Source organism: Mytilus edulis, chromosome 5 (genome assembly GCF_963676685.1).
Source record: "Mytilus edulis chromosome 5, xbMytEdul2.2, whole genome shotgun sequence".
NCBI lineage: Eukaryota > Metazoa > Mollusca > Bivalvia > Mytilida > Mytilidae > Mytilus > Mytilus edulis.
Window position 1 is genome coordinate 63,517,411 of NC_092348.1, and position 144,179 is coordinate 63,661,589.

The 144,179-nt window shown below is 33.3% G+C and overlaps 5 protein-coding genes and 1 long non-coding RNA gene across 7 annotated transcripts; 2 read left to right on the plus strand and 4 right to left on the minus strand.

The window, feature by feature from the left end:
* Positions 1–23,215: 23,215 nt before the first annotated feature.
* Positions 23,216–29,299, minus strand: LOC139525181 (uncharacterized). The gene has a single exon (XM_071320371.1). The coding sequence runs from the start codon at positions 29,297–29,299 to the stop codon at positions 23,216–23,218; it is 6,084 nt and encodes a 2,027-aa protein (XP_071176472.1).
* Positions 29,300–53,484: 24,185 nt separating this feature from the next.
* On the minus strand, positions 53,485–64,746 carry LOC139525182 (uncharacterized). The gene is made up of 5 exons (XM_071320372.1): positions 64,472–64,746; positions 63,187–63,252; positions 60,469–60,555; positions 56,424–56,561; positions 53,485–53,739 (listed from the first exon to the last, which is right to left on the minus strand). The coding sequence occupies exons 1-5, from the start codon at positions 64,736–64,738 to the stop codon at positions 53,485–53,487; spliced, it is 813 nt and encodes a 270-aa protein (XP_071176473.1). The 5' UTR covers positions 64,739–64,746.
* An 11,942-nt stretch (positions 64,747–76,688) lies between these two features.
* Positions 76,689–79,435, plus strand: LOC139525183 (uncharacterized). Its single transcript, XM_071320373.1, has 2 exons — positions 76,689–76,755; positions 77,862–79,435. The coding sequence occupies exons 1-2, from the start codon at positions 76,689–76,691 to the stop codon at positions 79,433–79,435; spliced, it is 1,641 nt and encodes a 546-aa protein (XP_071176474.1).
* Positions 79,436–84,363: 4,928 nt separating this feature from the next.
* Positions 84,364–84,732, plus strand: LOC139525185 (uncharacterized). Its single transcript, XM_071320374.1, has one exon. The coding sequence runs from the start codon at positions 84,364–84,366 to the stop codon at positions 84,730–84,732; it is 369 nt and encodes a 122-aa protein (XP_071176475.1).
* Positions 84,733–97,125: 12,393 nt separating this feature from the next.
* On the minus strand, positions 97,126–110,110 carry LOC139524178 (uncharacterized). Of its 2 annotated transcripts, none has more exons than XM_071318806.1 (6): positions 109,971–110,110; positions 108,180–108,480; positions 105,083–105,148; positions 102,183–102,269; positions 100,377–100,499; positions 97,126–99,893 (listed from the first exon to the last, which is right to left on the minus strand). In XM_071318806.1, the coding sequence occupies exons 2-6, from the start codon at positions 108,477–108,479 to the stop codon at positions 99,627–99,629; spliced, it is 843 nt and encodes a 280-aa protein (XP_071174907.1). In that variant the 5' UTR covers position 108,480; positions 109,971–110,110; the 3' UTR covers positions 97,126–99,626. The 2 variants fall into 2 exon arrangements, with proteins under 2 accessions (XP_071174907.1, XP_071174908.1); XM_071318807.1 differs by having other exon boundaries at positions 109,844–110,001.
* A 19,757-nt stretch (positions 110,111–129,867) lies between these two features.
* Positions 129,868–131,116, minus strand: LOC139522479 (uncharacterized). Its single transcript, XR_011664441.1, has 2 exons — positions 130,979–131,116; positions 129,868–130,220 (listed from the first exon to the last, which is right to left on the minus strand). It is a non-coding gene; the product is annotated as an uncharacterized lncRNA (long non-coding RNA).
* Positions 131,117–144,179: the final 13,063 nt, after the last annotated feature.

A 144,179-nucleotide genomic window follows, 5' to 3' on the forward strand; every position in this document is an offset into this window, starting at 1 on the left:
TTGAAGCATTTTGAAATTTTTGGACATTTTTGCTGTTTCCATGGCAACGGCGGCCATTTTGAAAATTCCAAACTCAAAAGTTTAGTCTACATACATTAGGCAACATTTGCTATAAGTTTCAATAATTTTGAAGCATTTTGAAGTTTTTCATATTTTTGCTGTTTCCATGGTAACGGGGGCCATTTTAAATATTCCAAAGTCCAACCCCCACTGTAATGTGTTCCCTCCATAATTATATACAATCATGTACCATTTAATGTCTCTAGAACTAATTTGACATTGATGTTCTGGAATGTTCCATAAAAATTCACCCCCCTAAAATTATGCCAAGGAGACCCCCTACTGAAATAAAATTAGTTCCAAGTTGAAGCTGACATGTGTCTCTAAATATTCATAAAAGAAAATATAATACCATCTACTCTATTTACAGCAGAAAATTGATGAAATGCAAAAAAAAATTGACCCCACCCATCTTTGAGCCCCCCTAATTATGCCAAGATGACACCCTGGTATCATGGACATTGGGTTCTGCAACCCCCATGATGCAGACCTATACCCAGAATAAATATAAATTTTCCATCCTGTACTGCTTCCCAAAAAATGGTAGGACAGTTTAAGGGGTCAGAAAGAGAAGAATAAGAATAATAACTAGATTTGTAATTGCTAGCAATAACGGATGGCACCCTTCCCCTATTGCCAGGTGAGAGGCGGCCATTTAGAAAATTCCAAACTCAAAAGTCAAGTCTACATAAGCTAGGCAACATTTGTTATAAGTTTCCTTAAATTTGAAGCATTTTGAAGTTTTTCATATTTTTGCTGTTTCCATGGTAACGGCGGCCATTTTGAATATTCCAAAGTCAAACCCCTGCTGCATTTTTTGCCCTCCATGATCATATACCATTTAATGTCTCTAGAATAAATTTAACATTGATGTTCTGGAATGTTCTGTGAAAATTCAAAGTTTTGACCTTTTTGCATTGTTTCCAAGGTAACAACAGATATTTTGGAAATTCCAACGCCAAATTCCACATCTTTCAATGTTGCTCATCGTTACTGTGAAGTTTCCTGAAGTTTGGAGCATTTTGAGAATTTCGAAATTTTTAGAGTAGTTTCCATGGCAACATAGTAGTTCCAATTTACACCAAAATCATCCAACACCTGTATATAGTGGGCACCTACATTGTATTAAAATATAATGATTCTGAGATAAAGCATATCCAAACAGTTCACCAAAACAAAAAACTGGATTTTTTCACATTTGTTCTGTTTCCATGGAAACGGTAGCCATCTTAAACCATTCCATGCTTCCTGCAACTCTGCACTTGGGGGTCCTTACTATAGTAGAGTTCCATCAACATTGGTCCATTGGATTTCGAGAAATCACCTGGACAAAATTTGTTGCAAGAAAAATAATAAAAATAATAATAAGAAAAAAAAGAAACGTAGAATAACAATACGTCACCCCAACTCCGTTGAGGGTGCCATAACTAGAATTGCCATTGCAAGCAATAGCGGATGTCACCCTTCCCCCATTGCCACTAAGCGGCAGCCATTTTAAAATCATCAAACAGTGAATGCAGATCTATTTTAATTGGGATATATCTTTCTGTAAATTTTCAGTACATTTAGAGCATTGTCAGAAGGTTCACATTTCTTCTGTTTCCATGGCAACGGCAGCCATTTTGAAAATTCCAAAGTCAAAAGTCTCATCTATACATGCCAGTTGACAATAATATTAAGTTTGATTAAGTTTGGAGCATTTTGAAAATATTTGACATTTCTGCAGTTTCCATGGCAACAGTGGCCATTTTGGAAATTCCAACTTCGAAAGTCTCATGCAGACTTGACAGTCATCAATCATATGAAGTATCATTACTTTTTGAGCATTTTGAAATTTTTGAAATTTTTGACATTTTGGCTGGTTTCTATGGTAACACAGACCATTCCAAATTTCTAATGGCAGATACTACATTGGTACATGGAAGGGAACATACCATAAGAGTTTCAATGGATTTGACCTACCATTTTAAGGAAGTAAATGCCACTTTTTAAGGTTTTTATAGCGTTTTGACCATTTTTGCCTTGTTTCCATGGTAACACAAGACATTTTCGAAATTCCAACGCCAAATTCCACATCTACCAAAGTTGCTCATCGTTATGCTAAAGTTTCAAAAAATTTGGAGCATTTTGATATTTTTGAAATTTTTGGTGTAGTATCCATGGCAACATAGTATTTCCAATGAATGCCAAAAATCATCCAAAAGAAGTATATAGTGGGCACCTATATTGTATCAAAATATATTGATTCTGAGTTTAAGCATCTTCAAATTATTCACCAAAACCCAAAAATTTAATTTTTCACAATTGTTCCGTTTCCATGGTAACGGCAGCCATTTTTAATGGTCTTATGACCTACTGCAACCCGGAATTTTGTGTTCCTCATTATAGTCAACTATCATTAAGATTGGTTCAATTGTCTGCAAGAAAACTGCCGGACAAAATCATTGGAAGAATAATAATAATAATAGTAAAGAAACAGAGGAAAAGCAATATGTCACCCGACATTGTCGATCGGGTGACATAACTAGAATTGCCATTGCAAGCAATAGCGGATGTCACCCTTCCCCCCATTGCCACTAAGCGGCAGCCATTTAAAAATTGTTAACAGTGAATGCACATATATGCATGGCAATACATTTTTCTGTAAATTTTCAGTACATTTAGATCATTTTAAAAAGCATGACATTTTTGCTGTTTCCATGGCAACGGCAGCCATTTTGAAATTTTCAAAGTCAAAAGTCTCATCTTTACTTGTCAGGTAACAATAATATCAAGTTTCATTAAGTTTGGAGCATTTCAAAAATATTCGACATTTTTCCAGTTTCCATGGCAACGGTAGCCATTTTGGAAATTCCAACTTCAAAAGTCTCATGCAGACTTGATAGTCTACAATCATATGAAGTTTCATCAATTTTGAAGCATTTTGAAATTTTTGAAATTTTTGACATTTGTGATGGTTTCTATGGCAACAGAGACCATTCCCAAAATTTAATGGCATATACCACATTGGTACATGGGAGGGACCATACCATCAAAGTTTCGATCAATTTGACCTACCATTTTAAGAAAGTAAATGCCACTTTAAGGTTTTTGGACCATTTTGACCTGTTTTCATGGCAACGGCAGACATTTTCGAAATTCCAACGCAAAATTCCACTTCTACCAATGTTGCTCATCGTTACTGTGAAATTTTATAAAATTTGGAGCATTTCCATATTTTGGAAATTTTTGGTGTAGTATCCATGGCAACATAGCAGTTCCAATGATTGCCAAAATCATCCCAAAGCAGTATATAGTGGGCACCTACATTGTATTAAAATCTAAAGATTTTAAGGTTAAGCATTCTCAAACAATTCACCCAACTCCAAAATTATATTTTTTCACCATTTTTCCGTTTCCATGGTGATGGCAGCCATTTTTTAGTTTCAAAGTTGCACTGCAACTGGAAAGTCAGGGTTCCTTGTTATAGTGCACCATCATTCAGATTGGTCCCTTTGGCTCTGAGAAAACTGCCGGACAAAATTAGGTGGAAGAAAAATAATAATAATAGAGGAAAAGCAATATGTCACCCGACATTGTCGATCGGGTGACATAATAATAAGAAACGATACAAAAACAATAAGTCGCCAAAAACTCCGTTTTGGTGACTTAACTAGATTTGCGATTGCAAGCAATAGCGGATGGCACCCTTCCCCTATTACCAGGTGAGCGGTAGCCATGGTTACGATGGCCATTTTGGAAATTCCAAACTCAACAGTCAAGTCTACATTAGCTGAGCAACATTTGTTATAAGTTTCAATAAATTTGAAGCATTTTGAAGTTTTTTGCTGTTTCCATGGTAACGGCGGCCATTTTGAATATTCCAAAGTCAAACCCCCGCTGCAATTTTTTCCCTCCACAATCATATACCATTTAATGTCTCTAGAATAAATTAAACATTGATGTTCTAGAATGTTCTGTGAAAATTCAAAGTTTTGACCTTTTTGCATTGTTTCCATGGTAACAACAGCGATTTTGGAAATTCCAACGCCAAATTCCACATCTTCCAATGTTGCTCATCGTTACTGTGAAGTTTCATTAAATTTGGAACATTTTGAGATTTTTGAATTTTTTGGAGTAGTTTCCATGGCAACATAGTAGTTCTAATGAGTGCCAAAATCATCCAACACATGTATATAGTGGGCACCTACATTGTATTAAAATATAATGATTCTGAGTTAAATAGTACCCAAATAGTTCACCAAACCAAAAAACTGGATTTTTTCACATTTGTTTCGTTTCCATGGTAACGGCAGCCATCTTGACGGTGCCCTACCCCGTTTGCACAATTTCATATAGTGGACTACATTATGCCATAGTTTCATCAATATTGTTCAAGCCAATTCCGAGAAATAGCATGGACAAAAAAGTGTGGAAGAATAAATATAATAAGAAAAAAAGAAACGAACAATAACAATATGTCACCCCAACTCCGTTGAGGGTGCCATAATAATAAGAAAAAAAAGAAACGTAGAATAACAATACGTCACCCCAACTCCGTTGAGGGTGCCATAACTAGATTTGTAATTGCTAGCAATAACGGATGGCACCCTTCCCCTATTGCCAGGTGAGCGGCGGCCATTTAGAAAATTCCAAACTCAAAAGTCAAGTCTACATAAGCTAGGTAACATTTGTTATAAGTTTCCTTAAATTTGAAGCATTTTGAAGTTTTTCATATTTTTGCTGTTTCCATGGTAACGGCGGCCATTTTGAATATTCCAAAGTCAAACCCATGCTGCATTTTTTGCCCTCCATAATAATATACCATTTAATGTCTCTATAATAAATTTAACATTGATGTTCTGGAATGTTCTGTGAAAATTCAAAGTTTTGACCTTTTTGCATTGTTTCCAAGGTAACAACAGATATTTTGGAAATTCCAACGCCCAATTCCACATCTTCCAATGTTGCTCATCGTTACTGTGAAGTTTTCTGAAGTTTGGAGCATTTTCAGAATTTCGAAATTTTTGGTGTAGTTTCCATGGCAACATAGTAGTTCCAATGATCACCAAAATCATCCAACACCTGTATATAGTGGGCACCTACATTGTATTAAAATATAATGATTCTGAGATAAAGCATATCCAAACAGTTCACCAAAACAAAAAACTGGATTTTTTCACATTTGTTCTGTTTCCATGGAAACAGTAGCCATCTTGAACCATTCCATGCTTCCTGCAACTCTGCACCTGGGGGTCCTTACTATAGTAGAGTTCCATCAACATTGGTCCATTGGATTTCGAGAAATCACCTGGACAAAATTTGTTGCAAGAAAAATAATAATAACTAGATTTGCCATTGCAAGCAATAGCGGATGGCACCCTTTCCCCATTGCCAGGCCAGCGGCAGCCATTTAGAAAATGTTTGCTGTTTCCATGGCAACGGTGGCCATTTTGAAAATTCGAAACTCAAAAGTTAAGTCTACATAAGCTAGGCAAAATTTGTAATAAGTTTCATTAAATTTAAAGCATTTTGAAGTTTTTCATAATTTTGCTGTTCCCATGGCACCTACATTGTATTAAAATATAATGATTCTGAGATAAAGCATATCCAAACAGTTCACCAAAACAAAAAACTGGATTTTTTCACATTTGTTCTGTTTCCATGGAAACAGTAGCCATCTTGAACCATTCCATGCTTCCTGCAACTCTGCACCTGGGGGTCCTTACTATAGTAGAGTTCCATCAACATTGGTCCATTGGATTTCGAGAAATCACCTGGACAAAATTTGTTGCAAGAAAAATAATAATAACTAGATTTGCCATTGCAAGCAATAGCGGATGGCACCCTTTCCCCATTGCCAGGCCAGCGGCAGCCATTTAGAAAATGTTTGCTGTTTCCATGGCAACGGTGGCCATTTTGAAAATTCGAAACTCAAAAGTTAAGTCTACATAAGCTAGGCAAAATTTGTAATAAGTTTCATTAAATTTAAAGCATTTTGAAGTTTTTCATAATTTTGCTGTTCCCATGGTAACGGCGGCCATTTTGAATATTCCAAAGTCAAACCCCCGCTGCAATTTATTCCCTCCATAATTATATATACCATCATATACCATTTAATGTCTCTAGAATAAATTTAACATTGATGTTCTGGAATGTTCTGTGAAAATTCAAAGTTTTGACCTTTTTGCATTGTTTCCATGGTAAAAATAGATATTTTGGAAATTCCAACGCCAAATTCCACATCTTCCAATGTTGCTCATCGTTACTGTGAAGTTTGAGCATTTTGATATTTTTGAAATTTTTGGTGCAGTTTCCATGGCAACATAGTAGTTCCAATGAGTACCAAAATCATCCAACACCTGTATATAGTGGGCACCTACATTGTATTAAAATATAATGATTCTAAGTTCAAGTCTATCCAAACAGTTCGAGAAAACAAAAAACTGGATTTTTTTTTACATTTTTTTAGTTTCCATGGTAACGGTAGCCATCATGCACATGCCAAAGTCCACTGCACAACTTATCATGATGGTCCTCATTATAGTAGAGTTTAACCAACATTGGTCCATTGGATTCCGAGAAATAAGCTGGACAAAATCGGTGGAAGAAAAATAATAAGAAACTAGATTTGTAATTGCTAGCAATAACGGATGGCACCCTCGTCCCCCCATTGCCAGGCGAGCGGCAGCCATTTAGAAAATTCCAAAGTCAAAGAGTGCATCTACACCTGCAAGTTATCATTTTTGCTAAATTTCATTAAGTTTGAAGCATTTTGAAATTTTGGACAATTTTGCTGTTTCCATGGTTACGGCGGCCATTTTGGAAATTCTAACTTCAAAATGCAACTCTGCACATGCCAGTTACTATTCCTATAAAGTTTCATCCAGTTTGCAGGACTTAATTTTTTTTTGAAATTTTGAACATTTGTGCTGCAACCATGGTTACAGTAGATAATTCCAAAATTCTAAAAGCAGACATCTCATTGCCACATGTCATGTTATATATCAATACGGTTTCATTTACTTTGGTTCACTACTCTCTGAGAAAATGCTGATTTTATGCATTTTTCCATAGGGTCAATGCAAAACTTGGCCACAGTTTCCATGACAACGGCGGCCATTTTGAACTATCCATATATTGTCCCCCGCTGCAATTTTTTCCCTCCATAATCATATATACCATTTAATGTCTCTAGAGTAAATTTAACATTGATTTTCTGGAATGTTCTGTGAAAATTCAAAGTTTTGACCTTTTTGCATTGTTTCCATGGTAATTACAGATATTTTGGAAATTCCAACGCCAAATGCCACATCTTCCAATGTTGCTCATCGTTACTGTGAAGTTTCATGAAGTTTGGAGCATTTTGATATTTTTGAAATTTTTGGTGTAGTTTCCATGGCAACATAGTAGGTCCAATGAGTGCCAAAATCATCCAACACCTGTATATAGTGGGCACCTACATTGTATTAAAATATGGTGATTCTGAGTGTAAGCATATTCAAACAGTTCACCAAAACCAAAAACTAGAGTTTTTCACATTTGTTCTGTTTCCATGGAAACGGTAGCCATCTTGAACCATTCCATGCTTACTGCAACTCTGCACGTGGGGGTCCTTATTATAGTAGAGTTCCATCGACATTGGTCCATTGGATTTCAAGAAATCCCCTGGACAAAATTTGTTGCAAGAAGAAAAATAATAAGAAACTAGATTTGCCATTGCAAGCAATAGCGGATGGCACCCTTCCCCCATTGCCAGGTGAGTGGCAGCCATTTTGAAAATTTCAAAATCAAAGAGGGCTTTTACACATGTTTATTAACATTGATGTAAAATTTCAACTCGTTTGGAGCATTTTGAAATTTTTGAAATTTTTGCTGTTTCCATGGTAACAGTTACTATTTCCAAAATTCCAAAGACAGGTGCCACATTGATACATGCCATGTTACATATCTATAAAGTTTAATTGGGATTGATACTATATTCTTCAAGAAAATGTAGCTTTCATGTGTTTTCCCATACGGTCAATGCTTAACTTTCGCCCTGTTTCCATGACAATGGCGGCCATTTTGGAACCACTTGATATTGCATGCACATCTGGGCATATCATGTAACACTTCCACAAAGTTTTATCCACTTGGGTCTTATAATGAAAGATTTGGAATTTTGCCAATTTTTCACATTTTTGCAGTTTCCATGGAAACGGCAGCCATCTTGAACCATTCCATGGTGCCTGCAACTCTTCACCTAAGGGTCCTCTATATAATAGAGTTCCATCAACTTTGGTTCATTGGATTTCCAGAAATCTCCTGGACAAAATGTGTGGAAGAAAAATAATAAAAATAATAAGAAAAAAAAGAAACGTAGAATAACAATACGTCACCCCAACTCCGTTGAGGGTGCCATAAAAAAAGAAACGTAGAATAACAATATGTCACCCCAACTCCGTTGAGGGTGCCATAACTAGATTTGTAATTGCTAGCAATAACGGATGGCACCCTTCCCCTATTGCCAGGTGAGCGGCGGCCATTTAGAAAATTCCAAACTCAAAAGTCAAGTCTACATAAGCTAGGCAACATTTGTTATAAGTTTCCTTAAATTTGAAGCATTTTGAAGTTTTTCATATTTTTGCTGTTTCCATGGTAACGGCGGCCATTTTGAATATTCCAAAGTCAAACCCCTGCTGCATTTTTTGCCCTCCATAATCATATACCATTTAATGTCTCTAGAATAAATTTAACATTGATGTTCTGGAATGTTCTGTGAAAATTCAAAGTTTTGACCTTTTTGCATTGTTTCCAAGGTAACAACAGATATTTTGGAAATTCCAACGCCAAATTCCACATCTTCCAATGTTGCTCATCGTTACTGTGAAGTTTCCTGAAGTTTGGAGCATTTTGAGAATTTCGAAATTTTTGGTGTAGTTTCCATGGCAACATAGTAGTTCCAATGATCAGCAAAATCATCCAACACCTGTATATAGTGGGCACCTACATTGTATTAAAATATAATGATTCTGAGATAAAGCATATCCAAACAGTTCACCAAAACAAAAAACTGGATTTTTTCACATTTGATCTGTTTCCATGGAAACGGTAGCCATCTTGAACCATTCCATGCTTCCTGCAACTCTGCACCTGGGGGTCCTTACTATAGTAGAGTTCCATCAACATTGGTCCATTGGATTTCGAGAAATCACCTGGACAAAATTTGTTGCAAGAAAAATAATAATAACTAGATTTGCCATTGCGAGCAATAGCGGATGGCACCCTTCCCCCATTGCCAGGTGAGTGGCAGCCATTTTGAAAATTCCAAAGTCAAAGAGTGCATCTACACATGCAAATTATTATTTTTGAAAAGTTTCATTAAGATGGGAGCATTTTGAAATTTTTGACATTTTTGCTGTTTCCATGGTAACGGTGGCCATTTTGAAAATTCCAACTTCAAAGGTCAACTCTGCTTATGCCAGTGACCATTCCTGTAAAGTTTCCTACAGTTTTCAGCATTTTTTTATTTTTTGAAGTGTTTGACCTTTTTGCAATGTTTCCATGGTAACACCAGACATTTTAGAAATTCCAACGCCAAACTCCACATCTACAAATGTTGCTCATCTTTATTATGAAGTTTCAAAAAATTTGGAGCATTTTGATATTTTTGAAATTTTTGGTGTTGTTTCCATGGCAACATAGTAGTTCCAATGATTGCCAAAATCATACCAAAACCAGCATATAGTGGGCACCTACATTGTATTAAAATATAATGATTCTAAGTTTAAGCATAACGTATTAATTCACCAAAACCAAAATCTAGATTTTTTCACAATTGTGCAGTTTCCATGGAAACGGCGGCCATATTTTACCATTCCATAGCAAGGTGCACAACTTCACATGGGGGTCTTCATTATAGTAGAGTTCCATTAACATTGGTCCATTGGATTCCAAGAACTCGCGCGGACAAAATTTTGTTGCAAGAAAAAAAATAAAAATAATAAGAAAAAAAAGAAACGTAGAATAACAATACGTCACCCCAACTCCGTTGAGGGTGCCATAATAACTAGAATTGCCATTGCAAGCAATAGCGGATGTCACCCTTCCCCCCATTGCCACTAAGCGGTAGCCATTTCAAAACAACTTAACAGTGAATGCAGATCTATGAATTGCAATATATCTTTCTGTAAATTTTCAGTACAGTAAGAGCATTGTCAAAAGTTTCACATTTCTGCTGTTTCCATGGCAACGGCAGCCATTTTGAAAATTCGAAAGTCAAAAGTCTCATTTATACATGCCAGTTGACAATAATATTAAGTTTCATTAAGTTTGGAGCATTTTGAAAATATTTGACATTTCTGCAGTTTCCATGGCAACGGTGGCCATTTTGGAAATTCCAACTCCATAAGTCTCATGCAGACTTGACAGTCAACAATCATACTAAGTATCAATGCTTTTTGAGCATTTTGAAATTTTTGAAATTTTTGACATTTTGGCTGGTTTCTATGGTAACACAGACCATTCCAAATTTCTAATGGCAGATACCACATTGGTACATGGGAGGGAACATGCCATAAGAGTTTCAATGGATTTGACCTACCATTTTAAGGAAGTAAATGCCACTTTTTAAGGTTTTTAAAGCGTTTTGACCATTTTGCCTTGTTTCCATGGTAACACAAGACATTTTCGAAATTCTAACGCCAAATTCCACATCTACCAAAGTTGCTCATCGTTATGCTAAAGTTTCAAAAAATTTGGAGCATTTTGATATTTTGGAAATTTTTGATGTAGTTTCCATGACAACATAGTAGTTCCAATGATTGCCAAAATCATCCAACACCGGTATATGGCCGGCACCTACATTGTATCAAAATATAATGATTCTGAGTTTAAGCATTTCCAAATTATTCACCAAAACCCAAAAATTGAATTTTTCATATGTGTTCCGTTTCCATGGTAACGGCAGCCATTTTTAATGGTCTTATGACCTACTGCAACCCGGAATTTTGTGTTCCTCATTATAGTCAACTATCATTAAGATTGGTTCCATTGTCTCCAAGAAAACTGCCGGACAAAATCATTGGAAGAATAAGAATAACTAGAATTGCCATTGCAAGCAATAGCGGATGTCACCCTTCCCCTATTGCCACTAACCGGCAACCATTTCAAAATGGTTTAACAGTGAATGCGCATATATTTATGGCAATACATCTTTCTGTAAATTTTCAGTACATTCAGAGCATTTTTAAAAAATTCACATTTCTGCTGTTTCCATGGCAACGGCAGCCATTTTGAAAATTTCAAAGTCAAAAGTCTCATCTGTACTTGTCAGTTAACAATAATATTAAGTTTCATTAAGTTCAAAGCATTTTGAGAAATTTTGACTTTTTTGCAGTTTCCATGGCAACGGTGGCCATTTTGGAAATTCCGAAGTCAAAAGTCTCATCCAGACTTGCCAGTCAACTATCATATTAAGTTTCATCAATTTTAGAGCATTTTTAAATTTTTGAGATATTTGATCCTGTATCCATGGTAACAGAGTAGTTCCAATGATTGTCAAAATCAATCAAAACCTGTATATAGTGGATAACTATATTGTGTAAAAATTTGATGATTTTAAGTTCAAGCATACCAAAGTTATTCACCAAACCCGGAAGTTTTTGGAGCATTTTGACCTTTTTGCATTGTTTCCATGGAAACGGCAGACATTTTGGAAATTCCAACGCCAAATTCCACATCTACCAAAGTTGCTCATCGTTATGGTAAAGTTTCAAAAAATTTGGAGCATTTTCATATTTTTGAAATTTTTGGTGTAGTTTCCATGGCAACATAGTATTTCCAATGATTGCCAAAATCATCCAAAACCAGTATATGGGTGGCACCTTTATTGTATTAAAATATGATGTTTCTGAGTTTAAGCATCTATAAATTATACCAAAAAAACAAAAAGTGGAATTTTTCACATTTGTTCAGTTTCCATGGAAACGGCAGCCATTTTTTATGGTCTTAGACCCTACTGCAACCCGCAATTTTGTGTTCCCTATTATACTTAACTATCATTAAGATTGGTTCCAATGGCTCCGAGAAAAGTGGCGGACAAAATAGTTGGAAGAATAATAATAATAACAAAGAAACAGAGGAAAAGCAATATGTCACCCGACATTGTCGATCGGGTGACATAATAAGAAAAAAAAGAAACGTAGAATAACAATACGTCACCCCAACTCCGTTGAGGGTGCCATAATAACTAGATTTGTAATTGCTAGCAATAACGGATGGCACCCTTCCCCCATTGCCAGGTGAGCGGCAGCCATTTTGAAAATTCCAAAGTCAAAGATAACATATACACATGCCAATTAACATTTTTGTAAAGTTTCGTCAATTTTGGAGCATTTTGAAATTTTTGAAAATTTTGCTGTTTCCATGGTTACGGCGGCCATTTTGAAAATTCAAACAGTAAACTTCAAAAGTCAACTCTGCTGATGCCATTGACCATTCCTGTAAAGTTTTATCCAGTTTGCAGCATTTTTATTTTTTTTGAAATTTTTGACCTTTTAGCATTGTTTCCGTGGTAACAACAGATATTTTGGAAATTCCAACTCCAAATGCCACATCTTCCAATGTTGCTCATCGTTACTGTGAAGTTTCCTGAAGTTTGGAGCATTTTGAGAATTTTGAAATTTTTAGAGTGGTTTCCATGGAAACATAGTAGTTCCAATGAGTGCCAAAATTATCCAACACCTGTATATAGTGGGCACCTACATTGTATCAAAATATGATGATTCTGAGATAAAGCATATCCAAACAGTTCACTAAAACCAAAAACTGGATTTTTTAACATTTGTTCTGTTTCCATGGTAACGGTAGCCATCTTGAACCATTCCATGTTTCCTGCAACTTTGCACATGGGGGTCCTTAATATAGAAAAGTACCATCAACTTTGGTCCTATAGATTTTGAGAAATCGCCTGGACAAAATGTGTGGAAGAAAAATAATAAAAACTAGATTTGTAATTGCTAGCAATAACGGATGGCACCCTTTCCCTATTGCCAGGTGAGCGGCGGCCATTTAGAAAATTCCAAACTCAAAAGTCAAGTCTACATAAGCTAGGCAACATTTGTTATAAGTTTCCTTAAATTTGAAGCATTTTGAAGTTTTTCATATTTTTGCTGTTTCCATGGTAACGGTGGCCATTTTGAATATTCCAAAGTCAAACCCCTGCTGCATTTTTTGCCCTCCATAATCATATACCATTTAATGTCTCTAGAATAAATTTAACATTGATGTTCTGGAATGTTCTGTGAAAATTCAAAGTTTTGACCTTTTTGCATTGTTTCCAAGGTAACAACAGATATTTTGGAAATTCCAACGCCAAATTCCACATCTTCCAATGTTGCTCATCGTTACTGTGAAGTTTCCTGAAGTTTGGAGCATTTTGAGAATTTCGAAATTTTTGGTGTAGTTTCCATGGCAACATAGTAGTTCCAATGATCACCAAAATCATCCAACACCTGTATATAGTGGGCACCTACATTGTATTAAAATATAATGATTCTGAGATAAAGCATATCCAAACAGTTCACCAAAACAAAAAACTGAATTTTTTCACATTTGTTCTGTTTCCATGGAAACGGTAGCCATCTTGAACCATTCCATGCTTCCTGCAACTCTGCACCTGGGGGTCCTTACTATAGTAGAGTTCCATCAACATTGGTCCGTTGGATTTCGAGAAATCACCTGGACAAAATTTGTTGCAAGAAAAATAATAATAACTAGAATTGCCATTGCAAGCAATAGCGGATGTCACCCTTCCCCCCATTGACACTAAGCGGCAGCCATTTCAAAAAAATTAACAGTGAATGCACATACATATATGCATGGCTATACATCTTTCTGTAAATTTTCAGTACATTCAGAGCATTTTAAAAAAAATCACATTTTTGCGGTTTCCATGGCAACGGCAGCCATTTTGAAAATTCCAAAGTCAAAAGTCTCATCTATACATGCCAGTTGACAATAATATTAAGTTTGATTAAGTTTGGAGCATTTTGAAAATATTTGACATTTCCGCAGTTTCCATGGCAACGGTGGCCATTTTGGAAATTCCAACTCCAAAAGTCTCATGCAGACTTGACAGTCAACAATCATATTAAGTTTCATTACTTTTTGAGCATTTTGAAATTTTTGAAATTTTTGACATTTTGGCTGGTTTCTATGGTTACACAGACCATTCCAAATTTCTAATGGCAGATACCACATTGGTACATGGGAGGGACCATACCATCAAAGTTTCGATCAATTTGACCTACCATTTTAAGAAAGTAAATGCCACTTTAAGGTTTTTGGACCATTTTGACCTGTTTTGCATTGTTTCCATGGTAACGGCAGACATTTTCGAAATTCCAACGCCAAATTCCACCTCTACCAATGTTGCTCATCGTTACTGTGAAGTTTCATAAAATTTGGAGCATTTCCATATTTTGGGATTTTTTTGTGCAGTATCCATGGCAACATAGTAGTTCCAATAATTGCCAAAATCATCCCAAAGCAGTATATGCCCGGCACCTACATTGTATCAAAATATAATGATTCTAAGTTAAAGCATTTCCAAATAATTCATCAAAACCAAAAACTGGAATTTTCCATTATTTTTCGGTTTCCATGGTGATGGCAGCCATTTTTTAGTTCCAAAGTTGCACTGCAACTGGAAAGTCAGGGTTCCTTGTTATAGTGCACCATCATTCAGATTGGTTCCTTTGGCTCTTAGAAAACTGCCGGACAAAACTAGGTGGAAGAATAATAATAATAATAATAATAATAATAGTGAAAAAGAAACAGAGGAATAGCAATATGTCACCCGACATTGTCGATCGGGTGACATAATAAGAAAAAAAAGAAACGTAGAATAACAATACGTCACCCCAACTCCGTTGAGGGTGCCATAATAATAATAACTAGATTTGTAATTGCTAGCAATAACGGATGGCACCCTCGTCCCCCTTTTGCCAGGCGAGCGGCAGCCATTTTGAAAATTTCAAAGTCAAAGAGTGCATCTACACATGCAAGTCATCATTTTTGCAAAATTTCATTAAGTTTGAAGCATTTTGAAAATTTTGATATTTTTGCTGTTTCCATGGTTACGGCGGCCATTTTGGAAATTCCAACTTCAAAATGGAACTCCGCACATGTCAGTCACTATTCCTGTAAAGTTTCATCCAGTTTGCAGCACTTAATTTTTTTTGGAAATTTTGAACATTTGTGCTGCAACCATGGTTACAGTAGATAATTCCAAAATTCTAAAAGCGTACGTCTCATTGCCACATGTCATGTTATATATCAATACAGTTTCATTTACTTTGGTGCACTACTCTCTGAGAAAATGCTGATTTTATGCATTTTTCCATAGGGTCAATGCAAAACTGGGCCCCAGTTTCCATGACAACGGCGGCCATTTTGAACTATCCAAATATTGTCTTGACATCTTGGCATACTGGAGAACATTTTCATAAAGTTTCATCCAGCTGGATCTTATAACGAAAGAGTTAGAATTTTTGATATTTTAGCTGTTTCCATGGTAACGGCAGCCATTTTGAAAATTCCAAAGTCAAACTGGAAATCAGGAGATGCCAGTTAACATTCCTGTGGAGTTTCTTCCAGTTTGGAACACTTTGATTTTTTTCGCATTTGTGCTGTTTCCATGGAAACGGCGGCCATCTTTTACCATTCCATAGCAAGGTGCACAACTTCAAATGGGGGTCCTCATTATGTTATAGTTCCAACAATTTTGGATCACTCAATTCTTAGAAACACGATGGACAAAATGTGTGGAAGAATAATAAAAATAACTAGATTTGCGATTGCAAGCAATAGCGGATGGCACCCTTCCCCTATTGCCAGGTGAGCGGTAGCCATGGTAATGGCGGCCATTTTGGAAATTCCAAACTCAAAAGTCAAGTCTACATTAGCTGAGCAACATTTGTTATAAGTTTCAATAAATTTGAAGCATTTTGAAGTTTTTTGTATTATTGCTGTTTCCATGGTTACGGCGGCCATTTTGAATATTCCAAAGTCAAACCCCCGCTGCAATTTTTTCCCTCCACAATCATATACCATTTAATGTCTCTAGAATAAATTATACATTGATGTTCTAGAATGTTCTGTGAAAATTCAAAGTTTTGACCTTTTTGCATTGTTTCCATGGTAACAACAGCGATTTTGGAAATTCCAACGCCAAATTCCACATCATCCAATGTTGCTCATCGTTAATGTGAAGTTTCATGAAGTTTGGAACATTTTGAGATTTTTGAATTTTTTGGAGTAGTTTCCATGGCAACATAGTAGTTCCAATGAGTGCCAAAATCATCCAACACCTGTATATAGTGGGCACCTACATTGTATTAAAATATGATGATTCTGAGTTAAAGCATTACCATACAGTTCACCGAAACTAAAAACAGTATTTTTTCACATTTGTTTCGTTTCCATGGCAACGTCAGCCATCTTGATGATGCCATACCCCGTTTGCACAATTTCATATAGTGGACTACATTATGGCATAGTTTCATCAATATTGTTCAAGCCAATTCCGAGAAATAGCATGGACAAGAAAGTGTGGAAGAATAAATATAATAAGAAAAAAAGAAACGAACAATAACAATATGTCACCCCAACTCCGTTGAGGGTGCCATAACTAGATTTGCCATTGCAAGCAATAGCGGATGGCACCCTTCCCACATTGCCACTAAACTGCAGCCAGTTTGAAAATTCCAAAGTTAAAGACCGCATCTACAGATGTTTAATAACATTGTTGTTAAGTTTCCTCAATTTTGGAGCATTTTGAAGATTTTGAAATTTTTGTTGTTTCCATGGCAACGGCGGCCATTTTGGAAATTCTGAAATCAAAAGTCTAATCTTTACTTGCCATTGGTCATTTATAATGAGTTTTATTTAGTTTGGAGCATTTTGAGATTTTTGGACATTTTTGCTGTTTCCATGGTAACGGTGTCCATTTTGAAAATTCCAACAACAGTTTCTATATCGACTTATGCCATGTTATATATACATAAAGTTTCTTTGAGTTTGATCTTATATTCCTTTAGAAAAGGCTGGTTTGATGTTTTTCCCATAGGTTCAATGTTAAACTTTTCTCCAGTTTCCATGGCAATGGTACAGATTTTGCAGAAGCTAAGTCCTGTTGGTACCTCAGGGCACCACTGCCAACATTTACATAAAGTTTCATTAGGTTGGCTCTTATAATAAAAGATTTAGAATTTGGATTTTTTTTTACATTTTTGCAGTTTCCATGGTAACGGCGGCCATTTTTTACCATTCCAATGTCTCTTGCACAACTTCACATGGAGGTTCATATTATGGTATAGTTCCATCAACATTGGTCTGACCAGTTCCGAGAAATAGCGTGGACAAAATGTGTGGAAGAATAAAAATAAGAAAAACTAGATTTGCCATTGCAAGCAATAGCGGATGGCACCCTTCCCCCATTGCCAGGCGAGCGGCAGCCATTTTGAAAATTCCAAAATCATAGAGTGCATCTACTCATGCCAATTGTCAATTTTGTAAAGTTTCATTAAGTTTGGAGAACTTTGAAATTTTTGAAATTTTTGCTGTTCCCATGGTAACGGCGGCCATTTTGAATATTCCAAAGTCAAACCCCCGCTGCAATTTTTTCCCTCCATTATCATATATACCATCATATACCATTTAATGTCTCTAGAATACATTCAAAAATTGATGTTCTGGAATGTTCTGTGAAAATTCAAAGTTTTGACCTTTTTGCATTGTTTCCATGGTATCTACAGATATTTTGGAAATTCCAACGCCAAATTCCACATCTTCCAATGTTGCTCATCGTAACTGTGAAGTTTCATAAAGTTTGGAGCATTTTGATATTTTTGAAATTTTTGGTTTAGTTTCCATGGCAACATAGTAGGTCCAATGAGTGCCAAAATCATCCAACACCTGTATATAGTGGGCACCTTCATTGTATTAAAATATGATGATTCTGAGTTTAAGCATATTCAAACAGTTCACCAAAACAAAAAACAGAAATTTTTCACATTTGTTTCGTTTCCATGGCAACGGCAGCCATCTTGATGGTGCCACACCCCACTGCACTATAGAATGTGGTGGTCTACATTATGGTATAGTTCCATCAATATTGTTCAAGCCAATTCCGAGAAATAGAATGGACAAAAAAGTGTGGAAGAATAAATATAATAATAATATGAAAAAAAGAAACGAACAATAACAATATGTCACCCCAACTCCGTTGAGGGTGCCATAACTAGATTTGTAATTGCTAGCAATAACGGATGGCACCCTCGTCCCCCCATTGCCAGGCGAGCGGCAGCCATTTTTAAAATTCCAAAGTCAAAGAGTGCATCTACACATGTAAGTCATCATTTTTGTAAAATTTCATTAAGTTTGGAGCATTTTGAAATTTTGGACAATTTTGCTGTTTCCATGGTTACGGCGGCCATTTTGGAAATTCCAACTTCAAAATGCAATTCCACACATGTCAGCCACTATTTCTGTAAAGTTTCATCCAGTTTGCAGCACTGTATTTTTTTTTGGAAATTTTGAACATTTGTGCTGCAACCATGGTTACAGTAGATAATTCCAAGATTCTAAAAGCAGACATCTCATTGCTACATATCATGTTATATAACAGTATAGTTTCATTGACTTTGGTGCAATACTCTCTGAGAACATGCTCATTTTATTCTTTTTTCCATAGGGTCAATGCAAAACTTGGCCCCAGTTTCCATGACAACGGCGGCCATTTTGAACTATCCAAATATTGTCTTGACATCTTGGCATACTAGAGAACATTTTCATAAAGTTTCATCCAGTTGGATCTTATAACGAAAGAGTTAGAATTTTTGATATTTTAGCTGTTTCCATGGTAACGGCAGCCATTTTGGAAATTCCAAAGTCGAACTGCATATCCGCACATGCCAGTTACCATTCCTCTGGAGTATCTTCCAGTTTGGAACACTTTGATTTTTTTCGCATTTTTGCTGTTTCCATGGAAACGGCGGCCATCTTTTACCATTCCATACCAAGGTGCACAACTTTACATGGGGGTCCTCATTATAGTAAAGTTCCATCAACATTGGTCCAAAAGATTCCGAGAAACACGACGGACAAAATGTGTGGAAGAAGAATAAGAAAAATAAGAAAAAAAAGAAACGTAGAATAACAATATGTCACCCCAACTCCGTTGAGGGTGCCATAAAAAGAAACGAACAATAACAATATGTCACCCCAACTCCGTTGAGGGTGCCATAATAAGAAAAAAAAGAAACGTAGAATAACAATATGTCACCCCAACTCCGTTGAGGGTGCCATAATAAGAAAAAAAAGAAACGTAGAATAACAATACGTCACCCCAACTCCGTTGAGGGTGCCATAACTAGATTTGCCATTGCAAGCAATAGCGGATGGCACCCTTCCCATATTGACAGGCGAGCGGCAGCAATCTAGAAAATTCAAAAGTCAAGTGTTCCCCCTATTGCCAGGAAAACGGCAGCCATTTTCGAAATTCAAAAGTCATTTGAGACATCTACACATGCTTTTGAAACCTTTATTAGAAGCAGTGAAGAATGTATTTACTTCTTCAAGCACCCATTTAAACATGGTAAGGTATAAACAAAGGAAAATAAAAACATTATTTACATCAAAAAGGTGAGTTCGATTATATATGTTATGAGCAGAAGATTGAGAAGACATTGTTTAACAAATACAAAATCAAAACTTGCATCTCGAACCTCGATGTGGTGAAGGGAATATGTACGAATATATTTGTTATAGCAGTCGTTGAAACATGGAAAAACCTATCCAAAAGAAGACAAAGAGCCATCAAATTAAAGGTAAGTACGAAGGTATTAGTTTCGTATACAACATGGTCAAGACATTAGGAAATAAAAACGAAATGATCTTCTTCATTACGAACTTGTATTTAGTGAAGCGAACAAATGTATTAACTTGTTTTGGCAGCCGTTAAAACATGGTAAAGTATATACAAAGGGAATTAAAACATGATGTACATCAAACTACAAAGGTGAGTACGAATATATAAATTTGGTACTTAACATGAAAAAACATTTGATAATTAATAGACAATCATTATTCACAGCCTTAACCTCGATAAGGTGAAGAGAACAATTTACTAACGTGTTTATCAGCCGTTTAAACATGATAGAATACATACAAAGGCAATCAAAATATTATTTACATCAGAGGTGAGTACGAATATATCGATTTCGTACAAAAAGGGGTCAAGACATTAGGAAATAAAAACGAAATCATCATTTACATAACGAACCCAAATTGTTTTAGAGGAACAATTTACTAACGTGTTTATAAGCCGTTTAAACATGGTAGAACATATACAAAGGCAATTAAAATATTATTTACATCAGAGGTGAGTACGAATATATATATTTCGTACAAAACGTGGTCAAGACATTAGGAAATAAAAACGAAATCATCAGTTACAAAACGAACTCAAATTCATGCATTCGTTTGAGCATATTAAACAAGGGACAAATAAAAGGGAAAAAAATCAACATGATCTTCATCAAAGATGAGTTCGAATATATTGGTTTCGTACTCAACATAATAAAACATTAGAAAATTAATAGACAATCATTATTCACAGCCTTAACCCAGATAAGGTGAAGGGAAAAATTTACAAACGTGTTTATCAGCCGTTTAAACATGGTAGAATATATAAAAAGGCAATCAAAATATTATTTACATCAGAGATGAGGACGAATATATCGATTTCGTACAAAAAGGGGTCAAGACACATGAGACATTAGGAAATAAAAACGAAATCATCATTTACATAACGAACTCAAATTGTTTCAGAGAAGTATGTACTCTCTGGTTCATGCATCCGTTTGAGCATATTAAACAAGGGACAAAAAAAACCAATATTATCTTCATCAAAGATGAGTACGAATATATTGGTTTCGTACTCAAAATAGTAAAACATTAGAAAATTAATAGACAATCGTTATTTACAGCCTTAACCTCGATAAGGTGAAGGGAACAATTTACTAACGTGTTTATCAGCCGTTTAAACATGGTAGAACATATACAAAGACAATTAAAATATTATTTACATCAGAGGTGAGTACGAATATATAGATTTCGTACAAAACGTGGCCAAGACATTAGGAAATAAAAACGAAATCATCAGTTACATAACGAACTCAAATTGTTTCAGAGAAGTATGTACTCTCTGGTTCATGCATCCGTTTGATGATATTGAACAAGGGACAAAGAAAAAGGAAAAAAAACCAATATTATCTTCATCAAAGATGAGTACGAATATATTGGTTTCGTACTCAACATAATAAAACATCACAAAATTAAAAGACACTCATTATTTACATCCTTAACCTCGACAAGGTGAAGGGAACACTTTACTAACGTGTTTATTAGCCGTTTAAACATGGTAGAATAAAAATTTGCATCAGAGGTGAGTACAAATATATAGATTTCGTACAAAACGTGGTCAAGACATTCGGATATAAAAATGAAATCATCAGTTACATAACAAACCCAAATTGTTTCAGAGAAGTATGTACTCTCTGGTTCATGCATCTGTTTGAGCTTATTAAACAAGGGACAAAGAAAAAGAAAAAAAAACAACATCATCTTCATCAAAGATGAGTACGAATATATTGGTTTCGTACTCAACATAATAAAACATTCGACAATTAATAGACAATCATTATTTACAGCCTTAACCTCGATAAGGTGAAGGGAACAATTTACTAACGTGTTTATCAGCCGTTTAAACATGGTAGAATACATACAAAGGCAATCACAATATTATTTACATCAGAGGTGAGTACGAATATATAGATTTCGTACAAAACGTGGTCAAGACATTAGGAAATAAAAACGAAATCATCATTTACATAACGAACCCAAATTGTTTCAGAGAAGTATGTACTCTCTGGTTCATGCATCCGTTTGAGCATATTAAACAAGGGACAAAGAAAAAAAAACCCAACATCATCTTCATCAAAGATGAGTATGAATATATTGGTTTCGTACTCAACATAATAAAACATTTGACAATTAATAGACAATCATTATTTACAGCCTTAACCTTGATAAGGTGAAAGGAACAATTTACTAACGTGTTTATCAGCCGTTTAAACATGGTAGAATACATACAAAGACAATCACAATATAATTTACATCAGAGGTGAGTACGAATATATAGATTTCGTACAAAACGTGGTCAAGACATTAGGAAATAAAAACGAAATCATCATTTACATAACGAACCCAAATTGTTTCAGAGAAGTATGTACTCTCTGGATCATGCAATCGTTTGAGCATATTAAACAAGGGACAAAGAAAAAGGAAAAAAACATTGGTTTCATGAATGGCGAGTACGAATATATTGGTTTCGTACGGAACATGGTAAAAAATGGAAAAATAAAAAGGAAATAATCGTTTTTATTACGAATCAAGATTTGGTGAAGGGAACAATGTATTTCTTTGTTCAAGCAGCTATAAAACATGGTAAAGTATATACAAAGGCAATCAAAAATATTATTTACAAAAAGGTGAGTACAAAGATATGGATCGGACTCAGAACGCAGTAATCACGATAGAAAATAGGTTACAAAAATGCTATTTACATTTTATACCTTGCTTAGGTAGAGAGAACAATTTTTCGTTTGTTAAAGCAGTCGTTGAAACATGGTAAAACCTATCCAAAAGAAAGGACAAAAAGCAATCAAATCAAAGGTAAGTACGAATGTATTAGTTTCGTATACAACATGGTCAAGACATTAGGAAATATAAACGAAATGATCTTATTCATGACGAACGTGTATTTAGTGAAGCGAACAAATGTATTAACTTGTTTTAGCAGCCGTTAAAACATGGTAAACTATATACAAAAGAAATTAAAAACATTATTTACATCAAAGGTGAGTACGAATATTGGTTTCGACAAGCACATGTTAAAACATATATGTAACGAAAAAATAAATCATTTACACTTTTAACCTCTAGATGGTGGAGGGAACAATGTATTCACTGTTCTTGCATCCACTATTCTAAACAAAGAAATTACTAAATGGGCTTTAGTACTATATTGCAAACAACCAATAGAAACCTGCCGATTTTTGGCGTTGATTTACATGGGCAATTTAATATTCAATGACACCATGTTATGGTAACTATAGTAAGTCTGAATAACTTCTACAGAAATCTGTAAATTGCCATGGAGGTAGACATGGTCAATAAGTGTGTTTCCATCTGTTGTTGGATTGGTAACTATTTGTGCAAACCCTTGTTTTGCCATAAACTGTTCTATAGAGGAATTTTTCTTCAGAATATCCTGATTAAAATCCCCTAAAACTATTGTTGAAGTATTTTCATTTTCCTGTGGTAGAGAAAAAAGCAATTCGTGTAATTCCTCTACAAACACAGATGAAGTGTAGGTTTCCGTTCTATAAATAAGGACTAAATTGGTATTAATCTCCTTGATGAATATCGCTATACACTCTATGTTCACTGATTCAAGTGTAATCGGACAGCACTGCTGATCGTTTCCAATGTAAATTCCTACACCACCGTGTGTTTTGCGTTTCAATTGTTTGAAAACATTTTTCTGTGATGGATATGATGAAAACCTGTCCTTATGCAAAAAGTTAAAACCTTTCAAACATGGTTGAGCTTTCTTTTCCAGCCATGTTTCTGTCAAACAAAGAACGTTTGCAGATAAAATGTCTGAATTGGATCTGATGTCACTAATATGGGGGATTAACCCTTGTATGTTGTGAAGGATTATAACCATATTATTTTGCTGTATGGGTTTGTCTTTAACTGTCAAATATAGAGGCATTTGTTTGAGTGCCTTACAGATCTGCTCATTACAGTAGATGTTTTTTTCATCAAAATCTTTAATGGTTAGTCCTGCCATTGATGTCACACGGCTAAGAGCAACATAGGACATACCTGGAGCAAATATGTTCTTGAGAGACACAACAGCTGCATCAGTAGTTAAACCCTGTACTTTATGAATGGTACAGCCCCATGCCAATCGGAGTGGAAACTGAAATCTGACAGCTTTTTTGGGCAGATTTTCCTCAAACTTGCTAATCAATATAGGCTGATGTTTAGGTCTGAGTGATGTTTTATCTTGGCAAATTCTGTCATTGTCGAAAAGTACCATCACTCCTTGGGGCATAGACAATCCCCGTTTTGGTGGTAAAACTTCAGTTATAGTTCCAATTGCTCCATTTACTAAACCGCATGCCACGTCCACATTTCTGATGAGCATTACCCTTGCTTTCGGTCCTACAATTAAATGTGCTGGTAGATAATCATGTGATGTATCATATGGTTGCTCTTTCTGTGCTAATCTTCCTGTCTGAGGATGTTTATCGTAATCTTGTGCATATATAGTTTGAGTGATTTTACAAACTGATTCGATAAGTTGGTTGTTGTGTAAATCAACCTCTTTATTAGTTCCAAAAATGTGAAGCGTTTCAGGGGGAATAGTATGATTTTCACACGATTTTAAGAGGGCTTCGTCTCGTAGCGATATGTGCTCATCTTTTCTTTTCACTCGCAAGCGGTTTAATAAATGGGCAAAAACCAAATCGTCTTTCTGACGCATGACCTCTTTAAGCTCTACTAAGGAAAAGTTAGAACTCCAAAGTGGAAAAGAGCTTTCCGGTCTTATATCATAAAGACATTTTTGTTTAACCGGTGGCAACTGGAAAAAATCTCCCACTGCAATTACACATATATTGCCAAAAGGTGCATTTCCGCTCTGTTTGATCTGTCTCAATCTCTCATTTATATACAAGAGGGATCGCTGACCAACCATAGAGATTTCATCAATTATCAAAATGCTGAGATTTTGCAGCTTTGATCGAAGTTTGTTAACTGAATCATCTCGCAGGTAGATATACGGAAATGGTAGTGATTGTGGCAGTGAAAAAGCTTGATGGAGTGTAGTACCTCCAATATTAAAGGCAGCAGTTGCTGTCGGTGCAGTTAAAAGAACAACAATATCGTCAGGATTGGCGGAAATAGTGGATAAAATTTTAGTCATTTCATAAAACATGCATTTAATTAAGTGACTCTTTCCTGTTCCCGCACCTCCATTGATAAAGACTCTGAATGGTTCAGGGTTTTTGCCATTAACCTTGTCTATACACCATTGCCTTATTCTGTAAAACACGTCTTTTTGTTCTCTATTAAGTTGCTGCATGAAAGTTTTTATTTGTGGAGCAGGACATACGGTTTGCCTTATTTCAATACCATTGCCTTGTTGACTTTTTTTAGTTGTAATGTCTAATTCAGGAATTTCAACACGGTCTTCTTCATCTATCTGTTTTCTGTCCTGTTGTTCCTCTAATCGTTCTGCCTCTGCCTCAGGAGCAATCAGAGCCCATGCATCTTCCAGTGGTTCATCAGCTAGTAACATCTCTTCTGCTTCCTCCAATTCTTCAGCGTTTTTTTCAAACAGTTGTCTGTTCGCATCAACAATGGATTTAACATTTTTCAGTTCTGTTTCTGGTGGTATTAATACCGCTCCATTTGAATACATTTCTTTATATGTGTAAAACTGCAGTGGTTTTAATTGATCTTCTGTTCTGTGAGGTAGAAACAGCTGAAGATTAGACTGAAAATATAATTCAGGGCTTTTTTCAGATGAAAATCTTGGATACTTTTTAACTGCCGAATCAGTCCTGGCACGTTTTTTGATGGAACCTAAACCATTTTGCAACTCATAAACTTGCGATTTTTCAGGATTTTTAGGTATTTGGGATGCAGATAAAACATAGTATTCAGAACAAAATGTCGCATAACAGACATTTTCAAACACAATTTCAGCTGGTCTTGCTTTATACCTGTCATACAAAGACGGCATCCAAATATCGTTGTTGTCAAGTTGGTTAGCTTTCTTTTGAATAACATGTAATGGAAGACTCATTTTTATTGGATTGTCACCAACAGGAACAAACTGTACCTTCCTTGAACATTCTTTTAGATGAAGGCCACACACTCTATAAACAGCTTCCTGTGCACTGACTTCACGTTGTCTAAAGTAAGCTCCGCCGATCTTTTTCATTGCCTGCTGTGCATCACAATTGCCGTCAGCTGCCTCTTTGCTTGCATTTTGCAAAACTACTCCCATCTCTCTCTCTGCTTTAGAAATATACGAAATAATATATACTACACATGCATAAACATCTGTGATGAATTGTATATCCATGTTAGCATTCCAACAACGTAGGAGATCGGGATTGTACTGGTTTATCCATAAGTCAGATGGGGTACGTACCAAAGTGACACTGTTCCTCTTGGTTAAAATATTTGAAGCATCCTCAAAGTCTGTTTGCGTGATTCCAGCAGCATCAAACAAATTTTGAGTTGTTATATTTTCCGAATGCTCATCATGTAAAACAGTCCAAAGTTTGTGTAAAACGGATTGGGCATAATCCTTCATTTGTTGCGGAGACTTTTTTATGGATGGATCTGATAGGCTTTGACGTCTAGAGATAAAAGTTTTTTCTGAAGGGGGGCGAGGAAAATTAAACCTACAGGTGGTTCCCTTTTTTTTACAAGACTTTGAGTGGTTTTTACTGTGCTGCTGAACACTGGTTACTATTGAATGGAGCTCTGGATCAACTGTTTTATCTGGTATTTGACAACTGACATATTTATCTACAAAATTACACACTGTCTTGTCATCATCCGTATCAATCACTGGAGCATCCTCAATCCAGAAGAGACAGTGGGCATGAGGAGAGCCGCGTTGTTGGAATTCAATCCTATGGAAATGGTCTTTTACATTTCCAATTATTTTACGTTTAATTATGATATCTTTCAGGAAGGTATGAAACCTGTGGTCAAACATGACGGCATTCATTACGGGATTGTTTCTCAATACTTCTGATTTACCAGTCCAGTCAAGATCTTCCAACTTCTGCTCACTTCCCTGTTGCTCTATAAGTAATTGTAAGACTTCTGTCCATCTCATATCGGCAGCAGAAAATGTTGCAAACCAAGTAGGAATCCCAAGTTGACGAACAGTAGCCAATAGATCCTTCAATGCACTCTGCCAATATGGTGGGGTTCCTCGAATTGGAGTTAAAAACTTATACCCTTGATCTGTACTTAACAGACTTTTAAGCTGATTTCTATCGGTTAAACTGCTTGCTGTTATTGCATTACCGGTCATATCTTTCACAGTACTCTTCCGAAGCGCTATGGACACTTTGGAGATTACTTGTTCCAGTTCTGAAAGGTATTGTGCATAAAAAATGTATGCCGAATCACTGGAAAATCTCTTATCTCCACTAAGGAGTCGAGCATGAAAGTACCTTAATCTTGTGATGTGAACCTGTCTTTTGCTATCATATGATCCAAAAGATCCTTTTGGAAACTGTGCTGGGAAAGACATCGCTTCATTGCCTTCTTCTAGCATCATGCTAACTGGCGTACTACCTTCACCTGGCGCAACACAAAAAATGTCATCGAAATGTTGGTCCAATATCTCCTGTCCTATGTCTACAGGCTGTAGACACGTGTCTGATGGAAAGCCTCTGTCTTTTACATTTTGATCTTCATCAGCTTGTGGATCCCCTTCGCTTTGTTGCATTTTGATGTCTGGTCTTTTAAAATTTTCAGGATTACATTCATTATCTTCATCGGCCGTTGTCAACTCCTCAAACTCGCCAAAATCGGGAGAAAATCTATTCTGCCATGTCTGATTAACCGATGTGTCCTTGTAAAATGGGTTGCATTCTTTCAAATATTCCAGAGCTTTTAATATCTTTTTGGTACTGATAAATGCATACTGACTATAACCCACATATGATTGCTTTCTTTTAAGTTTACACCGGACAAGCTGTGCTTCGTCATCAGAACGTGGAAGTATATTTACCGTCTTTTGAATGTCTGTTGGTATTGAAACACATGGGCCAATAATACCTTTCTGATTCCCTTTTGGCAGTTGCACAAGTTTCATAAACGGTATTCGTTGAGAAATTAACTGTTTTTCCAATAAATTCAGAGATTTCAATTCTTCTGGAATAGGCGTTAGCTGTAAGCCATTAGCTTTTGCATCTGCTGGAACTTCACTCTTAAGGAGATGACGATGGCAAGTGTAACATATCCATAGTTTGTGGTTTATGGTTTCACATTTGAGTGGACAATCAGCTGTACAAGACAATTTGAATTCAAAAGTGATACACCGATCAGCCAATGCTGCACTTTGTTTGCCCTTCTTTAAATATTTTTCAGTGTCTAATTTAACAACTTGCTTCTTAAACTTCAACTTGATACACACAGAGCAAATGTATATTGGACCATCCCGTACTTGCTTTCTAAACCATGCAGCTATATTATTTCCAGTGTTTAAACGTCTCGCTTGTACTAGTGAAATTTTCTTTTGTCTATACTGTAACTCTCGTCTGTATAGTTCAAGCTGCCTTTTCTTGCACTTCTCTCTGACTAAAACATTTTGTCTATATTTGAGAATGCTTAATGCTTTAACTTTATGTTTAAAGTCTATGTCACTAGCATACCTTTCAGCACTGGCTTTTTTAACAGCTAATTTGAACTGATTGTTCAATCTGTATTTCTTAGTACTGTAATCTTTCTGTGCTTGTTGAAATAAAATATTGGTCTTGTACTTATTCGTTATGTAATTCCTCTGTGATTGTTGAAATCGCTTGTTTGACTCGTACTTGTTCTTAATATAATCCTTTCGTGCCTGTTTAAAGCGGATGTTTGATTTGTATTTATTCTTTAGAAAATCTTTTCGTGATTCTTTAAATTGGGTATCTAATTTATATTTTTTCTTAAAAGCTAGCTTCTTAGCAGTTTTATACGGTACATCAATGGTGTATTTGTCTCTGCTATATGCCAACTTCTTTTCTCTGTACGTAGTACTAGTTTTATATAAATTTTGATATCTTGTAGCTGATGTTTTCTTCTGATCATCTTGCAATGCTTCTTGTTTTTTAATTGCTCTTTGCTTCCTTTTACGCTCTTTGTCTTTATCTCTTTTAAATCTAGAACTAGAGCTAGGGCGGCATTTTTTCTTTTTAACAGGTAATTTGGTATCAGCCATCAGATAATCTGTTGGAAGATTGAAATCACGAATGACAGAGCAATGGTATCGTGTTTCATTCAAAAGACATGAAACAGCATTTTGCAATTTAAAATTGTCATCGTGATGTTCACTTGTCTCCATGATAAAATATTTTAATCATAGAAATCAATATTCACATTTGCATTAACTATTTTAGCTCAATTTATATATGTCGTTGAGAAATATTAATAACGCGGCTAACCTGTTCAATGGTATTGTATAAAATGGCTGTAACTTTGTCAAAAACGTAGATTAGAATGGCGGTAAATTTTTGATAAAAGGCATATAAATTGTATGATATTCAAGATTTTCTTCAAATTGACAGCTCTGTTGATTTATAATGTGACGCAAGTATTAGCCTTTCAAAAAGGGCTAGTCGTCTCTTACATGTCTTGGCTGATGAAAATGGAAAGTGCTCTCGCTTTGTAGATTAGTTCATTTACTAGAATATCCACGTGCATCAATCAACAAATTTTACGACACATGTGAGGTCACATTTTATGAATAGAATTTATCGTTTAATGTTGTTGTTTACGAAACTCCAGAAAATTCGGCTTATATATATTATATTATATATTTTATAGATAAAAGTTATCTGTGTACCAATATCAGGAATATGCATGATTAATTACCAGGCAAAATCTAATTGCTAACATATAGAGGACAAATCAGATACTCTACCGGATTGAAGGACATTTCTAGGTTTGCATTGTCCTAACCAATCAATAAACTTTGATTATTCACGTCTCGTAATATCTTCCAATCAGGTAGTAAGAAGCGTTCACGCCCTGACTGTCCATCGTTCAATTCTTAATATCGTCTCCTAGGAGACGGTAATGACTGCATGCACAGTTTGGAACACTCTGAATAAGAGGCATCAAATATTATAAAATTTCTTTCTGAAAAATTTAAAAAGGAACTTTTAGTTAGACGTGACTGGGCGTGCTATCAAGAATAAACACAAACCGAAAAAATATGCAAATGGTGAGCGAATTACTGTGTGTTGAAAACAAAAAGATAAGAGGAATCTCTGATTGGACATCATGCATACAGTGGAATAGGCTCTCATCATGAGCAATATGTGAAACGACATCTGCTAGGTAAGCGTAATACTGTCTTTTAACAGAAGATTAGATAAAGTTCTAATCTAACGTGGCTGTGTACTTATACATTTCACACAGAATAGTTCTCCCTAAAACAAGAGGCATCAAATGTACTCTATTCAGAAGGCACTCGTATAACTGTCTCCTGAATAAAAGATATGAGGAACTACTGATTTGAGGTGACTGTGTACTTATACATCCTGCTCACAGTGTGGTAAGCTTTCATTGTGAGGAATAGGTCATACGACTTGGCAAACGTATTACTGTCCATCAAAGCACCTTGTATCTAACTTGGCTGCGCTCTTATACATCCTACACAGCGTTGTAACGACAATTACCAGGTAAGGAAAATACTGTCCATTAACAGAAGATCAGATTAAGTTGTAATCTAACGTGGCTGTGTACTTATACATTTTAAACAGACTAGTTCTCTCGAAAACAAGATTCCAGGTTAGGAAAATACTGTCGATTAAAAGAAGATCAAAGTAAGTTCTAATCTGAGGTGGCTGTGTACTTATACATTTCACACAGAATACTTCTCTCTAACACAAGAGGCCTCAAATGTACTCTGTTCAAAAGGCACTCGTATTACTGTCTCCTGGATAAAAGATATGAGAAACTTCTGATTTGAGGTGGCGACATTTGTCAGGTAAGGGTAATACTGTCCATTAACAGAAGATCAGATTAAGTTCAAATCTGACGTGAGTTTATACTTATACATTTCAGATAGTTAGGTACTCTCTAAAACAACAGGCATTAAATGTACTATATTCTCAAGGCACTCAGATTACTGTCTGTTGAAAAGAGACACGAGGAACTTCTGATTTGAGGTGGTTACATTTCACACCGAATAGTTCTCCCTAAAACAAGAGGCATCAAATGTACTATATTCAGAAGGCACTCGTATAACTTTCTCCTGGATAAAAGATATGAGGAACTTTCGATTTGAGGTGACTGGTCTTATACATCCTACACAGCGTTGTAACGACAATTACCAGGTAAGGAAAATACTGTCCATTAACAGAAGATCAGATTAAGTTGTAATCTAACGTGGCTGTGTACTTATTACAGTCTGTTGAAAAGAGACACGAGGAACTTCTGATTTGAGGTGGCTGTGTACTTAACATAACTTACACAGTGTTGCACACTCATCAAGGGGCATTACGTATGTTATATACTTGCTATTGAAAAAAGAATAATACTATCTTACATTGGACGTTGCTGTGTTCTTCAACATCTCGCAGGCAGTATACATAGCAACTTGTAATCTGCATTGGCTGTGTCCTAATACATCCGACACAGCACAGTAACGACATTTGCCAGGTAAGGATAATACTATCGATTAAAAGAAGATCAAATTACGTTCTAATCTGATGTGGCTGTGTACTTATACATTTCACACAGAATAGATCTCCCTAAAACAAGAGGCATCAAATGTACTCTGTTCATAAGGCACTCGTATAACTGTCTCCTGAATAAAAGATATGAGGAACTACTGAATTGAGGTGGCTGTGTACTTATACATCCTGCTCACAGTGTGGTAAGCTTTCATTGTGAGGAATAGGTCATACGACTTGGCAATCGTATTACTGTCCATCAAAGCACCTTGTATCTAACTTGGCTGCGCTCTTATACATCCTACACAGCGTTGTAACGACAATTACCAGGTAAGGAAAATACTGTCCATTTACAGAAGATCAGATTAAGTTGTAATCTAACGTGGCTGTATACTTATACATTTATAAACAGACTAGTTCTCTCGAAAACAAGAGTCCAGGTTAGGAAAATACTGTCGATTAAAAGAAGATCAAAGTAAGTTCTAATCTGAGGTGGCTGTGTACTTATACATTTCACACAGAATACTTCTCTCTAAGACAAGAGGCATCAAATGTACTCTGTTCAAGAGGCACTCGTGTTACTGTCTCCTGGATAACAGATTATGAGGAACTTCTGATTTGAGGTGGCGACATTTGTCAGGTAAGGGTAATACTGTCCATTAACAGAAGATCAGATTAAGTTCAAATCTGACGTGAGTTTATACTTATACATTTCAGATAGTTAGGTACTCTCTAAAACAACAGGCATTAAATGTACTATATTCTCAAGGCACTCAGATCGTATTACTGTCCATCAAAGCACCTTGTATCTAACTTGGCTGCGCTCTTATACATCCTACACAGCATTGTAACGACAATTACCAGTTAAGGAAAATACTGTCCATTAACAGAAGATCAGAGTAAGTTGTAATCTAACGTGGCTGTGTACTTATACATTTTAAACAGACTAGTTCTCTCGAAAACAAGAGTCCAGGTTAGGAAAATACTGTCGATTAAAAGAAGATCAAAGTAAGTTCTAATCTGAGGTGGCTGTGTACTTATACATTTCACACAGAATACTTCTCTCTAAGACAAGAGGCATCAAATGTTTTGTGTACTTATACATTTCACACAGAATAGATGTCCCTAAAACAAGAGGCACTCTAAAACAACAGGCATTAAATGTACTATATTCTCAAGGCACCCGTATTACTGTCTGTTGAAAAGAGACATGAGGAACTACTGATTTGAGGTGGTTACATTTCACACCGAATAGTTCTCCCTAAAACAAGAGACATCAAATGTACTATATTCAGAAGGCACTCGTATAACTGTCTCCTGGATACAAGATATGAGGAACTTCTGATTTGAGGTGACTGTGTACTTATACATCCTGCTCACAGTGTGGTAAGCTTTCATTGTGGGGAATAGGTCATACGACTTATTACTGTCCATCAAAGCACCTTGTATCTAACTTGGCTGCGCTCTTATACATCTTTCACAGCGTTGTAACGACAATTACCAGGTAAGGAAAATACTGTCCATTAACAGAAGATCAGATTAAGTTGTAATCTAACGTGGCTGTGTTCTTATACATTTCAAACAGAATAGTTCTCTCGAAAACAAGAGGTCAGGTTAGGAAAATACTGTCCACTAACAGAAGATTAGATTTAGTTCTAATCTAACGTGACTGTGTACTTATACATTGCAAACAAAATAGTTCTCTCGAAAAGAAGAGGCATCAAATGTACTATATTCACAATGCACTCGTAGTACTGTCTGTTGGATTAACGACATGAGGAACTTCTGATTTGATGTGGCTGTGTACTTATACATCTTGCTCACAGTGTGGTAAGCTTTCATTGGCAAGCGTATTACTGTCCATCAAAGCAACTTGTAATCTGACTTGGCTGCGCTCTTACACATCCTACACAGCATTGTACTCTCTTAAACAAGAGGCATAGAATGTACTATATACACCAGGCACTTATACATCCTTCACAGTGTAGTATACTGTCAAGACAAGACATGAATGTAATATTACACTTTTGATCAAATAAATATCTGTGTATTATTAAGATCTGCGTAGTCAGTATTAAATATATTGGATACAGTATGCAGCATCAAATGTAAAATACTTTCTATTGGTAGAACAACTTCTTATTGGAAGTGGCTGAGTACTTATACATCCTCTACACAGCGTGGCACGCTTTCAACTCGATGTATTTGAAAATTTCAGCACTCAAACATCTAATCTACAGATTGATGCAGTCTTAACCTGTACAGCAAGTTAACTTGATAATCAGTCATTTGAATTGGTCAAGTTAACCTTTGACAGGAATAATGACTGCTCTGGCCAGTCCTAGGACTAGAATCGAGTTAACTTGAAAAACTGATTTGGTCCTTGGAAAGTTGTAATGTCTGCCAAAAAGGTAACTTGGAGACAAGTCCGCTATTGATATAATTTAATTTTGAACCAGTCCTACCAGAACTTAGCATAAGATGACTATAAAACTAGATTTCAAAAGTTTTAGATATTCTCCCACTGCTGCAAGTGACCATTTCAGTGAATTTTTCATAATTTTACAATTTTTTTGTTGTTTCCATGGAAACAGTCGTCATCTTAAACCGTTCCATGATTCCCATTGCCGCTTCCACACATGACAGTCAATAATATTATGATGTTTCATTAAATTTGAAGCATTCTGAAATTTTTGACCTTTTTGCATTGTTTCCATCGTAGCCGCAACCATTTTGGAAAGATTGGAAAGTTTTAACCCTATATTGCACATCTTCAAATGTTGCTCATTTGTACTGTGAAGTTTCGTATATACTATATAGTGGGTGGAAATTTTAACTCCAAATTCCACATCTTCCAATGTTGCTCATCGTTACTGTGAAAGTTCTAGAAGTTTGGAGCATTTTGATATTTTTGCAATATTAGATGTTGTTTCCATGTCAATCACTGATTGCACCCTCCCCCAATTGACAGGTGAGCAGCAGCCATTTTGAAGATTCAAAAGTCAAAGAGCGTATCTACAGATGTTTGGTAACATGAAGTTTGGAGCATTTTGATAGTTTTGAAAATTTTGGTGTTGTTTCCATGGCAAAACTGATGGCACCCTTCCCCCATTGACAGGTGAGAAGCAGCCATTTTGAAAATTAAAAAGTCAAAGAGCGTATCTACAGATGTCTGGTAACATTCTTGTAAAGTTTCATTCATTTTGGAGCATTGTAAAAATTTTGGAAATTTATGCTGTTTCCATGGTAATGGCAGCCATTTTGGAAATTCCAACGCAAAATTCCACATCTACAAATGTTGCTCATCGTTACTGTGAAGTTTCATTAAGTTTGGAACAATAGATTTGTAATTGCAATAATTAACGGATGGCACCTTCCCTCTTTGCCAGGTGAGCGGCAGCCATTTTGAAAATTCTAAAGTTAAAGAGTGCATCTACAGATGTCTAGTAACATTTATTGCAAAGTTTCATTAAGTTTGAAGCATTTTGAAATTTTTGATATTTTTGCTGTTTCCATGGTAACGGCGGCCATTTTCAAAATTCTAACTGCAATAATTAACGGATGGCACCCTCGTCCCCCCATTGCCAGGCTAGCGGCAGCCATTTTGAAAGTTCCAAAGTCAAAGAGTGCATCTACACCTGCAAGTTATCATTTTTGCTAAATTTCATTAAGTTTGAAGCATTTTGAAATTTTGGACAATTTTGCTGTTTCCATGGTAACGGCGGCGATTTTGGAAATTCTAACTTCAAAATGCAACTCTGCACATGCCAGTTACTATTCCTATAAAGTTTCATCCAGTTTGCAGCACTTAATTTTTTTTTGAAATTTTGAACATTTGTGCTGCAACCATGGTTACAGTAGATAATTCCAAAATTCTAAAAGCAGACATCTCATTGCCACATGTCATGTTATATATCAATACAGTTTCATTAACTTTGGTGCACTACTCTCTGAGAAAATGCAGATTTTATGCATTTTTCCATAGGGTCAATGCAAAACTTGGCCCTAGTTTCCATGACAACGGCGGCCATTTTGAACTATCAAAATATTGTCTTGACATCTTGGTATACTGGAGAACATTTTCATAAAGTTTCATGTCTCTAGAATAAATTTAACATTGATGTTCTGGAATGTTCTGTGAAAATTCAAAGTTTTGACCTTTTTGCATTGTTTCCGTGGTAACAACAGATATTTTGGAAATTCCAACGCCAAATTCCACATCTTCCAATGTTGCTCATCGTTACTGTGAAGTTTCATGAAGTTTGGAGCATTTTGATATTTTTGAAATTTTTGGTGTAGTTTCCATGGCAACATAGTAGTTCCAATGAGTGCCAAAATCATCCAACACCTGTATATGGCCGGCACCTACATTGTATCAAAATATAATGATTCTGAGTGAAAGCATATCCAAACAGTTCACCAAAAGAAAAAACTGGATTTTTTCACATTTGTTCTGTTTCCATGGAAACGGTAGCCATCTTGAACCATTCCATGCTTACTGCAACTCTGCATTTGGGGGTCCTTACTATAGTAGAGTTCCATCAACATTGGTCCATTGGATTTCGAGAAATCACCTGGACAAAATTTGTTGCAAGAAGAAAAATAATAAGAAAAAAAAGAAACGTAGAATAACAATATGTCACCCCAACTCCGTTGAGGGTGCCATAACTAGATTTGTAATTGCTAGCAATAACGGATGGCACCCTCGTCCCCCCATTGCCAGGCGAGCGGCAGCCATTTAGAAAATTCCAAAGTCAAAGAGTGCATCTACACCTGCAAGTTATCATTTTTGCTAAATTTCATTAAGTTTGAAGCATTTTGAAATTTTGGACAATTTTGCTGTTTCCATGGTTACGGCGGCCATTTTGGAAATTCTAACTTCAAAATGCAACTCTGCACATGCCAGTTACTATTCCTATAAAGTTTCATCCAGTTTGCAGGACTTAATTTTTTTTTGAAATTTTGAACATTTGTGCTGCAACCATGGTTACAGTAGATAATTCCAAAATTCTAAAAGCAGACATCTCATTGCCACATGTCATGTTATATATCAATACGGTTTCATTTACTTTGGTTCACTACTCTCTGAGAAAATGCTGATTTTATGCATTTTTCCATAGGGTCAATGCAAAACTTGGCCACAGTTTCCATGACAACGGCGGCCATTTTGAACTATCCATATATTGTCCCCCGCTGCAATTTTTTCCCTCCATAATCATATATACCATTTAATGTCTCTAGAGTAAATTTAACATTGATTTTCTGGAATGTTCTGTGAAAATTCAAAGTTTTGACCTTTTTGCATTGTTTCCATGGTAATTACAGATATTTTGGAAATTCCAACGCCAAATGCCACATCTTCCAATGTTGCTCATCGTTACTGTGAAGTTTCATGAAGTTTGGAGCATTTTGATATTTTTGAAATTTTTGGTGTAGTTTCCATGGCAACATAGTAGGTCCAATGAGTGCCAAAATCATCCAACACCTGTATATAGTGGGCACCTACATTGTATTAAAATATGGTGATTCTGAGTGTAAGCATATTCAAACAGTTCACCAAAACCAAAAACTAGAGTTTTTCACATTTGTTCTGTTTCCATGGAAACGGTAGCCATCTTGAACCATTCCATGCTTACTGCAACTCTGCACGTGGGGGTCCTTATTATAGTAGAGTTCCATCGACATTGGTCCATTGGATTTCAAGAAATCCCCTGGACAAAATTTGTTGCAAGAAGAAAAATAATAAGAAAAAAAAGAAACGTAGAATAACAATATGTCACCCCAACTCCGTTGAGGGTGCCATAATAAGAAAAAAAAGAAACGTAGAATAACAATACGTCACCCCAACTCCGTTGAGGGTGCCATAATAAAAAAAAAAAAAGAAACGTACAATAACAATTCGTCACCCCAACTCCGTTGAGGGTGCCATAACTAGATTTGTAATTGCTAGCAATAACGGATGGCACCCTCGTCCCCCCATTGCCAGGCGAGCGGCAGCCATTTTGAAATTTCCAAAGTTAAAGAGTGCATCTACACATGCACGTCATCATTTTTGTAAAATTTCATTAAGTTTGGAGCATTTTGAAATTTTGGACAATTTTGCTGTTTCCATGGTTACGGCGGCCATTTTGGAAATTGAAACTTCAAAATGCAATTCCACACATGTCAGCCACTATTTCTGTAAAGTTTCATCCAGTTTGCAGCACTTTATTTTTTTTGGAAATTTTGAACATTTGTGCTGCAACCATGGTTACAGTAGATAATTCCAAAATTCTAAAAGCAGACATCTCATTGCCACATGTCATGTTATATATCAATACAGTTTCATTTACTTTGGTGCAATGCTCTCTGAGAAAATGCTCATTTTGTGCTTTTTTCCATAGGGTCAATGCAAAACTTGGCCTCAGTTTCCATGACAACGGCGGCCATTTTGAATATTCCAAAGTCAAACCCCTGCTGCAATTTTTTCCCTCCATAATCTTATATACCGCCATATACCATTTAATGTCTCTAGAATAAATTTAACATTGATGTTCTGGAATGTTCTGTGAAAATTCAAAGTTTTGAACTTTTTGCCTTGTTTCCATGGTAACAACAGATATTTTGGAAATTCCAACGCCAAATTCCACATCTTCCAATGTTGCTCATCGTTACTGTGAAGTTTCCTGAAGTTTGGAGCATTTTGAGAATTTTGAAATTTTTGGTGTAGTTTCCATGGCAACATAGTAGTTCCAATGACTGCCAAAATCATGCCAAAACCAGTATATAGTGGGCACCTACATTGTATCAAAATATAATGATTCTAAGTTTAAGCATAACATAAAAATTCAAAAAAACCAAAATCTCGATTTTTTCACAATTGTGCTGTTTCCATGGAAACGGCGGCCATTTTTTACCATTCCATAGCAAGGTGCAAAACTTCACATGGGGGTCTTCATTATAGTAGAGTTCCATCAACATTGGTCCATTGGATTCCAAGAACTCGCGCAAACAAAATTTGTTGCAAGAAAAATAATAAGAAACTAGAATTGCCATTGCAAGCAATAGCGGATGTCACCCTTCCCCCCATTGCCACTAAGCGGCAGCCATTTCAAAATTGTTGAACAGTGAATGCACATATATGCATTGCAGTACATCTTTCTGTAAATTTTCAGTACATTGAGAGTATTTTAGAAAATTTCACATTTTTGCTGTTTCCATGGCAACGGCAGCCATTTTGAAAATTCCAAAGTCAAAAGTCTCATCTATACATGCAAGTTAACAATAATATTAAGTTTCATAAAGTTTGGAGGATTTTGAAAATATTTGACATTTCCAGTTTCCATGGCAACGGTGGCCATTTTGGAAATTCCAGCTTCAAAAGTCTCATGCAGACTTGCCAGTTAACAACCCTATAAAGTTTCATCAATTTTGGAGCATTTTGAAATTTTTGAAATTTTTGACATTTTGATTGGTTCCTATGACAACAGACACTATTCCCAAAATTAAATGGCAGATACCACATTGGTATATGGGAGGGACCATACCATCAAAGTTTCAATCAATTTGACCTACCATTTTAAGAAAGTATATGCCACTTTTAGGTTTTTGGACCATTTTGACCTGTTTTACATTGTTTCCATGGTAACGGCAAACATTTTCGAAATTCCAACGCCAAATTCTTTATCTACCAATGTTGCTCATCGTTACTGAGAAGTTTTATAAAATTTGGAGCATTTCCATATTTTGGAATTTTTTGGTGCAGTATCCATGGCAACATAGTAGTTCCAATGATTGCCAAAATCATCCCAAAGCAGTATATGCCCGGCACCTACATTGTATCAAAATATAATGATTCTAAGTTGAAGCATTTCCAAATAATTCATCAAAACCAAAAACTGGAATTTTCCATTATTTTTCGGTTTCCATGGTGATGGCAGCCATTTTTTAGTTCCAAAGTTGCACTGCAACTGGAAAGTCAGGGTCCCTTGTTATAGTGCACCACCATTCAGATTGGTTCCTTTGGCTCTGAGAAAACTGCCGGACAAAACTAGGTGGAAGAATAATAATAATAACTAGATTTGTAATTGCTAGCAATAACGGATGGCACCCTCGTCCCCCCATTGCCAGGCGAGCGGCAGCCATTTTGAAAATTCCAAAGTCAGATTGCTTCTACACCTGCAAGTTATCATTTTTGCTAAATTTCATTAAGTTTGAAGCATTTTGAAATTTTAGACAATTTTGCTGTTTCCATGGTTACGGCCGCCATTTTGGAAATTCTAACTTCAAAATGCAACTCTGCACATGCCAGTTACTATTCCTATAAAGTTTCATCCAGTTTGCAGCACTTATTTTTTTTTTTGAAATTTTGAACATTTGTGCTGCAACCATGGTTACAGTAGATAATTCCAAAATTCTAAAAGCAGACATCTCATTGCCACATGTCATGTTATATATCAATACAGTTTCATTTACTTTGGTTCACTACTCTATGAGAAAATGCTGATTTTATGCATTTTTCCATAGGGTCAATACAAAACTTGGCCCCAGTTTCCATGACAACGGCGGCCATTTTGAACTATCCATATATTGTCCCCGCTGCAATTTTTTCCCTCCATAATCATATATACCATTTAATGTCTCTAGAGTAAATTTAACATTGATGTTCTGGAATGTTCTGTGAAAATTCAAAGTTTTGACCTTTTTGCATTGTTTCCATGGTAACTACAGATATTTTGGAAATTCCAACGCCAAATGCCACATCTTCCAATGTTGCTCATCGTTACTGTGAAGTTTCATGAAGTTTGGAGCATTTTGATATTTTTGAAATTTTTGGTGTAGTTTCCATGGCAACATAGTAGGTCCAATGAGTGTCAAAATCATCCAACACCTGTATATAGTGGGCACCTACATTGTATTAAAATATGGTGATTCTGAGTGTTAGCATATTCAAACAGTTCACCAAAACCAAAAACTAGATTTTTTCACATTTGTTCTGTTTCCATGGAAACGGTAGCCATCTTGAACTATTCCATGCTTACTGCAACTCTGCACGTGGGGGTCCTTATTATAGTAGAGTTCCATCGACATTGGTCCATTGGATTTCAAGAAATCCCCTGGACAAAATTTGTTGCAAGAAGAAAAATAATAAGATTTGCGATTGCAAGCAATAGCGGATGGCACCCTTTCCCTATTGCCAGGTGAGCGGTAGCCATGGTAACGGCGGCCATTTTGGAAATTCCAAACTCAAAAGTCAAGTCTACATTAGCTAAGCAACATTTGTTATATGTTTCAATAAATTTGAAGCATTTTGAAGTTTTTCGTATTTTTGCTGTTTCCATGGTAACGGCGGCCATTTTGAAAATTCCAAAGTCAAAATGCTCCTGCAATTTGTTCTCACCATAATTATATACCATCATTTAACATAAAATGTCTCTGGAATAAATTTAACATAGATGTTCTGGAATGTTCTATGTTAAACATTTCGCCGGTTTCCATGGCAATGGCAACCATTTCGGAATTTTTAAGTATTGTTGGTACCTCGGGGCCCCACCACCAACATTTGCAAAAAGTTTCATAAGGTTGGCTCTTATAACAAAAGAGTTAGAATTTTTATTTTTTTTTACATTTTTTGAGTTTCCATGGTAACCGCGGCCATCTTGCACATTCCAAAGTCAGGTGCACAACTTCACATGGTGGACAACATTATAACATAGTTCCATCAAGATTGGTCCATCCAATTCCGAGAACTGTCTTGGACAAAAAGTGTGGAAGAATAAAAATAATAAAAATAATAAGAAACTAGATTTGCGATTGCAAGCAATAGCGGATGGCACCCTTCCCCTATTGCCAGGTGAGCGGCAGCCATTTTGAAAATTCCAAAGTCAAAGACCGCAACTACAGATGTCTAGTCACATTGTCGTAAAGTTTCATCAATTTTGGAGCATTTTGAAATTTTTGAATTTTTTTCTATTTCCATGGTAACGAGAAGCATTACCTAAATTCCTAAGACAGATAAGGCATTGACATATGCCATGGTACATATCCATAAAATTTCAGTAGGTTTCATTCAAAATTTTAAAAGAAAATACAGCTTTCATGTGTTTTCCCATAGGGCCAATGTTAAATATTTCTCCTGTTTCCATGGCAATGGCAGCCATTTTGGAATTTCTAAGTATTGTTGGTACCTCGGGGCCCCACCACCAACATTTGCACAAAGTTTCATTAGGTTGGCTCTTATAACAAAAGAGTTAGAATTTTGATTTTCTTTTACATTTTTTTAGTTTCCATGGTAACCGCGGCCATCATGCACATTCCAAAGTCAGGTGCACAACTTCACATGGTGGACAACATTATAGCATAGTTCCATCAAGATTGGTCCATCCAATTCCGAGAACTGCCATGGACCAAAAAGTGTGGAAGAATAAAAATAAGAAAAAAAATAATAAGAAAAAAAAGAAACGAACAATAACAATATGTCACCCCAACTCCGTTGAGGGTGCCATAAAAAAAGAAACGAACAATAACAATATGTCACCCCAACTCCGTTGAGGGTGCCATAATAAGAAAAAAAAGAAACGTAGAATAACAATATGTCACCCCAACTCCGTTGAGGGTGCCATAACTAGATTTGTAATTGCTAGCAATAACGGATGGCACCCTCGTCCCCCATAACAAGTAATCCTGTGTTAGGATGCTAACACAAAAGTCACCAAAACGGACCCCACATCATTGTTCTGCGGTATCATTGATGCCAAATAATGTGTGTGTAAAGTTTAATTCAATATGAAGAATTAAATATTTTTTTTACATTTTTGCTGTTTCCATGGCAACGGCGGCCATTTTGAAAATTTCAAACTCAAAATTAAAGTCTACACAAGTTAGGCAACATTTGTTATAAGTTTCATTAAATTTGAAGCATTTTGATTTTTTTTAATATTTTTGCTGTTTCCATGGTAACGGCGGCCATTTTGAAAATTCCAAACTCAAAAGTCAATTCTGCACAAGTAAGTCAACATTAGTTATAAGTTTCATTAAATTTGAAGCATTTTGAAGTTTTTCATATTTTTGCTGTTTCCATGGTGACGGCGGCCATTTTGAATATTCCAAAGACTAAGTGCTGCTGCAAATTGTTTTCTCCATAATTATATACCATCATATACCATTAAATGTGTCTAGAATAAATTTAACTTTGATGTTCTGGAATGTTCCATGAAAATTCACCCCCCTAAAATTATGCCAGGAGACCCCCTACTGAAATAAAAAAAAGTTCCATGTTGAAGCAGACATGTGTCTCTTAATATTAATAGAAGTAATCATTATTCCATCTACTCTACATACAGTAGGAAATTTAAGAAATGTAAAAAAAAATTGACCCCACCCATCTTTGAGCCCCCCTAATTATGCCAAGATGACACCCTGGTATCACGGACATTGGGTTCTGCAACCCCCATGATGCAGACCCATACCCAGAAAAAATATAAAGTTTCCATCCTCTACTGCTTCCCAAAAAATGGTAGGACAGTTTAAGGGGTCAGAAAGAGAAGAATAAGAATAATAATAACTAGATTTGTAATTGCTAGCAATAACGGATGGCACCCTCGTCCCCCCATTGCCAGGCGAGCGGCAGCCATTTAGAAAATTCCAAAGTCAAAGAGTGCATCTACACCTGCAAGTTATCATTTTTGCTAAATTTCATTAAGTTTGAAGCATTTTGAAATTTTGGACAATTTTGCTGTTTCCATGGTTACGGCGGCCATTTTGGAAATTCTAACTTCAAAATGCAACTCTGCACATGCCAGTTACTATTCCTATAAAGTTTCATCCAGTTTGCAGGACTTAATTTTTTTTTGAAATTTTGAACATTTGTGCTGCAACCATGGTTACAGTAGATAATTCCAAAATTCTAAAAGCAGACATCTCATTGCCACATGTCATGTTATATATCAATACGGTTTCATTTACTTTGGTTCACTACTCTCTGAGAAAATGCTGATTTTATGCATTTTTCCATAGGGTCAATGCAAAACTTGGCCACAGTTTCCATGACAACGGCGGCCATTTTGAACTATCCATATATTGTCCCCCGCTGCAATTTTTTCCCTCCATAATCATATATACCATTTAATGTCTCTAGAGTAAATTTAACATTGATTTTCTGGAATGTTCTGTGAAAATTCAAAGTTTTGACCTTTTTGCATTGTTTCCATGGTAATTACAGATATTTTGGAAATTCCAACGCCAAATGCCACATCTTCCAATGTTGCTCATCGTTACTGTGAAGTTTCATGAAGTTTGGAGCATTTTGATATTTTTGAAATTTTTGGTGTAGTTTCCATGGCAACATAGTAGGTCCAATGAGTGCCAAAATCATCCAACACCTGTATATAGTGGGCACCTACATTGTATTAAAATATGGTGATTCTGAGTGTAAGCATATTCAAACAGTTCACCAAAACCAAAAACTAGAGTTTTTCACATTTGTTCTGTTTCCATGGAAACGGTAGCCATCTTGAACCATTCCATGCTTACTGCAACTCTGCACGTGGGGGTCCTTATTATAGTAGAGTTCCATCGACATTGGTCCATTGGATTTCAAGAAATCCCCTGGACAAAATTTGTTGCAAGAAGAAAAATAATAAGAAAAAAAAGAAACGTAGAATAACAATATGTCACCCCAACTCCGTTGAGGGTGCCATAATAAGAAACGATACAAAAACAATAAGTCCCCAAAACTCCGTTTTGGTGACTTAACTAGAATTGCCATTGCAAGCAATAGCGGATGTCACCCTTCCCCTTTTGCCACTAACCGGCAGCCATTTCAAAATGGTTTAACAGTGAATGCACATATAATATGCATTGCAATACATCTTTCTGTAAATTTTGAGTACATTCACAGCATTTTAAAAATTTCACATTTCTGCCGTTTCCATGGCAACGGCAGCCATTTTGAAAATTTCAAAGTCAAAAGCCTCATCATTACTTGTCAGTTAACAATAATATCAAGTTTTATTAAGTTCAAAGCATTTTGAGAATTTTTGACTTTTTTGCAGTTTCCATGGCAACGGAGGCCATTTTGGAAATTCCAAAGTCAAAAGTCTCATCCAGACTTGGCAGTCAACAATAATATTAAGTTTCATCAATTTTGGAGCATTTTGAAATTTTTGAAATATTTGATCCTGTATCCATGGTAACAGAAGAGTTCCAATGATTGTCAAAATCATTCAAAAGCTGTATATAGTGGATAACTATATGGTGTAAAAATTTGATGATTTCAAGTTCTAGCATACCAAAATTATTTACCAAACCCTGAGGTTTTTAGAGCATTTTGACACTTATGCACTGTTTCCATGGTAACGGCAGACATTTTGGAAATTCCAATGCCAAATTACGCATCTACCAAAGTTGCTCATCGTTACTATGAAGTTTCAAAAAATTTGGAGCATTTTGAAATTTTTGAAATTTTTGGGGTAGTTTCCATGGCAACATAGTGGTTCCAATGATTGCCAATATCATCCAAAACCAATATATGGCTGGCACCTACATTGTGATAAAATATGATGATTCTGAGTTTAAGCATCTCTAAATTATTCACAAAACCAAAAACTGGAATTTTTCACAATTGTTCCGTTTCCTTGGAAACGGCAGCCATTTTTTATGGTCTTAGACCCTACTGCAACCCGAAATTTTGTGTTCCTCCTTATAGTGAATTATCATTAAGATTGGTTCCATTTTACTCCAAAAAACCTGTCGGACAAAAAAAGGTGGAAGAATAATAATAACTAGAATTGCCATTGCAAGCAATAGCGGATGTCACCCTTCCCCCCATTGCCACTAAGCGGTAGCCATTTCAAAACAACTTAACAGTGAATGCAGATATTTGAATTGCAATATATCTTTCTGTAAATTTTCAATACCATAAGAGCATTGTCAAAAGTTTCATATTTCTGCTGTTTCCATGGCAACGGCAGCCATTTTGAAAGTTCCAAAGTCAAAAGTCTCATCTATACATGCCAGTTAACAATAATATTAAGTTTCATTAAGTTTCGAGCATTTTGAAAATATTTGACATTTCTGCAGTTCCCATGGCAACGGTGGCCATTTTGGAAATTCCAACTCCAAAAGTCTCATGCAGACTTGACAGTCAACAAAGATACTAAGTATCAATACTTTTTGAGCATTTTGAAATTTTTGACATTTTGGCTGGTTTCTATGGTAACACAGACCATTCCAAATTTCTAATGGCAGATACCAAATTGGTACATGGGAGGGAACATACCATAAGAGTTTCAATGGATTTGACCTACCATTTTAAGGGAGTAAATGCCACTCTTAAGGTTTTTAAAGCGTTTTGACCATTTTTGCCTTGTTTCCATGGTAACACAAGACATTTTCGAAATTCTAACGCCAAATTCCACATCTACCAAAGTTGCTCATCGTTATGCTAAAGTTTCAAAAAATTTGGAGCATTTTCATATTTTTGAAATTTTTGGTGTAGTTTCCATGACAACATAGTAGTTCCAATTATTGCCAAAAATCATCCAAAACCAGTATATGGCCGGCATCTACATTGTATCAAAATATAATGATTCTGAGTTTAAGCATCTCCAAATTATTCACTAAAACCCAAAAATTGAATTTTTCACATTTGTTCCGTTTCCATGGTAACGGCAGGCATTTTTAATGGTCTTATGACCTACTGCAACCCGGAATTTTGTGTTCCTCATTATAGTCAACTATCATTAAGATTGGTTCCATTGTCTCCAAGAAAACTGCCGGACAAAATCATTGGAAGAATAAGAATAATAATAGTAAAGAAACAGAGGAAAAGCAATATGTCACCCGACATTGTCGATCGGGTGACATAACTAGAATTGCCATTGCAAGCAATAGCGGATGTCACCCTTCCCCCCATTGCCACTAAGTTGCAGCCATTTCAGAATCGTTTAACAGTGAATGCACATATATGCATGGCAATACATCTTTCTGTAAATTTTCAGTACATTGAGAGCATTCTAAAAAATTTCACAATTCTGCTGTTTCCATGGCAACGGCAGCCATTTTGAAAATTTTGAAGTCAAAAGTCTCATCTTTACTTGCCAGTTAACAATAATATCAAGTTTCATTAAGTTCAAAGCATTTAGAGAATTTTTGACTTTTTTGCAGTTTCCATGGCAACGGTGGCCATTTTGGAAAATCCAAAGTCAAAAGTATCATCCAGACTTGCCAGTCAACAATCATATTAAGTTTAATCAATTTATGAGCATTTTGAAATTTTTGAAATATTTGGTCCTGTATCCATGGTAACAGAGTAGTTCCAATGATTGTCATAATCATTCAAAACCTGTAAATAGTGGACAACTATGTTGTATCAAAATTTGATGATTTTAAGTTCAAGCATACCAAAGTTATTCACCAAACCCTAAGGTTTTTAGAGCATTTTGACACTTATGCACTGTTTCCATGGTAACGGCACACATTTTGGAAATTCCAACGCCAAATTACGCATCTACCAAAGTTGCTCATCGTTACTATGAAGTTTCAAAAAATTTGGAGCATTTTGAAATTTTTGAAATTTTTGGGGTAGTTTCCATGGCAACATAGTGGTTCCAATGATTGCCAATATCATCCAAAACCAATATATGGCTGGCACCTACATTGTGATAAAATATGATGATTCTGAGTTTAAGCATCTCTAAATTATTCACAAAACCAAAAACTGGAATTTTTCACAATTGTTCCGTTTCCATGGAAACGGCAGCCATTTTTTATGGTCTTAGACCCTACTGCAACTCGAAATTTTGTGTTCCTCCTTATAGTGAATTATCATTAAGATTGGTTCCATTTTACTCCAAAAAACCTGTCGGACAAAAAAAGGTGGAAGAATAATAATAACTAGAATTGCCATTGCAAGCAATAGCGGATGTCACCCTTCCCCTATTGCCACTAAGCGGCAGCCATTTCAAGCTTGTTTAACAGTAAATGCATAAATATATATGCATGGCTATTCATCTTTTTGTAAATTTTCAGTATATTCAGAGCATTTTAAAGTATTTGACATTTATACCGTTTCCATGGCAACGGCAGCCATTTTGAAAATTTCAAAGTCAAAAGTCTCATCTATACATGCCAGTTGACAATAATATTAAGTTAAATTAAGTTTGGAGCATTTTAAAAATATTTGACATTTCTGCAGTTTCCATGGCAACAGTGGCCATTTTGGAAATTTCAACTTCAAAAGTCTCATGCAGACTTGACAGTCAACATTCATACTAAGTATCAATACTTTTTGAGCATTTTGAAATTTTTGAAATTTTTGACATTTTGGCTGGTTTCTATGGTAACACAGTCCATTCCAAATTTTTAATGGCAGATACCACATTGGTACATGGGAGGGAACATACCATCAGAGTTTCAATGGATTTGACCTACCATTTTAAGGAAGTAAATGCCACTTTTTAAGGTTTTAAAGCGTTTTGACCATTTTTGCCTTGTTTCCATGGTAACACAAGACATTTTCGAAATTCTAACACCAAATTCCACATCTACCAAAGTTGCTCATCGTTATGTTAAAGTTTCAAAAAATTTGGAGCATTTTGATATTTTGGAAATTTTTGGTGTAGTTTCCATGACAACATAGTAGTTCCAATGATTGCCAAAATCATCCAAAACCAGTATATGGCTGGCACCTACATGGTATCAAAATATAATGATTCCGAGTTTAAGCATCTCCAAATTATTCACCAAAACCCAAAAATTTTATTTTTCACATTTGTTCCGTTTCCATGGTAACGGCAGCCATTTTTAATGGTCTTATGACCTACTGCAACCCGGAATTTTGTGTTCCTCATTAGAGTCAACTATCATTAAGATTGGTTCCATTGTCTCCAAGAAAACTGCCGGACAAAATCATTGGAAGAATAAGAATAACTAGAATTGCCATTGCAAGCAATAGCGGATGTCACCCTTCCCCCCATTGCCACTAAGCGGTAGCCATTTCAAAACAACTTAACAGTGAATGCAGATATTTGAATTGCAATATATCTTTCTGTAAATTTTCAATACCATAAGAGCATTGTCAAAAGTTTCATATTTCTGCTGTTTCCATGGCAACGGCAGCCATTTTGAAAGTTCCAAAGTCAAAAGTCTCATCTATACATGCCAGTTAACAATAATATTAAGTTTCATTAAGTTTCGAGCATTTTGAAAATATTTGACATTTCTGCAGTTCCCATGGCAACGGTGGCCATTTTGGAAATTCCAACTCCAAAAGTCTCATGCAGACTTGACAGTCAACAAAGATACTAAGTATCAATACTTTTTGAGCATTTTGAAATTTTTGACATTTTGGCTGGTTTCTATGGTAACACAGACCATTCCAAATTTCTAATGGCAGATACCAAATTGGTACATGGGAGGGAACATACCATAAGAGTTTCAATGGATTTGACCTACCATTTTAAGGGAGTAAATGCCACTCTTAAGGTTTTTAAAGCGTTTTGACCATTTTTGCCTTGTTTCCATGGTAACACAAGACATTTTCGAAATTCTAACGCCAAATTCCACATCTACCAAAGTTGCTCATCGTTATGCTAAAGTTTCAAAAAATTTGGAGCATTTTCATATTTTTGAAATTTTTGGTGTAGTTTCCATGACAACATAGTAGTTCCAATTATTGCCAAAAATCATCCAAAACCAGTATATGGCCGGCATCTACATTGTATCAAAATATAATGATTCTGAGTTTAAGCATCTCCAAATTATTCACTAAAACCCAAAAATTGAATTTTTCACATTTGTTCCGTTTCCATGGTAACGGCAGCCATTTTTAATGGTCTTATGACCTACTGCAACCCGGAATTTTGTGTTCCTCATTATAGTCAACTATCATTAAGATTGGTTCCATTGTCTCCAAGAAAACTGCCGGACAAAATCATTGGAAGAATAAGAATAATAATAGTAAAGAAACAGAGGAAAAGCAATATGTCACCCGACATTGTCGATCGGGTGACATAATAATAGTAAAGAAACAGAGGAAAAGCAATATGTCACCCGACATTGTCGATCGGGTGACATAATAACAAAGAAACATAAGAAAAGCAATATGTCACCCGACATTGTCGATCGGGTGACATAAAAAAAGAAACGTAGAATAACAATACGTCACCCCAACTCCGTTGAGGGTGCCATAATAAGAAAAAAAAGAAACGTAGAATAACACTATGTCACCCCAACTCCGTTGAGGGTGCCATAATCAGTTTCAGACATAATCAATTTTACGAGATCAGGAAGGTTTTTCTATTTTTCAATCTGAAGTTGGTACAAACGCTATAGTTGATACGGTGTAGTTGATTATGAAAAGTCAAACTTCGCCAGGAATCCTCAAAGACAAGCCTTATGACAAAGAGGACAAACTTCAATTCTAAAAGCGTAAATTTATGACTTGGATGAAAGATTGTCAAATTGACACTCATACCACATGTTATATCAATGTGTAGGGTATTATTGATAAGGCTTACAAGCACCAACTCAAACTACCGGTTAACCGGTTAATCGGTCGAACGATTATCCGAGTAACCGGTTAGGCAAAAGTGTACGATTTGACAACACTACTTTCAACAATACATTTTTATGGCCCATTTATGGGCATTCTGTTTTCTAGTCTGTGCATCCGTGCGTTCGCCCGTTCGTTCGTCCGTCTGTCCCGATTCAGGTTAAAGTGTTTGGTCGAGGTAGTTTTTGATGAAGTTGAAGTCCAATCAACAAACTTAGTAAATATAGTGCCAATATGGCATCCGTGAACTATGGACACATTCTTGTTTCAACATGTTTTATTAATTTTAATATATATGCAACTGGTATGACCCCTTAAATAGTAAACATTTCAAAGAAAACAGTAGACAGAATACAGAGAGTCTCTATATATCAAAGGAGTATAATCGTAGTTTACATGTAGATAAACGCTAAAAATAATTGGCCTCTCTAAGGAGGTATAATCGTTGTGATTCTTGCGATCTAAACACCACGGTATGGAGAACGCTCTGATTGGCTTATTTATTTTTCATTTTTGTTATCTAACATAGTATACGATTGGTTGTACTTGTACATGTTTCAAACCGGAAGTCTTATCTATGACGAAAAGTCAGTCTGATGACGAAATCAATATCCGGACTCCTTTCTGTCGTTTTTCTCCAAAAATAACTCAATCTGAATAATCATAAGAATGGATGACAAATGCGACTATGCATGTTACCTATAGAACACAGAGGCATGATGATTTATTTATTGTGGAAGATGGAGAAGCGACACACAAAATGAGTTCTTCTGGTTTAATAGTATAGATTTTGTTTATTGGTGGGTTTTTTTTGTGTGTGTTTTGTATGGTATTTCATTGAGTTCTTTTTTATAGTTGCATTTCTTGTGTCAGAAATATAAAAACTCGACGTTTGTGAAGTCACATTCCAAACAATGACATCATTCAATAAATTTCATCACGCCCGATTGACCATTCTTTAGGACCCCTTATTGAAAAAAAAAAAAACTTCTTAAGAAGCTTGCATAAATTAAAACGGGGTTTATGTAAAATGAAAAAAAAAATGAGTATGAGTGTCATAAAGGGTACATGTATGATAAAGGGTGCGCATCAACGTTGTGCGATATGGGTTAAACAGCAGGATATTTATCAAATATTCAAAACTACTCTATTTACTACTAAATATATGATAAACACGAATGTGTCCTCAGTACACGAATGCCCCACTCGCACTATCATTTTCTATGTTCAGTGGACCGTGAAAATCGGGTAAAATCTCTAATTTGGCATTAAAAGTAGAAAGATCATATCATAAGGAACATGTGCACCAAGTTTGAAGTCAATTGGACTTCAACTTCATCAAAAACTACCTTGACCAAAAACTTTAACCTGAAGCGGGACAGACGGACGGACGGATGAACGGACGAACGGACGAACGGACCAGAAAACATAATGCCCCTCTACTATCGTAGGTGGGGCATAAAAAATGCTTATTAAACACTTATATAGACGTGAGACCCTAAACAAATTGTGTGCAGAATGAGACTGTCTTTTTGCTGTGAGTTTTTTGTTTTGTTTATGCTATGTATATTATTATTGTGATTATAACACCACATGAACAACCTTAACATCATGGATTGAACAAAATACAAGTATTCTCATCATGAATGTACGAACAATTGATACGTACATGTAGGTTAGGTGACATCTTCCGGGCTTCGATGCTTCCGGGTCCTACATGGAAACTAGGAGCATTATTCTTTAAATTTCATCATTATGAAGATCAATGCGCCTTAGGTAATCTATATCTTTCATCTTATAGCAGTGGGCAGTCGAGAGATATCCATTTTTTTGTGTGTGTGGAGATGCATTATTTCTTTAAATGTAATAAGATTTTTAAAATGGTAATGTCATATATTTAATTTATTATTTACTCAACTGTTTGACCAAGTCTGGTTATTAGCACTCTGCCTACTACGGCGATATCATAATCCGTTGCATTGTGTCAATACAAAACGTATGTATATCAACAATGTATAAACCTTATTTCGGAACCTCCAAAATTTTATAAAACCTTAAAATCCGAACTATAGAAATATTCTTCGTTTTTGATAAAATTTACAAAATGCCGTTTTATTTTTCGATTTAATCAAACGCGCTTGAAGCTCAACTTTAATTCGTGTAAATTGTTGATAATACAACGATCAAACTATTTGTTAATTTGTTTCGTTCATCTTGAACATTTTATTTACCATTCATCTTTGCACACATTCACCTTTACGACCCTACTAGATCACGTGTTCTTGCACTCGTAGGAAACAGACAAAAAAAGACAAGAACACAATTTGGTTTCATTTCAATTACAAATACATATATGCTGATATGTACTGTCACCATGATAATACAGACATTGCGCACGATTTTGACGTCTTCATCGGAAATGCCGATATTTGACGTTATCGTCTTTTTCTTTGCCTATATATTACTTCTCAGTCGCTCCGCAATTCTCCCACCGTGGCTTTAAAGATGTACTTATTTAGTGAAATTAATAAAATCTACAATTTAAAATTGATAGTATACAAAAAAAAGTCATGTAAGTCAGAAGAGCATTCATTTGTCAAAGGAACTCAATAAGCTAAAACTATTGATAGGTTATGACGCTCATTTATAAGATATGTAATTCTTTTTAAATGACGAGAAAAGACTAACTCGGACAATATATTTGCATTTGTATTATTTGGGTCGCAAATTAGAAGAAAAGAAATCTAGAAACTCCTTAAAGTTTGGTGACCATTTTATGAAATAAAATTTATATCAGCAACGTCACAATCTCTATGGATAAGTCATCAGCGACGTCTCGACCTGTAAGGAGAAGGCACTAAGCTTTCGTTACTTAAAGTAAAACTGTTCAAGGGGTGGTGAGAAAACCAGGAATTAAACTATTAACAGACTTAACGGATATATATCGTAAAATACCAGCCGCTTATTCACCAAAAATGGTTCACGTTGTGGTTCGTAGCTAATATTTTACGATATAAATGTGAAGAAAAACACGATTATCATGCTTTGATTCAAGCACCACTGAGTGTTATGGCGTAACAAATTATAGGAGTAATCTATCCTTGATGAGTTTATTCAACCACTGCTATCTAAGGAATACAAAATATTCATCTAAATAATCTTGGTTTTATTTATGCTTTTATATAAGTATGCACTGTAATAACAATTTAAAAACAATAACACTCACACACCTACACCTACACACCCACACACCTACATATCCACATATCCACACACAAGTTAACGTTATTTAACGCTATGTACGATATAGAAAATTCAACATTCTTGGATTTGAAGTTTATTTCTGCTTTCCATGATTGCTGTTTGTTGATTAGGGATCATTCCATACTGAACAGCCGGGTGTTGTGGATATCCTGATACAGCTGTCATATTGACCCATATTTGACCCGATCCTGTGATGAAATGGGGTGGCATTTGACCTTGTAGGTATGGATTTGGTCGGTAACCGGAAGTAAGCTGATAACCTGGCATCTGACCTGGTACAACGCTTGCAATGTTAACATTAACTGCCTTACAGATGAAAAAAATAAATATAATCACATCATGAGAATAGAAGGATTTTAATTATAGATATACTAGTATTAAGTTTGGTGTTCAGATGATTATGTTAACTTATTTCATTGAAGTTTTTCTGTAACCTTTTGTAAACAACAAATTTCTCAACGTTTTAGACTTGTTAAACTTGTAATTTGTTTATTCACAATATTTTGTCTTATATTAAAATGTTTGTTGTAGTATAAAAAGGCGTCTTGTTTTTTTCTTTTATTGCATTGTCATTATTGCATGCATGTTAATGCCGGTAAAATATCATCATATACAAATATGGGGTATATTGCAATGAAGCAGCAGTCCTTCAACACTAAATAAAACCATAAAACACATCTTCAAAAAAAAATTTTAACACAAAATTTTACAATCAAATGCGCAGCTGAATCTGCTAACTCTTCGAGAGAACATCAGATCGCCCATTGTGTTGATGGGGTTTGTTTTGTTCATTCATTTGGTTTTCAAAATAACTTAAATAAAGGAGATAAAGATTTTACCCTTGTCAGCAAAATTTTTTTTCACCCCGAGTGTTGGCTGAAAATTTAGACCAGATTACACTTTTTGTCCGATTACAGTTTTGTCTTGTTACTTTGGCTTTCATGACATAAGCGAAATATGCAAAAATGGGTAATAACTGTAATGTAAAATCCGATAAATGATATAAGATAAGTTTGACATTTGTAGCTTTTGTCATATAATAGAGAAAAATACTGAATTTCTATTTTTAGTCTTAAAAGAACAACAAAGGATATGGGGTATCCATCCATGACACAAAACCAGTACATGCACAACAAACGAGAAAGAAAAGGAACAGCGCTTTATGATAATCTATTCTTGGTGATCGTCCTGACCATGTATACAATACTTGTCAATGGCCTCAATCTTGCTAATCATCATTACTCATCGGTGTTTCTATCTACATTGCAGCCCAAACGCAAAAAGGGAGATTAACTCCAATAAGATGTCCATTGAGAATTAAAAGGTCATGTATTGCTGATCCTTATTAATGTTTATAGTTTCTGTCGCTCGAATAATAATTTAATGTTGGTAAAACGCGTCTTCTGATAGGCTGGCAGTGTTTTGTCTTTCCGCCTTTAGAAATAATTTTGTCATGTGACCGTGACGTCATCAACGTTTTTTTCATGATTTACTCCGGCTTAAAATGGAATTTAGAATTAAATTATAAGCAATGACTGTCATATTCGAAATAACCTCAAAAATGTGTTGTACACTTGAATTATTCAGTGTGCACCACATTTTTGAGGTTATTTCTTCATAGACAGAAAATATATTACAGTCATTCCTTTAATATTATAGTGAAAATAATGAAAAAATTGAAATTATTAAGAAACTATTGATCAAAATACCTCAGGCAAAGCTGACTATGCGGTATGGGCTTTGTTCATTGTTGAAGGCCGTACGGTGACCTATAGTTGTTAATGTCTGTGTCATTTTGGTCTCTTGTGGACAGTTGTCTCATTGGCAATCATACCACATCTTCTTTTTTATATCAAGATGGATTTTCTATTCATTTTCCTATTGGTCATAAGCTCAACTTTGTTTAGGCAGTTATACATCCATGGTTTTCAATTTTGTGAGTCTGAGCGTTCCTTATGAAAGTACTTATCAAAAAGTGCTTTGAAACTCAGAATGAAATTCAAAACAGTGTGGCTGTGGCCATTGATTGACACATTAAATTCATCCATTGACTGCGACAATTTACGTGAACGTTTGTCTGTAACGACCACTGTTCACGACGTACCTACGATAGACATTTAAACTGTGGGGTCACCAAAGGTTTCTCAACGCCTTTAATTATAAAATAATTCGAAAAATTAATCAGGAATAACCTTTATGTTTTGATTTATACAATTGATATAAATCAAAACATCGTGTTATTTCTGATTAATTTTTCGAATTACTTTATTAAGGTGTTGAGAACCTTTGGTGACCCCATAGTTCAAGTGTCTTTAAAAAGTACATAGTGAGCAGTGGTCGTTACATACAAACGTTCACCTAAATTGTCCCAGTCAATGGATGAATTTAATGTGTCAATCAATGGCCACAGCCACACTGTTTTGAATTTCATTCTATTTAAGGATTGAATGTTTTTTTGTAACTTCAGTGGGGTGTTAAAGCGTTGACCGAAGTAAATTTTGTATGAAGTATATGAAAACATACTTTTTGATATTTATGAGGTTGACATGTGCTCTTAAGCATGTCCGCTACTCTGTCTCAAAATTACAAGCTTTTAAAAGATTGTTATAAATTGAAAGTATATGAATAAATAAACTTAAAAAGCAGGAAAAAAATGAAGGGTCCGTGTGCTTGTTTTCGAAATATAAGCCTTGGGAACTTGGCGGTAGGTGATTCCCTCTAGATTTTTCATATATTTAAAATTGGCACCTTTTTTCAAACTATAAAAAAATATCAAGGATTTTATAAGAATTATAAAAACGGTCTCTTTATCTATAGTAATCAAATTAGAAAAAGATTAAAGTAGGGGTTTGCGGAAAAAAATTTAATGGTAACTCATGGATAAAATCAGAGGATTCCGAATATCTTGTAAAAATTCACAAACAAGAGGAGCAAATATCCCTAATGGCTCTTCTCCTTTTGATAGTTTTTAAATAATTGTCTTCACTGACCTGTCTTTGTTCGTTCTCCTTCCCGCAACACATGGCGTACGAGCAAGTGGTGATGGTCATCACAAACGTTAAAAAGGCTGCAATCATTATTGCTATTCCTCTAGCCTCTGTATCGTATGCCCAGGGCGTCAAATGCCGCTAGGTAAAAGAAAAAAGTCGTAAATCATTGCTTTATAAACCACCAACTTATTTAAAGATTCCGAAACAAAGATTTTAACTGTAGCTGAAAGTGTGAGCCAAAATTTGTTCCTGTGAAAAAAGTTCCAGTGGAACTAATTTCACAGGAAATATGTTCTGGGAGAACTTTTTTCACAGACAATTTCTATATAATTTGTTCCATCTCTATGAAATAAGTTCCACACTTTACTTGGTGAAATAAGTTCTGGGTTGGTGAAATTTGTTCCTTACCTAGTGAAATAAGTTCCATGTTTGTGAGATTTGTTCCTTACCTGGTGGAATAAGTTCTGGATTTGTGAAATTTGTTCCTCACCTGGTGAAATAAGTTCCTTGTCTGTGAAATATGTTCCACTGGTTAAACAAGTTTTCTTATATACTGAGCACTTGTCATCAGTGAGTTTAAAGTCATTATAAAAAACATGTATTATATTGCATAATGTAATAAATAAAAAGTGTAAACATCCAATTGGATCATGTGGAGTAAAGAAAAAGTTTAATAACATGCTCAAGTAATAATACTAAAAATGGCGCTTATGAGCCAGGAAAGAGTAGAATAAGAAATAATAATAAAAGTCATTCCGAAAAAAAGTATTATAGTTGAAGATGAATATTTGTACTTTTATGAAAAGGACAAAGTGGCTGATCAATTATATTAAAAGACATAAAGAAACAAAATACACGCTCTTTAAAAACTGTGCAATGACCATAGCTAAGTACATGTATGATTAGAACACCAATGACAGATCATCAGGAAACAAGGAGGTTGAATACCACATAAACGATCAAACATAGATACATTATCATGGCTTTTATTTCTTATCTTCATCCTAAAGTCATTCCTTCAATTGCAAATGTACCCCATGCAAGCACAGAACTTATTTTCTGTGAAATAGGTTCGAGCAGAACATTTTCATTGATTTCTATAAAATACCTTTGTTTAAAACTAATATCACAAGAACTTATTTCACTTTTTTTTTTAATTTTAATATTGGAATAAAATTCATGATGCTGTGATTTTTGTTCCGGAACTTATTTCACACTTGTTTAAAAAATTAGTTCCAGAACAAATTTTATAGTGCTGGAACAAATTTTCTGTGACATAAGTTCCGGTGGAACATATTTCCTATGAAATTTGTTCCGGTGGAACAAATGTCACGCCGGAACAAATTTTTTGTTACAAAAGTTACATAATTATGTTACACTAGAACACACCCGTGATATCAGGGTCCGTGACTGAATTAAAGTATATAACTATGCGCAAGCCTTATTTTAGTATTAGTATTGTCATCTGATAAAATCATGTCGATTATAAGATACACAGTTTTTCTCTGCCTTCAAGTCTTTCTGTTTGAACCCGTTGAACTGGAACTTATCAGTTATTGGTAATATTAATTATTTGGAAAACAAAAGGTCCTGGAATGGAGTATTTTTTTAATCAACAGCATTGTCCTATATAAGTTATAAATAAAGTTGAATTCTTTGCTTTGCTGTTTTACGTCATGCCCACTAACAAATTGAAAACTGTACCTATACGCCTTATTTTTAGTGCAGATTTTTAGTATTCGTATTGTTATCTTAGAAAGTCTTACTGATTAAAATACTACAATAGGTAACAATTTGACAATTTAGTAGTGTCAACCCTGTGGTTATGACCCGTGTATATAGCATATTAGTCCTGAATACAACGTTTGGTGGTGCGCCTGTCAGATGCGGAACGTACAGATAAGGTAATAGGTAACAGGTGAATATACTATTGGTATCGGTAGCGGACTCGACCCGGAACTTCTTAATTATTGGCAATATTAATTACGTGGAAAACAAAAGGGCCTGGAGTGGTGTAATTTTTAATCTACACCTTTGTACTATATTAGTTATATATAAATAAAGTTGAATTGTGTGATTCGTCGTTTTTACGTGATGACGGCTGACAAATTGGACCTCGTAATTTTAGTATTATAGATGGTACCCTTTAAAAGAAGTCTGCAACTATTTTAATTCATCAATTTTTATTACGGTTATTATTTTGTTTTCAGATTGACTATTTTCGCCAATTCGTCGAAGTACACAGCCTTGTGCATACGTGTATGTCAAACATTTAGACACCTACAACTTTAATAAAAACTACAAAAACCGACGTCAGCTCGGCTTGAAGGCATCTTGAAATCTTTATGTTGATACATAGCTTTGGTTCGTGTTTCTCAAACTGTTTTTATTCACTGATGCATTATATTGATAGTTTCACAATTGGTTAGTTTGTCAGTTCCTCTTCTATAAGACTTTTAGTGTCCAGTTAGTAGCCGCTGTCTCGGTGTTACAAAGGTCCTAGAGCCTCTGTCTCGGTGTTACACAGGTCCTAGAGCATCTGTCTCGGTGTTGCACAGGTCCTAGAACGGGTGAAATAACTCAGAGAAGATGAAGACAACCTAGAACACTGATCATTACAACATTTCGCAATGGTACTATTAAGTAATATTTCTCTTTTTTTTTCGAAAGGAGCGAGTCATGTTCTGTCTCTGTGTGATACATCTTTTGTACGGGTGGTCCCAGAACGCTGGCAATAACTAAGAGAAGACAATCTAGAACTCGCTGATCATTGAAAACATTTCTTCAGTGGTGCGAGTTTGTATGTAATACATTTTTTTTTCTCGAGTGGTGTAAATGCGAGTTCGATAAAGTGATGCAAGCAGTATTAGTTAGTGAGTTTTTTTTTTGAGGGATGTGAGTAATTCTGCAGACGATCGTCGGCTAGGAGACAAACCGGGTAAAAATAAATGGTCTACAAATTTAATAGTATTGTTTTTTTTTCCTTCTAACGTTAGACCATAACACATTCTATCATTTCTTTGAAGAAAGTTTGAAGAGGTTTAAAATAGAATAATTATCTGTTCTATAATTGATGACGTCCTTGTATTTCTATAAATAAAAATAACCAAGTAAAAGAACTTTTCTTATTACAATTTACAGTTTTAGTTTGTAACCCGAATTTGTTTTTTTCTCTATCGATTTATGAGTTTAGAACTGCGGTATACTACTGTTGCCTTTAATTACCATGGTATATATTCATCGTGTACAAAGTATTCTGAATGTCACAGCAACAACGCCTCGGTTCTTTTTGAGTATTGGGCACCACCAAATGCAACCGCGTTTTACTTGTGATGCTCTACAAGACAATATAAAAAAGAAGATGTGGTATGATTGCCAATGAGACAACTATCCACAAAAGACCAAAATGACACAGACATTACAGTAACAACTATAGGTCACCGTACGGCCTTCAACAATGAGCAAAGCCCATACCTCATAGTAGAATACTTAATGGATCTTGATTCGATAATAACAAATAGTTATGGCGAAATAAGAATACGAACCGAAAACATATACACTAATGGTATATATATAGATATGCAATCTGATCAAAGTTAATGAGAAAGAAATCAATCGGCAATCCTCGGGTGACTCCGCTACTCTCCTTCTATCCCTGAGATGAAGGTACGGAATCGGCCGAGTTGTAACGAATGAGAAAGAAATCAATCGGCAATCCTCGGGTGACTCCGCTACTCTCCTTCTATCCCTGAGATGAAGGTACGGAATCGGCCGAGTTGTAACGAATGAGAAAGAAATCAATCGGCAATCCTCGTGTGACTCCGCTACTCTCCTTCTATCCGTCAGATGAAGGTACGGAATCGGCCGAGTTGTGACGAATGAGAAAGAAATATGACAGAAAAACCAAAATTATAACAAGTTTCATGTAGACTGGTTCCCTGTCCTTTATATATATGGCTCTGACATCCGTATGTGACAAGATAGAGAACCAGCCTAATGTTTCATGGTACATTTATGAGGTTTATTACAAATATTAAATACTTACAATTATCACACTGACTAATCCTAATATGCCGATTGTTGGGACAACCGCTGCAGCCCCAATAACACTACAGACTACAAAGGCAAGTTTCTGAATAAAGAAGAAACACAATGTTTTTAAGTTTATGAATTTTCCCTTGAAATAAAATCTTGTAATTATGTATCATTACACTTAAACAAACTAGAATTATGTGATCTTGTTCGTCACAGATACCTCCGCTTGCAACACAGGCACTTGTCTCAGAAATAGTTTTCCTATATACCATAATATAACACAAGGTACTTAAATTGCATTTTGGAAAAATGAAAGGCGGTGACGAAATTCCGTTATATCCCGCTTTCTTCATCCGTAGCAATTCTACCGTCAATCGTAATAATTTTGCCAACCGCTGAAAATTTGGAAATAAACGTCTCGCAGTAAATGATTAATTATAAAAACTGTAATTTTTTGTCTGAATAGAACTTATATCCCCTAGTTAGTAAAATTGAATAAGATACCTTGAAACAAAACTTCACAAATCATTTAGACTTTCCCATAACATTGACCAATCGGAATCCGACATATATAAGGAGACGTGACGCGTTTATTGTCAATTCATCAGCGGTTGGCAAAATGTTTACGATTGACATACTTTGGTAGGATTGCTTCGGATGATTCCGACAACAAATGTAGTCATGTTATACACCATTGTAAAGATAAATCAATTTAGATGTACGATATAACAATTTTTAGTGTTGTTGACAGCCTAGAAAGCGGCATAATTATAACGGAATTAAGTCACCGCCTGGCATTTTTCTAAAATGCAAGTTAAGTACCTTGTGTTATATTAAGGTATATAGGGAAAAAAAATGTTAGACAAGTGCCTGTGGCTTGCAACACAACTCTTCAATGGTAACCTTAACTCAAAATGAATGATACCTGTATATTTAGTTTGAAAAAATGCAATAAACATTTTTGTAAAACGGAACTTACAACGGGAATTGAAATTAAAAAAAAAACAAATATAGATATAGGAAGATGCGGTATGAGTGCCAAATATGTTTGTTTATGTAACTACTGCATTACTCAACATTTAACGGCAAATGGCTAAACCATCAGAAAATAACTTGAACTGTCTCAGTTGTGCCTTTTTCGTTTTATAGCAGATTATATACAGGAATTTCACGTTCATACATATAAATAACTTCCCCTAACTAAATAATTTGGTTAAATAGTTTGACGACTCTGTTGGTCGCATACATGTATTTATCTCCCTTTGAAATTAATATAAAGATATAACATATACATATAGTTCAGCTACATATCCAGAGATTGAAAAACAATGGTCAGTTCAGGACTATATACACTTTTCGACAAAAGGGATGATTTTGATTTGTCCCATTGTAACATATAAATAGGTGTAATACCACCATTGATTTTTCCCTATTAGTCTTTGTTAAATTGGCACTTTAAAAAAAAATTGTACAGTATTTACCTTTATTTCAACCAAAGAAATACTTTGCATGTGTAAAGTTCAATCCTTTCCAGTGATAAAGTGAAAATTTCACACTACATTTCATTGCATATAAGAAAGTAACCACCGCCGGAAGTAAACAACCCAATTTTTACACTGTTACATGTATTTACTGGTTACCTGCTTTGGTAACTATGTAACCTTAACGTTCCAAAATATTGTATAAGACCATCAAGTAAAAAAAAGAATGATGCTTTCAGACACCCAACATACATATTTACGACTCAGAAAAATTTAAGTGCATTGAAATGCAGGGTTAATTTTCTACAACTGTCAAATTCAAGGGAATATTTTTTTAAGCCTACTTTCGTATGCAACCGGATGTGACGTACCATGATTTGGTGGTATTACACCATAATACACTACTGTATAGCAATATTCTTTCAGTGCTTGCATATGTCTTCCAGATAACGATGTATAATAGAGCTGGAGTCGGATTCACAAAAAAAATGAAGATTAAGATTAACCGTAATAGACTGATTTAATTTGAAAACGAGTACATGGGCCCCACATTTTCAAAATGGCATTATGTTAGATTACGTTAGAAGATTATTTGTACCAATTTTGTTGAAAAGTCAGCAATGATTAATATACCGCAAAAAATGACGTTTTTTTTTCTAAAATCCTGAAACATTGTTTAACAATAATCATTTCCAAAGAGTTGATGAAATAAAATAAAAAAAAATAGATGTGTCTATTAACTGGATAGAAATATGAAAAAAAAACGATATTTTTGTTAAATGTCTAAAATGTCGACCCGTTTATCGCTAAAAGTGGCACATGAAGGTATATTTTTCATTACATATTTGAACTGCTTTCTAGGTGACAAATAGCTTTTATGCAAATTTTCGTAAAATAATCATCATGAGATGGAAGCTGTATCATTTGCCCTAAACCAATTTGATGTTTTGTTTACGAACGTTTTACTGACTTACGTCACCATACTTACATTAACAATTATCTACCGTTTGTTAAGTGTCCACTAACTTTATTAAAAGAGGGAAAATTCTTTACAGCCGATTTCATTAAGTTTGTAGCCATGGTAATATCTTTGGTTAGCTTGCTTGTTAGCTGAACCGTGAGGTCATTATTAGGTCAGGTATCGATACTATCCTGCTTTCGAAGTAGCCCAGTCTAACAAACAGATATAATTTGGTTATCTGCTGGACTCGTCTACTCTTAAAGGAAATCAGCTGTAAAAGCCTTACCAGACTTCTCCATTGAGTTTCATTCTTCTTGGTAATGAACAAAGGTATGACACCAGTGATAACAACCTAAAATTTAATCAACACACAATATCTATAAATGCATTTAAAAAAAACATATGTTACCCCTTCAAAAAACTTCAACAATTTACCTTATCAATTTTCCAATTGATCAAAATAAACAGCGAGCACAGCTCCCAAATTTATACTCCCTTTCCTAGATAAAACGTCAATTCAAGCAAAAAAATCTGCCTATTACCATTTTTATTGACTTTTTTCTGTGAAAGTTTAAGCATCACCACCGAATATAGATATAACCCTTGGTCTAATTTCTGTTCGTTGTGTAAGAAAAATAACATTACTGTAAAATACCAGCGTAAAGCTGGTCATTTATATGTTGGTCGCCGTGTAGATCTATGTACAGTAATGTAGTTTTTCTCAGACAACGAACAGTAAATTAGGTCAAGGGTACATGTATCTTTATTCGGTGGTGATGATACACAGTGTTAATTAGAAATCATCTAAATCAGGTGACGTTATGGTTACAAGATGTGTAAATATGAATACAAACTAAAATTTACAAAAACAAAAACAAATCATTTCTTCCAATTCTTTGTAAGGAGACAGTTGGCTTGGAGATATTAAACAAAATATTTTGCATATTTGTATTGTAGTATGCCGTGATGTTAACGTATATCCCTCATCTCAATTTGTTCCTGTTCTGTAGCAAACAAAAGTTTAGTTATATATTATAAAATGTATAAGTTTTTGTTTCAATGACACAATTCGAATATGTGAGACGGGAGTTGTGATCTTAGGGAACAACCATTTAACTTTAAAGGTGGGGGTTATGTTTTTTTCCTAAAAATATTTATTCTGCTCCACAATTTGATAAAAACAAATATTCTGGTCAAGCAGATGACAAAAACAAATATTCTGATTGCAGATTTCCCCCATACCGTATAATGTTAAATTTTGAGAGAAAAAAAATCCTTTGATTGAAAGCATCGAAAACATAAATAAATTTGTTCCCAAAAAAACATACTCCCCCTTTTGAAGTTAAAGGGTTGTTCCCTTACCTCACATTAAGCTAAATTTTGATTTTAAATCCAAAAAATCGTAAGATACAAATTTAAACTATATTTTGTATAATAGGGCATTTTCATGAACAATTGTTTTTTATTATGTCTATTTCTAAATTGACTAAATATTTGTATAACGTATTTTACTTCATTATTTTTTTTCGCAAGTAAGGAGTTAAATATGCTATACTATCATGTTTTCTTACCCATAGAGATAGTCCTACCCATGCACCGTCCATTCCAATAATTTTTTTAGATCGGTTTTCGCAACCAACATCATAACGGCCTACAGTAAATTCAATGTCATCTTTACAATTCTTTTCGCTCTGATCCAGACTTAAACTAATGATTCCAATGCATGTAATAATTCCACCTAATATCATCTGTATTGCTCCAAATATCTTCAGAGCTTTTAACTGGAAAACGATAGCGTTAAAAGTGTTAGAATCTTCAGTGGGGTCCTCTCTCAACATCTTTTCTATTGATGGTGATCTTTTCTGTATCAAATATTTATATATACAATGTAATTGTTAAAAATGAGTACCTCTTCGTACTTATAAAAAAGAAGATTTGTGCCAATGAGATAACTCTCCACAAGAGACCAACAGTGTATATAAAGTGCGAATCCAGCTAGTTCATTTTCACTGTCATATGCGGGTATGTCTATTGTAGAATATAAGGATCATGGGAAAACTGTATTTGTTTACGTTTTGAAAATACCAAATTAATTGATTTGAAGGAAAGTTTTTACATATTTTCATTGTGATATGTCTTTATTATGTACAAACATAGCATTAAAGTTCAAATAAGTGTTATAAAAGCAACATAATATAGCATATCGATTTTTGAAAGCGATCCATTTTAACTATAGATGCGATGAATTATCACTGTTAGTGCAGTCATTTCTGATGTGGAATTTTCGAAGATGCGAGGAATTTTTATTGTAGAATAATGTGATAAATGCATTTGAAACAAATGAAAAAACTTAGTTGATGACTTTAGAACATATGAATGTATTTTCAAATTGAAATACAAACTCCTCATTCATTCTTTATCAAATATATAGCTTTTCAAACTTGTAACAAAAACGCTTCTCAAAATGTCATATTGTTTTCTTCAAATTACGTTTTTCCTTGATTTAAAAAAAAAAAATTAAAAGATATTTCTGTATTTTTTTGAAGTCAAAGATTGATATTGCGGAGTTTAAGTGCAGTCTGTGTAAAATAGAGACGAGTACATTTGAGGACGTTATCTTCCACGCAATAAAAACACTTGCGAACAGAGAAATATGCATCTTGAAACGCAATGGTGACAGAAAAGCTTATAAAAGATTAACTTTCCCCAGTTGTACCCTCAACTGCTTCAATTTCCATATTCTGAAAAAGACAGTTTTGGTAGAACAAATGTTCTTGACTCGATTGTTGCTTGCATGATTTTAACTGTATAAGGTGAAACGGTATGTGACATAAATTATCCACAGTCATTAAAACATGAAATGTAAGGTGTGGGCGAACTTTTTTGTTTGCATTGGTACGTGAAGTAGAGCATCCTTGATACAAAAAAAAAATTATCCGTAATGAACAGCTCGATACCAGAGGAGGATTTAGGGGGACAGGGGGTTGCCCCCTTTTTGGGAAAACATTTGGTTACTTTTATATGGAATCACTGGAGCGGGCCCCCTCTTAGGTAGTCATTGGACCCCTACTTATAAAAATTTCTAGATCCGCGAGTTGATACTATCACAGAGGTCAAACAATGCACATTTGGGTAATTGTACACAACATGCATGCTACAATTCATGTTTGATGATCTTAGACCCTTTGAACCTCTATGTGGGCTATTTCGGTAAAAATCCCCAAACTGGATACAAGGTTAGATTCAGCATGTCAAAGAACCCCAAATATCCATAAGGTCTTTTGTCTATAAAAATGCATGCATGGGATACATTTGTTATTGAAGGCATGAAGGCATGACTGTAACAATAGGATGAAGATAAAAAAAAAAAATCTTATTCTGGGGTCTCATTGGGGGGGGAGGGGTCTGATCCCTGATCCCGCTTACTGCTTTATCAGATTCCCGTATCCCGCTTATACTATGCAGTTCTCATTTTGTTTAATTTTCCGTGTCCCGCTATACTAAAGTTTATTTCTCGTTTTCACGACACAATCATTTGACTATCACGTGTCACGCTTACACAAAAATCGTCAATTCCGCGTCACGCTTATACCCCAACGCGACCCACTATTCTACTCTTTTCTGACTCATATTAAGCCCATTGTAAATATATTAAAAAAGTGTGTTTTTTATCCCTTTTTATCCCGTCTCGTTTCGGGTTGAGCCACAGATAGATAAGATGTCATATGTGACAATGAGACAACTCTCAAAACGAGTCACAATTTATAAAAGTATAACTTTATACGTCAAAATACGGTCTTCAACATGGAGTCTTGGCTCACACCGAACAGCAAGTTATAAAGGGCCCAGTGTAAAACCTTTTAAACGGGAAAACCAACGATTCAATCTTTATCAAGATGTACGTAATTAGTGGTGAAGTGTCATGGAAATGGATAAAAAAAACAAGGATATGGAAATGGATAAAAAAAAAGACAAGGATAAAGATCCCTATACGATTCATAAGAAATTTTGAAAATGGAATACATTTGAAATAAATGTTATTTCTATTGAATTTATTAAGAGTGTTTTAAAATCAAACTTTCCTCCGTATGTTAAATTTTATCAAATCCGTCTCTTACTTTATCTATTGTTTGAGCAAGTCGGCTAAATTAAGGCTTTACAGCTAGTTTCCTAATGCATGTAAAGCAAAACTTTGGTTGACTTGATTGCTTAGTTTGTATAATTGTTTATACAAACTTTGTAAATAAGATTGACATCTTTAAACAATATGTATCGGCATAGTTTAACCTGTATTTATATAATTATTATATTTGAATTAAATTGGGTGTTATCATAATGATTGTTCAAAAAAAAAACAACAACAAAGCAAGCACGCTAACTAAAGTCTTGCTTTACATGCTTAAAATAATACGCTGTAATAGATAAAAAAAAAAATATATCATACAGTGAAAATGTGCCGCATATACAATACTAATGAATCGCTCTACAGTGAAAATGAAAGAATAGTATCATTATTCGACAGTAAACATGACTCGCATAAAGAAAGCATCATAGTGGAATTCAGTTCAATATGAAGAAACTGAATGACAAAACCTATTCTACGTTATACAACTTTAATAATTGTGTTGAAATGAATATTTTTTCTGCAACAACATCTTACCTGTTAGTTATAAAACACCTGCACGATCTGTTCGTGAAATGTCCTAAATATTCACCTATTTTGGGATATATTTCACAGCTATTTGGATATAGGCGCGAAAAAACCCGTTCGCATCTCTTACTTTGTTTTCCGTTCGCATCTCTTACTTTGTTTTATTAGTATTATGTGTTTCTTAACATATACTTTTTAACTAATTTTTTTCATTTTCTTCAAAAATAAAAAATAAAGTCGTCTGTTTATTTATCATTCTACATCAAAACATCCGCACTTTACATACACTGACCAACATGACACAGAAATTAACAACTATAGGTCACAGGACGGCCTTCAACAATGAGCAAAGCATGTCAAGCCTACAGAACTGTGAGACTAGAATATGTAGCAACTTTACCTGACCATATAGGAAAATAGGTATTTAGTCGGATCTTAACACGTACTTGTGATTTGGTTAAAACCGGTTTTGTTCAAAATATACGAAGAAATGTCGAAATGTTCAGGACTTAATTAAATCCGTATTTCGGTAGGATGGTGCAAGCATACGATTTTTATTGCGTCTTACACTTTGAGAAGCGAATAATCTTCAACTACTTTATTCAAATATTGTGTAAAAACGTTAATTTTGAGCTATGAAAGTCAAGTGGCTCGAGTATTTTTCTGAGGAAGTTTTAAAAAATTGCAAAGAAATATTTTTACATTGGGTTAGCTTTCATTAGTCTTAACTATCTATAGATTAACAACTTTTGGTTATATTTATAATTTAGAATCATCATTGAAGGTGGGGGACGATTTCGCAGATAATCAATTATATTGATGTGCCATTTGTATGCAAGAGTGACATTTCGTTGTATTATGTGCCAATTCGAAAAAGTTATGCGAGTATTCTCTCCCCTTAACAGGTTCATTATTTTATAATTAAGTTTAGATTTCTGATATAATTTTGAATAATTACAAAATGTATCAATTCAATATATTTCAGTTTTTGTTATTGGTGTATCAAAAACATTGATGTACGAATGTAATTTTATAAATTTGAAACGTTTAAAATGATTACATACCAATATAAAGAACCGTTCATCATTTTTTAAAAAGACTATGAACGAAAATAGATGGACGTGCTGGGTCAGCTCTCCTTTACCCGCTATCTTCGATGAGGGTTTATTGCTAGATGGTCAACGACATACTACTAAGATGACAGAAACCAATCCATGCCGTACAGAGAGACGTAGTAGTTGGCGTACCCGCGTTAACATGCCTCCAAAACCATTGTCTATTATGGGGAGTGTCATGCCGATTAACGTCCGAGGGCTGTATCCTAGGCTGTTGGGTGATACGACCTTCATTTTCCTGCCTCACGGCTTGGGTCCTGATAACGCTTCCTGTCATCTTTAGAACTACGTCCACGATTCATCTACCAGTACTCCATCATCGAGGCTAGCGGGCTGCCAAGCTGACCAAACTGGCCCTGAAAGCAGCCGTTAGTGAAGAATAAACAACAAAATAGTCAAAAACCAAAAACAACTCACCAAAACCAAGATGGCGGCCTCCATATTGCGACCTCCACTACTTGTTCCTGACCCATGGCTCCAGAATATTTAAAGCTCACCAAACGCCTTCGGGCACCGAGCCGACCGTGCGAGGGCTGAAAGGCCAGTCAAGGTCGTTAAACACCACCACATATATAGATTTATTTACCTTCCCTTGGTGACAGATTGATTGGGAAATGAACCAGCGTAATATAATGGTAATCACAGAGAGGGACCAGCAAGCAATTTTTAATTGAAGCTTATTCAACGTTAAAACAATTTTCCACTATAAACGAATATTACTTTATACAAATATAAGGACTTTGTTAGCTAAATCTACAAATTTTATTAGATATTATGATTTTTTATTGCAATAGATTAATATGCTAGAATATGTGCCAAAATATTATTGTTCTTGGCCAAATACTTTCAAACTGTTTCATTTGCTTCAAGCAAAATTAAATCAATTACAATCAAACTATGTAGCTATCTAAAACATACATGAAAAAATTTATGTACTGTGAATTGTAGACCACATTACTATATTAGGTAATGTTCTCTGCTATCTGTGTTGTTTTGTCACATTGTATATACTTGTCTATTTATTGCCAAGGCATGTTATTTATGCTTAGGTTTTGCAAATAAAATATTCATTCACTCATTCATACATTCAATTAATATAAATGAGTTTGAATTTATTTAACCTATACAAGCTTGTCTAGGGAATATTTTCAAACAAAGCTGCTAAAATATTATGCACAATAATTTTTTGTTTATGTTTTATCATTCCGCAATCCTCGGTAGAATCCGCAACTCTCCTTCTATCGTTAGATGAGGGTACGGAATCGGCCGAGTTGAGACGAATGTATGTTTTATTATATTCATTTTTTTAAATTGAGTTATTTGGGTTTATTTTTTCATACATTGCTGAAACTGTTGCTGTTTACACACGTTTTGACACAACAAAACATTAATTCAGAAAAAAAACCTACACTAGCCCATTGGCAAATTCAGGATATTAGATTATTTGTAGATCAGACATTACAACCCAACCAAAAACAAAACTAGACGTATTTTGATGAATAATGGTGTAATTTTAAATTATATTTTCATTATGAGATAAATTTCCTTTTAAACCCTGGAATTATTTTCGAATAAAACAATTTTATTCACCACAAAATCAAGCAAAAGGATTAAATGTCCGATACGTTCTTTCTAGTAACTTTGTATTTGCTAGATGAAATGATTGCGTTATCATAGGGATACAAGTACTATATGGCAAAATCAGAAGTCTCATCAATATTGACCAACATGCAGAAAGGTACGTTTTTAAGTTTTTCTTCACATAACAAATTTCAAGACTCTACGTTAGAATCATAAATTTAATAAAGCGGTGTAAAGGTGTTATGAATTGGTTATTTTGTTATTGTCCTAAATATATATTCTCATTCAGCCATATTGACCTTTTGACTCTTAAGTTCTCAGGGAAAAAAACACCTAACAATACAATCTACGCCAGTAAAGAAACAGCACGAATATAAGCCTAGTATATCAAATACCTGACAATCATTAAATTCAAATTCCCAATATGTTTGTCTCTCAGACAACATGGCAAGTTAGGAGTTCAAAAAGCTAATGGATTTCTGTACTTTTAAAAAATACTAAATAAATAATTATTTCAGAGAAAGTGGCAAGTTATTAGAAACCCAATAGGATAAGGGATTTCGGGAACTATTATAGTATTAATGTATGGACTTTTTCATATTGGCCCTGTAACATGCCCGAGGTGTTAATAATGGCCAAGGATGGTTGTAATGGCCCTGAGGCAACGCCGAGGGCCATTACAACTGTCCGAGGCCATTATTAATATCAAGGGCATGTTACAGGGCCAATATGAAAAACTCCATATATTGATACTTTTATTAACCAACTATAAAGGCATCTTCATTCAAGAACAGTCTTCGAGTCTCGGATCCAAAATATTATACAGCTATCCACAAACTACAACAGGACCAATACAGAAAAGCCCGTTTCATAACATTTTTATTAAATTGTTTTAATTCTTCGATTAAACAAAGAGTAGAAAACTTACCGTGAAGAAGATACAGGAAATTTTTTTCATAGCTGAACTTGTACTTGTCTTTTCGCATTAAATTTCGCATGGAATTTTGGTCAACATTGTGACTGTCAGATGTAATTTCTGATTTCTCATCCAAGTACTTAATTTTATGCTATTAAAATTCATTTCATCTAGCAAATAAAAAGTAGCTGGGAAGAATAAATCAGACAGTTTAACTATTCTTTAGTCTGCAATCTGAGGATTGAACAACGGAAATGAAACAGTGATAATAATCGAAAGTCGTACTCGAAAAAGGCTGTGAAATATTTCCGTTTCAAGTCGTTACAAAACAATGTGAATGAACATCTTTTAAACTTGTTTTTATGATATTAAGTTTTAAAAAAAATAAAAAAATGTCACACTTATTTAAAGAAATAAACGACATTTTGATTAAATCGATGTCCCGTTTCATCTGTTCATAATGCATGACTGTGATTTCGTAATGCACGGGTGTGATTTCGTAATGCATGACTGAGATTTCGTAATGACTGGCTGTAGCAATTTTTCCGTTCATAATGACCAGATGTTGAAATTTTCCCTTTATAAAGCATGGGCATTTCTATACATATTGTAGTAAGTTGGTTAATAATTGGTTTTAGATCCTTTATTTGGTGATATACTGTATGTATTGTTGTTTGTAATATTTTGTTATTAAATAATTATCGTGTAAATAATAAATTACCAGAGGAACGGAAAGTTACATATGTATCCAATACATATATGTCATTGATATCGTACACAGGGAAATGAAAAGTTAATAAAATAAACGCTATCAATTGAGTTATTCATCTTAAAGGCAAAACAAATCTTACAGAAAACGAAAAGTTAAACTAAATACTTACATCTACACTTTATAGATGCTGTTCGGAAATAAAAAATCCTATAAGCACGCGTCGTACGTTTTTGTTTTTTGATCGTTTTAAAAGGAACTTTTCCTGTAATGGTTGTAAGATTAAATGTATGCTACTTACAAATTACCAGACACAATAAGTTTTAAGTGCATACAATTTCTTCCGTGACTTAACGCTGCTATCTCTTCCTTTATGGCTTAAAACAATAATTGTACATTGTAATTTTTTGCCCTTCCCTCAGATGAGTAATAAATTACTCTTGTAATTCGTTCAATATCCTTATTCTTAATACATAGCTCCCACTATTTTAAACACTTTCAATTTTGAAGACTTTTATGCTCCCAAAATTGGTTGATGAAGTTTAAGACATTTTGATGTCTTATCCTTTTATCGTGCTTTAACATTCCTATAGGTTCTTGTCCTGCATATGAGTAGTAGAAAATATGCATGTTTACCACATATGTTATAGATATTTCATATCTTTTGGACAGTTTTGTGGTGTTTCGTAAATTATACCATAGCTTTTGTTGAAACCCCCGGCAATAACCTCACGAGACGAAGTCGAGTAAGGTTGCCGAGGGCTTTCAACAAAAACTATATGGTATAATTTACGAAACAACACAAAACTTTCCAAAAAATATGAAATATCTGTTTTAACCTATTACCTCTTTCGCTGTTAAAAATTGTGTATTTCATATATTTTTGTTTGTTAACTTCGAAATTATTTTAATAAGAATCTGTAAAATAACCCTTTTCGGACCTTACACTTAAGGCTCCGCCTACTTTTTAAAACAAGCACGGGCTTCAGAAACCGCGGGTAATCAGTTTGAAAAGATTTTTCGACAGCGATATTGGATGCATCTCTTAGACTACATTGGTGACGAATTTTTTTTTAGATGTGCTGGATAAGGACACAAGAAACTTCTAGTACAGATTTCTGATATTTTGGAAGATTGCTGCAATCCCAAACTTACGTACAATTGAACTTCAAAGGGTAGGTTTTTTTAATTTCATCATTTGTTTTCAAAATGTTCGAAATGTTTTAATTTTCTTATATTAATTTATGATTTTGAGGAAATTAATTTCACAAGAATCTGTCTGAGAGTTTGTATGAATTATTCCACGTTTAACTTGAAACCAGAAGCCCATATCGCCCACGGCGTACATTAATTAAACGGGATTTCAAAATGTTCACGATTAAATTCATTGACATACGACGATATAATTAAAAAAAAAAGAAATAGCTCATTTAGAGCTGGGAACAGTATATCTAACATATATATATTTCTGTTTAGAGTAAAAAAACGCTATCTAATTTTAACGGTCAAACATATAGTAGCCTCATTAAAAGTCTAGATGTCAGCAGTGTTTAATAAACCGGGTGTGGATCAAACACTTTTAAAGTGGGGATGGGGGTAAAGCAAGCCAACATTTGAAAATACTATTAAATAGGTTATTTGTTTACCATATTTTAAGTTCTTTAAAAGGGGCCTGCTTCCTGTCCCCTCCATCCCCTAAAAACTAACCCGCCTTGCCAAACAAACGGTTAGATGTGATTCATGTAAATGTAGCTGTACAGTGGAGCCTATAGAAAGTTTACCATTTAATAACCGAAAATCAACATAAAAAAATTATTTTTAAACTTTATTTGTTTGTTCTGGGAGCGAATCTTGGTTCATTTAAAATATAGGACAACAGAGTTGGTGTATGTGGGTTCGATTCCCACCCTAAGCAAACATTTATTTCAGCTGGTGCAAAGAGGGCAGTTTAGCTTAGTGGCCCCATACTGACTTTGTTGTTTCTGTAAAAAAAAATCAGATAGCTATGATATAATTTTCGATTATTGAGATTTATACTCTGGTTGCACTCCCATAGGTAACATTGTACAGCTGTAGGTTAATTTGTACTTATATGTACGTTTTTGCATGTCCAATAATAGCCGGAAGTCGGACTCGGTTATTTGTCATCAGAGCAATCATCGATATTTTCAATCAAATACTCATATTGAGCCCCGAATTTAACTTCCGGTAAACCTGTCAATGAAAATCTATAAACTGAATGGTTTGACCATATGTGTTACATGGGATTTTCCATATACATGGGTAGTCATATGCAAGATCGTTAAACAGCCCCTAGTAGTATTTTCCATATTGGCCTTGGTGTCAGAAAATCGACCCATATCAGCCCTTTGGCTTGATGTGAAAATCTCGGACATATACCAGGTCCAATATGAAAATTGCTAAGTGATAATCTATAAGTATTACTATGTTGTAAGATTTTCAGGTTATTTTTGTTGATGTTACTATTGAAACATTGTATCTACTGGGAACAATTAAACATTGGAACGTCTGAAAAATGCATGCTGAATGCTGCCAAAACGTACATGGCAGTGGCGGATCCAGGGGGGTGGGGGGTTGGAATCCCCCTTTTTTTGGCCGATCAATGCATTTGAATGGGGACATATAGTTCAGAGCTCCAGATAAGGTGCGTATTTGCGTGATCACGCAATACAAATAATAAAAAACCCAATGCAATTGCCCATTGCAGGGTTCAATAACCCAATTAATTCAAAGGAAAACCCAATTATATTCCAAAACCATGAGTTCTCAACCCTTTTATTGGCTACCATTTACGTTATTTACCCTTATCTGTTTACAGTGGTCGCGTAAACTATTTTTATAATATTTATAATTGGAAATTTCCTTTCGTTTTAAAAATAGATCCCTGCATCAAGTAGCTGAAATGGGTCCCTGTTAGAGCTTTCCGTTGCTCAATAGGTACACGTGTTTTTGAAAACATTTCGATCTTCTCGGCGTTTATCCAATTAGCGTGTGTCATGAAGTCATATTTTTTTCGCATTGCTTGGGATTTATCATTACATACATTGAATTAAAACAAAAGTGAATGTCCGGTAAAAATATTGAATAGAAGCATGTTTTCTGCTTCTTTTGAAAAGCTTAGGGAAAGTTATGATGATAACAAGACTCAGCCAGTGTTTTTAGGAAGCGTCCATCGAACACACGGGCGTGTGTACGTACCTTAACGAGAACATTGCTACATGTAATAAAAGCAGGGTTTCCTCAAAAACGAAATCAGTTCGAAAAAGTGAAAGGCCAAATTAATTTTGACATGATAAAGCATCAGAAACCAAAATTTCTAATAAAAGACAACTAAACCCAGATTTATGAAAATTGGAATAAAACAAAAACATTCAAGTATAATTAGAGTTTATATACTATTTTTTTTCATTTACGGCTAATTAATGAATACACACACAGGCACTGGTCTCAGAATTTATTATGTAAAGGTATAAGACGAGTGCCTGTGAATACACATCCGTTTTTTTAAAAGTTTATATGAGAAAATACAAAACTGGCAGAAGGTTTGAAACAGAACACAAATTAAACCTACAATTGCTTCTCAGTCAATAAACCAAATAAAACAGCTAGCAAATAACCCTAACCCTAAACCAAATAAAAAAGCTAAACAAAGAAAGAAACATATTTAAGATGGAAAAAAAATCTGGGGTTGATATTCAATATTGTGTTGATGAAAAAACCCAATACATTAAGGAGCTTGGTGGTGAAAAACCCAATTTGATATTAACAATTTAACATGAGGGGTGAATTGGAATTGATAATGCAATCAAAAAACTTTATCACCCAATTATATAAGAAAATGGTGGGTAAAAAACCCAATATGTGAATTCTTATCTGGAGCTCTGATAGTTGGACCCCCCCCCCCCCCCCCCCGTTTTGTCCTGGGTTGGGACCCCCCTTATTTTCAAATGGCTGGATCCGCCCCTGCATGGAAATGTTGCATGAATTTTTTCTGCAACTCGGAAATGAAAATCTCAAATGATAACCTATAGATTGGTAAATTTTTAATTAATTAAAATACTTAATTCCATCTCGGATGCTTTCGACATTATTCGTTACCTTTCGACATTACTCGTTACCTGTTTGTACAAAATTTATCGTTCGTTATTTAATCGTATTTGATTGGTTAATATAAATACCTGTTCACTTTAGGTAAATTTTCATACAAATATTCCCTGGTCATTTCGAATTGTGTACTGGTCAATTCAACACGTTAAATTTATGGTTTGGTTTACTTCTATGTTGGTTAGTGCTCTATGCATTGTGGTGTCCGAGCTGATAGTTACTCAGTTGGTAGTTGACTGGATTGAATGTTCATTTTCTCCCAACCTGAATGATGCAGTTGTAATGCCGTACGATACACGAAAGGTTCAACGCATTAACTACAACTCATTACATAATACTGGTACTACTGGTGATCTGAATTCTTCGTCAGAAGAAGACATTCATAGTTCTGGGCAGTTTTCTCCATTAGGTTCTCCAGGGAAAGTGACAAGTTCAAGGCCGATTAGTTTGTTATCGTCAACATATTTTCCGGCAGAGGGCGACATGGATGAAGTCAAGGAAATAGTGTCCGGTGGTCTCGATTCTTATGACGAAAGGGAAGACGAGAAGATAAGAGGCGGAATTGGCTTTGGTTTTAAAAGAAAAGGAGCTGATTAAAAAGAAGATGCGTAGTCAAAAGTTGAAGGAGCAGTTAAAGCGAGAGACGGCGGAATTAGAAGAATTATAGAAACATGACGAGGCGGTCGGTGGCATGGTTAAAGGGAAGAAAGGTGATAAAAAGGAGAAAGAAAGGAGGTCACAGAAAAAGAAAGAGTCGGGTAAATCTTTAATAAAGCTTTGATATAAACGACTTACGGTCCGACAAAAAATTATTAAAGGCTGTACATGAACAATTAAAGGAATATCAGTTAATATCCGATTCAAGTCAAACTAGTAGTTTCAGTTCGGGAGACTCCGATAGTGAAAGTTCTGATTTATCAAAAAAGAAAAGGAAAACTCGCAGTAAAAAACACAAACAAAAGTCAAAGAGTTCTGATATTATTTCTGAAAGTTCTCTTTCCGATAGCAAAGATTCAAGTTCCGAATCGGACAGTTATACAAGGAGCATAAAAAAGAAATACAGACACAACAAGAGAAAGTCGGGATTAGTGGTATCGTCTAGACAAAAAACAAAGTATCCACAGGACTGTCCGCAGTCAAAATTACAATTAGAATATGCAAACAAAAAATATAAAGTTTGAGGATTTGAAATTCCATCAATTTGTAGCGGGGGAGATGGAAATAATTGTATCATGTAAAAGCGACAAAGAAAAGTCTAGAATGGTCGATTAACTTTATTAAAGAAAATTTCGTATTATTATGAATTGTATGATTGGAAAGCTTTATTACAGTTCTATGCTGCCTAGATACGTCGGGTTGAATCTGGTCAAAATAAGTGGTCTGATGATACTGCGGACATTGAGACTCCTTTATTGGCCAGTTCCGTCAGATCTAGACAGAATAGAACAGGTAATAAATCTTCTACCATTGTAAAAGCACCGTCTGTTTGGTTCTGCTCTGATTTTCAGAAAAAGAAATGTTCTTTTTCAAGTGTTCATCATAAGGTCATTAAGGGGGTCACAAGGCATGTGCAACATGTTTGTGCGTTTTGTCTATTGAAGGATAACAAGCAATTGCCACATGCTGAGTTAGATCTATCGTGTCCTCATCACGAGTCATGACTACATGGCAGTAACATTGATAATGTTTGTGCTCTAGATTGTTGCAATATATGTGAAGGTTCAACATGTTTAAAACATATTTTTGGTGAGCATGGTATTGAAAATCTTGTACATTTTCATAATCAAGTTAAGAGTTCAGGCGTGCCAAATGTATTTGGTTGTAAAATTTCTGTTTACTCAAAGCTGAATGTTAATTTTTTTAGGTCTATGTTATCTTATGTATCATGATTCAGATATAGCTAATTTTTTAGAGTATGGGTTCCCATTGAGTTGTGAAGGTTCATGTTCAGGTTTATCTGAAGAAAAGAATCATGCTGGAGCCAGAAGTCATCCAGATGATATGAGAAAATATTTAAAAAAAGAGTGCACTTACGGTAGCATAATTGGGCCTTTTTTTAGCAATCCCTTTGATACGGACATGGTTATTTCTCCATTAAATTCTGTGCCGAAGAAGGATACTCTAGATCGTAGGGTGATTTTAGATTTGAGTTTTGGTGTTGATGGTGAGGACTCGGTAAACAGTCATATTTCTAAAGATTTGTATTTGGGTAATCCTATCAAGGTTTCTTATCCTTCAGTTGACTCTTTGGTGGAGTTAATAAGGAGAAAAGGTTCTGGTTCGTTATGTTTTAAGAGAGACTTGAAGCGGGCTTATAGACAAATTACAATCTGTCCTGGTGACTGGCATTTGGTTGGATTTTCATGGGAAAATCATATCTTTTTTGATCGGGTATTGTCCATGGGATTAAGGTCAGTTGCATATATTTGTCAAAGGGTGACTAACGCTGTTAGTTTTATATTGGACGCTCACTATGATTTACAAATTGTTAACTATCTGGATGATCTAGCGGTTTGTGATGTACAAGAGAAGGCATTTGACGCTTATGCTATTTTAGGTGAAGTATTGGACAACTGTGGTTTAGAGGAATCGGTAGAAAAGGCCACTCCTCCTTCTACATCCATGGTTTTTCTTGGTATACTCTTTGATACAGTAAGTTGTACTCTGTCTATTACTAAGGATAGGTTGGAGGAAATACTTTATTTGGTTAAAAGTTGGTTGCAAAAGGAGAGATGCTCTTTAAAAGATTTACAATCTTTACTCGGTAAACTTCATTTCGTGAGTTCATGTGTTTGCCCAGGGCGACTTTTTGTTTCAAGGTTATTGGTTTGGTTGCGGACTTTCGGTGGTCAAAATATTACAAAACGTGTACCCAAGTATATTAAGTTGGATTTAGTTTGGTGGAGTAAGTTTCTAAACATATATAATGGAGTTTCTATGATGTTTCTTATTGACTGGTCTAGTCCAGATTGTGTGCTTTCTTGCGATTCAACTTTGATTGGTTGTGGAGGTATTTGTAATGGGAGGTATTTTCATACAGTCTTTCCAACATTTATTCGCAGGCAACAGTTGTATATTAATGCTCTGGAACTACTTTATGTTATGGTGTGTCTGAAAGTTTGGGCAAGTGTACTTAAAGGTTCTAGGATTGTTATTTATTGTGATAATTCTTCATCTGTCACTGTACTAAATTCTGGTGCTTGCAGAAACACGTTCATGCAATCTTGTCTCGGAGAAATCTGTTTTCTGACAGCTAGTCATGAGTTTCAAGTAAAAGGACGGCATTTGAGTGGTGAAGCAAATAGAATTGCTGACATGCTTTCTAGGTGGGATATGGGTCCCGGTGTGAGCACAGAGTTTTTAAAGCTGGCTCGTGTCAATGCGTGGAAAGAAATTGAATTGGATGATGATTTGTTTCATTTTACGTCACCTTGGTGAATTTTTCTTTGATATTGTTTATTGTAGATACTGAGCTATGTAAGTTATAGAAAGACACGGAGTTGTGTAAAAAATCTGCTTTTGCAGAAGGAACTTACAAGAATTTGAAAGTGCAGTTTGTTTCTTATTTTTTATTTTGCACATATTTTAATATGTCACCTTTGCCTACTTCTGTAAATACTCTTTATCTATATGGGAAATTTTTGAGTAGGAGTGTTAAGAGTGTAGCTTCTATTCAAAATTATATTAGTGGTGTCAAGACTTTACATTTGCTATTAGGAGTTGAGTTTCCAACGGAAGATTGGTTTTCCATAAAGTTATTGTTTAGAGTTTTGTCTCGTCAAAATCATCATATGCCTCGCAGAGCTCTGCCTATTACTCCACAGATTCTTTTTCAAATGTATGAATTTTTAAATATGTCTGATCCGTCAGATGTCACTATCTGGTGCTGTTTTCTGTTTGATTTTTTTCTTATGGTTAGAAAGTCAAACTTAGTTCCAACTTCGGCAAAGAATTTTGATCCGCACAAACAATTATGCAGAAATAACGTTATTGTTTTTAGTGATTATTTGTTGGTTAGAATGGAATGGTAAAAAACCATTCAATTTGGTAATAGGAAACTGGAGTTACCATTGGTCAAGATAAAAGAGTCTCCGCTATGTCCGTACAATGCGTACAATCGTATGTGCACTCTAATACCGGCCGATGGTGATAAACCCGCCTTTTAAATTCCACAATCTAAAGGATATAAAACTTTATGTTATTCATTTTTTCAGAAAAGACTAAGGGACATTTTAGAAATGTGTGGTTTAAGTTCTTCCAATTTTTCCTCTCATTCTTTTCGCAGAGGAGGGGCTACATGGGCTTTTCACAGTAAAGTTCAATATTTACATGTAGTTTAAATCAGGTTTTGACCACATGCAGAAGACACTCAATACATTTCGACTAGATAAAAAAAAAACGACCTTATTTTCATACATGCCTAATAAAAACTTACTAGAATGGAACAAGATGTGAACAACTGCAAATCAAAGTATGACCTTCAACATCGAGCAAAAACCATAACGAATGCTAGCTATCAAAATGAAAAAGATTAAAAAATCAAGACCTTCGGTCTGATTTAAGATACAAATTTGAACAAAAAACAAATATGACAGATAGCCACCAGCGACAACCACTGGTTTTACGCACTCTAGACAGAGCTTAACATGTTTGCTTTCGCTTCAATCTGTACACATCAAACAACTTTCGCAATACTAAGGTTCACATTTTAATTTTTGGTTTAGCAGAGTTTTGAAACTGTGCAGTGAATCTTGTGCTTACAACACTTATTGTAATAAATATGTATACATCAGACATTACAAAGTCATGTGGAAGATACTAAGTAGTATTTTACAGTTCAAGTTATGTATCATAAAGGTATGGAGATCTATGGAACGCCATCACTGCCTTATAAGAAGACACTACTATGACATAATGCAACTGTTGCTTACATGATGTGAATTCTCTTTTATATGATGTGAACTCTTCATTACATGATGTGAATTCTTCTTTACATGATGTGAACTCTTCTTTACATGATGTGAACTCTTCATTACATGATGTGAATTCTTCTTTACATGATGTGAACTCTTCATTACATGATGTGAATTCTTCATTACATGATGTGAATTCTTCATTACATGATGTGAATTCTTCATTACATGATGTGAATTCTTCTTTACGTGATGTGGACTCTTCATTACATGATGTGAATTCTTCATTACATGATGGAAACTCTTCATTACATGATGTGAAAACTTCACTACATTACATGATGTGAAAACTTCATTACATTATGTGAAAACTGCATTACATGATGTGAAAACGTCTTTACGTGATGTGGTTGTTTCATTACATGATGCAAAACTTTCCATATGTGCTGTGAAAATAAAAACCCTTGTACATGATGCGAATACTTTAGTGTATGATGTGAATATTGCAGTACGTGATGATATAACTGCATTACCTGATGTGAACGTCACCTTATAATTATACGTCATGTAAATTGTTAAATGAGACCATCCTCCCGGGACGTGTAGTTGCCAGTATTGTGTCCCTATTCGACCATCTGGACACCTTATGTCAGATTATGGCTGAACAACAGACAATTAATTAAATGAGACTATGTTTAGTCACAAATGTACAATAATTGCGGACAAACGAGAGTTAACAAACTTTTTTAAAGGAAGTTCAAAAATAGAGTAATTTCAAGTGTAAAATGAAAAATAAAGTGTTCCCAGAGTTAGTCTTTAGTAAAGTAAATTGGCTTCGCGTTGTGTTTTAAGTAGTAAAATTGCACCAAGAAGAGATGACTAACGCTAGCGAACTGCACCGAAGTGGTGACTAACTCTAAACTCAAGTGGACTACTGGGCTTTGTTCATTGTTGAAGGCCGTCAGTGACCTATAATTGTTAATGTTTGTGTCATTTTGGTCTTTTGTGGATAGTTGTCTCATTGGCAATGACACCACATCTTCTTTTTATACTACAGACCGGCGAGTTTTTTTTAGACCTGTACAAGGCCGACTCCGATTGAAAAACAATTAAAATCCTTATATTGTCATTAAACCGGATAACTTTTACATTAAAGGTACTGAAAACAAATTGAATAAACTAATATTCATTGAAACATTACAGAAACATCAAAAGTTAAATACTAAATTAGTTAGATTAACAATCCTTACTTTTATCTCACTATGGAGTTCAAATCAAATTAAACTCAAAATAAACATTTACAGCTAATTTCCAAAAGCATGTAGAGCAAGACTTTAGTTAGCTTCCTTGCTTTTTATTTTATTTTGTACAATCATTAGGATAACACCCAATCAAATTCAAATATTACATATTCAGTTTCGACTACGCCTATATATATATTGTTTAAAGATTTCAATCTTATTTACCAAGCTTGTATAAACAATCATAGGAACAAAGCAAGCAATCGAACCAAAGTTTTGCTTTACATGCATTAGGAAATTAGCTGTAATCAACAAATAATTAATCTATCCAAAAGTAAGGGGAATTAACTAGGCACATTTATTACACTATTATACGGTTCATATTTACGGGAACCTCAGTATAATATACTAAACGTTTATGAGTAGTTGAAGCGGACTTTAGGTTTGCACTTTATCCGTCTGTCAGAATGTCCGTCCGGAAAACTAGCTTTCCGCATTTTTTAGTTTTAAACATATTTATTTATAATGGATTCGGTAACACGTTTTGCAACTTATTTAAATCCCTTTCCACTTTGCAAATGCGAGTTCTGATTTGTAGCGGCATTAGCCTACTCGTTTTCGAAATCTACAAGGATGTCTTTTACGTGCAAGAGATATGGCACTGTTGTTGGCCATGCTTTAAGATATTGATTTGATATTTAGTATATAATATAACTTTGACAAGTACAGATCAAGTTCTAATTTTGTTACGGTTTGAGGATTTTTTTTGCAGAGTTATGGCCCTTGGACTTAGAAAATTCACTCAGATAATTGGTTTCCATATTTTTTTTTTTTTTTTTTTTTTTAAATATATTGACTTAAAATTTGACATAAAAATTAGTAGTGAAACCATGACAAGTTACAGATCAAGTGCGAATTGTGTTTGCAAAGTTATGGTCCTCGAACTTAGAAAAATAATGCAAGAAATAAATTTTCCACTTTTTTTTTTGTCATTAACTTACAGATTTAGATTTGAAATTTGGTTTATAGTTTGACCATTACAAGTTACAGATCAAGTTTAAATTTAGTTTTGATTTGATGATATTTTGCAAATTCATCTGATCCTTAGACCTAGAAAACTCACACAATGTTCTGCACATGTTTTAATCATGCTTGTCTAACTACCGTTATATTAATTTGGTATTTGGTATCTACTTTTAACATTACAATTTACACATCAATTTCAAATTTTCTGTTTGAGAATAATGAATTTTTACTGGTAGGGGACTATGTATTGCCATGCAATACTTTCAGAATGCTGGATACTACCCATACTGGTCTTTGTCCACACTTTTTAAGTTTGTGTATCACTTCTTAGCCATTTTTTATGGATTTTTTTTTAAAGTTTAGATAAATTAATAGATTAGTTAATTTGAAAGTGAGATATGTAACAAAGTAACGTAAGTGAGACAATTGTACATGTACCGTATAGTTTCTGGATATACACGATATAGGAGAAGTATTTTCGAATAATTTTAGGAAGGGGTTTGCCAACATTGCCTCTAAAAAGTACTATTTTCATATAAAATTCATTTGAATTAGGTTCCTTAATTTATATAAATATATAAAAAAAAAAAGACTTAAACTTAAAAAGAAAATTTTAAATATGACACGGCCATGCTTATATAAGCTCTAAATGTATAGCATCACTCATAACTTACATAAGTTTTATATTCAGCTCCCTTTAAATGCATTTAAGGATGCACTTAGTTGAAATTAAAAAAAATCCAGAAATTAAAATTGATACTATTAGTCGAAAGAGCATCAGCTAAGGAACAAAATAAGCTAAACAATATTGATAGGTCATGGAGCTCCTTTTTGAGATATTTCAGTTTTAAAAAATGGCGGGAAAAGGCTGACTTGGGACTTTTACCTTGCATTTGCATTGGTATTACTTGGATCTCAAAATTAGCTATTGAAGATTTTTATGAAAATAAAAATTGGTGTTATGGGGGAAAATATTTTACCCTATAGCTTTGGAAAAAATCCAAGGAGTCTGAATAATAATAATAACGTCCGAGAGGTCCCGTGTTCTTTTTGACATAATGAAGTGTTCACATAACGTCATATGAGTTTCTTACCTCGTTACCCATTTGACATTACGATATATATATATTTTTGGCATAATGTAATAGAAATAAGACATAAAGATTTTTTAACATAACGTAAAGAAATGTTCGCATCATGTAATAAAACTTTCAGATTAGGTAATGAAACAACCACATCACGTAATGAAGTTTTCACATCATGTAAAGAGGAAACCACATCATGTGATGAAGTTTTCACATCATGTAATGAAGTTTTCACATCATGTAATGAAGTTTTCACATCATGTAATGAAGTTTTCACATCATGTAAAGAGGAAACCACATCATGTAATGAAGAATTCACATCATGTAAAGAAGATTTTACATCATGTAAAGAAAAATTCACATCATGTAATGAAGAATTCACGTCATGTAAAGAAGAATTCACATCATATAAAGGAGAATTCACATCATGTAAGCAACATTTGCATCATGTCATAGTAGTTTCTTCTTAAAAGGCAGTGATGGCGTTCCATAGAGATCGCATGGAGGTAAACATAGGATAAGGAGAAATTAATAGTATTGTTGGCATAAGACCTTTAACCTTCATTGCATTAAGTTTTAAAAGTTTTCTTGTTGTAGTAAGTGGTAAAATCCTCAACAAAATCTCAATGACTTTGTTGGAATGAATAAAGGTTTTAAATCAAATTTTCATGGACTTTGATCCGCTTTTTGGCTTCCACCCTGACGAGCCATGTGAGCTGTTGGTATCCTGTTGCAACGACCGCCCGTAAACTTTCTCATTCCCCATCTTCTTTTCTGAAATATTTTACCTAATTCATACTTGACAGGATTTTTATCCTAGTAACCGGTTTGGTGTTACCAATGTATTGAACATTTCAAGTTAAAAAAGTCCACAATTATATATTCATTTTGTGTGTCAATTTGTTTAGACCAAACAGAACTGCAAAAACTTCGAATACAAGAGAGTAATTTTTTACTTAAAATGTCATAATTATCTGTCTTTTTCTAGATCTATGCATAGTATTTATTTCAGATGTCATGGATTTCAGTCTGTTTAGTCTGTTTTTGGTGATATCTATAAGATTATAACACAAAGTTGACTGCTGTACCCCTATTTTTGACATTTTTACCTATTATGTCTGTTTGTTTTGTTCACACATCGTTGTCAATATAATGGAATTTGATGCGACTGTCATACAAGTGAGAGATTTAGCTACATGTAGCTATAAAACCAGGTTTAATCCACCATTTTCTACATAAAACAATGCCTGTACCAAGTCAGGAATATGACAGTTGTTATCCATTCGTTTGATGTGTTTCAGCTTTTGATTTTGCCATTTGATTAGGGAATTTCCTTTTTGAATTTTCCTCGGAGTTCAGTTTTTTTGTGATTTTACTTTTTTCATATATATTCATATACATATATAAATAAACAAACCAAAGGCTGCAACTGGTATTTTTGCATTTAAAATAATTCATTGCAACAAGAATATTTGTGTTGAATGGAAACAGTGTTGCTGATAAATGTAGCTGGACCAAGTTTCGGTATCTGATCTGAATTTGCTGAAAGTGCAAGTAGATAGACATTGGCCCGTTCAATATTTTACTCGATTAGTTTTGCTTTTACTGCTATACAGTTCTACAACTACATGTTTGTTGGTGAATATTGTTTTTCCTTGATTCACTCAGGAAAATTCATTTGGTAACATTTGGTCCAGTAATTTCAGAGAAGATTTTGTTTAGTTACGGACGCCAAGTCATTAGCTCACACGGCCTCTAGATCCAGGTGAGTTTAGAGCGAAACAGGTTGATATCCAGTTAAAATTAAACAATAACAATGGAATTCAGGGAGCTTTATTAGATAAGGTTTGTATATTTGGATTGTTTAAAACTGTTTGTATGGCCTTTCAAAGTTAAATGTAGAGGTATAATTTAAGATTTTTGCATCTTATGTACGTGTTCATACTCAATTGGTAGTATGAAGCTACGAGATATTTGTAAATTTTTAAATAAAAGAAACATTTAACAAAACAGACGATTTCGGTATAATCAACTGGGAAAAAAAACATAGTACGAAAAGATAAAATATTGATCTTTAAAAGCATTAATTTGCATCTCTTCCCGCGGCAACTTTTTTTTTTTTGGGGGGGGGGGCTTAAAATTGGCAGTTATCTTATCGAAAAGAGACAGTCGAGTACACATTTTACGTTCAGGCGTGTTAAAACAAATTAGACTCAACTTTGCTCATATGAAATATATGCTAGATGTATATTCTACCAATTACACTTTTTTCTGCATCAATGATCTTGAATATTTGCTACTTTTCACTCAAATATAACGACACATAGGTGTAAAGAACCAGGACAATTTTTCTAATCACCAGCACGTCGTCAGGACAATTTCGTTTGGCGAATTAGCACGACTTTTGCAATAAACAAAATCGTTGTAATATACCTCGGATGGTACTTAGGATGTATAACAGAAAAATTAAGCAGCTGGATGGTGATTTTATTGCCGTTCTCATACAATGTAAAAAAAAAACAACACCAGCACAGAATCAGGACCCACCAGCACAAGTCAGGACCATACCGGTATCACCAGCACAAAACGTTCTCTCACAGGACAACCTTACCCACCGTGTCAATGTAGGCCTTGTGTGAGTTCACACAAAACTAGATATTAAGAATGTGAACTTTATTATGAATATTTAAGAAAGTTACATAAATTGAATGAAATGATTATAATAATATTATGAATTAAGTTATTTACCTATTTATATGACAACAACTCAAAAATTGCTCAGTCAAAAACATGATTAGATAAACAGCCTCAGTGGTCCATTTGATTTTCAGTGGGAGGGGAGATTTTTTGCTGATGGAATATTAAATTTACTACTGTTGATAGTAGAGCTAATTTATTTAGCGCGATCTTTTTTTCAAACTTTTTGTACACAACTATATTTCTTGCAAAGTCCAGCATTTTGTAGGACAAAATATCAATTTTTAAAGCCTTAGCTTGCCAAAATGGGGCCTCCCTTTGGCTGTGCCGGATGTACAAGTACACAGCAATGTACGGTCAGAATGGGATGTTAAATCCGATGCCTCGTGTAGAGAGAGTGCCACGCTCTCTGTACGTTAAGAAGCATTGCAACAACTTTTTTCAGTCATCCATAGGTGGTCTGTTGCCAAGCAAAATTGTTGTATCTATGCAATATACTCTCATTTTCCAGTGGCAGTCCAAATTTCCCAGATCTTCATCCCGGACAGCCTCTGTCACAGGACATGCCTATTGCATTTATTGTAAATTTGTTCTCGTTCTGAACATGTATGAAATATTTTGCCACTGGACAATAAGCAAACAACAATCGACCAATCAATCATTTCAAAAATCCTTTTTTTTTTTTTAGCATACTGATAAGGTTTAGTGGTTTAGTGACGTTTCTCCAACATTGATAATTTAATTTAAACTAAAACAACATTAGGGATAAGGGGGCTTTCATATGTACTGGCATCTTGATATTTACCTGTAATTCACCTATATCAGTTCTTAACTAAAATATTGCAAAAATTAGCCTGCTTTATAGTAACATCGATCTTTAAAACTCTCAAAGTTCTCAAAATCAAAAGAACGATTTTCTTAAGGTAACGTCAGTTATCTTCGTGGGACAAACCATCTTTTATTATTTTATATAAACAATCTAAATATTTCTAAACATAAAAGATATTTGAGATCATTCCCGGTTTTTTAGTGAGGTTCGATTTCATCAGTACTTAGTTTTTTTGTGTCTACTGCTTAGCAGAACAGCAAGGCAAAACAAAATAAAACTTAAAGCAACATTTTAAATAAATAAATACACAAAAAAACATACACATACAAATCAGGAAACTATATTGAAAATAAAAAAAAAAAAACGAACAAAAATTACTGCCACAATTAATTGCTCATATGGTGTGATTTCCGTTAAATCATGTTTGGTGGTCTATAAGCTGTTTATCTTGTTTTTGCACCAGGAAAAGAGGATTAGAATTAATATACGAGCATATATTCATGTAATTATAATTCTACTTCCTATCAAATATATTTGCTTTTATTTAATTTTTAAAATTGTCAGGTCCCATTTATTTTGTCTCAGTCTAAACATTGACACAAGTTCCATTATTGATTGCATTGATTTGAAATTTAAAGAGTCAATTCGTTAATTTACAGCAAATGTACATAATTATATGTAGGAGGAAACATAGTAGTCTTTGTAATATCTCCTTGATACCCCTTATCACCCCTTATCCTGCTTTTAATTGAGTTTTCACAGATGATCACGGAATATAATTGAAACCCCGTACAATTTTTTCAAGAAGTTATGCGTTCAAAAGCGACAAGACAACAACAACAAACAGAGGGAGTCAATATATAATATTGAAAATAAAGCTTATGAATGGGCAATTTTTATTATTCACAATATATCGAACTCGTTGCTTACATGTCATATCAACAATTTTTATAGGAAATTCTTATTTTAAGGTAGCTCTGGTGTCTAAATATTAGACGATTTATTCTTAAACCTCTGAAAAAGTGGGCCAGTTTACTTTTCAATATAGAAAAATGGGAGTCACTGACCTTATTTTTTCGTTAAAATACATTGAATAACAGTTATGTTATATGGGTTATATTGGGAAAACTTAATTTATTTCTTATTGAGGAAATTTTAAACGAAAGATTTGTTTAGAATTCCACGAAAGAATTGCCTTTCATAAATACTTCCGAAATACTAAATAAAAATAGTGGTTGACTAGCATTATTTTCTAGAGAGAAAAAAAAACACAAATTGTAATATCAAATTTAGTATAATTACAAAATGTATCTACCCTTGATTTTAAAATATTTTTTTTCTGAACACAACATTTCAGGTTTTGACAATTTAATCTTTAAATTTAAGTTTTAGATGTGTTTTTGTTGTATATGTAATGATACTGGGTAAAACATTTTAAAACATAAAGAGTATTTTTGCAACCTGATCTATCTTAATACAGCTGTAGCTACTGTTTTGAAATCGCAGATGTGTTGAAAAGATGAAGGACAAGATTGATTGAATTGCGTTACATACAATGTATGTATACTAAAAAATTCAAATAACAACTGGCGTAATAGTCTATTTCCCCTAGAATATGTTCCATATGCCTTTTTCAGTGTCAACTTTTTAATGTACGTTAGTTCACTGTGTATCATCGCCACCGGAAATTGGGTACTAATTTTTGTGGTACTAATTTTTGTTGTCAAAAATATGTTTTTGAATGTGACTCAAACTTTTTCTTTCTATTCCTCTCCGCTTCGGAGAGGAATAGAAAGAAAAAGTAAACAAGTTAAGACTTCATTCAATTTAAAACATTTCCACTCATTTGATCAGGGTGCCGCTTAAGAAATGATTTTCTGATATATAATTCTTTAAACTATTAGGCCGATAAGTACAGAATTAATACAAGATTTTGTGTAATACTCCAAAACTTGCCGGAAAATTTCGATGTCGATCGTCCTCTGTCGCCCCATTCTCAAGATATTGAACTGTTTTTCATTATTTTTCCAGACACGTTTTTAGATTATTATAGTGTGGCATCATATTTACTGAAATTTTTGTTGTCAAAAATATGTTTTTGAATGTGACTCAAACTCGAAGTCCAACTCGAAACTCAATGCTAACTGGAACTTTATTTCTAAGTATGACTTGAATTCGAAAACAAACTCAAAGTATAACTCAAACAGTAACCCGAACTTTAATTTGAACACTAATTCGATGGATGGCCACACTCATTCAAGGCACATACAACATGGAAATCTATCTAAAAAGAACAGGTTTTTCAGAATTGGTCACTTGGTTTTACCTCATCAAGTAATGGGATAACCACATCATAGAATGACAGGACCATATCAAAGAATTACAAGACCACATCAAATAATGAAACAAACACATCAAGTAGTGTAAAATCGTAAAATTTTGAAACATCATTACGTAATGTTAAAATATAAAATTGAGAATGGAAATGGGGAATGTGTCAAAGAGACAACAACCCGACCAAATAAAAAACAACAGCAGAGGGTCACCAACAGGTCTTCAATGTAGCGAGAAATTCCCGCACCCGGAGGCGTCCTTCAGCTGGCCACTAAACAAACATATACTAGTCCAGTGATAATGAACGCCATACTAGTTTCCAAATTGTACACAAGAAACTAAAATTAAAATAATACAAGACTAACAAAGGCCAGAGGCTCCTGACTTGGGACAGGCGCAAAAATGCGGCGGGGTTAAACATGTTTGTGAGATCTCAACCCTCCCCCTATACCTCTAACCAATGTAGAAAAGTAAACGCATAACAATACGCACATTAAAATTCAGTTCAAGAGAAGTCCGAGTCTGATGTCAGAAGATGTAACCAAAGAAAATAAACAAAATGACAATAATACATAAATAACAACAGACTACTAGCAGTTAACTGACATGCCAACTCCAGACTTCAATTAAACTGACTGAAAGATTATGATTTCATCATATGAACATCAGGCACACTCCTTCCCGTTAGGGGTTTAGTATCATACCATCATAACATATATGAGAAGAACATAACCCGTGTCATGCCAACAACTGTTTTTAGAATAAATGTGTTTAGTTCCGATGCAAAGACCTTATCAGTGACTCAATATTAACGCCAAAATATGCAATCTTTAATGACTTGACAATAGTATCGTAATTATATCCCTTCTTAATAAGTCTATTCAAAGGTTGTGTAAGTTTCTGAGGTGAATACTGACACCTTTGTGCTTTATAAAGAATATTTCCATAAAAAATTGGATGTGAAATACCTGAACGTATTAGAAGTCTGCATGTTGAGCTATATTTACGAATGATGTCTTTATACCGATGATAAAATTTAGTAAATGTTTTGACTAGTTTGTGATATCGAAAACCCTGGTGTAATAATTTTTCAGTAATACATAAATTTCTCTCGTTAAAATCTAAAACATTGTTACATACACGAGCGAATCGTACAAGTTGAGATATATAAACACCGTAAGATGGTGACAAGGGAACGTCACCATCTAAAAACGGATAATTAACGATAGGAAATGAAAAATCATCCCTTTTATTATAAATTTTAGTATTCAGCTTTCCATTAGTGATATAGATATCAAGATCGAGAAAAGGGCAGTGGTCATTGTTAGTATTAGCTTTATTTAAAGTAAGTTCAACAGGATAAATTTCATTAATATACATACTGAAGTCGTCATTATTGAGAGCCAAAATATCATCCAAATATCTAAAAGTATTATTAAATTTGTTTATCAGATGTTGTTTCGATGGGTCTTTGCTTATTTTTGTCATAAATTGTAACTCATAACAATACAAAAACAGGTCCGCAATAAGTGGTGCACAGTTAGTCCCCATTGGAATTCCGATAATCTGACGATATACGGAATCCCCAAAGCAAACAAAAATGTTATCTAGTAAAAATTCAAGGGCATATATAGTATCAAAGCATGTCCAATTAACATAGTTTTTTTGTTTATTGCTACTAAAAAATGACCTAAAAGAGTTTGAACATATATATTCACATTCTGATTTTTTGAATGCCCATTTAATTAGGTGTGTGAATTTTTTCTTAATGAGAATGTGAGGCAATGTGGTATACAGGGTAGAAAAATCAAAACTTTGAACAGATTCAAAATCACCAATATAAGCATGCAATTTATCAAGTACTTCCAACGAGTTCTTGACACTCCAAAAGTAATTTATTCCACTATTTTCGAAGGCCTTATTTGAACAATTTATTATCAGGTTTTTAATTGTACCAAGTGTGCTGGTAAGAAGAATAGACAATTTAGTAGTTGAACAATGGCTTGAAGACGAAATAAATCTATATTTGTAAGGGGTTTTGTGTAGCTTCGGAAGCCAATACATAGTTGGGACTTTCATTGTACTTGGCTCTGCTTGTAAAGCGGTGGCTAAAAGTTTATGTTTGTTACAGATTTCGTTTTCTGAAAATGGAGTCAGTTGGAATGTTGGTGAATTGGTGATTTCCTTTTTCAGAACCTCAATGTAAAATTTACGTCAAACAATAATAATATTATTAGCAGCTTTATCGGCCGGGACAAAAACAAATTCCTTGGCTAGTTCTTTTAGTTTATGTTTGATACGAGAAATAGGTTTATTGTGGTTATTGTTTATAGTAAAATGTTCTTTAAAATGTTGAATACGTATATCAACTATCTTCATTACTGAATTAAAAAAAGAGTCCAAAGATTTTTTGTCAGCTTTTTCCCGTTTTATCCATAACCATATAAAGAAAAGACAAATCATCATAACAAAATAACAAAACTACATCATGTAATGAAACAACTACATTACGTTAAGTCACATACACATCAAGTAATGTTAAAACCACATTGACTAATGACACAACCATATTAAATAATGGTGAAACCACATCGAGTAATGACAAAACCATATTGAGTAATGACAAAACTATATCAAGTCAATACGAAACCATATCGTGTAATATCGAAATATCCTTAAGTAATGACTATTCCAAATTGAGTTATATTAAAACATCATTACGTAACGTCAAAACCATATTAAGTATATTAATGATAAAAAATAAAATAAAAAAAAACCATATTAAGTAAAGACAAAATATCATAAAGTAATAATAAAACAACATAAAGTAATATCAGAGTTCCATATAAGACAGCTGTGGCGTTCCATACAAATGGTACTGGGGTCTCGGTACCTGAGTGGTCTTAGTAGTTAAATACTTTTCCACTAGCCTGTCAACATTGCAGTTGTGAGTTTGAACCCAGTACGTGACAGGTGCGTTCGAATCCAATCTGATTTGATTAGGTTTGTGAGTTTCCTGCAAAAATTCTGTGGTATTTTACGAGCAATCGTGCGTCCTCCACCAACAAAAACTGACCACCGCGATATACCTGATAGTGCTGAAAGTGGCGTTTAAATACCAACAATCATCATCATAATTATGTTATGTCGTATTGACGCGCGACTTAACGCAATTTATATTTCATCTGCATACTAAATATACAGGAAATCGAAAGGCCTGCACTTGAGAACTAAACAGATGAATCATTATATGCATGTTAGTAATTACATGTTTGTAAATACCCATAAAAATTAACAAATTTGTGAATGACGAACAAATAAAATAATGTTAACAAATCATTTTCGTTACTCCTCGATATACTGATGGGAAAACCCGTCAATATCAACAATAATATACACAATTATACTCTTTTTATGCAGATATGAGACTGTAAACAAATTCAAAACCCCTATTTATATTTTGAGTTTATTTTAACCTTTCTACAAAAAAATGTGTTTGTAAATTTCTTCATAAAATGTCTCTCTTGGCAAACTTGTTAAACGGTACAGGTCGCAAGAAAAACAAACCACTAATACGTTTAACTAATAATAAACGCAAGTTTTCTATTTGTACGTATTCATAGTAATTTTTACCTGCCAATTAAATAAAAACATTCAGCATTTAAAGTAAGTTGATGTGTTATATTTTTTAAAGTTCTTTCTGAAAAACACTATCTTTACAAGATGCCATCTTTATTTTACATGATCAGAAAACTTGCTCGAATCATGCAAAATGGAGGGAAAACACAATGGTAAATACAATCCACAAGTCGAAGAAAGGCAGTCACCAACAACAGGTCAAAAATGAAAACAATGTTGGAAAGATAAAAGAAATTGAGCAACACTAGTCCTCTAAAACCTAGGATGAAACAATATAATCCGGAAGGTTACGTGTCCTGTACCACAATACATTTACCCAAATCTATCATTATTCTAATAATAAAGCATCTTAGATTATATACAATTTGTTTGTACACATAAATTGCAATCCTACATCTGTTTCCCTTTCGTTTTGTCGGTTAAGCTGATATCCGTCTCCTGCCTAAGGAATCTATTTAACCAATAGTAATTTAATCAAATGGTACAGATTGTTTGTACATCATGAACTGACAATTTGGAAAAAAGTTGGCAATTCCACTTAAACTGTTTTTGTTTTTGAAAACAAGAAAAGTAAGCTTAACTGTACACTTACCGATTGTTTCGTTTTCCCGATTTATGCATTTGACTGAGTGTTTGTTTTGCATGTTGGGTGATGCATGCATGCATGATAGGACATGGTTACCGTATCAACCACTCGGTATCGTTCCGTTTGGAGCTTGTGCGTTTGTATCAGTTTTTTGTATTATTTGTTTACCTCGATTCGTATCTTCTAATTGATTTATGAAATTTGAACTTTGGTAAACTACTGTTGCCTTAATTTGATCTCAAATGTAATACTATGGAGTATGGATTACTTCATTTTCGTGGGTATACATTTTTGTGGATTAGGGAAAACTTGTATGTTCGTGGATATTTAATTTTGTGGTTTCTGCTGAAGTCTGCATACAGGCCTATCGGAAATTTGTCCTTCGTTGAACATTTAATTTCTCAGTTCACCTGTACCATAGGTTGGTCCCCTCCGTAAAACATTCAGTATGCCTTCGGAATATACAAATATATAGAATTTCAATAACGGCCGGGAAACAGACTACCTGTACCTGTACCCACGAAATCCACGAAAATTGGTATCCAACAAATATTATTAGTTACATAGTGTACTAGTGACCTAATACGGTATATATGGGGTCAGTAAATTCCACATATGGAATTTACTGACCCCATATATACCGTATTACGTCACTAGCACAATATGTAACGAATTTATCTTACCGACTATTTTAAGGTGTAAAACTTAAATTAGTGACCTAACAAAATGAGCAAGTCTTCAATACCGTTAGCATTAAGAAACTACTTCCATTGATCCTACAAAAACAGATGCCAAAAATAACAACTTGTTAGGTTTAAATGTGTTTTATGAATTTATTTCAATCTTGATCGTCCATTTCTTCGTCTGTTGAAACCTTTAAGATTTTGTCTCAGTACCGTTTTGTTGTTATAAAGCTAGGGTCGTAACACCACTACTAACCGTGTATGAAATAAGCCCGCCTCCCTACTAAGAGGGCGGTTAGGAGGGGTCCTGATCCCGAATTCCCGGGCTTAAAAACATGTTATCCCGAAATCCCGGGCATAAAAACACGAAATCCCGAGGTCCCGAAATACGAAAAAAAGAATTCCCGGATCCCGAAAGGGTCAATCCCGAATTCCCGAGCTTAAAAACACCCAATCCCGGAGTCCCGATAAAGGTCCTACCCCCCCCTCTACTAACCTAATATTGAATATACACGGTCTCCATGCGAACGCTTTTAGCCAATCATATTCCTAGAAATGTATAGGAGGTAAGATAATAATGAATACACAGTATTTACTGGTTAATGAAAATGTTCGTGCTTTTAAAGCGCTGGGTGTACCTAATCAATAACGCTAAACCAAAACCAAGAATGTTTTGAAAATCCAGGATGCATATAATACATAGAAACATACGAAGCTTTATGACCAACAGTTACATGAAAGTATTTAGCCAAATTCGTCATAGATCTACGTACTAGCCTCAGAAAGTTGAAACCTTAGATTCTTATTTTATCGACACATTTTACAAAACATGATGTAAATCATTTCAGTACTGAACCACTGACTACTGAGCTAATGAATCATTCTAGAAGGACTAACAGTCAACCAGCAGTAGTGGCAAAAATAAGTAAAAATTGGGAAGTCTTGTTCACAATAAAATTTGATCTACACTGGAATTACCATATGCTTTTTTTTCACACAAGGTCGACATATATTTTTACTAGCATTGAGTCGAAGTGTACTTAATTGATTACTCCGCGATTTTTGTTTTTAAATTTGGCAAATGAATTCTGCTTGCACAAATTCATCGGAAAATTAAATGAAACATAAGCGTAACCGTTTTCATTTTTGAGTTTAGAGCTAATACGGAAATAATACAAAGAAGACATAGGGGAAATCGACAGATATTTTTCATATAATCAAGAGTTTTTAATTTATTGGCCCACAGACTTAATAACAAAATTGATGACATATGATTAAAAAATGAACGACAAATCGATTGCTGAAAAGAAAGTTCTTAGCAACCGTGTTACTGTTCAAGGTATCTACGATAGAAGTTTGATTTTTAATCGGAAAAAAGGGAAAATATTCTGCGACGGTATTGATTTTTTTTTACAGTAACGTCGCCACAACTTTAACGCTATATAACGCAATCACACTGTACAATGTCGTAACACAATCGTTAGTGTGTATCTCCTATTTTGTTATAGACTGTGCCAGATCCTTATGGGTTTGCAAGGTCGTTCAACATCCCTTGTAGTAGAGTTTGGTAGTATTTCTGTAGATTTTATGAACATTGAATACAAGCAACTGGTTTTTAAATAATAATAATGAAAAAACAGTCTTTAAAATGCTATAAAAAAGTAAGAGTCTGAACTCATTTCACCTCTCGTTTCACCAAATAGTAAATGACTTACTCTTCCTTACCCAGAAATGCTTAAATTGCAGTTAAAAGTGTCACATTATTTTCTTTTTTGTATAATTGTACATGAACCGCATACACAACGATTTACTAGTTCCTTTTAACATCTAAGAAATAATAATCTATGTTATATTTTTTCTGTAGGGCGATACTCGCAAATGTTAGTCTGTACTATTGAGAGAATACCAAAAAATAAGGCACTACTACAACATGTAAGTACTACTATATAAAATATTCTTTCAATACGCAAAATCACTACCGCGGGTTTCAAGTTTTCAAGTTTTTATTTTCTCGAGTACCCTAACTGGGGCATATGAACAATTACACAAAGACGACAATGTAAATAGTACACACACAAAAAAACCAACAAAGTAATGCATTGAACATTATAAACATTCATAAACATATTTTAATCTAAAAAGGTAATGCGTTGAAAGACAGGAAATTCCAAATGGACATATTGATGGTTGAAACAACATTAATTAACAACAGCCAGCCAATTTTACAAAATTTTGCAATTTTAAGAACAGCATACATAGTAACAGACAGAATTAAAAAACTCATAAAATTTGTCAGTATTATGGTAGGTAATAAGATTACAAGGTAATAATGATTTCATTTCAGCATTGTGCAATGTACAATCAAACAAGTAATGAGATTCATCCAATGGTTGGTTTTTACAAATGTCTCAAATTATGTCGTCACCAAAAGCGACCACTTTCAATAGGGAGTCAATGATTTAGACATTTGAAATAGCATAAGGCTTTCCTCAAATCATAGGTTAAATTAAGTTATAATATTAAACAACATGATTACATATTAAATCTGGTAGTTAAGACATTGGTGAGTTAAAAATAGTTGTATCCTAATTCCTCCGATATTGATCACATAATTTCTGTTTTACAAGTTTTTATAAACATATGCATTTCGGTACATTTTGTGCAATCCAATATCCAGAAAATCCACTATCATTCAATATACTTTCAATACATGTTGTCCACTTAGAATGGAAAAATCTTCCTTATGCATATTAAACAACATTTTGTATAGCATAGCAGATACCTTGTCTTGTTTATTACATATGGGCCTTTTCCACAAACATATCATTCTGGTCTATAAAAATATGTCAGTAGGATATCTGTCTAGTTCCCTTATAAATACAATTAGGAGTCGGTTTTTTTAACACGAAGTATAATTTTGTGAAATTGTAAAAACAAGGATTCAACTGCATCAATATTTCCATAACCCCATACTTCACATGCATTAGGAAGAATTGGAGAAACCATAGTAACAAACATTTTAAGTTGGATATCAATAAGCAAACCTAAGGATCTACATTTTCTCAACATGCAATACATTGCTTTTCTACCCTAACCTAACAATTTAATTATATTTTTGGAAAATGATCCATTTGACATGAAAATCATACCAAAAAGCAAAAAAATTGATCTACAGCATTTAAAATTTTAAAATAGTAATCAAAATCTGTCCTGTCACCTTTGCCTTTATAAATTGGACAAATAATACAAATTGACCACAGGTCAGTGGGTTGTTTTTTTTCAGAATTAAAAACAAAGTTATATACTTTTTACATCTAAATCAATCATTTTCTGACATACTGTTTTCAAAAATTCATTTAATATTGAATCAGTACTACTTGATTTGTTAAAGTTCAATTGCTTTATTGCTTTGACAACCTCGGCTTCAGAAATGATAGAATTCAGTTCAACATTCAAATAAGTTACATCATTACAATCCATATCCTCATTAAAATCACCATCCTGATCATGTTGTACATAACCCAATTTCACAAAATGATCTCAAAAACGTTCAAGTAATATCCTCTTCAGTATATTTATCGTTGTACTACTTGATTTGATGATTAATGACCAATAAGATTTATCATTACTTTGACTAAGATTTTCTAACTTCTGAATTTGTTCTTTATTTTTACATTGAGAATTACAAAATTTGTATAAGCTTAAATACATCTTATCTAATCCAACACACAGTGATTGACCAATTTTATCCACAAAGGGAGGTACTCTTTAGTTATCAGATACAATATACATAAAATTATGTATGTAAACTGTACAATGAAGGGAGGCTTAAGCCGCTTTGCTTTGCTGATTTTAACATATTTATTTGTTTTAATGTGAAAAAAGCTTAATGACGATAAACATCGGTAATGATTTTGTTCTACTTTTGCAGAATTACAGCCATATTGAGGATATAATAAAGTGTATTTTGTATTTTCTTTTCTTTTTCCTTAACTCCATGTAATGACGGTTATACATTTAAATCCAAATGCTTAAATAAATTTTAAAAAATCATTTAGTTGCTTGCCAACACAAGGAATTCAGGAATCATCTACTTAAGGGGGATCACGGGTATAAATCATTTTTTTTTTCTAATATAGCTAGGATTTTGCTATTTTTTTCTATAAATAAACTTTATCTTATACTGAATCGAAAAATTGAATAAAAATATGGGGTCACCGTTCATTTAAGCTCACAATTTGCCTAAGCAAGAAGCATGCATTTTTGTTAGGTTTTTTTTCTGTTGACCTAATAGGAGAAAAAAGGTAATATCGATATAAAAAAAGAAATGAATTACAGAAATCGCTTAAATTTTACCAGAGTTTAGTTGAAATACAGCTTATTCAAAAAAAAAAAAGATATGTCACCGATGAGTAAAAAAATAAAAAAGAAATTTTAATGCAAAAAAAATGGCACTTTTTCATCAAAGGGAGATAATAGGAAGCTTTTTCAATGATATAAACATTATAAAAGTCATCTGGGGCCAAAACGAATGATTTTTTTGTTTGATTTTTGTACCATATCATAGGTGGGTTGAAAAATGATCAGGGTGAGTCTCTATTCTTTATAGGGAGGGGGGCTGGTGTTGAAGACTTGTTGTTGAATATTCATCATGCCAGACTGGGCATTGACACCAGGTTGAATCTGTTCAGTAATTGGTTCATTCGTATTGATTATCTGGTACTGTTGTGCTCTTGGATACTGCTCAACTGGATTGCCTGTGTGATCTGTTGACATCTGCAAAACGTTACCCATTACAACATTGGTTTGTGGTACATTTAAAATCGGTCCAGACTGTGAACTATTCACAAATAAAACTCTTTGCTGTAAAATAAAACAAAAATAAATCAAATTCAGTGCTAAAGGAAAATATGATACAAAAAACGTAAAATATCAGACAGTGAACTTTAGGTTTGAATATAAACAACGTAAGCAATAAAATGTGTCAAAAGATATTTTAACGATTTTGCAGTTTATCTTAAATTATTAGTTCAAATCGGTTGTATGATTTAAGGAAAACGGTGAAAATGTGGAGGGTTTGCAACCGACGAACGCCATTTGATGAAATATCATACTCCCCCCTTGGACCATGTGAATTGAAAACACTTATCATTTCAATAGTCTTTTTATTATGCAATGATACACAATTTGAGCACTGAAGTAATATATAAAAATGTAAATTAGTGAAAGCAACATTGATTTGACATAATAATGACTGCTTGTCTTTTTGTTTAGTGTATATTCGTTTGAAGTGTTATCTATTTAAAGAAAACTAATTCTTCAATTTAGGAAACTGAAAGTTTATACCGTCTGACTTGATATTCTCCAGGTTGTGCAACAGCAACAGTATGAAGCAGAAATTATCGCCAATACAGCTTCAGCAAATGATAATGTAGCAATAGAAATAGAAAGCATACTATTGGACCTTCTCTGGAATATAATAATTAGAAAAGAAACACAATTGTATTAAAACTCATAATTGTCCAAAAATCTATTTAAAAATAATACTTATAGTAAGATAGTTATAATTTGTGAATATGTCTGGTCAAGATATACTAGGTATACTGAATACTGTTTAATTTTCATATATCAATTCCCAGATTTATAGCCTTTAATTCAGGAAATTGTTTTTAGTACAACATTTTAATCTGTAAAACAAAAGTGAGAAATAAAATTTACTAATAAAATGTTGAAAAATTATACAAAGCTGAATAACCCTAATTACCTTCTACAAGTGCACGAAATTAATAATAATATCATCTTTGAATGGCTATTAATTAACAAATGGACCCAAGTGCGAACATATAAGAAGACAAAAAAAAACAATTATAAAGGAATGTTGGTAAAACACATTAAGAATAGATAAAATGGCTTAAGAAATTAAGGTTACCGGAATGGACACCTTCCATCCAGATCATTGTATAGGCTTGCCATGCTTGGTCCAGTATTGTTATGAAATACTGTCTATGTTCAAACTTAGTTAAAAAGTAAAATTAAAACTCACTTCGATTTAAATTGATTAATTTAATAACATTAACCGTTACCTGGATAAGACTGTTGTTTTAAATAAGCAATAATACTGCAGAAAATTTATCTAAGGAAATATCTAATACTAACAGTAATATTTGTCCTTTACTTGATGTTGGCATCTCAGTTAACACAGAAAAAATCAAAGCAAAAATTAACGACTAAATAGACTATTTTTCGTTCCCTATTTTTACTTTTCTTTTTTTTTGACAGTGACGTGCGTTGGCTCATTCTAACGTTGTGCAAATTTTCCAACTTTTTTGATTTGCTCATGTCTATATGCATTAGATTTATTTAAAGTAAATCAAAATTACAAACTTCTTGATTATGTAAAGCAAAAATATCATCAAGGTAACGGTTAGTGTTTTTATTTGATCAATTAAATTTTATTTAGACGGACTGACTTAAGCCATGAAGTGTGTATTAAAATAATACAGGAACAACCATGATATGAAAGGGGTGCAATTGATGCCCAAATGAATACCTGCAACCTGTCGATAAACTTAATTGCCGAAACGTACATTCATGAAACTGTTGTAAAAATTCAAAAAAAAAAGAGGTATAATTCTTCACTTCATCGCCGTTCTAGAGAAGTAATTCTAGCAAATTTCTTATTTTTTTTATTACAGAAGAAGGCATTATATGAATTGACGCAAATAAATCTACGCCAAGATTTTTTCAAAGGACCCTTTAATTAAATAAGAGAACTTCTGTTTGATAAAGTTGTGTGGAGTATAGTAACTGTTTACTGTATTGATTTTATTTTTATTTTTGGTGTTTTAAAGCCACTTTAAAGCACCGTATTTAGGCTATTTCTTGGCGGCCAGTTTGTTTATTGGTTGAGGAAGCCGGAGTTTTCTGTAATTAGCAGACTTTCAAAAGCACGAAATATATCCAAAACATCCAAAGAGTTTTAAGTTATTTAAAAAAAAATTATAATTCATACTCGAAAATTTCAAGCTAAACATTAATGTTACATCTATGAAAAAATCAAGTTAGTACAAGTAATTATTACTTAATGACTATTATATGTGCCGTTATTGTATATGTTGATATGTAATATACCAGTTTTATATTTTAACTTACTACGAATGCTCCGACCACTCCAAGGATAAACACTGTTAAGAAAAAGATCGATGCTCCTATAATACTGCAAACCATAAATCCAACTTTCTGAAGTATAAAAGTTGAAATAAATCTACAGCATTCTGGAAATAATAATTGCACTAAAAATATATTCAACCGCAATCATCCATATACGATATGAAATAGATTCTAGAAAAGCCTGTGTCGCTCAACTAGATCTTTGCGCATGTTCAGCAAGGACCACTCTCCACCAGTGTAGACAGATATTTAATGCATGGTCACTTTTTGTATTGATGATAATTTTTTGGCTATATAAAATTACCCTCTTGCTTCTCAAATAATATTCAGAAATGCCGAAAAATATTAAATCAATTATCTTTTAAGAGCAATAATTCCTTTTAGGAGTCGTTTGACTGATTTACGGGAGTGGGTTGGGCGCCAACAAATAGGTTTAACTCGCCAATTTATTTAACTGTCTGTCCATAGTCACGAACCTATTTTTAAGTGGTTGATATCTGATGCTGCATATCATAGATATAGGAAGATGTGGTATGAGTGCCAATCAGACAACTCTCCATCCATATAACTATTTATAAAAGAAAACCATTATAGGTCAAGGTACGGCCTTCAACACGGAACCTTGGCTCACACCGAACAGCAAGCTACATGTATAAAGGGTCCCAAAAATTACTGGTGTAAAACCATTTAAAAGGGAAAAACAACGGTCTAATGCATGTCACACTTATTTTTGTCTTTGTTGTTTTGTACCTTAATCGTTGGTTTTCTTTTTCAATTATTTATTTATGTCGGGCGTTAAATAGCTTCCTATGCAGTAGAGGTTTAACTCATTGTTGAAGGTTTACCAATAGATTTACATCTGCGACATTTGGTTTCTTGTAGATTATTGTCATTTTAACATTCCAAATCTTTTTATTTTGAATTGCGTATTAGTTTTGCCAGTTCAAGTTAATCTGTAACAAATACAGTGTTTAATTAGGATGATAAGGGAAAAAGAAACAAAATTGTGAAAATCGTCATCAATGAACCATCAGATGATTTTACACATGTTAACTTTTTCATTGATCTTGCCAATTTGAACATTTTACATTTACCATAAAAGGTTAATAACTTTTCTCAGAAGTCGTCTGATAGATTTGATGTAAAATACAGGAGATTCTACATATCACTTTGAAAAAATCAGATATTCTATATCTGAAGCGATATTTAAAATAGAGAAAGAACTTGCATTTTACCCCTATATGCTATGCTAAGCCAAGTCACCAATGATGGTTAGCATTCGGGATTATCGGACACATTGTTCGTTACAGATGATATCCCAATGATGAGTGTGGCCCAGTTTGGTTAAATTCATCAAAGTAGTTTCAGATAAGACTATTTCTAAAAATCAACCAACGACTACGTTATGAGAATAAGCTCACACAAATATTAAATGAAATATATAAATCTATTCCAAAATGTCATGGAATCCAAATTACAATACAAGTAAGAAGCATTCTTTACCTAAATCTAAATTTCATAGTTATTGTTTTCTAAGAATAGCATCCTGAAATTTTACAAATGAGATTCACAAACATTGAAAAATACTTCGTGTTTTTTATTAGTCGTCATCGTTTGATATCTTGGAGAAGAACACACCTCCCGAAACAAATATAAAAAAGAAGATGATGTATGAAGCCAATGAGACAACTCTCCACAAGAGACCAAAATGACAAAGAAATTAACAACTGTAGACAACCGTACGGCCTTCAGCAATGAGCAAATCCCATACCGCATAGTCAGCTATAAAATGCCCCGACATGATATTGTATTCAACAATTCAAATAAGACAACTAACGGCCTAATTTATTTACAAAAAAATAACAAAAAACAAATATGATACTCATAAACAAACGACAACCACTGAATTACAGGCTCCTACATATTTTTTTGTACATACAGGATGTGGCGGAGTTAAACATGTTAGCGAGACCCCAACCATCCCCTTAATCTGGGACAGTGGTGTAACAGTACAAATATTAGAACGAACTATAAACATCTTTTTTTAGCTATTAGTAAGCAGAGGTGAAAAGGCGGCTGTTCAATGCTAGACGTTTTAGTCATAGAAGTTAAAAAAAATAAGTAAAGGTTCGAGTCCTGACTGATGGGGAAGAAAAGGATGATATTTACCCCAACGTTAATTGTGAGTTGATTGTCTATGCTCTTTATAAAAAAAACAGCCTCCTGATATTTCTGAATCTTAGAAAATCAAATGGACAAGGTATTATTTGCAGTTTTCACTTGACATGGGCAGACATATGGTTAATAAGTGTTTTTCGTTTCTGGTTTTTTATATAGATTAGACCATTGGTTTCTACGTTTTAATGGTTTTACACAAGTATTTTTTATGAGCCCTTTATAGCTTATTTACTTAGACCTATAATGGTTTACTTTTACAAATTGTGAAGGTAACACTTCCAGAAACGAAAACTATTTATTTATATAGGACAGGGGATAAGGCGGCCTTCTTATGTAGGTGGTGTGGCCATATAAGTTAAAAGAAAAAGTACCGGTTTCAGCCCGGTAGGAGAAAAAGTAAAAAATCAAATATATTCTTACATTGTACATTGTTAGATTGGTTTTCTAGGCATGCATATATACTGAAGAAATGAACTAAATACAAACAGAAAAACTCTGACTTTACATTTACAAAATGTATGTTACCTGTGTAGTAGAAAAAAAAACAAATCTTTAAAGCTACCTTTTACACTTCGTCACTGGCCTTTTCTTTGATGTGTCTGTGTAACATAATTATATTTAATTTTTTGGTTGTAACTTTATAACATTACACTGTGGGAGTTTTCATTCAGTTTTGAGAATTAAACCAATTTTTCACCACATACCAGACATTTCCAACTGGATTCTCTTTTCTTCGACATACACATCGGTAGGAAACCAGTGAGAACAAACTACAATGATACAACAAGAAAATTACATCTTGTAATGCTGGTCAAGTTCATTCTATTCAGTAGGAACTTAGAAAATTAGGGCGGGATACTTTTTAACGAAATCTTATAACTGGAGTATGCGTATCATCAGTACATATTAAGGAGTCAAATTTGTATTTGAATATTCTGTCTTTATGAGAATTGTTTTATTTTTTTGTACAGCCTCTCGATCTGAAGAATCAATTCATATTCATAAAACTTTTAGTTTGTTATAGTGCCGAGCTGTTACATCACTGCCTTAGTTCATCGGAGGGTTGCACACTCACTTACCCGTTCAACACCGGGATATATATGTTCGGGATGTACAAGTTTTTAGTGACGTCGGATCAGATTGGGGACGATAATTCGATGCCTCGTCTAATGAGAGTGCCACGTTTCTTGCACGTTAAGAACCCTTGAAATAAAACTTTGAGGGACCGTAATATGCCTGATGCAAGATTAAATTTTTGCTCCTATCCAATGTAACCTTGTTTTCCAGTGGCCGCCCAAATTCACAAGTCCTTCATCCCGGACGGCCTCTATTTCAGGACCTAACTTTTGTATTTATTATTAATGTGTTCTCGACATACATAACATATTTGCACTTTGACGGTACGTAACCGACAATCAATCAATCAATCGGAAACAGGTATGTAGATAATTGTATGAATTTATTATAATTATCGAGCAAGACAGATAATTAGTTCTAATGGGGTCGATTAAGACATTTATGTTTTAAAGTGAAAAATTGGAAACTGCAAATTGTGAACAACTTCTCGGTTAATATATCGACAATAAATACATTTGAATATACAAAAAGTCATATGTGTCATGTTACATTTAAAAACAAGAACCACTGAACATCAGGTTCCTGACTTAGGACAGGTGCAAACAAATGCAGTGTCTTTGCCATTGTTTTAATTAAATAAAAATTCCGCAACCCACCCCCTCCAAAAAAAACTAAAAAAAACCAACACTTGTTGAAGTAGGTAACTATAGTGCACGTAAAATTACTTAACAATTTGACTTGAGTGTAATACACCGGATATAATATGTTTACGCGGATGTCTGTTACATGGTAAACACTGTTAGGATAAGGAAGGGAAATGTTATTATATTAACAATTAAATACAAGTTGATTTTGAGTATGTTATGAAATAATATTTATTTACTTTTTACCTTCATCTTAAAATTGGTCATTTTATAGAATATATTTTGTATATACACACAAATTATGTCTGGGTATATATTTATTGTTGTTTGCTTAATGGGAAGAGAAATATTTGCATATTCAGGACAAAAACAGCTCTTAAACAATATTTCAAATTTGTCGGTTCAAAAAGTAGTCGACTTGCATGAAAGTTAAAGATATACCTTCGCAACATGCCAAATATTGTCTACTTAAAGAGCTGAAGCAATTTTTTTTATCGGGTTGAGAGCATCACTCTCTCCTTACACTAAGCATCAAATAAAACGTCCTCATTCCGACCGGACGTTACAGTTTTTTTAACACCCCTTTTTGCTTGGGCTCACTATCAGATTTTTGGAGACCAGGAATGACAATATTTTTATACTGTTGTCAACCTTTGAGGATGAGGGTATAGAAATATTGTTATACGAATGTTTACCCTTTATATTAAATAAATGAACGTTTTTAAACATATTGTTGGGTTTTAAAATGAGTCGTTCGGTTACTGGTCGCATTGACGTTGGCCTACACACTGTATCTTCTCAAATGGATATACGCATTTTACACATCCATTCCTATACCACATTTCATACTAATGGTATGTCAACTTGGTTTGGTTGACGAATCTGTATTAGGATTCAAACGCGTCTCATTTACACATGCAGAAACCCCACTATATAGATAACAACTCAAAAATACCAAGCTTATAATTTGCTACGTCAACTGCGTGTCTGGGCTTTATAATACGTTAGTGGCGCTCATATCAAAACAGTTAGAAGGCAAAAAAAAAAAAAAACCGAAATAAAAATTTTGAAAATCATCTAGAATTCAAGAATATATAAACATCTTGTAAAATTCTGATTCCTTGTCCGGATGTGTTTTATACTTTATGTTCTTTTTTGGTTTGATCAGCTCTGCAACGTTTGTTTGATATGAAGTCTTTAGTAAAATCGAGATCAAAGTCGAGAACTATTAGTTACATAGTGTGCTAGTGACCTAATACGGTATATATGGGGTCAGTAAATTCCATATGGGGTTCGAGCTTCGCTCTCACCCCATATGGAATTTACTGAACCCATATATACGTCACTAGCACACTATTTAACGAATTTATCTTACCGACTATCTTGACGTGTAAAATTTAGACTAGTGACCTATCAAAATGAGCAAGTCTTCAAAACAGTTAGCATTAACATGATTAAGAAACTACTTCCTTTGATCCTACAAAAACAGATTCCAACAATGACAACTTGTTAGATTTAAATATGTTTTGTGAATTTATTTCACTTTATCATCACTTTCTTCATCTGTTGAAACCTTTAAGACTTTTTCTCAGTACTGTTTTGTTTTTCTAAAGGGACGTAACACCACTACTAACCGTGTATGAAATAAACCCCGCCTCCTTATTACCTTATATGGAATAGAAAGGGACGTAACTCCACTACTAACCGTGTATGAAATAAGCCCCGCCTCCCAACTAACCTAATATTAAATATACACGGTTTCCACGAGGACGCTTTTAACCATTCATATTCCTAAAAATGTATAGGAGGTAAGATAAAGTTAAGTACTGTCGAAATAACGTCGAGTATTATTAAATAAAATATGTGTTCGACTTTACTGGTCGAGCACAAAATATAGTCATTTCAGACTCTGAGTTGTTTGTAATTTCTTCTAAATACATTTAGTGTTGCTAAATGTCATTTGAACACCGGTAAACAACTGTTGCCTTTTTAACTGTAATGAAACGTGTACAAAACAAAACAGTCAGGGTGAGTATAAAGAAATTTGTTTTCAAGTATTCAACAAACAATACCCACTTACCCATCCAGAACATATCAAACATGATAAGTCAAAACTGAATAGTAGACGACTATCTCTGTATAAATAGCACCTGCTGTAATATGACGATTCCAGCTTGTGCATACCAACAGTATCCAATGCGACTCCAATCAAGCTGAGAATGCATATCAGAACACCTAACCCAATTTGTATTCCACCAAACACCTTGAATGTCCTGACTGGAAATACGTCGTGATTTCTATTTTCTGTATACGATGGTTGAATTGTTGTTTCTTCAATCATCAATGGAGCTATGCCAGGGTTATTTACAGATGTTGACATGCTGAAATATTCGAAACCATTTTGTTTACAGCTAATTAAGTACCGAACGTTCAACCAAATATAAAAAAAATACCATGTTATATAATAAACAAACACTCGATATATATTCCTTCAGATACTTTATTTATTACCGTTTTCATAACAGTTTTTGGTATTTTAATCCACTAAGTCATGCTTTCATATGTTTTTACAAATATGTTGTACCGAGTCAAGAATATTACAGTGATTTTCCATTCGTTAGTGGACGTCCATTAACACTAGACTAGTACGCAATTTTATTTAGGGGCCAGCTGAGGACCCCCTCCCGATGCGGAATGTTCTCGTTGAAGACCCATTGGTGACTTCGGTTGTTGTCTGCTGTGTAGTCGGGTTGTTCTCCCTTAGACATATTCCCCTTTTCCATTCCTAATTTATATTCTTGCAAAAAAGATTTTGTAAATTGAATAAACAATCTTGAACGTCATCCAATTTATGTATTACACAGCAAAAGTAAATGTACTATGAGGTGCAAAAGTTTCATATCTGCATCCGATTTCACCTGGATAAAGCTAGTTTGTCTATCAAAATATTGCGTTAAATCTTTTCTATTCAGCATTTTAAAAATTGTTTTTTTTTTTTTTTTTTTTTTTTTTTTAATATTTACAAACTTAAAAGGCAATTTATAATTTTGGATTTTTGTTTTCTTATTTTGACTCCGAAGTTTTATTTTTTCGACAGGTTATCTTCTCTGTGGTAGGGCACCCTGGTACTTAATCAAATAAGAGCGACTTAAAGAAGTCAAACCAAGCTACATGTACGATCCGTACAATTTATGGATTAAATTAACTGTTTTATGTTTTCTATACACGGCAAACTTTTGGAAAAAATGTAAAAATTCCATCCAGCATGCACCGATTGAATGTTTTATTGTACTTCTTTTGTTGCTCCTACTTGATCATGTACCAGGATATCTTATGTATATGTAAATGTAAATAAATATAAAATGACGTCATCTCTTTTCTTGTTATCCCTTTCAACGATAACTGATTAACAAATCAATCATATTGAGTATACCTAATATATATATATATAAAGTGCCTACGCATATCAACTTAACAAATTGAGAGTAGATTTGTAAGATTCTTTATTTCCTCACCGACCGGGGCTGGAACCTGTACTTTTCAATTCTTACTTTTACACCACATAGCATTTCGAAGACGCCTTATCCCCTCTCTAACTATAGCTGATAAAAAAACAATCAGCTTTCGTTTCGGAAGGTGTTACCTTCGTGGGTCATCTAATTACACCACACAAAAGAACGATCATTTGTATTCATCTCTTCAGTATACCAACATCATGCTTTTCTATTTTAGCAGCATACAAACCCTTTGAATTAATAATGATATATGTCTGTCTATGTGTAGTGAAAACTGTAGATTAGAATATATATATATATATACCATATATTTCATTTATAATGCTTTTAGTACAACTATGATAACATTTACAAACCTTTCACTCTGTTTCAGCTATTTAGAATGATGAAAAGGGTGAAGGATATACAAACTTGTTTACATCCTTTGATCGATAAATGACGCACACAAAATTTATGGATAATAAAAAAGGGCAATTTATCTATAGGTGGCACGGTACACAATATACCACTCCTTTAGCCCCCCACAAAAAAAAAAAAAAATATCTTCAATTTTTGACCCCCCATTTTAAAGAAAAAAACCTTTTTACATCCAAAATAAAAATTTTACCAACATTTTTGTGTGATTTTTAACTTCAAAATTAAGAAGAAAAAAAACACACTTTGTATTTATACCCCCCATAAAAAAAATAAAAAAATTTTTTTGTAAAGAGCACACCAAAACCTTAATCCTGGTTTTTTTTTATAAAACTCATTTTTTCCCCTAAGGGGAGTAGTATAGTACTTGAACGACTCCAGCACCCCCCTCCAAAAAAAAAAAATTTGACCCCCAAAAAATTACCCTCATTTCAAGTAAAAGAGCCCTAAATTTTCATAAAAAAAAAAGCAAAAAAAAAAAAAAAAAAAAACACCCCAAAAAACACCAAATTTTCTTACTCCCAAAAAAATCCGGGATAACAGGCAGAGAAAAAATTCTGTGGGATTTAAGAGAAAAAAAAAAATCAATTTTTACTTTAAAAAATGAAACAACCTACAGCTCCTGATTTATATCCAGAATTACCTATAGAAGATGGACAAAACTATAGATTACAAAAAATTTCAGAAATAGAAAATTCTTTAAAAAATGAAAGAGACAAAAGAAATTCTTTATATAAAAAATATAAAAGAGGAGTAAACTTTACAGATGGAATAGATACAACTTTAATTTCAGCATCAGTTATTTCTGCAGGTATAGGTGTTGCTATTCCTATTTTATTACCTTTACAAATAACAGCAGTCGCATGCGGAAGTATTGGTGGTGTAATAAAATTAATAAGAAGAAAGCTTACTTTAAAAGCTAAAAAACATTACGAAATAAAAACTTTAGCAGAATGTAAATTAAATAGTATTAAAGATTTAATTTCTAGGTCTTTAACTGACAACAAAATAAGTGAAGAAGAATTTAAACTTATTTTAGAAGAGCAAGAAAAATTTAATGAAATGAAAAAAAATTCCCAAAAAGGAAAAATGGAAAATTTCCTAAAAGGAAAAAGTTTAACTACTTTAGGAGAAGATGAAAGAAAAAAACTTATAGAAGAAACAGAAAATAGAGTAAGAAACGAAATAAAAAAAAAAATGGAAAATCTATAATTTTTATAAATAAAGTTATAATTTCTTCTATTCCCCTTAGGGAAAATCCACCAAACTATGAATCGATTTTTTTTATTAAATAAATGGAAACTGAAAAATCGAAATGCGCTAAAAAAACAATTCAATATATTTTAGAAAAAGAAGATTCTTCAGATGAAGAAGAAGAGAATCAAGCGAAAATAAATATACTTACAAAAAAACAAAAAGATAAAATTATAGAAAGTCTACAAATAATGGTTGATAATGAATTTAAATATTCAAATATACTATTTTTTTTACAAAAATTAATATTAACAGGTAGTTTTTATTGTTTATTAACAGAAATATTTGGTTAATTAAAAATGGCATTTTTATTTTATTTAATTAAAAATGGCAGAAGGGGGTTATGAGTTTAAAATAGATGATTATGATGATGATGATTATGATAATGAAGAAAAAACACCATTAATAGATAATGATGATGAAGAGTTTCAAAATTATATAAATAAAGAATTTGAAAATTCAAGAGCTTTATCTGAAAATGATGCTAAAATTCGTAAAAAAGAAACTATAAAAAAAATGATTAAACAATTTTATAAAAAAAAATGGTGAAACAACACGTAGTGAAATAGGTTTTTTAGTTAGAGAAGATTATAAAGGAAACCAAATATTATATGTAAAAGATGAAAAAGGTAATAATATTGCATTAACATATTTTAAAAAAGGAGTATTAAAGTTTTATAAATTTAGCACTCTTCAAAAAGAATACGGTGTTAATTTTGTCAGGGATGTTTTAGGTGTAGATGATTTTAAAATATCTGATAATTTAAGAGAAGCTAGAGCAGATTTTCAAGATTTTCAAAGAACGATAAAAGCACCAATTCGTGAACTCGATTATATAGAAATTCCATTACAAGAAATATCTACACAACAAGAAGGACAAGAATTATTAGAAATAGCAAGTAATGAAGAAACACATGTGAAAGAAATAGAAACTTCATTTATTGAACAAGGAACATCTTTCATAAATGAAGAAACACAAACATATATGACAAAAAGAGAGATGGATGGTATAATCAGTGCAATGACATCAGTAAAAGAAGAGATTGCAAATGAATTAACAAAACTGAATGAAACAAATAAAGACTTAGCAAAAGAAAATGCCAAATTAGAACAAGCTAAAGAAGACAATGATGAATTTCAAATAGATAGAATAAGTAGTCGAATAAGAGAGTTAGAATCTGAGAGAAGTGCAAGACTAGAAGTAATTAATATTAATAAAGAGAAACTACGTAGTCAAGTGAACAGATTTAAACAAACAATACATAAAATGTTAAACGAAGACAAAACATTAGGTGAAAGAATAAGAACATTATTCAGAGAACAAGGAATAACAATAGTTAGTGTTTTAACTGCTTTTGGAATGATTATTGGTGTTATTGTTGAGGCATTTACTGGTTCTCCTTCTCCTTCTCCTTCTCCTCCATCAAAAGGTGGTGGTGTACAAGACTGGATAAAAAAACAATTAAAAAATCTTGGAAAATTATTATCTTTTCTTGCAGGAAAATTAGCAGCTGCATTACCAGGTATTATAGGTTCTATTGTTTCTTGGTTATTGTCTGCAACAAAAGACGTAGTAAATTGGTTTGCAAACAACTTATGGGCATTGCTTATTTTAGTTGTTAGTTTATTGTTTACTGCTGCTAGAGATTATTTGAAAAAATAAAGTGCTGTAAATCCTATTACAATACTTACAAATATTATTGCTTGTTTATTATCTTCATGATCTTCATGTTCAATTTTTTTTATTGGATCTATTTTTGGTTCTTTAGGCTTTTCAGGTTTTATAGGTTCTTGTGGTTTTACAGGTTCTTTTGGTTTAAAATCAACATGATCAAAATTTTTATTATTTAAATCATCATTTAACCCAAGTGTTTGATTTTCTGTTGCAATTATAATTTTATTATTATAACCAACAATACTTCCAATTTGTAAAACCATATCACTGGGAGACATATATAAACCAAGTCCATAAGCATAATCAACTTTACTTCTTGCATATTTTAAAACATTTTCATAATTCGATATCTGGGTGGGTAAATCAATAGGACTATTAATAACATCTTGTACATTTGCTAAGAATTGTTTTTGTGCATCAAATCCTGTTCCTACTTTTGTAATTTCTGTTTTTGTTTGAGATTGTGCACCTAACAAAGCCCATACATAAATTTTTATACTTTCATTAACACGTTCAATTCCTGCTTGTGTAAAACCATTTGAGTTATCTAAAATAAATGTTGTCCAAGCCATACTTATATCTTTTTCATGATAAATTGTATCACGAATATTAAAGAATGGACCATCCTTTTTATGATTTTGTCTATATTCACCACTTGGTTTATAATACATTTCAAAACTTCCTAATCCTTGACATGATGATTCTAGTTTTTGTCTCCAATCTGTATTTGGAGAAATATTAAATTCATCACATAATTTTTGATATGCAGCTTTGTCATAGGGATTCTTGTAATAACAGAAAGAAGAATCTGTTGGTAAAGGTGATTTAAGTTCTTTTAAAATTCTGGCAATACAATAATATAAATGAAACATATAAAAAGACTTTGTAAGATTTGCGTCAAGCGAAGTATTTTGTATATGATCATTATAAGAAACACCACATCCTGTACTTGCACACCATACTGCAAAGTTTAATTGACATTGCCACCAATCAAATGAAGAATGAATCCATGTATTCCATGGTTCGTTAGTGTGTATTGATGGGTTTTGATAGTTTTGAAATAAATCAGGAAAAGATGTTTTAAAGTTCTCTTTTTGATTTACAAATATCGTTTGATTTACAAGATTTGTTTTTAATTGATGATTTTTTTCAGAATATTTAATACCTGGATTATATGAAACATTAGGATTATATTTAAATTCTTTTGTTATCATTTTTTTATATTAAAAATGTTTCATACTATTTCAAATATTGATAATACAATAAACTTAGAACAATACATAAATAACAGAAATGGAAATAAACGTATTGGTTTGAAATTTATAAGATACAGTATAGGTTGGTATAATGTTTATCATGGGTTTATAACAAAAACCGGAGAGGAACAGCAAAGGATTATGAATGGTTATTATAGTTTTCAACAAATAGTGGATGAATTTCAAAAAGAAAATATTGTATTATCCGTAAATGAAGCAAATGGTATCGCTTCATTAAACACTACTACTGAGTTAAAGATAAGTAAGGGTTTGGGAAATATGTTAGGGTTTAATAATAAACGTAAATTCGAACCTGATGAATTACATTATGGAAACAAATTTGTTGATTTTGCTATTTATAAATCATTATATATCCATTTGGAACAAGTTAGCACTTCTCATAATTATCTTGATGGTAAGCCAAGTACATTATTGGCTGTTATTCCAGTCGAGAATAAAGAGTTTGGTGAAGTTATAACAGCGAGATTTGAGCATCCGGAATATAAGTGTTTAGTAAATGATGTTATAACAGAATTGAAATTAGAAATAAGAGATGAAAATAATAACAAGATAATTAATCATTTACCAATTAATTGTGTTTTAGAAGTTATATAATTTATTTAATAAAATGAGCATACTTGGTGTCAAAACAAAAAACGTAGAAAAAGAAATATTAAATATGAAGAGTGAGCTTCAAACAATGGATACTAAGAATAAAAATTTACATCGGAGTGTCGCTGCCCTAAGCATCAGAGTTTTAAATGTTGAAAATATAGTTGGTAATATTAAAAATAAACCAGACAGAAAAATAATAAGTATATATGCTGGAATTGATGGTCCAATACATGGAAATAAAAAGTTTAATTTTGGTGATGGTGGTGGTTATTATGTAATGAACTTTCCAGGACAAATATTGGGTATTAGTTTAGTAAGTTTAAGAACAAGCACAGATATTATAGCCATTAAGATGATTGTTAATGATAAGTCAACTAGTTACAAAATGAGTTTGGATAATGGTGTCACACACGGTTTTAATAACTTTTATACACCTTTTGAAGTTAAGGCTGGAGATTTAATAAGTTTTATTAGTATGACTAATAATTATACATGTATCAATACTCTAGTATCAGTGGTAATTGAATTATTTTTATAACAAATTTAATCCTTAAAAATGTCGGCATACGGAAACAAATTAAATCCTTACAGAAAAATAAGAGAACCCCGTGGTGTGAAAGGTATTCGTCAAAGTGTATCAATAACAAATAATCCTTCAACTATTGATCAAAATCAACAGCTATTAGTGAGATTCCCCAATCTAAGCAATAATGATGTTATTGTTCCTGGAACAACCAGATTGGCATTTGAAATAGAACTCACATCTACAGACGACAATGCAACTATATATCAAAACATAGGAAGAACAATAGTTAAAAAAACAACAATTCGTATAAGTGGAAATGAAATTATGTCAATTGATGATAGTGATATTTATCATTGTTATGTTGATTTATGGAAATCTACATCTGAACGTTTAAATATGGCATACCAAGGTATTGGTGAAACAAACATGTTAAAACACAGAGTTGGTGCGGATGATAAAGCATCAGACACAGGCGATGAAGCAATTGCAACTGCATATGGTGCAAGATTTTGTATCCCACTTGATTTTGAACTATTAGAAACTCATATGCCTTTTTATCAAGCAGGTCTTGGTGATAGACTTGAATATGAACTTACATTTAATAATTATAGCAATGTTATTAAATCAACAGATACATCTGCAAGTTATACAATCAAAAACATTTGTTTAGAATTTGATATGGTTACTGATGCAGAATTAGCAAGACAGATAAGACAACAAGTTAATGGTAAGATGGTTATTTTGTACGATAGAATACTAAGACATAGAAAAATAACCAAAAACAAATCTGATACATTGTGGAATATAAATTTAAATGTTCCAGCTAGAAGTATGAAAGGAATTCTAATGTTGTTCGAAGATCCTGAAAGAACAAGTACCGAAACTTATTATAATCCTAACATAACAAAAGTAGAAATGACAATAGAAGGTGTTCCAAATCAACTATACAGTCAAGGAATGAAAGCATATCAACAATGGGATGAAATAAATAAATTCTTTGCTTTAAATTCAAAAAGAAATAAAACAACAGAAGAAGTTTTAAAGGATTTAAATTTATCCTATACAACATTAGAAAAATATCTTACAACTAATTATGCATTATGGTTAGATTTACGTTCAACAGATGACAATTCGTTACACGGTTCAGGTAGAAGAATTGAAAATGCTTCTGAAGGTATTACTATCCAAATAACTAAAACAGCAGGAGCAAATAAATTAATAAATGTTTATCTGTTTGTTATACAAGATGCACAAATTAATTTTGAAGATGGAAGATTTAAAGAAGTTAATTACTAGAGGTTCCCCTTTAAAAATGGAAGAGATACACTCCGATTCCCTTTATGAATTACCAAAATATCCCCATTGTGCTATTATATGTGGACAAACAGGATGTGGAAAAACAGAGTTTGTTCTTGATTTATTAGAAGGAGAATATAGTGGAGTTTTCAAATATATAATTATTCTTTGTCCAACCATCCAATGGAACAAAGCATACAAAAATCGTGAATGGATTGATGATGTTAGAAAACCAAAAACAAAAAATCTAATAATTGTTAATCCTATTGTTGAAGTGAGAGAAGCGAACGGTTCCCTTTATAAAGAAGAGAAGCTACAAGAACTACTAAGAATGTTCTTTAAAAAATATGCTGGTCATCCAACATTATATATCATTGATGACTGCAGTGCAACAAAAGAACTAACAAAGAAAAAAGATATGCTGTCCGAGCTTGCATTTTCAGGAAGACATGCGGAACAATCAGTGTGGGTCATTTCACAGAGATACAACTCTGTTTTAAAAGATTTAAGAGAACAAACAAAATGGTTATGCATGTTCTACACAAAAGATAGAGATAGTTTTGATAATTGTCTAAGAGAAAATGATGTTATTCCTACTTTGGAAGAAAGACAAAGAATAAAGGAAGAACTTAAAAAAAAGAAACATCGTAAATTAATATTAAAGACAGATCAACCTACTGATTATTGGTTACTTAATTGATTTTTTTAGCAATTCTCAAGTAATGCTTAAGTAATTCTTAAGTAATGCTTAAGTAATTCTTAAGTAATTTAACCAAAATAAGTAATTCTTAAGTAATTTAACCAAAATAAGCAAAATAATTCTTAAGTAATGCTTAAGTAATTCTTAAGTAATTTAACCAAAATAAGTAATTCTTAAGTAATTTAACCAAAAATAAGCAATAAAAAAAGCAATGCTGTTGGAAATACTAACAATTGCAACAAACACTGCAGTCTTATCATTGGTTGGATATGTTGTATTTAATTTTTTTAAAGTTAAAAATAAATTATATCCGTTTTTTGAAACGTATAAAATGAATGCTGAAGAATTATTAAGCGAGCAAATTGTGGAACACATAAATATTGATGATGAAGCGAGCGAAGTGAACGGTTCCCTTCAAGAAAAAAAACGCGAAAGATTATCAGCTGTTGTTGCTGGTGGGAGTAGTAAACAATATCTGGGTAAAGAATTACAACTGTCGGATATTGATAAAATGACAACAGAACAAATAAACAAACTATACTGTAAATATGAAGCAAGATTGGGAGCTAGTATGACCAAGACATTAGGAAACTCTTTTATAAATTTATATGTTATGGGTGTATCAAAGTTTTTCAAAGTTGTTAATCCACCAATTTTGATACAAGACTTAGAGGAAGATCCTTTTATCAATAATGCTTTAACTAATACATGTTGTGAACTGTACTATAGATATGGAATGTATCTTGCTCCTTTTACTGCAATATTAACAACAGCAAGACATATTGAACCACTCGCTTCGCTCGATTTCCAAAAAAAAGATGAAAAAAATGACATAAAAAATGATGAATGAAAATCCTGAACAAAAAGAAGTATTTAAAAAACCCAAACCAAAAGACCCAAAAAGAGTAGCTGCTGGTAAGAAAGGTGCAGAAGTAAGAATAAGAAATGCAGAATTGAGAAAAAAAGAAGTGGAAAAATTAAAAAAAGAAAATTCAAAAATCAAACAAATAACAAAAGATTCTGATACAGAAACAGATTATGAATCAAACGAACATATTCCTTCGGTTGAGAAACACTCCAGTTCCCTAGTTGATTATAAATTTGTACTTTTTTCTATAAGTATTGTTGGATTGGGATTGTTTTTTTACAACCAAAGTAAGACACCAGAAAGAATGATTAAAGAAATAACAAAACCAGAAAAACAAAAGAAAGAAATTGATCCTTTTGAATTTAATTAAATTTAGTACATTAAAATGACAACTCAAAAAGACGGAAAACAAATAGCAAATATGTTATATCATGCTGGAGTGGAAACATTGCTAACAGTTGGATATGCAGAAATAGGTAAAAAGGTATTAAGGAGGCCAGCACCAAAAGTGGATTTTAATATGAATGATGTTGTAATGTTATCCATTGATATATTACTTGCAATGGCAACAAAAGATATGTTGATTAAGCAAGGTATTATACCTGCTGATATTATGAAGTAATTTTTGTTTTTATAAAATGGCAAGTGCTTTAACAATGATGCTTGGTGGGGCAATAACAAATGCTTTTGCATTTTCGGGGAGTAATTATTTATTTTCACATATGGGTAGTAATGCAAATGAAGAGAAAATAAGACATGATAAAGCTATAGAAAAATTAGAAAAAGCACAAGCAGAATGGAATAAAAAAAGAATACAAAGATTAGATTTTATAAATGAACAATTACAAAAGGAACATCATGCGGTTCAGACTTTTGATGATGTTGACCAGGCAATGAAACTATACTATCGTGTCACGAATAAAAAATTTACTTCATTATCACCTAAACCTACATTAAGTGATTTTTATACTCCATCAGAAGACCAGAAAAATAGAGAGATTGCATTTGTTGTTGGTGGTATGGCATTAACTGGTTTTATTGTTTGGAAATTAAAATAAAAAATTGATAAAAATTAGAATCCCTAATTTCTTTACTTTTCCTGGTAAAAACAGCAAAATTGCAGAAAAAAGTATGTACTATTCCTGTACTTTTTCTGTTTTTAGGGGGTATAGAGAAATAATAAAATAAAAAATTAAATTTCAGGACATGGTTTTTCAAAAACATATTCATAAACTTTATCTGGTCTAATAAAAGCATCCCAACCAGGAGGAAACTTAGATAACTTTTTACCATCAAACTTTTCCATTACTTCCATTTGTTTTGGAGTCAAAGGACATTCTCCATCATCTCTTAAACAACATATCTGATAATCTGATAACATTATTCTTCCTAATATAACTTTAGCGTCAGGATCATCTTTCTCAGTATAAGCTTCAATCATTTTTTAGTCTTTTATTTTTTAAAATAAAAATTTAAATTATATATTTTTTAATATCCATAAGGAAAACTTCTAATTAGATTTTCATTTTCACAATATACCATTCTTTTATCAAACATATAATCATAAGCTTTAACTTGTTTAACTGTTTTAAGTTGATGATCTTTTCCTATTTTTATATTATTATATTTTACAGTTTCATATTTTTCATTTTCATCAGTAACTATTTTTATTTTTTTATCTAATGTAATCTTTTTTTCAACTTCAGCATTTAATCTAAAACCTTTACAACAGCTAACTAGTTTTTCTGTATCTAGTTTCATAGAATAATCTTTTGGACCAGCAGATATAAATTGTTTTATATGATTAGCGTTATGTTTTGAAACAATTTCATCTGTTAAATCTCCTAATTTATTTCCCATCATACTTTCTATCTTTTTACAAGCTTCAGAACCATCATCATTATAAATACAAGAATCTGTATCCATGTATAAAACTCTTTCTTGTAGAATATCCAATAGTTCGTATAATTTTAATCTAGCATGTGCTGTTGTAAACAAAGCTATATAAACATTTACACTTGGATTAGGTTTAGAGTATTCTTCTTTATTTTTATATTCTGTTAAAACAATATCTTCATCTAATATCATAGTACTTATATCTTTATATTTTTCATTAAATACTATTTTAGTTATATGTTCTAAAGTAAAACAATATTCTTTTTGTGTAAAATTATCTCTCATACCAAAATGTCCCCATAAATTATTTAAACATATTTTAGCTATAAATCTTAATCCTGAATTGTACTTAACTTTGTCAATATCTAAATCATAAGCAGTATTATCTATAATGTATTGTATTTTTGTTTTACATTCTTTATCGTTTTTACAATCATTTTTACAATATTTAGGATCACATTTACATCCTGAAGCTTCTTGTTTATATTTCATAAACGTATCTACATAAAGTTTAAATATATCTGTAGATGTTTTTTCAAAATGTTCTAGTTCATATATTTTTTGTAATTCATAACCTTTTTCTATTGCTTTATCTATTTCTATTGTAGACCATGTACCTACTATAACTCTTTCCTCATCAGAATGTATACATTTTTCATTTTTAATATTTTTACATTCTTTACATCTTTTTATTTCATGTATTTTATCATGTTTATTTAAAGTAGGATCATCTATGTGTTTACATTTAAAAGATATTTTATTCATACATGTTCTACATAATCCAAAAAGTAATTTATGTGTATTATCACTAGTTGATTGTTTATAAGGTAAAACAGGGTGATACAATCCTTTAGGTGGTAATATTTTACATTTCATTATTCCGAAATAATTATTTTTTATATAATCATCTACAGAAATATCTGTATATGTAATAGGATGTCCTATAGGATATTTACAATATTTATTTACTGATGGATACAGAGAACAAAAATCTACATATCTACCTTTTAAATCAGAAAGATTATTGTATAATTGAATAGTTTCTGTTCTTCCTCCATAAAATGCATCTCTTTTATCAATAGGTTTTAAATGTGGATCAACTTCAGGATATTTTTGTTGATCAAACTCACATTCCCATATTGTATGAATTTTTACATTTGGTTTTAGATTATCTTTAATAATTTTAAGTCTTTCTTTAGTTTCATTATATAACTCTTTCATAGTTTTTTTATTTCTATCTTTTTTGCATATTTCTTCAGGACTATAACATTTTGGACATCCATGCCAATAACATCCAAAAAATTCATAAACATTACGCATTTTATTTTTTCTATCATAATAATAACCATCGACTTTATAACATTTCTTATTAATGGATAATATCTTTTCACCTCCTCTTTTAGCATGTTGAATCATTATATTATATTCTAAAGAAATATACTCTAACCATTGTATTGATTTTTGTGAATGTACTTCTTTAATTGTCATCTTTTTGTGAATTCCAATTGTTTCATTTGTCAACATTAATGTTTTAAATATTTTTGTACAACATTGAGCAATTGTAATATATTGAAATGGATCGATACAATTATTGGTTATATTTAAAAATAATTTTCTATATAAGGTACAACCTTTGGCAAGAATTAAAACATCCAATAGACAATAATAAAATATTTCTTTATTGAATTTAAATTCTTTTTCTTTAACTTTATTATACCATTCATCAAATAATTCTTTATTTTTAATTGTCATAGTATTATAACCAAAATATTCTTTATCAGGATAAATTCCCTTATATTTTTGATTCTCTGTTGTATTAAAATAATGTGGAAAATAACCTTTGTTACCCACAAATCCAAATGTTTTTGGGAAAGCAGCTAATCCACATAATGTAAAATTTATAGAATCTATGAATCTTAAATTTATTCCTTTAATAACTATAAATGTTAATTTTAATCCTGAAGAAATAATACTATGTTCAATTTTATTTTTTATTATCCATCCTAAAATCGGTTGCATATCATAACCTTTTCCATAATGTGAAATAAAAGTGTAGTCTTTAAATTTGTCTCTTATGAAATATTTACAAAAGTTGTCTATTACAGAATTTCCTATAGGGGTTTCATATTTAAATTTTTCTACATCACTAAAACAATCATCTATGTCTAATTCTAACAAGTTTAAATTATCAATATTGAAATCACATTTAAATACTTTTACATAGTTATTTTTAAAACAATAAATATTTTCTAAATCGTAAGCTATACAAAAATTCATTATATGTATTCCTGTTTCTTGATTTGCTTCAAAATCAAAATATACATATTTATTATTTTTTACTTGTTTTGGTACTGATGGTTTCATATAACATAAGTGTTCTTCATTACTTTCCGTGTATTTTTCATAACATATTAAACATATTTTTTCACCACATTTGTGATTTTTGCCTGTATATGTTTTGTTACATTTATCACAAATATGTTGTTTTCTGATAGTTGTTACTGTGTTATCTTTGCATGTATGTTGTTCAGTATAACCAATTAAACATACTTTACAAAACCTACGTTTAGCTAAAAATCCTGTTATATTTGTTATAGTGTCAAAGTGTTCATCATGATAATATAAATATATTTGTTCATTATATTCTTCATTACCATTATATGCAATATATTCTGTACTATTTGATGTAAAAACAATTATCCTAATATTAAGATAATTTTCAAAAGCTTTTAAATCATCTAAATTATTACCTTCTTCTTTTATTTCTACTCCTGATTGTTCATGTAAATCTTCAGCAACTCTTTTTTGTAATGGTCTACCTTCATTGATATGTTTTAATTGAGAATCTGTAAAATCTTTTAATAACTTATTTGAAGCTAAAGAAGTTACAATTGCCCTTGATAAACATATTGTATCATCATTTTTTATTTGGATAATACTTCTTTTATTTGTGACATCTAATATTTTTAAAGCTTTACCTTTTCCTTTTCTATTAGGGATAACAGTAACTTCAAAAATAACTTCTTCTAAATTTAATTCTTCAGCACTATTTAATAATCTTTCCATTTGATCCATGAATAACTTTTTAACTGTATTATATGTTCTTATAGGCCAGCTTTTATGTTTAGTAATTATGATTTCATGAATAGGTACTATTTTAATTCTTCCATTAGGGTAATCTTTTATGGAATAGTCTACCATGTGTTCAAAAGCATTTGTAAATGTTTCTTGTTTTTCATCCTTTAGACTAATTTTATAATTAAATACATAAATACTTGCTTTATGTTTATATTCTTTTGTCAAAACAAGTTTATATGAATCTCCTCGCTTGGATAAAATTTTATCCTTTTTTGCCTCCATTTTTTAAGAAAACATTTTAGTTACTTAAAAATGTCTAAAACAAATCTAACAAATAAATTAGCAGATGAACTACATCATAGAGTTATAAAATCTTTTCCTAAAAGACGTGTTTATGTTAATTCAATAGATCAAACATGGGCAGTTGATTTGATAGATATACAACAATATTCAAAACAAAATAAACACTATAAATATTTATTAGCAGTTATAGATGTTTTTAGTAAATATGGTTGGTTGATTCCATTGAAAAATAAAACAGGAGTAGCAGTGAGTGAAGCATTTAAAACATTATTTAAAGAAAGAAAACCAATATATATTTGGTCAGATAAAGGATCCGAATTTTATAATCGACAAGTAAAAGAATTGTTAAAAGATAATAACATAAAGTTATATTCAACTGAGAATGAAGAAAAATCCAGTGTAGTGGAACGATGGATAGGAACAATGAAACAACATATGTATAAATACTTTACTGCTAATGAAACTTTAAAATATTATGATATATTAGATAAATTAGTTAAAAATTATAATAATACAGTACATTCTTCAATTAAAATGACACCTGTTCAAGCAAGTAAATTAAAAAATGAATTAACAGTGTATAAAAATTTATATCCAGAAAAGGAAGAGAAAATTAAAAAACCTAAATTTAAAGCAGGTACTAGAGTAAGAATAACAAAAAAGAAGGGTAAATTTGAAAAGGGTTATACTACTCGTTGGACTAAAGAAATATTTGTAATTGAAAAAGTTTTAAATACAATTCCTTTTACTTATAAAATAATTGATTTAAAAGGCGAAGAAATAACAGGTGCTTTCTATGAACAAGAATTAATGATGACTAAGTTTTAGATCTTTCTAAATGAAAGGTGCCACATGTGGAGCAGGGTCCGCTTACCCTTCCAGAGCACCTGAGATCACCCCGGTTTTTGGTGGGGTTCGTGTTTCTCAGTCTTTAGGTTTTTTTCTGTGTTGTATTTTGTGTTCTGTTGTTTGTCTGTTTGTCTGTTTCTTTTTTAGCCATGGCTTTGTCGATTTACTTTTTACTTATGAGATATAACGTCCCTTTGGTTTTTCGCTCCTCCTTTACTTACGGTTAATTTATTACCAAAACAATAATCAGTTTCAAAATTTTAATTTGAAAACAAAAGTGCAATGAATACATACAAATCAAACACTATAAACATAATATCACTGTTCAAAGTTAGAACTGTCACATCCACTAAAAGTTACCCGGTTATGCATAACCGTTTCTAAATATAGCATTGAGAAATAGTCATTCCTTATACGGAATATATACAAAGTTGTCCCAGCCACTGATCATGTATAATTACTCCTTATATGGAATAAGAAAATCAATATCACATATACTATATTAAAAACACAATTACAGATTGAGAAAGTTCTAAGTTTCTAAATATAGCATTTAAAAAAGTCACTCGGAAGCAGTCAGTGTAAGTGTATCGTCTTGCGATGATTGAAGAGTATTGGTGGTTGGTAGAACCACAGGTACTCTCCAGAATGCATTGAAATCTGGAATTTGTAGCATGATTTCAATTTCTTTTAGTTTTCTCAAAATGAAATTTAGAGGTAATCCCACATTTAAAAAATTAGGGTATCCGTGAAGAACCTTTGCGAGAGCACGTAGCTTCCTCGCGTGGTCATCGGAATACCCTGTCTTCTCTTTTAACCATGCAGACCAAGATTGTTGAATTCTTCCTTCTTTCCTTTCATTTTCCAGCCAGGCTTTGGTAAGATTTAAAAACTGTCCAAAATTAATATGAATTAAAAGTGTTTGAGCATCCTGCCGTTTTAAATTTCGTATCCCTTTATTTAATTTTTCCACAATGATCGTCTCACTCTCATTGTCAAAATGCAAATAAACGTCGCAGAATGTTTCTCTAGAAATTGTGCGGTTAATATCAGCAATGTTGTCTGTTAGATATTTGTGCAGTTCTAGGGGGGTCATTTTTTCCTTATTCACTTTTCCATAAACGTCACTAAGCCGTTGTTTAGGTTTTTTAGGAAGCTTCGGCATCTTTCCGGTTGGTCCATTTGAATCAATTTCGTTAACCAACAATCCCATATTGTGATAGTAAATTCTATAATCATTAATCAATTGTTTTTGGGTAACAGTCCATTGTTGTTCTGATTCCATATCTGCTTCACGTTCACACTGATTTGAAGGTAAAATTAATGTCTCACCACTGTTAATTTGAAACGAAAGACCGCACCAGTCTGCTATATGTTTACATGTGATGACAACATTGTCTAGGCAACATGTAAACATACTCTTGACAACCATGTAAATATTTCCAATGATCGATTTTGTCTATAGCACTTCACAAATGTAAAAAGCAATTTAAGTTGTAGTAGTATTGATCCGTTTTATTACTAGACTATATTGATAAAATTAATTAAAAAACCAGGTTGGGGCGCACTGGGGATTTTTTTTCTCTTAAATCCCACAGAATTTTTTCTCTGCCTGTTATCCCGGATTTTTTTGGGAGTAAGAAAATTTGGTGTTTTTTGGGGTGTTTTTTTTTTTTTTTTTTTTTTGCTTTTTTTTTTATGAAAATTTAGGGCTCTTTTACTTGAAATGAGGGTAATTTTTTGGGGGTCAAATTTTTTTTTTTTTGGAGGGGGGTGCTGGAGTCGTTCAAGTACTATACTACTCCCCTTAGGGGAAAAAATGAGTTTTATAAAAAAAAAACCCAGGATTAAGGTTTTGGTGTGCTCTTTACAAAAAAAATTTTTTATTTTTTTTATGGGGGGTATAAATACAAAGTGTGTTTTTTTTCTTCTTAATTTTGAAGTTAAAAATCACACAAAAATGTTGGTAAAATTTTTATTTTGGATGTAAAAAGGTTTTTTTCTTTAAAATGGGGGGTCAAAAATTGAAGATATTTTTTTTTTTTTTTGTGGGGGGCTAAAGGAGTGGTATATTGTGTCACGGTAGTATTTTCATTCCATAATTTAGGTTGCTCTTTTGTGTACCCTACTTAGGTCAATGTATCTGAACAGTGTGATTGGACTAAAAATACAGTATCAACTGAACATACTTTCCCAAACTGAGGGATGAATCAGGTGTAAAAATTATGAAATAAATTTACATACAGATGAAAACGAATTTTTGGGATTTTTTTTAAATTTTGTATTCACTGCGCGATAAAAGACCTAAATGCACTAGTGGCCTTAGGTTTTTAAAAATAGCAAAAACAGTAAACGGTCATGATACACATACAAATTAATTTCTGAATAGTAAAATAAAAGTACTTCAGTTAACTGTGAATGTAGAATTTTCGCAGTGTTAGAAATTCTAAAAAGGCTATCATTATCCCTTATGGGCGAGGAAATACTACAGTGCCACCTATACATACAAGTGATAGATAATTCACCGTTTCAGAATCTAATGCATTCTGGGTAATATTTTCAAAAGCGTACACCAAAACGTCGCGATTGGTTTAAAACGTTCTAAACAATGGAAATTGAGCCAATGACGTTACGTTATTTTCATTTTGGTGTACGAACAATGAGATTACCATGATTACCCATAGTCCTTTAGATTCTGAAAAGGCGAATTACAATAATATACATTAAACAAATTCCTAAACCTGATGACAATTTATTGGTCGACGTCAGACAATTTGACATTAATTGAACTGCTCGCTTGCTTATCACATGTAAAATGAGTGTGTACTTAGTAAGAAATATATATGAGGCGCCTGTTTACTATTATTCCTTAATTTCTTATAGAAAAAAATGTTTCATTCTTTTTTATATCAGAAAATAAATAAAAAGTAAAACGACATCTCTTAAATATACTGGTCAATCCAAATAGGGTGCAAAACAATTAAACACTTTAGACGATATAAGATGGTTCCAGTTTACGCTTCGACCTCTCACTATTAAAAGATACCAATATTAATGATTCACGAATAACACTCATCTTTTGATCAAATTCATATTTAATAAGTTCGTTTGGTACACCCACGATTTATCACACTTTTCTTAACTTTTTATGTAACGTTTTAGGTGTCACGGTAGTATTTCCTGGCCCATAAGGGATAATAATAGCCTTTTTCGAATTTTCACAACTTTCTAACACTGAAAAAAATCTACATTCACAGTTAACTGAAGTTCTTTCATTTTATTATTCAGAAATGAATTTGAATGTGTATCATGGCCGTTTACTTTTATTGCTATTTTTTTTAAACCTAAGGCCACTAGTGCGTTTGGGTCTTGTATTATGCAGTGAATACACAATTTAAAAAAAATCCCAAAAATTCATTTTCATCTGTTTGTTAAATTATTTCACATTTTTCTGCACCTGATTAATCCCGTAGTTTGGGAAAGTGTGTTCAGTTTTTTTTTGTCCAATCACACTGTTCAGATGCATTGACTTAGGTAGGGTACACAAAAGAGCAATCTATATTCTCGAATGCAAATACTACAGTGCCACCTTAACCAAGACATCACAAACTTGAAATCAGTCATCTGTAACAATAACATCTCCATGCCTTATATATCATGTACTGTAGTACGACGCTAGATTAAAACTGACGAGGAAAGGTAACACACGACCACCGAAAGCTGTATTATTGTGAAGCCGATGTGGTCGTGTGGTCTAGCGGGACGACTACAGTGCAGGCGATTTGGTGTCACGATATCTCAGAAGCATTAGTTCGAATCCCGGCGATGGAAGAACAAAAAATCTGCCAAAGCAAATTTACAAATCTAACATTGTTGTGTTGATTTTTAGACGAGTTGTATATACCTAATGTACACAGCCATGTATCACCATCGTTGCTGGTGATTCGATTGATAAATCTGTTGTAGAGTTGTCACTGACTCAGACGTACTTATAAACATGATAAATATCATTATTTTCTGTGACTGTATCTTGCATTAATTTGTAGGATCCTTCACTATAGATAATTGACCTGATCTGTAACAATAACATCTCCATGCCTTATATATCATGTACTGTAGTACGACGCTAGATTAAAACTGATGAGGAAAGGTAACACACGACCACCGAAAGCTTTATTATTGTGAAGCCGAGGTGGTCGTGTGGTTTAGCGGGACGACTACAGTGCAGGCGATTTGGTGTCACGATATCTCAGTAGCATGGGTTCGAATTCCAGCGAGGGAAGAAAAAAAAGTTTGCGAAAGCAAATTTACAGATCTAACATTGTTGTGTTGATGTTTAGACGAGTTGTATATATATTTATGTGTGTGTATGTGTATCTGTATCTATTCAACCAGAGCAGTTATATGACGCAACACTAAATGTTTTGTAAACAACTGCATCTTACGACATTGAGCATTAAATAATCCATTTATAATCAATATCACAATATTACAGATTAAATTTGTTTTTATATAAAGATCACAAGAGATATTTTGACACCGTATTTGTAATTTATTATACTCTTCATTTTTATAAGTATACAGCATAGTTTTTATCAGTGCTGAAGTGTCAAACGTATTTAGTTTGGTGGAATTTAATTAATTGATTTAATTTTAAAATATTGTTTTGTTGTCTGCCTACTTATACTTCCCAGTCCTCATTGTAGAGCTTCATGTATGTTAATTGAATAAACTGTTTCCAAGTATCACTGCAAATGATGGCTTGCTGACCCTCCACCTTTTTTTTTTTCTTATCAAAATCTAAATCCTCATCTTATTTTTTTGAAGTAAAGTTGTGATTTGGTCCAGCTACAAAAGGTATGTAAATGAGCATCTCGGACGCTGTCAAAAGATTTCAAGACCCCTTAACATAAAATTATTATAAGTTTACCAAAACCAAAAAGTAGTACAACACACTGTAAAAATATGATTCAAAAAGCGTAGGTTGGATTTTTTTTAGATTTATTGTCTAAAAGAAATGTACTGCGAAATAATTGTGATCTCTGGTCAAGTTTTGACGAATCCTTAATTTTGAAATTGATACACTAATTTTAAGTTAATTGCATTATTCTGTATAATAAAGCCGTTTTTGATATAAGAATAAGCAGATATGGCATGATTACTATTTAGACATATCTTCACTACAAACCAAAGGAAGAAGAATAAATAAAAGTGCGAAAACTATTCGAATTTTAATATTTTAGTCAACATCACATGTACGTACTTTTGAAGCATCATTTCTTATTCATTAAATAGTGATTTTCAAATACAATCCAGACAAAATTGTTGAATTACAATTTCAAATAAAATGCACTTTTAAGTCGAAAATACAATGAATATAATATTAGATGTCATATCTCTAACGGCTCCCTTTAATAAAAATATGTTGATGCACGCTGGAAATATGAATAAAGAAAGTAAGCATAGGAAAATTTGATATTCAATCATTAAAGAACATTTCTTTGAGAAATTAATTTTCTACTCTTGGAGGCTGCAAAAGGTTCCCTATCTTAATCATTTCTTTGGGAATATTTACAATTTTCATTTATTTAACAATCCAATCAATTCAGTTCAATATATTCTAATTCATAGTATGCTTCTGGACTGGTATCAAACACATGTGGATTGATTGTTTCTGGTTGTGTACCATCAACAACAAAACTTTGTTGTACTGTAAGTTGAGTTGTATGCATTACTTGATACTATGGTGCTATTGGATTCTGCGCTATAGGATTAGCTGTTCGTCCAACAGTTGACAAGACAGTTTGATCAGTTGTCTTAAGAAGTGAACGGTTAGTAATCAGTCCAAGTTGTGTGCCTTTCATGATAACAACTCCCTAAAGATACATATAAATAAAACTGTAAATACATTGTATTGATATTATGCATTAGTTGTTTACGTGAAGAAGCCCTTTATATTTACTTTTATAAGGAGCATTCAAAATGATAAAATACTGAAGGCAAGGGATATGGCAACTTTTAGGATCTATATGACGTTACGAGAATGAAAATATCACAATACATTAAGAAGAACCCTTGTACCTTCAAATGTAGAATAGACTAGAATATACCGTCTTAATTACTACATATACAATGCGTAAAAAAACAATCCATAGATACTTGTAAGTTTTGAAAAATTTAATAACCTCATAACAAACGATTGTCTGTTTTACAGACACACTATCTCTAACATTTCTAAGAGAGTATCGTTGTATCTGTTATTTTCAGGCTAACTTCCCACGAGAGAGATTTCATATTTACGATCCTTATATATTAAAATCAAACATACTTCGTAATAACGACAATAAAAAATATTCTTTTGCAGACATGATGACACCTTTTGCATGTTGTTTCATTAAATGCTGTTATAGTTAGACTAACTCAGAATGTTAACTCTAAATACATCAAATACATAAATCGTTATTTTTTAACCGTATGTGTTAGTCTACATTGTAAATATGTGCTGTGCCACCACAAAATTACACACAAAAGCGTCATAATTTCTCCCAATACATGATATTTATATATTTATAAAGACAACTGTTCAAACTGGAGAGTATGACAAGGATAAAGATCTTACTCAATAGGTGCTAACCTGCTGACTTGATGTATCCCACGCTGAGCAGCAACAGCAGAATGATACAGAAATGATTGCCAATACCAATTCAGCAAAGCAGAACGCACTCATCAAGGCTGTCAAAACTACAGAATTTGAATCGTGCCTTTTTTGCTGCAAGATTGTGTAAGATTAATGTTAAGCAATTGAGCAAATTGAAAATACATATTTCAAGAAAAAAAATGTGGTTATTTAAAACTAAAACAATTCAAGGCCAATATATATATAGCATGACAAACGACTATTTCTGAGGGATTGTTTTCAATTGACAGATAATTCAAATTAATTATTTAAAGGGTCTCACATCCATACCGATTTCTACGCACGCCTCATTTTAAAATACAATTTTTATACAGGTTATTCGATACAGTTATGTAAAAAATATTTCACTCAATATTTATTTTAGGGACAATTCAAACTATTATAAAATTATAATGGTCTGTTATACTTTTGACGTGTACTGATTGTTGTTCTACATTTGTAGTTTTAAATTTATGTTTGTTTTATTAGTCATGATGGGATTTTAAATCATTTAAAATCACATGTATTGCATTTATTTTCAATTTTAAATATAAAAGAGTTGTTGTTTGTGTTACCTTTGAGCGAAGTAATATTATAGAACATTACACATTCAGCTGATGAGCGGTATGCCGAAAATAATCTCGCATGGTTAATCATTATACATTGCTCAAAATTCATATTAATTTATTATAACATAGCAACTTATTCCAAAAGTTAAGAAAAAATAACATGACATTGTCCGATTTACGAAAAAAAGTGTATAATTTGTCCTACGCTTCAGAAGTTCGAACTGACTGTGACATTCAATTGTTATTGACATTGTTGGATGGTTATTTTTGTGTGTTACACATACACGCATTTACGTTTTGAACTTGTGAAAATGGCGCCGTAGAAAATCAGATTTAATTCTGCTGTTCATGTTTATCTTTGAGCAGAAAGTGGGTAGCGGATCAGTCAACAGGTCATCGGAATGCGACTGCAATACGCAATCTGAAGTTTCAAAAGTTCATTCAACACTCGTCAACAGCAATAAACAAAAGCAGTGCGGCAGTTGGTGGAGCTTTAAAGCAATATCTGCTCAGTATACAAATACAGGCTAGCAGTACACAATGTATCTGTTATGCGATAATAAAACAAATGTAAGTTGTAGATATCGATTTTTGTGTTACATTTGTATCTTTTCAAGAATCTTTATCGTGTATATTTTCACGGAAACATTTAGGAAGCCAATACGGAAACATGTGATATAACTTAAACCAAGGCATCCATATCAATATAATGGAATTTTGTGTGACTGACTACAAGTGAGTGGCTAAGCTAGCTATAAAATCGGGTTTAATCCACCATTTTTTACATAAAAGAATGCCTGTACATGTACCATATCAGGAATATGACAATTGTTACCTATTTGTTTGAGCTTGTGAGTTTGTCATTTGATTAAGGACTTTCTGTTTTGAATTTTCCTCGGAGTTTCGTATATTTGTGATTGTACTTTTTTCTTTATGTAACTGAGTTTATATATGTATCACTAGCCTTTAAGCTGACATTTATGATAAGTACAAATTTTCTATTGATAACTATAGTATATATTATCTTTTTATATCGAAATCTATAAACTTCTACTTACTATAATTGCACCGACTACGACAAGACTATACATTGTTGGAACAAAAACTAACGCTCCAATAACGCTACACACCATCAATCCAGTTTTCTAAAAATGAAAAAATTGAGCGGATATAAATCTACTCAACATATAAATATAATAAACTTATAAGTTTGTGGAGATCAGAATTATTGTAAAAACGTGTTCTTCATTTCATACACAAAATTAGCCTGAACGAAAATGTAAAACAATCAACAATTTCTACATGAAGTGCTACCTTAAACTTTTTGACTTGAAGACATTTTTTAGAGTTCTGTTTTTTACTTGATATAACTATGTTTTAATTTTAATATCGAACGCTTTTCAGTCGTATATAAAAGCCTACCAGCCATATCCAGCTCGATCTCCTCTGCCTTGACATACACATAGGCAGGAAACCAGTAACAACATACTGCAATTATAAAATATAAAATTATCCCTTATTTATGTTTTTATCGTTTACAATTTAACATTGTGTTTACCAGAATATGTTATATTTTGAAGTAAAATGGGGAATGTGTCAAAGATACAAATACCCGACCAAAGAGCACAAACCAGCCAAATGCCAACAAACAGGTCTCCACAGCTAGAAAATACCGCACCCGGAGGCGGGCTTCAGATGGCCCATAAATAAAATGTTTACTAGTTCAGTGAAAAGGGACGCCATACTAAACTCCAACGCATATAAATAAACTAAGATTAAAAATCATACAAGACAAACAAAGACAAAGGCCAGAGACTCCTCACTTGAGACAGGCGCACACATGCGGCGGGGTTAAACATGTTCAGTGAGATCTCAACCCTCCCCCTATACCTATAGCCAATGTGGCAAAAACCGATTGAAACCTATGTCTCCTTAATATAAAAATCAAGCACAATCCCTCACATTTGGGGTTAAGTATAATACACTCATAAAATATAGGAGAAGAACATTACCCGTATCATGCCAACAACTGGGTTTAGAATAACTGTGTTAATTTTTGATGCAAAGACCCTATGACTGAATCAATATTAATACCAAAATATGCCATCTTAAATTACCTGACAGCAGTATCGTTACTATATGCCTTCTAAATACGTCTGTTGAAATGTTTGGTGAGCTTTGAGATCAATGCCGACATTTATTTGCTTTGGAAAACATATAACAATAAAAGATACCTGAACGTAGCCATTGTTATATTATAGTTCGTTTCTGTGTGTGTTACAATTTAACGTTGCGTCGTTTGTTTTCTCTTATTTTTGAGTGTAAATTGACATTGCAATAAGACGTGTCACGGTACTTGTCTATCCCAAATTCATGTATTTGGTTTTGATGTTATATTTGTTATTCTCGTGGGATTTTGTCTGATGCTTGGTCCGTTTCTGTGTGTCATAGTTACTTTGTAGTGTTGGGTCATTGTTCTCCTCTTATATTTATGCGTTTCCCTCAGTTTTAGTTTGTTACCCCGATTTTGTTTTTTGTCCATGGATTTATGAGTTTGAACAGCGGTATACTACTGTTGCCTTTATTATTCAGCATGTTGATTTATAATTTCGAATGATATCCTTATACTGATGATAAGATTTAATAAATGTTTTGACTAGTTTGTGATATCGAAAACTCTAGTGAAATATTCTCATAAATACAGAGATTTTTTTCTTTAAAAGAAATACGTTGTTACATACACGAGTAATAAACAGTTGAGATATATAAACACCATAAGATGGTGGCAAGGGAACAACCCCATCTAAAAATGAATACTTAACAATCGAAAATTTAAAAAAAATCATCTCTTTTACCATAATTTTGGTATTAAGCTTCCCGTTAAAGAAATAGATATCAAGATCCAGGAAAGGGCAGGGTTAATTGTTATTATTACCTTTATCTAAAAACAGACAGTTTTTCTTTAACAGTAGAAACTATATCCTCTCGCTCCCTTAATCTAGTCACTTAGTAGAATAAAACATAGATGAGAGAGTGATAAAGCCAAATGTTACCCCGAGAAAACATTGTCCACTGAGGCGAGGCATTCTGATATGTATCTCCTTTTTTTATTAACTGATCTCATGTAAAAATAATCCCATCTATGAGGTGCTATTTGTACATCATTAATAATCCTACATATTTCGAATTGAATCTGTATTGTTTTCAGATAAAAAAGGGGCAAGGATTTAACTGCAGATCGATATAGATGAAATTGTATGACCAACCAACGGAGAAATACTAGCAATAGATTTGCAATCGTCTGTCAAATGACTGTGTGATGCGCACTTGTATGTGTGTTGCTGTGTCTGTGCTTGTCACTCTCGCTTTCAGCATTCATCACTTGCTAGCAGCTTGCTGTGAAAAGGAGAGCCGAGTGCGTAAGTCTTTCCTGCCAGTTACAGCCTCTCATGCAGTAAGGCCTATGTGGCCCAGATATTGTGATCCTCCACGAGGTGATAGATGGAAACTGGGTACCTCAAACCCCAGGCAAAACCACAAGGTCTCGGAGGAGGTTTGGTCCCTAGATGCAAGGTATGCTGGGCCCACCGGTGAGTGGATACGCTCTGGTGCCTGCAAGCCAGATCCCCAGCTATGGGTAAATAGCCCCACTGCCTTGTGGGTGAATGTGTAAAGTCAAAGGCTATGGGAGACAACCCAGAAAGAAATTCGGACAGATTCACTCCGTTAGCATTGTAATGCAATCATCTACGGGAAGGACTACCCAGAGAGAAAACCCGGCCAACCAGAGCGGAGGTTGGACGTTTGGCTCAACTCTGTCAAAAAGAACTTGTTACAGAACCCAGAAACGCTGAAGGAACCCAAAGTCGGTGTACTGCTGAACCAAACATGACACACTTGGGGAAAAGCCGAAATAAGCCCAAAAACCGATCGGTTCCATAGTAGCGCCAAAACAGAATATGCATATAGGATGTTGGAATGTTAGAACAATGGCAGACATATCAAAAGCAGCACAAGTAGCGAAGGAAATGAAAAATTATGGTACTGACATACTAGGTATCAGTGAGAGTAGATGGAAAGGATCGGGTGAAACCAAGCTTCAGAATGGAGACACAGTTATCTTTGTCGGGGATGATGAACATCAAGTCAAGGGAGTAGTCATAATGATGAATGAAAGAGCTAAAAAAATCATTGATGGAATGGACACCAATCAACAAGAGAATGATAAAAGCAAGATTATATTCAAAGTATACGAAGCTGACAGTAATACAAGCATATGCTCCAACAAATGATGCAAAAGAGGAAGAGAAAGAAGAATTTTACCAACAACTACGAGACAATGTTTCATCCTGCAATAAGAATGATATGCTTATAGTTATGTGTGACCTGAATGCAAAAGTAGGCAAAGACAACAGCCATATGCAATAGGCGTTAGGAAAACATGGATGTTGGACAATTAATGAAAATGGTGAATTATTATGCAATTTCTGCCAAATCAACGTCGATTTTCCCACATAAGGAAATACATAAAGTAACATGGTATTTCCCTGATGGAAAAACAACAAAACAGATAGATCATATAATGGTACGAGGGGACATGAGGACATTAACATTAGATACAAGAGTAATGAGAGAAGCAGATGTGTATACTGACCACCACTTAGTAAGGTCAAAGATCAGAATCAAACTGGCAAGAAATGAAGGTGACAAGAACAAATGCAAAAGAAAGAGATATGACCTAAACAAGCTATAAAAGTATGGATGTAAGGAAAAAGTACAATATTGAAGTAAGAAACAGATTCCAAGTACTGGAAGAAGGTAACATAGAAGATCCAGTGTTGAAATATGAAGGTGCAGTAGAGATATACACTGAGGCAGCTAAACAGGTATTGGGGAGCAGTAAAAAGATCAGTAAACCATGGATAACCAACAATTCATGGAAAATGGTTGATGAAAGAAAAAAAATTAAGAATAAATTAGAAGGAACTAGATCGGAAAGATTAAAAGTGAGACTAAAAATGAAGAATACAAGCAGAAAAATAAAGCGGTTCAGAAAAGTGCCCGAGAGGATAAAAGGAAGTGGTACAATATGATGGCTGAAGATGCAGAAAAAGCAGCAGAAAATGGCAGAAGCAAAGAGCTATATAACATCACTAAAATCCTAACAGGTGAAAAAAACAGGCAACACACAGGAGTAAAAAGTAAAGAAGGAGAACTGAAAAGTGAAAGAAATGATATATTGAATAGATGGGTAGAACATTTAAGTGAAGTTTTAAATAGTTTTTAATACTCGCGCAAACAAATGAATGGAGGGCAGCTTTAATAATACTTTTTATAGACTTCGAAAAGGCATTTGACTCAGTCCACCGAGAGAGTCTACGGTATATCATGAAGAGGTACGCAATACCAGACAAGATCATAAGAACCATAAATGAGATATATAAAGGATTTAAGTGTTCTGTCATCGATCAGGGAGAAACATCAGAATGGTTTGAGATAAAATCAGGAGTGAAACAGGGATGCGTAATGTCAGGTTTTCTTTTCCTTCTAGTCATAGACTGGATCATCCGAAAAACTGCAGACAAAGCCAGAGGGATACGATGGAACTTTAATACCAGAAGATCTTGACTTTGCTGACGACATTGCACTTCTTTCCTCAAAATTTAGCGACCTTGATGAAAAAACACAGAAATTAACAACTGAAGTTGAAAGAGTTGGAATGAAACTTAACCCCAAAAAGTGTTAAACTCTGAGATCCAAGCAAACAAAGAGTAAAGAGTTGATAACATTATACGACCAGAAAGTAGAAGATGTAGACAAGTTCACATACCTGGGAGCTGTCATGGACAAAGAGGGAGGAGGAAGTTGTGACATGAAGAACAGAATACAGAAAGCAAGAGGGACATTCCATCGCCTAAGAAACATATGGTATGCAAGAGGAATTGGACGAAAAACAAAAATACACCTATATAAATCATTAGTTAGACCTGTATTATTGTATGGATGCGAAACATGGAAACTAACAAACATTGAAGAAAAGAAACTAAATTCTGTAGAACACCAATTCCAAAGAAAGATCCTAAAAATAGGATGGCACAGCAAATCATCGAACAAACCAGTAAAAGAAATTGCTAACACCAGAAACATCGGTTGTGAAATCAGAAGGAGACGGTGGACATGGATAGGACATATATTAAGGCGTGGAAGAGACAACAACAGCTTTTTAGCTCTACAATGGGCACCTGAAGGGAAAAGAACTAGAGGAAGGCCATAAACTACACGGAGAAGAACAACAGAGAGAGAAAGGAACCAACAAGGATGGACAAGTTGGAACGTAGCCAGAACAGCGGCAAAAGATAGAAAAGGATGGAAAAGCAGCGTGGATGCCTTATGCGACTTCTGGCGCAGAGAGAATTAAGGTAAGGTAAGATTTGCAATCAAAGTAAGATTATCCGGCCTTAAATGCCTGTCGATGGGTTGGTAATACAACCTGACATTTCTGATGCAAAATGAAAATAACACTGATGAATTTTTTGCATGAAATAAACATTTCAAGAAGTACCTTCATCAATAACGTTCGAACCTAAGTATTTGAAAAGGTTACATACATCCATGAAGGGCTACATTTACCACATGAAGTTAGGAGAAAGGGAGTAAGTGAGAAACGTCAAGTTAAAAAGCAATGTCATTTTGCAATTTTTATATGTTAAGAAAGAAAAACGAAATTCAGATTTTCGAAACATGCAAATGACAAGAGGGAACAGTGAAGTGTTTTCAATTCAATGTAAACACCAATCTTTCGTTATGCTATCAACAAAGATAACTCTTAAGTTACATTAACATTATACACTTACCCAACAAGAACATACAAGGCAAGTAATTTCAAATGCAAATAGTGCGTGACCGTCCTCATATCCATAACACGATGAATAATAATATCCATAATAAGTATTAAAATAATAGCCATAATTGTCCTTGTTGAAACAATCATCGTATTCTGCCCATACATTGACATTCCGAATCACTCCAACTAGACTCAGGATCCCCAGTAAGACACCTATACCAATCTGAGTTCCGCCAAGCACTTTAAATGTCCTTACTGGAAATTCTCGTGTCTGAATTCTGCCTGGTATAGCTTGTTTGATTGCTACCCTTTGTGGTACAAACGGTGGTGGCAACGGAATATTTGACATTCTGAAATTTAAACTAAAGGTTTACGGAAGGCAATAGGTAACAATATCATCGAATAATTTCTTACAGATTATGTTTGCTTTTAAAAGTTTATATCTTTCTATTATAGCTTTAAAACGTATAACAAAATCGCTTAAACGTGAAGACAATTTCTGTGTGGAACAACAGCAATCTGGCATGTTCTTAGTTGAGAATAAAATGGAATATCTTCTTTTAAATAAAAATTATCAATTCAAGGGTTCGATCCTAGACTTCCTCTCTTAGGGGAAACAACTGACAGAAACACTTATTTTAAAAAGCAAAACTGTTTTCCAAGTCATGTTCGTATGCAACGACTTGGGTAAATCATGATTTCATGGAAAACTAGAATTAATAAAAAAATAAATATTTATCTAAGTCTTATTTATATCTATGTATCATCCCATAGATGTTAGACCTAAAACAACATATCGGAAGTTGTTAACAAAAATAAAAATACTTTTTTAAACATTTGTGAATGACTCAATTATCCAAAAGAAATTAAAGTAAAAGATTTTCCTAATCGTGCTAGCGTTATATGAAAATAAAAAATTCACAAACTGAATTTTTTGCGTACATAGCGCTTTTCTGGATTTACCTTCATCAACTATTAAAATAAAACATTGAAAATGAAAAATGAACATGGTTCAGTGTTATTTATGCTCTCATTTCTTCTTCATAACTACAGGAACTTCCACATATTGTTAATGCAAACATATAAGTGTGTATACGGATTTCAACAAAAATTAGCAAACATAGAAAGAAGTTTGATAGGACCACTTTTTAGCACTTGGATTCGAAAGTCCGAAAGCGTTATAAATTTACAGAAAAAATCCCTCGTATGTTTATATGATAATTGTCTGAAAGTCCTCAGTAATAGAAATATTTGATTTTGTATACATTTGTAAAATGTTTTCATGTTGGCTTCAAACTTCTTGAACGTTATACAAAAAGCTGTCAATACAGTCGAAATAGCCCCACTTTGAGATCTTATTATTAATAATCAGATATATGTGAAGACTACAGGTTTAATACGACCAAAAATATTAATCCTTTTGAAAACATATACAAAGGCAGCCCTACTAAAACAAAGTACAGTTGGGTTTTTTCCCCAATAAAACTTGCAAATGAATAAACATAAAAAAAACTCTTGCTGTCTAAGAAGTATATTAACACCATTGTGAGCCGACGTGTTTCATGGATTTGTATAACAATTTTTAGTGGATGTTATTTTACTGTGCTATTGCAACACACATTTATTTCTTGTTTATCAGACTCAAAACTGTTATGTATTTTAACAGAGCGATCGTGTAAACTATTAATTTTTATCGGATCTTCTTGAGTTTTATTTAGAGATGTGCGTTTCAACAATTGAATATTTGGATGAAAATAGATTTTTCATATGAAAGATATTTGAAGGAATATTTGTTTACGTCATATTTAAAAAATATTTTAGAAATAACAAAAATCCGTTACAAGAAGTGTATTTGACTGCTGTACCCATATTTTGACTATTTTATTTATTGTGTCTGTTTAGTCAACGCATTATTGTAAAAATAACGGAATTTGATGAGACTGTAATCAAAGTGAGAGGGTTAGTGCTATAAAACCAGGTTTAATCCACCATTTTTTACATTTGAAAATGCCTGTACCGATTCAGGAAGATGACAGTTCTTATCCATTCGTTTTTGATGGGTTTTGTTATTTGATTTTGCCATGTGATTATGGACTTTCCGAATTGATTTTCCTCTAAGTTCAGTATTTTTGTGATTTTACTTTTTGATATATGACATTTAAATTAGGATACAAAAAAATAATGAGGTTGATGTCATTGAAAAATTGTTAAAGAATATCATAGAAATGTCAAAGAAGCAACACAGTTATAAGGATAAGGTTCCATACTGTATTAGTGAGCATCCATAAATACCGTGTGAAATAATATTGTAAAAATCAAATAAAATGAAACAAAAATGATATTTGGTTTTCTCTTTCTGTTACCTATTTCAAAGTTCGAAAGTATTCAACATGTTTTACATTAGATACTCACATACTCTGAACAATGAACTAATGGTGCGGGAATTTCTCGCTACATTGAAGACCTGTTGGTGACCCTCTGCTGTTGTTTTTTGTTTGGTCGGGTTGTTGTCTCTTTGACACATTCCCCATTTCCATTCTCAATTTTAAGTTTCACCAAATTTTCTTTCTGAGCTGTATGTCGAATCGTATTTAATACAACTTAGATTTTAGATTAAAACACAAAATTATCTGTAAATTCAATACATACTTCCTCATTCAATCAATCATGTCGATCTACCTTAACTATATTTGTCAGGTTATTTGATTATAAGATTAAAACATTTCTATAAAGGTTTTAATGTGAAAAAATGGACCGATTCATTTACAAATTCGATGAGAAAAAAAACTTTTATTAAGATTTTTGAGTGCATCGGCCTAGTATATTCACCATAAAATGTTAGTTATTTATTCTTTATAATCCTTTGTCTGTTAATTTATATTTACAAGGAAGATTTTCCATTTAATTCTTCATTGAAAACATGACAGATTGCTGTTGTTCTTAAACTGAAATTGTCTTTACGTTTAAGCGATTTTATTATCTTTTCGAGCTATAATATAAATATACAAACTTTTAAAAGCAAAAATGATCTGTTAGAAATGATGATATTGTTGTTTACTGCCTTCAATAAAACTTAAGTTTTTTTTATTTCAGAATGTCCGATATTCCCTTGACATCTCCGTTTATACCTCAAATGGTAGAATTCCAGCAAGTTATACGAGGCAGAATTCAGACACGAGAATTTCCAGTAAGGACATTTAAAATGCTTGGAGGTTCTTTGATTGGTATAGGTGTCTTCCTGGGGATTTTTTTTGGAATAAGACAAGATTAAGGGAGTGAGAGGATATAGACACGTTTTTACTGTTAAAGAGATACTGACTTTTAATAAAGCTATTACAAACAATTAACACTGCCCTTTTCTTGATCTTGATATCTATATCTTTAGCTTAATGCCTAACTTATGATAACAGAGACCATTTTTCATTGTTTATAAATCTCATTTTATTTTATTTTTTTGCTTGTAACAACGTTTTTTATTTTAACGAAAGAAACCTCTGCAATAATGAAAAATATTACACCAGAGTTTGCTATATCACAAACTAGTCAAAACATTTATCGAATTTTATCATAGGTATAAGGACATCATTAGTTATTAATATAAATTAATATAAATCAACATGAAGACATCTTATATGTTCTTGTATTTCAGATACAATCTTTTATTGTAACATTTTTTACAAAGCAAACAATTTCGGCATTCACCTCAAAAGCTTACCAAACCTTTAAACAGACTTTTTCAGAAGTCATATAGTTACGATACTGTTGTCAGGTAATTAAAGATGACATATTTTGGTATTACTATTGATTCACTCATAGGGCCTTTGCATCGAAAAAAAACACATTTATTCTAAAACCAGCTTTTGTCATGATACGGGTAATTTTCTTCTCATATATTTTATGATGGTATGATACTAAACTCCTAATGGGAGAGATTGTGCTTGATTTTCATATGATGAAGACATATTCGTTCAATCAGTTTTATCGAGGTCTGGAAATGGCATATCAGTAACTGCTAGTAGATCTTTGTAAGTATCATTTTGTTTAGATTCAATTGTTACCTATTTTGAAAGCGGACTCGAATTTCTTTTAAACAGAGTTTACTGTGCCTATTGCTGTGTATGTTTTTTTTACATTGGCTAGAGTTATAGTTGGAGGGTTGAGATCGCACTTAACATGTTTAATCCCGCCGCTTTTTTACGCTTTTCTCAAGTCAGGAGCCTCTGGCCTTTGTTAGTCTTGTATGATTTTTAATTTCAATTTATTCCTATGTTTAGGAGTTTAATATGGCGTCCCTTTTCACCGAAAGTGTGTTTGTTGAGGGGCCATCTGAAGCCTGTCGCCGCGTGCGTGATTTTCTCGCTCTGTTGACGACCCGTTTGTTTGCCTTCGTCTGTTTTCTGCGCTTTGGTCGGGTTGTTGTCTCTTTGATTGTAGTTATCAAAGTAAATAGGATTTTAAACATTCCCCATTACCATTCTCAAATATAAAATTATTTTTGTAAACACAATTTTAAGTTACTGTAAACGATGAAAACATAAACAAATGATAATATTTTATATTATAACTGCCGTTTGTTATTTCTGGTTTTCTTCCTATGTGTATGTCAAGGCAGCTAATATTGAACTGGATAGGCTCTTATATACCACTGACTAGTGTTAAATATTGATATAAAAATAAGGAAATAGTAAGAAAAAGAGAAAACTCTTTAAAAGAAAAAAAGTTTTCAACCTGAATGTTGTCAAGTCAAAATTAAAAGTAATAAGTTTAAGGTAGCTCTTCATCCTCTATGTACGAATAGTTTATTTCCTGACATTTTCAATCAGGCTTGTTTCGTGTTTGACAAGAAGAGCACGTAATTACAATAGTTTTAATCTGCACAAATTTATTAGATTTTTATATTCATATCTTGAGTAGTGTTATATCCGCTCAATGTTGTCTATTTAGAAAACTGGATATATGGTGTGTAGCATAATTGGAGCGTCAGTTTTTATTCCAACTATGTTTAGTCTCTGCGTAGTCGGTGCAATTGTAGTAAGTCGCAATTTTATATTTCGATATAAAGGGCTGATATATACTATAGGTATCAGTAGAAAAATGTGTACTTATACATGTCAGCTTGAATGCTAGTGATGCATACCTGAACTCAAATCATTTGCAGTTTCACAAGAAATAGTAAAATCAAAACAACAAAAATCGGAGGAAAATTCAAAACAAAAAGTCCATTTTCAGACAGCAAAATCAAAGCTCAAACACATCAACGAACAGGAAACAACTGTCAAATCCTGACTTGGGAACAGGTATTTTCTTATGTAGAAAAAAGTGGACTAAACCTGATTTTATAGCTAGCTAAACCTCTCACTTGTATGTCAGTCACATAACTTTGTTATATTGATAACGTTGCATTGGTTTAAGTAATATCATATGTTTCCGTATTAGCTTCCGAAATGTTTCCGTGAAAATATACACGATAACGATTCTTGCAAAGGTACAAATGTAACCAAAAAAAAACTGCATTTGTATACTGAGCAGATATTGCTTTAAACCTCCGCCAACTGCCAAACTGCTTTTGTTTATTGTTGTAGACGAGTTTTCAATGACCTTTCGAAACCTATGATGGTCCGAGTACACAGTTATCGTCCTTTGATTTTCGTTGTCCACGAATATAGTCCTTAGTGTGGACAGTGTGTTACTTGCCAATTTTTGTTATACCCCTTCCAAATTTATTTCTCCATGTTTTATGCCTCAT

Bases quoted from the DNA above. Each gene is read 5' to 3' on its own strand.
- LOC139525181 (XM_071320371.1), bottom strand. From the start codon at position 29,299: ATGGAGACAAGTGAACATCACGATGACAATTTTAAATTGCAAAATGCT.
- LOC139524178 (XM_071318806.1), bottom strand. From the start codon at position 108,479: ATGTCAACATCTGTAAATAACCCTGGCATAGCTCCATTGATGATTGAA. The intron at 102,270-105,082 runs GTATGTGGTGAA...TTTATACTTCAG, and splicing joins AATCCAGTTGGAAATGTCTG to AAAGTTGGATTTATGGTTTG. The intron at 99,894-100,376 runs GTATAAACTTTC...TTTATTTTACAG, and splicing joins GGAGAATATCAAGTCAGACG to CAAAGAGTTTTATTTGTGAA.
- LOC139525182 (XM_071320372.1), bottom strand. From the start codon at position 64,738: ATGTTGAGAGAGGACCCCACTGAAGATTCTAACACTTTTAACGCTATC. The intron at 56,562-60,468 runs GTAAGTATTTAA...TCTTTTACCTAG, and splicing joins GATTAGTCAGTGTGATAATT to CGGCATTTGACGCCCTGGGC. The intron at 53,740-56,423 runs GTCAGTGAAGAC...TTCATCTGTAAG, and splicing joins AGGAGAACGAACAAAGACAG to GCAGTTAATGTTAACATTGC.
- LOC139525183 (XM_071320373.1), top strand. From the start codon at position 76,689: ATGGTTAAAGGGAAGAAAGGTGATAAAAAGGAGAAAGAAAGGAGGTCA. The intron at 76,756-77,861 runs GTAAATCTTTAA...TAATTTTTTTAG, and splicing joins ACAGAAAAAGAAAGAGTCGG to GTCTATGTTATCTTATGTAT.
- LOC139525185 (XM_071320374.1), top strand. From the start codon at position 84,364: ATGTTCGCATCATGTAATAAAACTTTCAGATTAGGTAATGAAACAACC.